General features: G+C 47.4%; 1 protein-coding gene across 6 annotated transcripts; it reads left to right on the forward strand.

Annotated features, from left to right (window-relative positions):
• The first annotated feature begins 1,884 nt into the window (after positions 1-1,884).
• On the forward strand, positions 1,885-114,929 carry Nck2 (NCK adaptor protein 2). Of its 6 annotated transcripts, none has more exons than XM_050160502.1 (6): positions 1,885-1,961; positions 66,745-66,949; positions 83,628-83,686; positions 84,291-84,532; positions 103,408-104,129; positions 114,433-114,929. In XM_050160502.1, exons 4-6 carry the CDS (start codon positions 84,307-84,309, stop codon positions 114,625-114,627), a joined length of 1,143 nt encoding a protein of 380 aa, XP_050016459.1. In that variant the 5' UTR covers positions 1,885-1,961; positions 66,745-66,949; positions 83,628-83,686; positions 84,291-84,306; the 3' UTR covers positions 114,628-114,929. The 6 variants fall into 6 exon arrangements, with proteins under 6 accessions (XP_050016459.1, XP_050016460.1, XP_050016461.1 ...); XM_050160503.1 differs by having other exon boundaries at positions 1,954-1,972; XM_050160504.1 differs by lacking the exon at positions 1,885-1,961 and adding an exon at positions 2,718-2,951 and having other exon boundaries at positions 84,294-84,532.
• The last annotated feature ends 23,831 nt before the right edge of the window (positions 114,930-138,760 follow it).

Consider the following 138,760-nt stretch of genomic DNA (forward strand, 5'->3'; position numbering starts at 1 on the left):
AGGTTAGCCTGGTCTACAGAGCTAGTTCCAGGACAGCTAGAGAAACCCTGCCTTGAAAAACAAACAAACAAACAAAAAAGAAAACAGATACTTATATTAAATTCACAACGGTAGCAACAATATAGTTATGATGTAGCAATGAAAATAATTCCAAAGTTGGGGGTCACCACAACGTGAAGAATTGTATTAAAGGGTCACAGCTTGAGGAAGGTTGAGAACTACTACGTTAGGCCATGGCAGAAGCTGTGGGATGAAGAGCTGGCCTGGGAAGGACACTAGGTGGCTGAGCAGAATGGACTAGCCCTGAGATAATGCAGATAAACTGGAATTCTTTCAGAGTATAGTTTAACTGGGACTGGGGTATACAAAAGATGACATTTCATATTTCAGGAGACGGCTCGGTGAAAAAGTCCTTGACATACAAACACTAGGAGCAGAACTTGAGTTCCCAGTATCCATGTAAATGCCAGGTAGGTATGCAGGAAGTGGAGACAGGGGATTCCCCCCTCTCAGTCTGATTAGCTGCAGTAGCTAAATCAGAGAGCTCTGGGTTCAAGCGGGAGCCATCAGGGAGAACACCAGACCAAAACCATTTGGTCTCCATAAACACTAGCACAGACAGGTGCTCATACGTACATGCACATCACACACATGCATGCAGAAAAGAAATCCGCCTCACAACAAAAAACAAAAACCCACATCCTCGTTGGGAATTCTGCTGTCGATGTTTGGAAAACGACTCCTCGCAGACAGAGACAGGTTGGCCGGAAAAGCAAGGAACGAGAACGAAACACCTTACAACGAGATGATGGACTTTAGACAACAGCAAAAATGCCACCTGTTTGAAGGAAAACTAGGTGGGCTAGGGTTGGGAAGGAGCTATTGAGTTTAGACACAAGATGCCATTATTGGGGACTGTTTTAGTTTGTATTCTATTGCTCTGAAGAGACACCATATACATGCATATACACATATATACTCACACACATATAAAACTCATGTATATATTATATACACACACATATATGCATTTCGCTGGGGTGTTTACTGTCTCAGAAGCTTAGTCCATTGTCATTATGCCAGGGAGCGTGGCAAGGAGCAGGCGGGCACAGTGCTGGGGAGTAGCTGAGAGCTCTATCCTGATCCACAGCAGGCAGGGAGACACACTGGGCCTGGCCTAGCTCTTGAAACCTCAAAGTCCACCCCCATTGACACATCTCCTCCAACAAGGACACATTGCCTAATCCAAGAGTTCAGCAACTAGGGACTCTGTATACAAACATATAAGTCTATGGGAGAGCCATTCTTATTCAAACTTCCCTAGGGACTTAACAAAGAATCAGTAAGCGAAACAGTCTGAGGCCACTACTCAAAGCAAAAGCTAAAAACCTGCGCCCACATCCTCCTACTTATTTAGAGTAAATGGATTTTAAATAGGGTTAAACTATTGACTGGCGTTCTGTTTTTCTTATTGTAAATCTAAGTATTAACAGGATGAGGTCAGCACGAAAGGACGAACGGAGATAGCATCTCAGACTGAGAGAGGATGTTGGATATGCTGTTTTTTTTTTTAACCTAACGCCCTCCTGTCAGGTTATGTGCCAAGTGCTTTACATACGAGGCAGGTAAACATCTCACGTGCTAAAGTTGAGAAAGGTTGTGAACCACCACCTGTGTAAGGTGACACAGTTCAGGAAGCCTGCAAATTGTGCTATGACTACGGTGCCAAGCGTCCTCAGGTATTACCCATGCCTGGGAACTTCCTTTGGGGAGGGAGGCAGCTGACTGGTCACTTAGGGAGAATTGTTTCTGCCTTAATAAGGAGGAGTCAAGGGCCAGGGTAGAATCTCATTAACATAAATGTGAGCTACCCAACCAGAAAACGGAATTCATTTGAATATTAGGGCTTCCTTTGGGGAACCAGGAGAGAAGGAGCTGGGAGAAGAAACATCTGGATTCCGGTGTGTAAGGCGTATGTGTTCCTTCCCCTTGCTCTAGGGTTCTAGCTTTCCAAGTTTGCTTACAGGTTTGCCACTACTCAAGGCTGAGTGAACGAGGGCGCCTTCTAAAGCCTTTCCAGCCCCCCCCCCCCACCCCCGTACTAAAGGAGGAATCCCGGGCTCCAAAGAGCTGGCCTGGGCTCCCGGGAGGCAGAGGAGGTCGGGTTTCTTCTCCTCCCCCTAGGAAGTGGTCCCGCCTGGGAGGATGGAGGAAAAAAGTGTCTGGTTGGGAAAGTAAATAGATGCAAGGCAAATAAATAAAGAAAATGCCCACAAGCAATTACTGGGAGGAAGTGACATTTTTATGTAAGTCACTTTTCTGACGGACACCAGGCCTGCTTGGCCGAGAGTGCCGTGGGAATGCTTCCGGGGAGGGGTGTGTGTGTGCGGCGGGGCGGGGTGGTCGCTGTAGGAATCTAACGCACAGCGGGGGTGCGGAGACCACCCGGTGGGACTCTGGGGCTGGAAGTCGCACAGCCTTCTCCTTCCTTCCCCCGCCGGCCTGCCCCTCCAACACTGATCGAGAGCGGGTTGCTGCTTGGAGCCCGCAGGCGGCGCTTTTCCCGGGCCGGGCCGGGCCTCCCAGGTGGGTCCCCCGCCCGGCGCGCGCCGAGCTGGGCCGGCCCCTGGGCGGCGTCACGGCAGCCGGGGAGGAGCGCGGGCGGGCGGGGAGCGCGCGGAGGCGGGCGCTGCGCGGGAGGGTCGCCGCCGCGGATCGCAGGCCGGGGCGCGCGGCCGAGCGGGCGGCGGCGGCGGCGGCGGGGAGGGCTCGGCGGCGGGCAGGCTCGGGGCTCCCGGGCCGGCGGGGTCCGCCGGGGCCGGCATCGTCCGCCCCGCGGCGGAAGGCGGGAGCGGCGTAGACAAAGAGCGGCATCTGGGCGGGCGCAGCGCGGCCGCCGCCCCGGGTCCCGCGCCGCTGCCCTCCGGCTTCGGCGTGCGGTGTGCAGCGAGGTAAGGCGACGAGCGGGGGCTGAAAACTTGGGCGGGTCGGCGGAGTTGGGAGAGAGGGAACGACGGGCAGGGACCGCCCGGGAAGGAGCAGGGAGCGCGTCCCCCTGCGCGCCCCGCTGGTGCCCTCGGCCCCGCCGCGGCCTGGGCGTCTCCGAGCACCCGCACCTCGGATCCACACCTTTCTGCGAGCCTTCTTTTTCCCTAGCCCCGGGCTGGCGTGGGGGTGGGGCGCCCTCCGCGGGCGGACAACGGTGACCGAGGACTGAGAACCCTCGGGAGCACAAGCAGCCCTGGCCTGCGGGCAGGCGTGGGACCGAGCCGTGGCCGAGTCGCCGGGCGCGCGTGCCTGGGAAGAATAGCCTGGGATCTCAGGGCGCCGGCGCTAGGAAGCGGGAGGCTGTGGTGGCCGGGGAGAACTTATTGTATTTAGAACTATTCGTGATCCGGCACAAAGCTTTCTGTCAAGTAAGAGGTCCGTGCCTCCGTGCAAGGCGCTTTTGTGCCTGGTTCCAGTCCCTGCGCCCTGCCCGGCATTTCCAAGGCTTAAACCTCCCGAGCCAAAGTTTCTCCCAGCTGCTCTGCCCCTTTCGGTTTATTCATGGCGATTTAAGTAAGTGGTTCTGCAAGAATTTGCTGTGTGACTTTTAATGCCCCGACGGCACCTCCCTTTTGAGCACTGTTAGCTTGGCATTGTGTGGAGGGGTTTGCTTTGCAAAACGCTGTAATTTATACACAATAAGGATTCTCCTAGTAGGTGTACGCGGGATGCTGGGTGGTGGTTAATGGATAGCAGACGTGACTTACAGTAATATTGAGACTTACAGTAATCTTGAGAACAGCTTGGGGATACACAGCTGGGTGCCAAGTGGAGTGGGCCCTGCTACCCTAGCCTGTTCAAGTCGGCAGTTTGCCCCTTATTTGACTTATTTTGTTAACAGGTTTAAGGCTAGTCCTGCCAAGTTTGAGTCTGCCTGGGATGAACCGGTCCCAGTTTGCCCCAGTTTGCACCGTAGGTGCACAGGCCTGTTCCTTGGTTGGGCCCAAATGAAACAGACAATTGGGGCCAGTGGGCATGGCTTGCTAGGTACCCTCCTCTGCTCCTCACCCACTGCAGGCTTTTCTGCAGGGGATTTTGAGGAGGAATGAAAATAATTTTGCTCGTGTTTTAAGGCTGGATTTTTTGGTATAGTTATCAACAGTGGTTTTCCAGTGTAAAGGTCTCTACTTCATCAAAACATCTAAACTGTGCTTCAGGGCACTCCCTCCATTTTCTTTCCAAGAGTTTATAGATAACAGAAACTTAGAAACAGACTTTCGTGAATTGCCCAGGTTACTAGAGCGAAAGCAGCCAGTGGCCACGAGGAAAAAGTGCATTTTAGACAGTTAAGGTTTCAGACCTTCGGGCTGTTCCTAAGTGACCACAAGGGACCATCCTACCTTAAACTTTCTTGCATCCTGGTCGGTTAGTGTAGTTTTGATTGAAGAAAGAAAAGGTCCCAGTGTCCCGAGACTGAAATTGAGAACTTGGTCCGGCAGTAACTTGGAGTTAACAGCTCACTACCTGCCTTGCTTTTGGCCCCTTAGCTGTGCAGTCTGGGGTGGAGAGTTGCTCTGCTTGCTAGCTAGCTGATCTAGCTAGCTGTGGAGAGACTGGCCCCGTAGAATGGGCAGAGCATATAAAAGGTGGTTTCCAGCTCCCTGTAGTCCGATTCCAGGCTTTCAGCTTTTCTTTCCCTACATGCTCCTTGCTTCGGTCTTCTTTCTTCTCCCTGTTCTGTTTAACCCTGTCATATTCCTGACCTCTGTCATGAACATTGAGGGACTGAACATTCCCAACAGACAGCGGCTTCCAGGTGTTGGGGAAATGGCGCTTTCGTCCTTGTTAAATCTCCCCTCGTGCGTTTTCCTTGCTGGAGCAGACTGGATGACCCCTTGAAAACACCCGGAGACTCGCTGATTATATAGCGACCCTGAGTTCTTTTATTTGATCTCTTGAATTAGCTTGATTTGCCCTGGCAACGCCGGGCCCGGTTGCTCTGTAAGGCATGGCGTGCTTCCCTAAAGGACGGGCTTGCTGTGTGCACTGGGGCTGACATGGCTTGTGGAGATGATCTTTCTGATGCTCAGAATGAGGCTTAATGACGGAAGAATCCCAGATTGCTTGCTGCAAGTGCAGAGCTGGCTAGGCAGCAGTGTTTGGGAAAACTAGTGAGATAACTTTTCGTACAAATGAACTGGGAACTCTTGACAGCTCCCCCCAGAGACTTAGGAAATTAGCTTTCCCATCCAGAGGGACTTCAAGGGTGGGGGGGGGGGGCTCCGGAATTGTTTCTCTCTCCTAAAGTGAGAGATGGAAACATTTCTCAGGGTGTCTTCAAAGCACAGAAGCAAACAAGGGTGCTGTTTGTGCTGCTAAATGCCCACATTAAGGCAGCGCAGAAGGCGGTCAGAGCACCGTTTTGAAACAGGCTATCAGAGGTATGCAGTCTTGGTGAGGATAGTTCATTTCTCGAGGTCTTCCTAGTAGCGCCACTTTTAAAATGACTTTATTTTTTTTCAGCAATTCACTACACAGGTATGGCAGAGAACCTGATGTTAAAGCCTTCTCAGGGAGTTACGGCCTCTGCGCCCCACTCCTATCCCACCCCCCACCCTGCCCCCTGGAGTACACTTCCATCCGAGGTTCTCGGTCCTCTAGGCCATGGCAGTGAAGAGCATTCTTTAGATTGAAATAGCAGTGCTATGTTAGGGTCGCAGGGGTATTCCCCATCTCTGACTTGTGCCTGTATGAGTAGCCCAAGAGGGATCTGGTCCCTTTCACAGCTTCCGTGAGTGTCTTAAGTTTCATTCTTTTTTGTTTTGTTTTGTTTCTGTTTTTGTTTTTCAAGACAGGGTTTCTTTGTAGCTTTGGGAGCCTGTTCTGGAACCAGCTATTGTAGACCAGGCTGGCCTCGAATTCACAGGGATCCGCCTGCCTCTGCCTCCCTAGTGCTGGGATCAAAGGCCTGTGCCACCACCACCTGACTTAAGTTTCATTCTTTTACTGGCCTTTTCTCTCCTGTATCTCACCATCTTGCATCTCAACTAAAAGGCAGTGAATGTGTCCTGGGACCTCCTGCAGAACTCTCTTGCTGGTTTCCTTTGGACGTTCGTGGCCTTCTCCCCAGTTGTCTGTGGTGTTTCCTAACCTGCTGCAGACTTGATGCACACTTCACGTGTGCAGCACACTTAGTAACACATCGTTGGTTTCTGGGCTGTGTTATTGAGGTTGGTAATGAAATCAGAATCCTTAGCCTATGCTCAGAACCCTACCACACCATACCTAGCCTGGTCCCTAGGTCTTCCAGACAGCGAGGGAATGTGATCTGGTGGCCTCATTTGGTAAATTCTCTGGTCAGGCGAGTCCCCGTAGTGAAACCTAAAGACAGAAACAAACCGTGGAATTCCTTTATAGCCCTTTACACATCCTGAAGGTAATCTTACGTAATCCTTTCTGTGTACCTGCCTTAGACTTCCTGGAGCCACCACCCCCCTCCCTGCCCCAGCCATGTGGTGGGCTGCCCAAATGGCTTTTGTAGTTTTGATTTATGGTCTCACTGTGTAGCCTATGCTCTCCTCAGACTGATTCTTCTGCTGCAGCCCCCATCATGCTGGGATTGCAGGTGTGCGCCGTCGTGCCTGGCTCCAGTGTTTGATTTTTCAATGGATAAGGCTGCCCATGTCAGCCTGTTGTCACTGCTCCGGCCAATGCACTGCTATTTTTGCTAGGAAGTAGATATTTGGTCAGTGCCCTTCTTTCTGCTGTCTGTACTCTAATGTTTTTAAGGAAAGAAGGTTCAGGTTGGCTGGGTGGTGGTGGTGCACACACCTTTAATCCCAGCACTCGGGAGGCAGAGGCAGGCAGATCTCTGAGTTCGAGGCCAGACTGGTCTACAAGAGCTAGTTCCAGGACAGGCTCCAAAGCCACAGAGAAACCCTGTCTCGAAAAAAACCAAAACAACAACAAAAAAGAAGGTTCAGGTTTACTCAGTTCAATTTCATGTTGAAGATCCATAATCTGAAATGCTGAGTGTGCGAATTTCAGGACTTCATTTTTCTTCACAGCTGAATAGTATTCCACGTTGTCACTAACTGTTCATCTGTTGAAGGACATTTAGGTTGTTTCTGTTTCCTAGCTATTCCAAATAGGGTAGCAATAAGCGTGGCTGAACAAGAGTCTGTGGAGTAGGATATGGAGAGTCCCCTGGGCATGTCCCAAGGAATGTACAGCTGTGTCACACGCTAGATTTATGTGTAGTGGTTTTTTTTTTTTGTTTTTGTTTTGTTTTGTTTTTGAGGATTCTCTACCGATTTTCAGAGGGGCTGCACCTCTTTGCATTTCCACCAATAGTGGGTGAGGGTTGCTCTTTCCCCATGGTCTCGCCAGCTTTTGTTGTCAGCTGTTTTGATGATCTTGGCCATTCTGATTAGGGTGAGATGAAGTCTCAAAGCGTTTTTTTTTTTTTTTTTGAGAAAGCACTACCAAGCTGAAGGCTTTTCGAGCCCTGACACGATGCCATAAATGGAGAATTCCACCCTTGACCTTGTGACAAATTGTCCAAATTCAGGTGGACTAGACATACTTCCTAAGATTAGGCTCAGTGCACATATAAAGTGGATATGAAACACATGAGTTTCTTGTTTTGACTTGGATGCTATTCCTCCAAGGTGTGACGTTTGCAGGTTGTAGATCGGAACAATAATAAATAACTAATTTATCAGCAGGATAAATAGAACTTAGCTCAGGATTTCTGGCTGGGGGTGTGGAATAGAATGCACATACTTCAGAGGCTTACACACTTCTGGCCCCGAACAGGTGGATGAGGGACGTTCAGCCTGTATTGAAATTTCTTCTTTTAAGATGGTTTGAGGAAATAGATGAATTGGCTAACCAGTTGTTCAGAAAACCTAACCTTCCACATAATGAGATCAGAATAAGATATTAATGTGGTTTAGAGTTTACAAAGTCATTGTTGCGTGCTTACTATTTAGTGTTATGCATGGAGTGGCATAGTTGGGTCTGACTCTCATCTGTTTGAAAAGATTGGGATCTAGGACAATGCCAGGCATTATAGATCTAGACTTAGGTGTTCTTACTCAGTGCCCTGTCACCGCTCAGTATGCAACAGATGAGGCCACAGTGTCACTGAGTCCTGGAGTATTGTCATAGCCCTTGGGTGTTGTCTTGGTTACAGTTTCTATTGCTGTGATGAAACACCATAACCAAGAACAAGTTAGGGAGGAAAGGACTTGTTTGTTTATTTACTTATTTATTTGGCTTACATTTCCACATCACAGTTCATCATTGAAGGAAATCAGGACAGGAACTGAAACAGGGCAGGAACCTCAAGGCAGGAGCTGATTGCTGCAGAGGCCATGGAAAGGGCGCTGCTTACTGGCTTGCTACCCATGGCTTGCTCAGCCTGCTTTCTTGTACTACCCAGAACCACCTTCGGTGAGCTGGGCCCTCCCACAAATCTATCCTGTGCTGAATTGCAGGTATGTAGAGACGTGGTTGGGGCAGTGCACATGCGGGCTCACTTGGAAGAAGAACCATTTGTGTGGCGGCAGACGTGAGATAATGGCAGTGACTTTGTGTCCTCGCTTCACTTTTAGGAGCCAGAGCTGCTTCGAAAGTCTCCCTATGTGTCCAGTGCATTCGTTCCTGCTTAGTGTGTGTTTGGTCTGCTTGATCTTTTGTAGTAGAAGGCTACACACTAGGTGGCTGAAGCAACAACGAATTTACTAAGCATTCTGGGAGCTGCAAGACCAAGTTATCATGCTTCCTGGTGCGGCATGCTTCTCTTGCTAGTATTCTTGTCTCTAACCCGCACACATTTATTTATTGATTTGTTGATGATTGATTGATTAGGTGTCTCTGCTGTGTCTTTGTTGTCTTAGGAAGGTAGCAATTCTATTAGATAACTCCTATTGCCAGTTATAACTGTAGTCTTCCCCAGTTGCAATGTTTCTTTTAATTATATGTTTGTGAGTGTGTGCTGTGGCTATGTATGTGAGTGCAGGGGCCTAAGGGGACTAGAAGAGTGTGTTGGATCCCCTGAAACTGGAGTGTTAGAGTCAGTTCTGAGCTGCCTGTCATGGGTGCTGGGACCCAAACTCGCCCTCTGCAAGAGCAGTCTGAGCTCTCAACCAGTAAGCATCGCTCCGTTCCCAATGTGATAATATTGCTGCTTTTGAAGATGGGATCTCACTGTGTATCTCTGGCTGGCCTGGACCTCGCTCTGCAGACCATGCTGGTCTCAAACTCACACAGAGACCCTCCTGCCTGTGCCTTACAGGTGCTGGGATTAAGGGCATACTCCACCACACCAGGTCATTCAATTATCTCCTTTTTTGTTGTGTTTTATTTGTTGAGGCAGGGTTTCTCTGTGTAATAGTCTGGCTGTCCTGGAACTCGCTTTGTAGACCAGGCTGACCTGGAACCCAGAGAGGGTCGCCTGCCTCTGCCTCTTGTGTGCTGGGATCAGAGGTGTTCTTCATCACTCCCAGTTTCAAAATATCTTCTTTAATGTTCTGTATCCAGATATGTTTGGCCTTCAACATCTGTGGATTTATTTATTTATTTATTTATTTATTGCTAACTCCAAAACTTTAGTCTGTACTAAATATACACACAGTATTTCTTAATACAGTTTCCTTACCATTGACGTTACTGGATGATCTAGAATGTTTCAGAATATGTGGGATGAAGTGCATAGGTGATGGTACAAAGATTGTGTGATGCTGTTAACAGAAGTGATAGAAGCATCTGAGGATTTGGGTACCCCGGGGGCTCTGGAACCAGTCTTCCGCGATACTGATGGAGGATTGTATCGTTATTTGGGGGGTTAGGGCTTCAGCATGTGAATCTGGGGCTACAGGTCCCATCTGTCACAGTGTAACACTGTGTTCTCAAATGGCTGATTTTAGGACAGGCGGTTGCTTTCAGCACCCAGACCTGGAATCTGTTTATCTTTGTCTGAGGACAACTGCCAGGGACTGTTTCAGAATAGCGAGGAGTAAAAAGAGACTGTCAGCTCATTGAGTCTAGCCCTCAAATCCCACGGCAGGCAGGGAGGAAGCCTTGGCACTGGCCTTTGAGGCTTTAAACAGAGCGATTAAAGACAGAAAGGCTTGACTCAGTCCATTATGGATGCTTGCCCTCACCGTGTGGTTTGGCTGTGGGCACTTGCTGTGTTTTGCTTGTGCGTGTGTCCCCCGCCCCCTACGAGGACTTTGATAAATCCCGTGGATGGTGGGTTTTTGTATGAGGAGGAAAGCGTCTGCTGACCCCTGAGAGTGAAGTGTGGGGCAGGGAATGCCACTTCAGTGGCAGTGCTGTGGGCATGTGAGCCGGTGAGTGCCCTCTCTGGGCTGTGCCTGGTGAGGCTCAGTGAGACATCCATACCTTCATCTGTGTCTTCACCGCCAAGGCCAGTCTGTTGTTCCCAGTGACCCCATTGGAGGGTGGGGCTTTCTAGCCATCCATATAGCTCTGTTAGCCCATGCTTCCTGTGTCGCCTCTTTTTGTGGTTGTTGTTCATTTGCTTGCCCGTCCATTTGTTCAGAGAATCAGCTATCTTTCCTAATTACTTTCTGAAACTTCCAGTGTCTCAGGCTGCACTATCTCCTGACCTGCCTTGCCCCGTGGTGCTATCCTCTTCATCTATATCGGCTCATTCATCTGTGAATCCCTCCTTGGCCCCCCAGTCTGGTTATCAGCCCTGTTGATTCTGCCACCCCCTCCCCCCGAAAGTTTGCCTTTCTGTGAAACTCTGCTCTATTCCTTTTCCTTTGACGTTGACATCAAAACAGATTCTAATCACTCCTGCCCATCTGTTTGCTCATTGTCCCCTAGCTAAGTCAGTTGTGGCCATCCTCTTTCATATGGTGACTCTCCGCCGCCCCAGGCTCCATGTGTGAAGATGTTGTAAGCCCCTGGTGTTACACACGCAGACGTGCCTCTGTTCTCCAAACCTCCCTCTCCCCTAAGCTACCGCTGGCTGTAACCACACCCGACAGTGGTGTGCTCAGTCTGGTAAGGAGCTGCTCCTAGACACCGCTGTCCACTGGGGCTGTTCAGGGCACACCCTCGACTGCCGCGCTCCTGGGTGACTGTGGCTCTGCCCACAATGCAGCTGGAGCCTGGCTCTTCTTTACGGCAAGAGAGATTGTCTGCAGAAAGCACCATGGGTATGTGCCTTTTAACGCAGAGTGTCGCCCTGTGAATTCCTCTTGAAGCCGTCAGTTGTCAGGAGCTGTGCTGTCCCATTGGAATGCCATGGGAGTGACCAGTGCCAGCCCCAGATGCGACTTTAAGTGTTCTCAGGGCCACATTAAAAATATAAAAGGAAACAAGTGTTTTTCTTTACCCATTATATCTGAAGTGTATTATGTGTAAAGTATGTATGTATCTAATAATATATGATCTTTATAAGACATGATGTATAATTAGATTTTCCTTGTTGTGAAGGCTTCAGAATTCAGCACACATGGTATAGTTACAGCATGGTATAGTTACACATGGTATAGTTACACCTTTTCCTTTTCCTTCTTGGTGCAGTTCAGCTGGCCCCATAGCTGCACGGTTGGGGAACTTGGGGGCACACTTTCCATGGTGTATGCTTTTTTTTCCAGGTGAAGATAGTTAAAACTGGTAGTTAGGACTGCAGAAACAGTTTAGGGTAATGATGGTGAGGCAATGATTCCACTTTTCTTTGGATGTACAGCAAATTAGTGTGAGGAATGTTTCTCTAAAACATTTTAGGGGACTAAAATCGTATTGGACTAAAAAGTACACACAGAGACACGCACACATATCATCCGTGTCCTATGTGTGTTTTACAAATCTTTTTAAAAAGCGTTTTTAATGCCGGAGATTAGAGATGTAAAATGCCAATGTAAAATAAGTTCTTACATATTTCTGATCAGTGCTAAGTACTTAATCTGTATATGGGTATAGAAGCTAAAATTATATTCTTGAGTGTTTTTTTTTAGTGCACGTGCAGACACACACATACACACACACACACACACACACACACACACACACACACACACACAAGCGCTGCACCAGACATTGTAATTGCTGTTGTTAAGAACATTATAGACAATAACTCATTGAACCTTCACCAGACCTGAGTCTGCCTTTTATTTTGGGAAGAAAAGCAAGGGCACTGGGTTGGCCGCCTGATGTCACAGCCACTCAGCTGGTAGTCTGGGACCACTGTTCTCACCACCTCACCCTCTAAGTTAGGCCACCATCCCTGCGTTAAGATGTGTCCAAGATGCATGAAACAGAACATAAACTTTTTGTTTTAATTTTTTCTTTCTTTCTTCCTTCCTTTCTTTCTTTCTTTCTTTCTTTCTTTCTTTCTTTCTTTTTTTCTTTCTTTCTTTCTTTCTTTCTTAAAGATTTCTGTCTCTTCCCCCCAGCCGCCTCCCATTTCCCTCCCCCTCCCCCAATTAAGTCCCCCTCCCCCAATTAAGTCCCCAGCCCAAAGAGCAATCAGGGTTCCCTGCCCTGTGGGAAGTCCGAGGACCACCCACCTCCATCCAGGTCTAGTAAGGTGAGCATCCAAACTGCCTAGGCTCCCACAAAACCAATAGGTACAGTAGAATCAAAAACCCATTGCCATTGCAGAACATAAACTTTCATGATAGAAAACTGCTGAAAGAAAAAATCATTGGTAGGGAGTGGAGCTTAGGTACAGATTTATTCTGGAAACTTCTTGGCTACATGTGAAGGAGGCTCTGGACTTTGGAAGGACTCGACGAATAAGTTCTCCGGTGGCCTTGAAGAGGTGACTGTGAAGGGTTACCCCGTTCTCCTGACTGTTCCTTGGTGCCTATCTGACACGAGTGAAGCTCTTGAAGATTTCCAGGTTGGCTTTGATATCTTTTCTAGTCAGAGAGGGCGGGGTTGCTGCTTAGGCTTAGTCCGCATTCTTGGAAGCAGCTGCTACCAAGTCCCCACGGAACTATGGCACTGGCTGCCATTCCAGGAGAGCGCCTGTACCAGACCTTCCCAAACTTGGCCGGTAGTGTTTGGCGTGCCCTTGGGGTTATCAGGAGGCTTTTCCAGGCGCAGATGAAAGTGCCTGGAAATAATACCATCTGTCCACGTCTCTATCGATCTTCCTTCAAGGATGTGCCTCAATTTAGTGGTGTATGAATTCCGGCTGAGCATTTCAGGATGTCTGTTACGTCAACAAATATTTTAATTATATCACTTATTTTAATTATATCACGTAGGAAGCCTGGCTGCAGAGGCATTTACTGCCTGTTTTCCCTTGCCTCCTTCCCTCAGCTGGGCCCATTTTATGGATAATCACTTTATAAGCTTGTATGAAGCCTGTATGTATGAGGAGGGCCAGTCAGAACTGGTAATAAAGTGTTCTTACATTACTGTCTGTGATAGGAGCCGGCTTGATGTTGACATAACGCACAAGTTATATTAGTGTTTTTAAGTTTAAAAGCATTTTATTTATCTGTGTGTCTGTCTATTTAAGGCAAGAAATAAAGGGTTCGGGGAGTTACATTAGAAATTTTTCAGAATCTTGGTATGGGTGAGCAGTGAATTTAAAGAAACAGACTCTGCAGAAGCTAGCAGGCTAGATAGTATAATGGGCCTTTTCCTTCTCGTGAATTCCCCTTCTGCGCTTTTGGGGTTTCCCTTAATTTCTTCATTCTTGTGTGCGCTTCAGCGCAGCCAATGGGCTTTTCTACGTGGTCTGTCCACCTGGGTTCACACACTCTCTTTATGTCCTTGTTCGTGGTCTCCCTAGGATGTAGCCTGCTTGACTTTAGAAGACAGACTCTTAGCCCCTCTGATCAGTCCTCTGCTTTGCCTGGGCGGAACTGAAGCGTGTTTGATGAACCACTTGTGGGTCAGGAGTCTCGGCGTTCTTTTCAGACTTGATCGTGCCGTGTCCGGCTACACACCGTCATCCAGAGAAAAGCCGAGTCTGTCTTTTGTAGAAGTGGATTCTCTTTTCATGAATGTGTCTAGTGGGGGCCAGAGTTCCATGCTTAAGGGAGAAAATAGGTGTTTGAACATGCTGCATGTTAGTTTATGCTCAGTTTTCTAGTCATTCTTGGATCTGGTTTGCTATTGGATTGGATTGGGAAATAGAGGCAATCTGCTTTTGCAAATCCAAAATTACTTTTCCCCCCAAGGTTAATATCTTGAAAAACTGATGGAGGTTTGAACATCCTCAACCCCTATCTTTCAAACACATTGGTAATGTCTGGAGACATTGTTGTTATGTTTTGGGGTGCTGCAGGTGGCTAGTAGGTGCAGACTGGGGTGTTGCCATCTTATAATACATAGGCCTGTCTCCACAGCCAAGAATTCATTGGCTCAGAATGTCCTTAGTTAATCAGTCTTGAGGTGAGCGAGTGCTGTTCTCTCTCCATTTAAGTTGGTGACAGTAGACGGCATGCACAGTTGCTTTTAGGAGACCGATTTCATTCTTTAATCAACACAGTGACGATAATGCATGTTTAGAACTTCCGAGCACTGTTTGTCCATCTGTGCTGTCAAGTGTGTAAAGGAGCCTCTTCTGTGCAGTTGGCTTGTTTTGTCTGGAGTAACGTTAAAGTTTGTCGGTTTGCTTATCTGTGTCCCCTCAGCACGTTTGTGCCGCACACCTAGGAAGGAACTGGTTGTTGCATCCTGACACCTGGCTGGGATGTGACTCGAGTCCATTGCTCTCAGAATGCCCACTGATGTGGGAGTGGTGGAGGGCCCTTTTATCACTTCCTTACACGAAGGCTAATCAAAGACATCTGCTTTCTTAGAAACTTGACACTGCTGATTACCCCGAGAGATGTGTTTATTACTGAAGTTCACGGACTGCAGGGCTCAGCCTCGGTTTTGAGCTGGGCGCATGCGTTCGTGTTTGAATGTTTGATGTCTGTACAGTCCTTACTCTCTTCAAAGGAGAGAACACAAATACCACAAATTAGACCTTAGGAAGGAAAAGGAAAGGGAAAATTCTAATTTGGCTGTTAGTTGCTGACTCCCAGCGTCTACAGAACTACCGATTAGCCAGCCTAGGATATGATGACTGTCTGAAGCCCTTTCCCTTTGTAAATAGGCTCTTTCTTGATCTAGCAGGGAGAAAAAAAAAAAAAAAAAAAGAATCCTTGAAATGTGGAGGAGGCCGGCCAGTTGGAGTTGCTTTATCCCGAGAGCTGTCTGTTTTGCACTGACTATTTCCTGTCCTTGTTCTCCTCCTCTTTTGACTTAATTTCTTATCATTCTTCCTGTTCTGCTGCTAGGATAAATACAGTAGCGAAAACCGATGCAATTTCGAAGTTCCGAGAGCCTTAAGAGCGTAGTCCATCTTTTCTTCAGTCCTGCCTCGGGTGGTTGACGATCCTCGGGAAACTTAATGGTAACTCTTGGGGAACACCAGGCACTTTGGAATTTACCCTGTGCCGATTAGTCTGTTTCACTTTTTGTTGCTTGTGGTCTGGTCAGTGTCCTTTCTTCTTCCAATGAGATTGGATGTTTTGTATGTAGATGAGGAAAGTACCCAAACTGGTCCGTGGGTTCCCAGCCGGGACTGGCTCTGTGGAGGGAGCTCTGCAGTGTGGCGATCTTGTGGCTGCTTCTGAAAGCTGCTGGCCCTGTCCTCCCTTGTGGCGTATCTCCTTCAGCCCTTAAGCATCTGCCTTAGGTGGGGATTTCTTGACTTTTCATTATACTTCGAGCTGGATTAAATCATATCCTTCAGAATTTGATTAATAGGCTTATCTAAATTTGAGAGTCTGAAGTCTTGATTCATAGAGCGGAGGGCCTCTACTGCTGATTGGGCTAGTTACAAAGTTCTTTCTACGTTCTCTTGATACCTGTCCTGTTTTGTGAAACAAGGGGTTGCCACAGTGTTCTTTGAGTCCACTGCCTTTGGGGCTTTTAAGAGTGGTGTAGTCTTTAGTTGCGAGAATGTGTCGTCAAGCAGCCTGGATAAATGATTTAAATAGATACCGAGACCTGCTACTTGTATCAGATCCTGGATGGTGGTTAGGACTGTAAGTGGGTAGGTGTGGAGGTGGCAGAGCTGTGTTGTTTTTCCTGACCTGGCCTGTGTGGTGGACTCCTGGTAGGGTTGTATTGTGAGTAAGTTCACTGAGTGAATGTTTATCGATACCCCTATGTGCCAGGGCTCTGGGAGCCAGAGACGTACTACCCTTGGGGAGCCTGGAAACTAGCCTGGAGATCTTCCAAGTTCAGCCATCTAATTCTTTTAACAAGTAATTAAAATCACCTTCCTCACGTTTTGTGTTGGAGGTGACACCACAGAAAGTCTCTCCCACCCTCTGCAGCCCCAGTAGAAATGTATTTTAAATATTTTGGAGGATGATAATGCTTTCCCAAGGTTCTTCGGAAATGGAGGCTAGGATAGTCGCTTGAGTGGAGTTGTTCGTGACCGCTGGTGGCTACCCCAGCACCCTCACTTTCTCCTGGCCCTCTTTCAGGGGCCCAGGTGAGAGTCAGGCCGTCTGTTTGCACACAGTGAACTCTTGTGTTTTCGTTCAGCTAACCCTGTTCTTTTCAGATAATATAAACTCAGCTTGTCTATTGTTTCTTTACTTTAAAAAAATCACTAAGACTACTTATTGCTGCTTTTAGCCTAAGCCAGCAGTCAGGTGGCACACAGGTAACTTATTTTATGTTTTAGTTGATAGTGGTGTAAATGCATTTCCTCCCATTTTATTTTTGTTTTTATTTATGGTTTTTAAGACAAGGGCTCACTATGCAGCCCTGCTGGTCTGGAACTCACTATGTAGACAAAGCTGGCTTCAGACTTGAAGATCGCCCCCCCCCCCCTTTGCCTCTTGAGTGCTGGAATTAAAGGCATGGATCACCAGAGCTGGCTCATGACCTCACTTTCTTGTTTAGAGCAGTGGATGTGGCTGATGAGCCCCGTGTGGCCATTGGAAAGGCCTGTTTTGTTTTCCCCCTAGGTCTGATTTGGAAATTCTTTCCTTTGGAACTTGAAACTGTTTCTTACTCTAGTATGAATGTTGCTTTTTGCCTGCCGGTTGCACCTAGGGCCTCCTAAAAACCTTCTTTTGTGTTTGTAAAGGCTCCTAGTGCCCAGATCACAAAGGTGTTCTGAAGGTGAGGCGTTACAGAACTCTTTTCCAGCAGTGGACAGAGGTCGCCTTTCATGTCTAAGCTCTGATTAGCATAGGAAAACAAACTAGTGTTGCCTGTCAGTGTACGTAGGACCATGATCACTGATGACTAGTTCATGCTGAAGCAACCCCATCTCCTTTGGCTTTGGTGACATGGATTATTGTCATTTGTGAAATGCCGTAATTATTAATGACAGACTGTAGTTGAGGCTTCGTGTTTCTTTTGGACTTAATTTGAGAGTAAGCCAAGTTTAGTTTGGAGATACGAGGTTTGTGATGGGATTAAAGGTAGAACAATGCTTGGGTTCCTGGTTTTGGACCTTGAGAAGGAGAGCATTTTTACTAAGTCCTTGTTCAGTTTCATCGAAGGGTATACGTTTGCTCATACAGTCTGTTTTATCGTTTGTGTATCCCACTACACATAGTATGTTCTGTTGGATTTCAGTCATGTAAAAACCTCATTCCATTGTATTAAACTAAGCAGTAATATCTGTCTTATCCTTTTATCTTTCTTTTCTTTGTTTTTAATTTGCAAAATTGGTATTAAATTCTGAACCTAGAGTCAAGAGCCTTGAGCCTGCTGGGCAAAGGCCCTCCCACGGAGCAGTATCTCCAAGCTTTTTATTTTCTTGAGTACCTTGATTCACTAGTTTTTTTTTTTTAAATCAAAGTACAGTTTGTTACTGTTCAAAGTCTACCATGGTTCTTTGTGCACATGCGTGTATTTTATAATTTACATGATGTCCACCACTCTCTAAGGATCCCCCTATATTGCACAAGCTAGCTGTAAATTTGCTTTGTAGCCCAGGCTTGAACTGGAGATCTTCCTGTTAGCGGGCCCTGTGGGCTGGAATTACAGGGGTGTACCACCGTACCCACCCACACCTATTAGGATATTTTCAGATAAGGGGAACATACCCAGCACGACTTCTCCTCACTTCATTTGAGTGGCATTCCTGTAGGGCCCGGGTCACATGGAACGATCAGAGTTGATAGGTGTCAACAAAAGCCTGTGCTGTGTTTAGGGTTTTATAATTAATACCTACTTTGCTTTTCTGTCTCGGGACCCCACATTCCCTTTGATCCTGTCATTCTAGTTTCTGTGGCCTGGCGTGGTTTCCAAAGCCTGGTTGGTTACCTGGGGTGGTTCCAAGGACATTGGGCAGGTGTTTTGAGCGTGATTTAGTTTCCTCGTGATAAGATTGGAGTTGTGGGTCGAGAGGTGAAGTTCCATGCTCTCCATATCAAGGGTCATGCCCTATTTCATTCTTGTTGCTATGCTAGAACGCTGACAAAAAGCAACTTGCAGCGGCAGGGCAAGGGATTGCATTTCATCTTACAATTCAAGATTATGATTCTTCATTTGGGGAGGGTCAAGGCAGGAACTTGCAGGAGCTAGTCGCATCCCCGGTTGAGAGCGGAGAATCAGTTCATGCTTACTGCTCAAGCTTGTTGCTTGTCACTGCCGTTCAGGGCCCAGCCAGGAAGCGGTGCTACCCACGTTCTGGCCCCCCTTCCCACTTCACTTAATTCTATTAGGAAAGATCTCCCACGGGTGTGCTCACAGACCAAGACTTTCTTCTTCCCCGGGCGGTTTTAGATCGTGTCAAAGTGACAGTTAAACCATCGTAGGTATATGCCGTCAGCATGGTTTGCAACTGTTAACCTCAGTCACCTGGTTGAGGTACAGGTTTCTCTAATGTTGATCTTTTTCCCTTCTTTCCATCCCTGGTCTTTGGGAAAAGTCATTTTTGGAGCCTGTTGTTGTGCTCTTCCACCTGGAATGGTTCTGTGCCCCGTAGCTGTTTGGAAGTCTTCACGGGAGATGCTGACCTGTGCAGCTTGCGGGAGATGATTTGAGTGACTGTAGAAGGCGTGACAGCGTGGCTCCTGGGCGCTGGTGGTAGAGGAGGTGGGAGAGCGGTGCTTTATCATAGTTCTAGAATGTGGTTCCCGCATGTGGAGAAGTGTGAATTCTCGGGGCCTGCTTTTGGACGTAACGACTCCTTCCTCTGAGACAGATTGATCTGGAATTGTGTTGAGCGAGTTCCCCAGGTGATTCCGATCTGCGTGGAAAGTTGTGCTGTGGATTAGCACTTTGCTCTTGTGCTCGCCCTGTGCTGCTGTGTATACTGAGTCCCGGGGCTCCACGCAGAAGCTTTTATCTTCCCTGCCTGTGCGGGCTAGTCTTACGTCAGCTTGACACACACAACTAGAGTTATCTGGAAGGAGGGAACCTCAATTGAGAAAAATGCCACTGTTAGATCCAACTGCACGGTATTTTCTTAATTAGTGATCGATGGGGAGGGCCCAGCTCAGCGTCGGCGGTTCCATCCCTGGGGTTGTGGTCTTGGGTTCTGTGAAAGCAGGTCAAGCACGCCATGGGGTGCAAGCCGGTAAAGCAGCACCCCTCCATGACCTCTGCATCCGCCCCTGCCTCCAGGTTCTTGTCCCAACTTCCTTTGATGATGAACAGCGATACAGAAGTGTAAGCCCAATAAGTAAATAAACCCTTTCCTCGCCAACTTGAGTTTCATCACAGCAAGAGAAACCCTAAGTAAGACGCTGCCCCTCCCACAGTTTCTGGCGCCTCGAACTGACTCCCCCCTTTATGAGCCTGTGGTCCCTTTCTTTCTAGATAGACAGCTTCACTTCTCGGTTTGGTGGTTTCAGATTTGCAGTAGAGGAAGACACTGAATGACAGCTCTGAGATCTACAGACCTCTGAGACAGTCTGGGCCAGGGAATGGAGGTCCTGAAATGCTAAGTCCGCCGGAAAGCAGTTTCATTTCAGGGGAGAAGGGACGCTCAGACCCCATGTGGATGGTGTTCAGGTCAGTCAGAAACTCCTACCCAGAGGGTGTGCTGTGAAATAGCTTTCTGACTCCGAGGCAGATCCTTGATTGAAGTAGGTGGACAGCGGCCTAAAGTGGCTCTGCAACCTTGGGGACCGGGTGGCCCTTGACTCAGGTGCTGCCTGTGGAGGCTCTGGGTAGGAATAGGGTTGGCACAGTGGTCCAGATCTGGTGCTGAGACCAAGTGCCTCCAGATAAAGAGCCTGCTTGCTATGTGTTGCCATGTGATGTGTCTGTTAAGTCTGCCCCGGGCCTGCTCTGGCTTCCTTTCCTACCCAGCCTGCAGAGCTAGGGCAATCCCCTGGTCCAGGGCTGTGGGAGGCTTTGAGTATGCTCTGGGCAGGAGTTAGCTCAGAAGGGGGAGCATCTTGAAGACAGCCTTTTTTTCTCCATTGGCTTACTGATCTGCAGTTCTAGAGCTGTCTGCTTTTGGGGGTGCCGGGAGAAGAGTGCTTGGCCCTTCTCTTGAGTGCATACAAGGTCATAGCCAAAGCCTGTAGCTTCTGTTCCCTTGATCCCCCAGCAGTGATGTTTGAGTGTGAGGTCAGGGAACAGGTGACTCCTCTGCATATCCAGAATGTCACAGGTTGCGGAGCCTCCCTACATTTATACGAATATTACGAATGGCTCTGTATTTGCATATTAAAATGACTCAGTACAAATTCAGGGATGTTTTTGAACTTGTTTATTTGACACACACACACACACACACACAGACTGACTGACTTTGTTTTTAAAAGGGGTCTCCCTGATTTACTGACAAAGATTCAAACTTTTCCTCTCATGAAAATTCCCAAGACTGAGATTGCAGAGCGTGTATCACTGTCTAGATTTCTGGTGTTATTTGTTTAGTTTTTATTTACTTATTATTTGAGACAAGGTCTTTCTATGCAGCCCAGACTACGTAGACCTGACTGGTTTTGAACTCATAGTAATCGGCCTGCCTCTGCCTCCTGAGTGATGGGACTATAGGTGTGGGCCATCACACCTGGCTCTGTTTGTCATTTTGTTTTGTTTGTTTTGTTTTTAAAAGAAAAATCAGCAGTAGTTAGCGATTATAACTGTGAATCTCAGTGGCTTTGTATGGAAGTCTCTTGACTTCTTGACATTTATGGGCTGGGGAACGTTCAGGGCTGGTTTGTGGAACTGCCTGCCTTGGGGCTTTCCTGTCACACGGGGCTGCTGGAAGCCCCAGATGGCCTGTGGGAGGGATCTGGGCCAGGGGCTTCTCTATTATCTCCTCGATTCAAACCAGGGGAGGCCTGGCCTGAGGATGCAGCTTCCTGTACACGTTGGGCAGGCTTGGGGGTAGGCGGGACAGGCCTGTGGTCAGAAGTCTCCTCACCTCAGCCTTCCCTTAGAGTCAGAACAGTTCGGAAACTCTTCTCTGAAAACCAGCTCCTCTGTGCTCCAGCCCTGAATTTGGGATCTAAAGGTTTGTTAAACCAGGTAGTGGGGACCAGAGGGTGAGGGAGGGCTGATGCAATACAGGGTTCAGGTTTAATTTCCAGAGAAGGGTCCTTAGCCCACCCATACCCCTCTGCTGATGACCTCAGAGGTGTTTCGTCTTGAGATGGAAAAAAGCAAAAACAAAACAGGCATTTTTATTTTGTTCAGCGTCTAGTTCATATATAGTATCTCCTTCAAGTGTGGCTCTAGTGGCAGAGTCTGCAGCTTTTGCACTTCCCAGGGACATGATGGCTGTATGCTGAAGACAGACCCTTTTCTGCCTTCCTTTGACCTCTTGTTAGGTCTGCCTGCCACTCTCTCCTGTTGTTCACTGTGTGCATAAAGAAGCCCGGTGGTGACTGTATCAAGTCTGGTTTTTGAATCCCAAGTTATTAACTGTTCTGATATTTAAAAATAGCCTAAAACCAAAACCATTTAAAACTGGGGGACTCTTGAGGAGGAGTCTTCAGCCTCGGTATTGTATCACTGGAAAAAAAAAATCAGCAGTCCTTAGAGATTGGTAGATGCACAGGGCACGGGAAGACCCGCCTGTCTAGAGCCAGCATCATCCTGTCCTGTCCTTCCATGATGATGATGCCCCTGCCACTGGCCAGAGGCGCTCTGCCTAGGCCCTACAGGAAAGCGGCTCAATTTTGTCACCTAACAGAACTCTTTCCAGCCTCGCGATGTTTTATCTACCCTCAGGTAGATAACCTAATATATTCTCCAGAGGAAAAATGTAAACATAATTTTATTTAAGTTATGAAAGGGGCTCCCTGATTGTTTTTATAATTGAAATTAATTATTTAAGTTGCCATAGTAGGAAAGTCTATATTGTTCCTTGGCTAAAAGCACTAATGTAAATGTGTTTTGGGATAAGGGGTCGTTTCATAGTATGGCAGTTGGGTTGGGGCTTTTTAAGGACTTAGGATGACTTCTAGGATCAGGAAATGTCAGTAATTTGAAAATTCTCCTGCATTAAGGCTTTTTGGCTCTCTGGGGTTTTGTGGCAGAGCAGCCCTTGGCTCTTTTTGACCCTATGTTTAGAGATACATGCAGTGAAATTCAGGGATAAGTATTGGCACACACATTGCTTGCACTTGGCTTCTCTGGGCGCAGCACTGTAAATACCAGAGGTGAGAAATTCCCTCCCGTGCTGGCCTGCGTAAGGGATCCTTCCCACAGTACCAGGGCTGCGGCAGGAGGAGCTGATATTTATTGAGTACTTAACGGGGTTGAGCATTTCATACCTGTTGTCTAATTCGATTCTCTCTATAGCCCTGCGAGGCTGCCCTTCGCCTTGTTTAAAGAGGAAGTGGCCGGCTTGAAGGAGCTAAGCAATTTATCCAAGTGCTGGACTTGGCAGCTTTGCTCTGGAGCCTTTTCCCGGGGGTGTGTCATCTTTGCACGCCTCTGCCGTCATGCTTGGCGTTGGCCACAGCCATGATTCGTAGGCGTGCTGCACCTGCATTTTCCAGGTTAATGGATGGTGTGTAGAGGGCATCCTTAATTATTTTAGCCTTGCAATTGGAGTGGACATGCTCCCTTCGCTGTGGCCACAAGGTCCATACGTTTATCTGTGGCTACCATCCCAGGACTGCTGCTTTCGGGGTTCAAGCACAAAACCCAGTGAAGCTGCCTCAGAATTTGATAGCCAATCCTGTCTGCCTGGGAAAGAAACCAGCTCTGGATGTCTAAAGAGAGGTTTGTAGCTTTGCCAGGCAAAACGCTGTTCTGTAGGTACTAATAGAACTCCAAGTACTTTACTGAGACCCAGATTCACCCCTTTTCCTCCCCTCCTTTCCTTCCTCCCTTATTTACATATAAACTTATTTATACATTGCTTTGGATGGAATCCAGGGCCCCAGATACATACTTTAGGCAAGTGCTCTACCACTGTGCCACACCCCTGGTTCGAGACCTTGGCTTCTGAGATACAGTTTTCTGGCACTTTTTACTTACTTGGTTCCTGTGAAATATTTCTTTGAATGATAAGGATAGCATAGCCTTTTCTTTATCATAGAATGCATCTCTCTCTCTCTCTCTCTCTTTTTTTTTTTTTTTTTTTTGTTTTTTCGAGACAGGGTTTCTCTGTGGCTTTGGAGCCTGTCCTGGAACTAGCTCTGTAGACCAGGCTGGTCTCGAACTCGCAGAGATCCGCCTGCCTCTGCCTCCCGAGTGCTGGGATTAAAGGCGTGCGCCACCACCGCCCGGCTATAGAATGCATCTCTTAATTCTGATTTTTTTTTTTTAAGTACACGCGCTGCCAAAATGCACACAACGTAGATGCCTCAGGACAGTTGTGAGAAAGAATCCCCCTCTTGTTGGCTTAATCTTCTGATCTGTGCATTTGTGGTCTTCATATTTGTGACCGCCGTGTCTCATTATGTCCTCTCCATCTCTACTACAAAGATACTACTAATCTTTGTAGTATTTGCTCCTCTTAGTGCAAGCTGCCTAATTGAGTCGCAAGCCCGTCCCTGTGCAAGCCGTCTATGGAGTTGGACATTGAACTTTCACTCCAGTAGACCTGATGTCTCTACATCTGTCTCTGCAGCAGAGCCCTTTCATCAGCATAATTCTTAAGACGAGGCTGCAGAGCTTCATAATACGGATATCTTTGTGGATATCTTGATTCATTTTGCTGAGATGTACCGTCAGAGTCACACCAGCTTCCGGTAGCACAGAAGTAAGTTCTACCCAGGCTCTGCTTCCTTGGAGGTCGGAGTGTGCATGGCTGCTGGAATGGCACTGGAGTTCATCTTCCCCAGAGGATCTTCTCTTAGAACGATGAATAACAGCACCCCTGTTGTTGTCAGTCAACTAGGATTTGTATCCTCTGTGACTCCATGTCTATTAGAATTGGTTTCCTCTTAAGCAGCCCTTGGATTTCAGGGGTAGGACTGGGGCTCGCTGACTTAGCCCTGCCTCTTGTCGGCCCCCCGTGGGCAGCCCTACTGTGTGTTTCCCGGGGAGCATGTGATCCCTTCTTTGAATAGACTCCCCGAGAGCTGATGAAACACTTAGTCTCGGCACGTCCTTTGCTCTTGGGAGTTAACCGTCACTCTTGTCAGTGGGCTGTTCTTTGGGCCGCAGAGTTAATGGCAGAGTTGGATTATCATGCGTTTAGTCAGCTTCCAAATGAAACAGAGGCCTTGCTGTTCCTTTGTTGAGTAATCTGTTCCCTGTGGACGCTCAGAATGGGTTGCAGGTGCAGCCGCGCATCACCTAATGTTGGGGGGCGGGTGTGTTTGAGAAGTCTGTCATGGGGTTTCATACCACAGACCTAAATGGTCCAGGAATACCAGACAGCAATATTACACTCGGATAAGTGTGGACTTCACTGTGTGTTGGTTTTTTTTTTTTTTTTTGTGTGTGTGTGTGTTCCATTGTTTGAATGGTCATGGTGACAGAGCAACACAAGATTAAAATGAGCACAAGAGAACACGAGGCAATCAGGAGACACAGTAAGGCCCAAGTATTTCAGACTGCTGCCAGTGCCAGGTAGCAGAGTAGTTTATAGTCAACTTTTTTCTTAAAGGAAAATATAAGTAGGAGTAGAGGCTGATGATAAAATGCGCAATACAGTAAATATATATAGATATATATATATATATATATATATATATATATATGCTGGGAGCAATCGTGTATCATCAAGTATAGTATCCCGCGTACAGTTGCATGTGTACTTACACGTGACTTGTGGCAGAGTAGGTGTGTCACATCAGCCTCACCACAAACGTGTTTTGCTATGCCAGGGTGGCTCTGATGTCACCAGGCTGCACGAGGTTTTCTGTTCCATTATCCCTTAAGAGACCACCGTTAGGGATGTGATCTGTCAGTGACTGAAATTCCATTGCGTGGCGCATGAGTATTTTCCGTCAGTCTGCCATGCCTGAAGCGGTCAAGTAGCCTACCACAGGTGCTGTTGGGATTCTGAAGTTTAGAAGGAGACCTGCTGTGACTGGGCATCCCTGTAGGCACGGACATTGGGCATGGCGTGCCCAGACTGCAGACTCCCAGAGATAAGTCATAGGCTGTGTGTTTTCAGCTGCTACCTGTGTGCTCTTCTGTGATGCTGCATCAGGTGACTAATAAGGCCCACAGGAGGCACCTGCTTTTATTACTTCTTGCTCAGCATTTGCTACCAAGCGTGGCTCCCCCAAATTACTATTCTAATTCTTCATGAGGTTTTTATGGTGTTTCCCCTGATTTTCCAAGAGTGCAGAAAAGTGACTGTGTGGGGTCCCTTATAAGAAGGCTTTTGAGGGAAGTGGGAGGAGATGGCAGAAGCAGGGGGTATGAGAAGTCACTGAGCTAGCAGTACCAGCTGCACAGAAGTCATGGAGCCCTTCCAGTTGAGGATGGTCCTGGAAATGCTGGGAGGTGTAGGAGAACGTGGTGACCTCTGTCTTTACCTGCCTTAGATGCCCTTCTCTCCCTGGACCACTTTCCCTTCCCGCAGAATCTACAGTGTGGCCTGTACTAGGGATCCCAGGGACGGGCTTCTGCAGGCCAGTGTGGTTCTAGTTGCACACCTTGCCTTTGCTCCCAGGACGTGCCTAGGTTTTGTTCCCTCCATTCTGTTTCCTTCTGTGGTGGGATCTGTTAGATTTGTTAATGGTTTTTAATGCCTTCAAATTAGTGTCCTGATGGACTGGCACCTTTGTTTTCTTGATGTGTAATGCTGATCAGACTTGGGAGTGGGGGGGGAGTATTGGTCTCAGAGAGAACCCTGATGCCTTTGAGTGTAACTCCTCCCATCTGGGTGTGTGGCCCCTGCATGGAGACTTAGGTAGGAAACTAAATTTTGTCTCTTGATTTGACTGATGTTAGTAGTTGTAGATGGAACCAAGGACTGGCTCTGCTGATGCTGAGCACCTTCCATCCGCAAACCTTGTTTCTGTTTTGAGGGCCCGCGGGGCTCTTTTCCCTCTGCATGCTTTCTCATGGCGGTGACTTCTGTGATGTTGCGCAGGTGAAGTCCACACTCAGAATGTTGGACAGTCGCGCTGACCTTCCCCTCTCCGTCTGTCCCATTGGCTCTGTCCTGGAAGGCCAGAGCGTTTGATTGTGGAGTCTTGTCTCTTCCTTTCACTCTGCATTCCTGCCATTTTATTGATGTCACGTTGTTGGGTCACCATAGGCAATAGGATGCAAGCGACATGGGTAAATCGGAGGTCTAACTTTGACGTTACTGGTAACCCCATTTCAAAAGTAAGAAGAAATGCGTGGATGTAATTTGTCATTCAGTTGCTGGCTCTAGAGTCTGGTGTTACCTCGAGAGTTCACTGCACACGCCTGCGTGGTCGCTTGTGATGGACAGCGAAAGTTTAGAAGCCTGACAGTGCCATTAACATGGCGGGGTTTTATACTTTCAGCCTTGTTTCCACAGTGGTTCCGCTGGTATTTTGCGGAAGGTATTTTTGTAGCCGTTCCAACTCACTGATAAGGCCACACTTATTTAGGAATGTCTCTCTCCTCATGTATAGAACAGGACTTGGCAAGGAGCCCATGGACTGACTCTGTCTCACCACCTCTGGTGGGATCAGTCTTATTAGAACACAGCCTGGCCAGGCGTGGTGGCACGCATCATCTTAACACTTGGAAGATGGAGGCAGGAGGATCAGGAGTTCAGGGCCATCTTGATGCTGGATGAATCCCTGTCTCAAGGAAACAAACACAAAAGACAAGAGAAGAACACAACCTGGATTGTTCAGTCGTGTGCTGTTTATGGCTGCCTTTGTGCCAGCATCGTCAAACTGAGTAACTGGGCTTGTGACCTACAGAGGCTGAAATACTGTGTTTATTAGGCCCTTTCTGGAAGAGGCCTGTTTACCCGGTATGCGGGGAAGTGCAGGACTGGAGTGGGATGTTGCTGTATTGGAGCCTTGCCTGTCTCTTTCTTGGCACCAGCCCTTTCCTTTTTTTCTGGGGCAGGAGGAGGAGGCAGCCTTCAGCGGAGGGTTCCTGAAACACTGTGTGGTTCCTGGCAGATAACAAGCCCTTCCTAAACGTCAGCAACACCCCCTGTCTCTCATCCCGTGCTTTAATCTGTAGACTTGCTTGTTTCTTCATGGGAGACTTTGAGAGACATTTCAGAGTATCACCCAGTTGAAGCAGAACGTAAGCTGCACGTGAGCATTTTCGGATGCGGCTTCAGTGACCCCCTGCCACCGCATTGAGAAAGGAAGCAGACAGGTTTAATAATGTGTGGTTCAGCCCAACAGAAGCCACGTCATGCCAACATATAGTCGGTGTAACAAATTACTACGTCCCAGCCTCTCCTGAAGACTCCAGAGTCTCCTTTATGCGTTTTACTCTGTAGCACGTCACAGCTGGGATAGCCACGTCCCGAGGAAGCCACCACAATCCTATAATAATCACTCCTGACACCGACCGTGCAGGACTGGTGCGTTCCTGACAGGCTGTGAGCACTCGGTTCCACAAGACGTCCCTCCCCCTCCACCCCCCCCCTTCAGATGCCAGCTGCGAAAGACCCTCCTGTGTTTCTGACTGATCTGTTATAAGTTCTCATGACTTTCCCTTCCTGTTCAGGAATGTCCCTGTGACAACTCCCCCAACTCAGGAAAGGCCCTCGGTCCACCTGCAGCGGCGGTCCACCTGCAGCGGCGTGGTTTGTGGATTTCAACGTTTATTAGGAAGCATGCAAGTTAGGAACGGCAGGGGACAAGGACACACAAGGTGGCTGGGGCTGAGAAGATCTGCAGAGTTTCCATGTCCTCCGCATTTCCTTTCAGAATATCACCCCAAGGGGCTCGCCGAACCTGGAAGTCCCCAATCCAGGGACTTTAAGAGTGAGGACCCTGTCACTGTCCATCCCTCCCTCCTCCCCTGACAAGCAGCAAATGTAAGGCTGACATCGCCCGCTCTTTCGCTGTCTCGGGACCCCCATACCACGTTCCTGCATAGGCACAAGCTCAGTTGTGGCCTGCTGGGGCTCATGATCCTCTGTCACTCAGGAAATTCCTGGGTTTTCTGGGAGCTCTATACGAGAAGCCAGGAAACAGCCCAGAGCTACTTTTTTATTGTTTCCATGACAAGGCCCACCCCTTCCCCATCCCATCCCCACCCCTTCCCCAGCTGGCCAAGCCTATTTAAGAACACTTTTCCCTGAGCAACTGAGCTGAGGCTTTCTTATTTTCCACTCTCCCTTGCCCTTGTCTGAGTAATCCCGAATCTCACACTGGGCTGGTAACTCCCCCACAGCTCGGCTCTCAGGAAGCAAATGCAGGAAAATATAGTAACATTACTCGGGGATCTTTAAATGTGGCATTGTGACTGCGCTTGCAGTAATTTGCGGAAGAATAACAGAGCCGTAGGAGATAAGTCTCCCTGTGGGTTTTCTGACAAACGGACCTTGTGGCTCAACTCTCCATCCTGCCTCACCGTCCTTTGGGTGGACCAGACCAACATGGGAGCGGCCCTGGGTCTGAGTGACAGCTTGGCCTTGCCCAACCTGGTTTGGCGGACGGGAAGTGTGCAGTGAGGTGCCACCGGGAAAATGAGTGCCACAGCGGGTTTTAAGTCCCCAGTGTGGTCTTTAGCCTCTCTTCCCGCCTTGCGTGATATTTCTGCATTCGTTTTCCCCTCCTGTTGGGGTTAGAAGCCTGGGGCCTTCGGTGTGCCCCGTGAGAAAGCTCAGTCACCTAGCTACCCTCACTTGTATTTTAACATTTATTGTTTTAGGCTTTCATCCGAAGCTGCCTTCGGGACCCTGGTCTTGCCTTCTGTAGTCAGCCTTCGTCAGGCCGATGGTTTCTCGATGTTTCAGTTGCTCTCCCTGGAAGATGTGTTCTGTAGATGAGGAGTTAGGATACAGACAAGGCTGAGGTGTGGTTCCGTGGCTGAGCATCTGTTTAACTCTTGTGAGGCCCTGGGATGCCTCCCGAGCGCCACAGAACAGATCCAGGCGAGACGAGCAGAACAGTGCCTTGTGCGTAGCTTCGCTTGGGCATTCTCACCGTCTCACGCAGGCCACAAGGGTGAGCAGAGACAGGAGGATTGCCGCCACAGAAGAGAGCGCTGCCCGAAGCCCCGCGGAACTCTGGAACATGGCTGCTGAAGGGATGTCTGAGGGTGGAAAGGCTTAAGCGTTTCTTATTCTGAGCACGGCTCTGCTCACATTCTCTAACGCTGAAGAGCCTGGTTGACGTGGCCGCCGAGCGTCTTCCGACCGACGGTGTAACACACTTGGGGGCTCGCTCTGATGCGGAGGACGGCATTTGCAATCTGGTGGTTTTTAAGTTACCTAGGGGGTAAGATGCACAGCAAGGTGAAGCAGTTTTTCTGTAATTACGAAGACATGAAACTCCCAGCGTGTATGTGCGTGCCTTTGTGTGAATGATGGTACTTAAGATAGTGTCTGTGGAGGGAGGAGCCTGTAGACTCGGCCGTGGTTAGTCGGTCTGCTCCAGGAAGGCCACGGATCTGTAAAACAACAATTCAGAATTCCAAGGCCCATGGTATCACAGCGGGTGATAACACCTGGGATATGGACAGCAAAAGTAAATTGTGTGTGTGTGTGTGTGTGTGTGTGTGTGTGGTGTTCCTTTGGGTGTGGTGCACACTCCCGTGCGTGCCCACTGGAGGCCAAAGTCAATGTCAGATGTCCTCCTAGTTTGCTCTCCACAGGGTCTCACTGATGGGTTAGACTGACTGACCATCCAGCCCCCAGGATCCTCCCATTCATGCCGGGCCTTCCTACACTGGGGTGACAGGCGTGCCCCATCATGCCCGGCCTTTTTAGAGGATGCTAAGTCAGCGCCTTACTTTTGCTCGGCAAGTGTTTTACCCACCAAACCATTTATTCCCCTGGCTCCGGGATTAGTGTTCATTATTTTAAACATGGAGATAGTGAGCAGGTTGAGAACAATACTGTTGAAAGCCTGTTTTTGGCCGTTTGAAACGCTTCCGCTACTGAAGGAAGTTGTTCTCGGCGACTGCTTGGGCTTTGTGTGCCATGCTGGTGTGTAACTTGCCTCTCGTCCCTGTGTTGTTAGTTTTGTTGCTGACACTGTGATTCTGTGGTTTCTTTTTCTGGTAGAGATGTGGGACCTAATTTGGACAGATGGTATGAGGATACTTTTCACCTTTTCTTACCACGCCCCTTAGATAGAAACCAGTATTTTGTTACGACTAAAAGAAAGTGTTTTGAAAGCTGGCATTTCCCATAAGGAGGCAGTTGAGACTTCCTCTGAATCCATAAACCTTTCTAGAAAAAGCATGGTGGTACCGGCAGCAATACCTAGCCTTTCTCTTCTGCCCAGAGTCTAAGTCCCGGTCTCAAAGCTGCCTTTCAGCTCTGACCCACCTGTCATTCAAATCTGTATTTTTCCCTACAGCTGTTCCCAGAAGCACCCTCGGGTTTCGACGTCCCCTGTCCTCCCCTGTCCGTGGGTACTCTCAGGGCTACCTGTTAGTTCCCCTTCCTTGCTTCTTTCAATTCAGGCTTGTGAAGTTTCTGGGAACTCCCTAGCCTCCCAGTTTTGGGCTGGTAGAGTCCCACTTTTCATTCATGCTGCTGGAGGCAGACGTGGCAGGGTTGAAGGCAGATTGGTGTTAAGGATGACAATGAGGTGGCTAGGGGAAACTGAGTGACTCATTCTGGAATCTTCCTCTAACCCCCAGTTTGAGAACCAGGGTCTTACTTTGTTGACTTTTACCTCCTCAAGACCGGGCCGCAAGGTGATCTTGCCTACTTGGTCCTGGACAGCCCGCCCAGCCCTTGTGTGAACAACAGGGAACCTTGTTGTCTGCCTGTGTTTAGAAAGTAGAAGGCCGAGGTAAAGGAAAGCATGCCCGGTTTTTCCCTGGGACCCAGTTCTGTTTTTCACTGTAGCCCTAAATAGACTTCATCTTTAGCTAGGCGACCGGGTCTCAGACCTTCTTCTCCAAGAGCGGTCTAATCTCTCCTGTCTGTGTTCCCTCTCACCCAGCACGGTGGGCAGTACTGGATCAGGCCTTGGGTGTCTCTCTCGGCTTAGCACACAGTCTTCAGTATAGAGGAAATGCGGAGGGCAGCAACACAAGGATTGCCTCGGCTCTTGAAGTCTTCCCTGCCCTGTCGCGCATCCCAGACTCCCACCTGGAGTTTTCCTGGCTGCCTGGGCTTTCCTCTCCATCAGCTTCCCTTCCGTCTCCTTTCTTTGCCAACAGATACATCCCCTGCCCTTAGCAGCTCGGCCTTCTGGAGAGCTTGCTAAGCAAGGAGTTTCTGTCTTCCTCCGGGCATTGCTTCACCCAGGAATGTTTCCTCCTCCTCCTCCTCACCTCTGTGTTACCCTGCGGTGTAAGGTAACCAGTTTCCCCAGAGCTGCTAAGGTGGTGTGGTGATTGACAGACAGCCTGGCTCACCTGAGAAGGGAGAGACTCAATGAGGAAATGTTCAGATTATGGTGACTCCTGGGCCTGCTGGGAGGGATTTCTTTAACTGAGTTAATTGAGGTCGGAAGAAGACCCACCCTGAATGTAGGCGGCCCCATTTCATGGGCTGGGTTTTGGATGAGGAGCAAACAGAACCGCGCTGTTGTGCACACATTGACTCACTCCTCTCTGCTTCTGGCTGTGGCTGTGGGCTGTCTAGCAGCGCTTCAGGTGCTGCACGGCCAGGAGGAATTCTGAGCCGCCTAAAACTCTTCATCCTTAAGTAGCTTTGCCTTTCATCGTAGCAGCAGGAAACAACTGACCCACCCCAAGCCTGCCCTATGTGCTGCTGCAAACAAGAAAGTCTTTCCTTCTCTCAGAGTAGTGTGTAGTACAGCCCGTGTCTCTGGAGTCTGGATTGGGCCAGCCTCAGATGGAAAATGGGCCTATACCGCGTGGGCTAGAGCTAACATGATTGCTTCCATGCGTGCTGAACACTTGAGGCATTTTTCTTGTCAGAATTCCTTGAAGAATATAGTCTCATATGCTATCTACATAGCATTACAACATGTTAGGTATTATCCATAAGGTGGGAAAGCATGCGTAAGTTCTTTATCAACACTGTGCTGTTTTATTATGAGTAGCTTTGGCATTCTGGGATTGTGGCCTGGTGGGGGAGGGAATCCTGACTCTACAGACCCTATGATGACACCAAGGAATATCTATGTATATCACCTCTTAAAGCCTCTTCAGGTTGTATGTATGATGAAAGAATTTTGTGTGGCCCAAGCAGTTTTACATGGAGCGCCGTTGAGAAAAATGCTTTCAAAAATCGTTACCGGGTGGACTGGTTTAGAAACTGTCACGAGTACCCTGTCATCTGTTATTAACTTGGCTTTGTAAAAAATGAGTGCAACGGATTTTGAGGGGTGGGCTTTACCTGTTTGTCCAGTCTTCATCCTGACAGGTGCGGCACCTGGCTGCTCCTTTGTTGCGAATTTGACTGTTTCTGTACGAGTTTTCATAGTTTTAAAAATAATTATAGGATTTCATAATTTTGAAAATGATTTTGAAATGATTTTTCCTAATTTTGGGAAATGTCAAGTTGTGACGTGTGCAGAATCACCTTTATCCCCACACCTTGCTCTGACTATGCATTCATTGTTAGGTTATTTAAGCAAATTCTTGACCAGTATGCTAGATAACGCTTTTGAGACCGTCTGTAGCCAGATGCCACTTTTTAAGATTTAATTGCAAATTGGTTTTGTTTGAACATAGTTGTTTTCCCCGCTGTTGTTTCCCCTGGTGCCATGTAGTACTTTTTTTTCCTTGTCTACTTTTGGGTTGTTTTATGGCTTACCTTAAACAGCTTCTGCTATCAACAAGAGAGCTGTTTCCTGCTGCCTTCTAAGTAAAGAGGAATCAGCTAATTAAACAGTTTGGAAATTAGTTCTCCCGCCCCTTCTCCTCTCACCCTCCCAGCTGCCATCATGGGAGCATCTCACCCCCAGGGTCCAGGCTGTCGCAGCTACATTGAGCCTTGTGTGTGTGTGTGTGTGTGTGTGTGTGTACACACAAATAATGCTTGTCTCCTTATGTATAAATGAGAGCATGAGACCTGTTGGTCTCAGAACCGGAGAAGGAACATTGGAAGACATAATGCTGGCTACAAATTGCACAGGGAGGTAATGGCTTCTACGTGTGTGTTTTTCTTTTGCCCTATTTGGATGCACTGTTGTGCTTAAGATGGCCTTGTGACAGGCCTGGGTTCTCCCCAGGTATCCCCAGGGTTCAGTTTCCTGTGTAAGATTCACATCAGCTCCTGCTATTTCCTATGCATCTTTCAGCGGTTAGGTGGGGACACCCCAACTTCTGTCCCGTTGTGACACATACATCTTTCTCCTTTGCCCCTCATTTCCACAAACATTAAGATCCCGTGAAATGACAGCAGCTTGTGGAAGGGTCAGGGTGTGGGCAGGCGTTGTCATGGAGACAGTGACAGTCCCGAGTGGCTGCCTTCCTTCCAAGGACTGATTCTGGTGTCCTGTCGCCTGCCCATGGAAGGCTGCTGTCATCTGACTGTCTTGTCCCCCCCCCCCCCCCCCCCCCCCCCCCCCCCCCCCCCCCCCCCCCCCCCCCCCCCCCCCCCCCCCCGTCTACCTGGGGACCTCTGGGACATTTTGACATGACCAGGAAAAGAAGCCTGTGACTCTTCTTCTCTGTTCAGCTAGTGGTAGTGAGCAGGCTACCCAGTGAGCCGCCTCCCTCTTCCATCTGTCCCGGCTGGTTTCAGCCCAGCTGCCGCAGCAAGGCGGACTTCTGCCCGGGCCACTTCATGCCACAGTAACTCTTTAAGGAATGGCCCAGCCCCCGGGTTTCTTTCTTGTTTTGACTAAATATGACTCATCACTTGTAGCTTCGATTTTTCAGGTGATCTCTGCTTCACTCCCGTGGCCTTCGTTGGTAAGTAGAAGCCTTGTAGGGATTCTGTGCAGGCAGAGTCTAGCACAGGGGACGGCGATGAGGCAGTGTGAAGGGCTGCAGGAAGCCAAGATCGGAAAATTAAGAAAGCTACCCGTGGCTGGAGAGGAGAGCAAGGACAGGGAAGTCCTGGAGCCTGCTCTCAGGCCCGGCTCACTGCTGCAGCCAGCCAGCAGGAGCCGTGAAACCGTGGCTCACTGCCGCTTCTAATCACCTCCACAGGAACCTGCTGTCCTTAGCCAGGAGTGGAGGTGGGAAAGGGAAGCAGGTCTTTGTCTTCCCTGTTGTCTTCAAGGGTCACTTCAGGGCCCTGGCAAAGCCCCTAGCCAGAATTCAGCTGACAAGGATCCATGAAATACAGCTTTCTGGCCCTCAGCCCCAGCCGTGTGGAGAAATGCCTGTGAGGTCCCGATATCAACCCACACTTGGTACCACATTCTCTTAAGTGTGGGTGGACTTAATGAGCCAATATTCGACACCTGGCCGGGGGTGGGTAGCTTGAAGTAGCTGCTGCCTAACCTTGTATGGGTCAGTGTAATCAGGCTATTGAACATGTGTTAATAATGCAAAGAGACAGACCTACCAAAACTGGAAAATACAAAACCAAAACTTAACATGACTCTTGGCAGGCCTCTCTGGCTCGCTGTCCTAGGGTTGAAGTGGTTTTGGGAACCTGGTGGAAACCATTGGCTCTTCATGGCACTTTTGGTGTCTTTTGTAGGCTGGCTGTCCCTCCCCCAGCGTATGTGGTGGCAGAATGGCCTCCACCCACAGCATAGAGGCACAAATAAATGTCCGGCCCAAATTTTCCTTATCTGGTTGATATTCTATCCCCTCAGGGAGGGGCATCTTTGCCCTAGTTCAATTAGTTGCTACTCCGAGTTAGTCAGCTGACTCCTTCCTGGAGGAGGAGGGTGGCACAGAAGAATACACCTGCTCTGATTATTGCCAGGGAGTCAAGGGAAGGGCTACGGCAGTGGCCAGGACCAAGACGCCAGGACCAAGACAGTAGTTTTGGGCAGAGTCCACTGGGATTTACCAACAAATCAAATGGTACCTCTGTCACAAGCGATAGAGGATACAGTGACTGTCAGCCCTGGTTACCATTGCTTGGTGTCTCTGTCTAGGCTGGGAAAGGACACCATCGTTACTTTGTTACTATTCTTGGTAAATATGTGCATCAGCTTGTGCTTTTGGGATAAGAAGACAAAAACGAAACTCAAGAGCTTTAAGAGTTTGCTCTGAGAGGAAATCCTCCTAAACTCAGAATTCCATTTGCCATCGAATATCAGCTTTGAGTAGTAAGACTAATCCATACTGAGAATTGATAATCGGCTGTGTCTATCAGAATCTCTCCTGGGGAGAAAAAGGGACCCATTTAAGGGTGCCTTGTTCTGTTTCCTATTGCCAATAATAGAGTAATAAAGAAAACTTCATCCTGGCTCAAGGTTCTGGAGGTCAAAGGGCCAGGGCTCCTTGCTGAAGAGTCCCAGGGTGGTCTTGTGTATGCATAATGAAGTACCCAAAGAGAGGGGAAGGGAAAGAGCGAGGGAGGGAGGCCAATGAGTCTTTGGTCTTTCTTAATGAGCCTAGAATGTAACCAGGATTCGGTCATAGGGGCTGCAGGCTGATGACCTGTTCTTACTGCTTCTCAGTCATCCTACCTCTAAACACTGTGGTCGAATTAAGGTGTGTCCCATCCAGGACTGGCTCCTCCTTCTCCCCTCCCGTGGATAACTCACAGTAGAGAGTTTCAGTTTGAACACAGGAGCCCTGGGGAGACATACCTATCCGTCTAGATCATAACCAAGGGCTGCCTTATGTTGATTGCCACGTAGCCACGTAGACTGTCAGGATATGGTAACTTTACCATTTCAGCAGACGGTGTAGTACTTTTTCCCAGGGCAGGCTGGGCCCCTGAAGAAGGGGTTTACCGTCTATGCTTCCGTGTTTGACCTTGTGCCAGGCACATGGAAAAGAGAAGTTGCTTGAGCATGGCCTGTGTGGGAAAGGGAACAGAATTATAACCGTTGCATTTATGATGTAGCCTTTGCCCTGGGCCAGTTGGTTTAAAATGCGTACTCATACGTGTGTGCGTGGTAATCCCTGGTAGAGATTAGGCTTTATGGGCTCCTCCATTCGGATGGTGCCATCCATGTCTTTGTAGAAAAGATGGAACTGACCTGAAAAAAACCCAGCATGAGGGTTCTGCAGGCAGGCTTTGTGAAGCATCGTGTGTCCCATCCCCTACCCACCTGCCGAATGGTGTTGGTACACATCCATCTACCCTACCATGAGCAGATGCATTAGGCCACGATGGCTCGCATGTCTTCGATTCTTGACTCCGTTTCTATCCCTTCTTCTCATTAGTTTAGTCTCTCCTTTGCCTTATAGATGGTGTTATTTTTAACTAACCATCTTTTGTATGAATTAGGAACAAAGCATACTTCAAGTTTCTGTTTGCAAGATAAATGTAGAATAGTAATTATTACAGATTATTTGAATAACCTTTAAAGTGAAATTTCAATATTTTCTTTTCTTTTTAGACTCTCCATTTACTTGGGTCCTAAGAGTTATAAATATTTAGGTATTTCCATATGCTCATTTCCTTATGGCTTTTGTACATGTTAATTGACCCAAAGGAAATATACCAGTCTTCCTCTTCCTTTCCCTTCCCCTCCCCTCCCCTCAGTACGTGTTAACTATCCAGAATGATGGGTTTTATTGTGACAGTTTTCTGCATACAATAATGCTTTAATTTGGAGTCTGGATTTTAGTTCTCATGTTCATCCTCATCCTTCATAGCCTCTCATGTTGAAGTGGGTGTTGAGTAACGTGATTTCCATAGTCTGGGCCTGGAAGCCGTTGACCATGGAGAAAAACAATTGCCAGGGAGTGTGCGGTCACTGTGTGGCCTGAGGGTTTCTTCCTCTTGAAGTCCTGGTGCTGGGAGTCTAGTTGCAAGGTGATGGTGTTAGAAGGGGAGCCTTTGGGGGTTCTTACATTTTCTGAGTGTGGAGCCCCAGTGAATGGATTCTCTCTCTCACCCCGTTGCCCATTGTGTTATACGACACAGAGAAGGTGCTGGTCTGTGCACTGGGATGTGGCCACCAGACATGGAGAAGCAACTGCTGTGGTTTGTCAGATGCCCCGTCTGACGGCAGGGTCGGTGGATGGAGAAGGCTGTGGTATGCCCCTGTTCATCAGTGGCAGCTGCGGAAGGTGCTGCCATAACTGGTTTGTCAGATGCCCTGTCTGACGGCAGGGTTGGTGGACGGAGAAGGCTGTGCATCGGTGGCTCCTGCGGAAGGTGCTGCCATCACTGGCAGGGTCGTAGTTTTGGGCAAGATGGTGGGAATTGCTTTGGTGGGGACTTGTAAGCAGTGTAGAGCATTCTGGGAATAACAGCTCTGAAGTGTGGTTTCCACATCCTCCCAAGGTCCCCCTTGCTCTCTGCCCGAGCTGTGCCAGAACCAGCTCCCCTGAGCTGGCAGGCTCAACTGGGGGATTTCTTTAACATGATAAGAGTTTGTGGAAATGGAGGGAAATGGTGGTAACGCTACTCTGAGTGCTGTGGTCATCCTTCTAGGCTGCGATGTCCTGTCTTACCGCCTCGGGAGCGTCTTACATAGTTGCTGGGGATCACTGGGCCTCCTTTCTCTCTTATGTGTGAAGGTCCAAGTTCAAATCCAGGGAGCTTGCTTGGCGGCGTCTCCCACAGAACTGAGCTCCAATGGGTTCCTGCTTCAAATAATGTGGTCAGAAAGGTTGATGACACCTTCAGGGGTTACCTGAAGTAGGGACTGTCTTAGTCTGTTCCCCATTATTACAATGAAATAATCCGAAGCTGGATACTTTATTAAGAGCAAAAGGCGTGTTAATCTTAACATCCCAGGAGGCCGAAAGTCTGAGATTGCTCGGGTAGCCGTTTGTGCAGCCTCTGGAGAAGACATGATGGGCAGTGATAACGTCGCATGTGACAGAGACAACAGTGAAAAGGGAAGCCAGGCTCGGGAGGGGCCAGGCTCACTTTGAAAACAGCTCCGTTTTACAGAACTGCTCTTGAATTTCATGAGCATAGTGCAGTTCCTTCTGAGGGCAGTACCCTTTAACCGCTTCGATCTCTCACAAAGACTGTGTTTTAGGCATCTGCCACCTCCCAGCATTGGTATGTAGACTTGGCATTTTTACATACTGACCCCCTGAATTTATTCATGCATATTGCAGCCAGATGATACCATGATACCAGGATTGAATGGCGGTTTAATGTTACCAGCTTCATGCTAGGTGTTTGCTCACTGACTGAGGACAAGGGTGTGTGTGTGTGTGTATACACACACACATACATATATGGTCAAATGAAGTATGGATCATCCTTCCCAGAGAGTGGGGTAGCCCTGGGTGGTTTGTGCTGGGCTGCTGTAAGTGGTTAAGAGTGAGGCTGTGTTGAACGTGCCTATTCCTAGCTATTTCTGAGTACTGTTTAGAACTTCTAAGCTGTTCTGTATGCTGTATTCTTGTGTGTCTGCTGTATCTACAAAATAACGCGGGTTACTAATTGTTACTGGTTCTGATGTTATTCTGACCTCATCCGTGTTGCCATTTGGGTTTTTTTTTTAATTGATTTTATTTGCGTGGTTGTGGATGGCATGCACATACCTGTGTGTGCTCAGTTGCCTCTTTTGCCCTTCGCCTTATTCCTTTGAGACAGGCTATCCTCCTGGACCTTGAGTTTAAAACGTTTTCAACTAGGCCGATAGATAGCCAGTTGGTCTTCGTGATTTTCTTGTCAGTGCCCCTGACAGCGTTGGGGTTTCAGGGGCACACGGACCCACGCCCAGCTCCTGACACAGGTGCTGGGCGCCTCACTTGGGTCCTCCTCACAGCTGTGCAGCAAGCGCTCTTGAACTACTGAGCTGTCTCTCAGCCTGATGTTGCCTTTAGATCGCCCTCATGGCTTGCTCTACACAGGACCGCCTGCCCAGGGGTGGTGCCTATTTCAGCAGCAGGCTTTAGTTTTAAAACCTTCTAGAAACCAGAATTGGGGCGGGTGCATGAGACTTAGAGGATGGTCCATTCTGGAATAAAATTCATCTGTCTGTCAACGAGATGAAGGAGCCTTCAGGGTTTGTGCCCACAGGTTTGTGCCTGCATCCTGTAGGCAGAGACCTTGTTTGACTCTCCCCTGGTGCTTTGCTGTCCGTCTGTGGCCTTGGCCTTTGGTAACCCAGCTCACGCGCTCTGGCTGTGAGGGAGTGCCATTTATCAAGTCGTCAGTCTGTGCCCACGATGGTCTTCTTGTGACTTCTCACGTGTTGGCAGCTGGTCTGTCTGTAGAGCGAATGGTGCATCTTCACTGTGGCAGGAAAACCCGAGGGAGAGCCTCACTGCGCCAAGCCGCTCTCGTGCTGTACGTGTGGCCGTTGTGAGGAAGGGCAGTCTGTTACAAGAAAAACAGGCAACTTCAGGTATCTGTTGCTGTGTCAGTATAGATAAATTCCCAACTGAAAACAAAACTGTCACGGCAGAATGGTTTGTCTTGTTTGCCCTATGTGGCACGGGAGTTGACCGACTCCTCCACTCATAGCCATGGCCATGGCGTCCTGAGGAAGGGGTTCCAGACACTTTTGCAGACCTGTTACTTAAATCCCCAACATTATAAGCTGTGTTTGGTCTTCAGCAGGCGATAGGAGTACATGAGCTTGCCCATGCCTGTAAAGAGCCGAAGATACGTTCCTTACTTAAGACTTTTGAAGAAGAGCAATTATGAGCCCGGTGCTTTGATAATTGATGGGTTGAAATGGGCTGAGGCGCTAAGGGAAAACACACCTTTTCTCAGACTTCTTGGGTGATGTCAGAATGTCCTGCCTAGGGCCTGGATCAAGTGTGCTTAAGGCATGTTTAAGAGCTAAAGGAAACCTTGGGGCTTGTCTAGTGGTTGTTTTTCTGTTTTTCAGTTAGTGAGGACTGTGTTATGTTTTAATTGCAAAAGTCACTAGGTCCAGGCCATTAGGCAGATTGTCTTGTGCCGGACTGCGTGATTAACGCGCAGGCTGTTTTCACACTGGTCCCAGCTTCTTGCGCTTGTGTCCTCGCTCCCTGAAGGCCTCTCTTGGTCTTTAGCTGACTTACAGGTAGCACTAGGTGGGCCGTGCACCCTCATTTTCTCAGTCTTTGTTTGACCCCATCTGCTATGCTGAGGCATGAAGAGAGACTCTTGCATATTTATCTATCCGCACAGGGTCCTCCTCACACAGTATCAGCTTCTCTGTGCACTTGCCCCCACTCCCCCAAGCCTTCAGTGTTCTTTGGCGGCCAGGTACACCCTGAGATCATCCACAGCTGAGCTTCAGCTCCTCTTCTTTGTCTTTTAGACGAGCAGCATTGTGGCTGTTCTTAATCCCTTGGTCACCACCCCCTTCCTCCCTGTCCTATTCCTCCCCCCCCCCCGCCCCCTTTACTGGGGATCGAACCTAGGACTCCGCATATGCTAGGCAAGCACTCTACTACTGAGCTACATCTCTGACCTCCTCTTTACTCTTTATGTCGAGGCAGGACCTCACTTGTCTGCCTTGCACCTGGGTCCCCATGCCTAGCTTCTTGAGTAGCTGGGCTTATGGGTGTACTTGCCTGTCAACCCCTCAGTTTCTTGAGGCTGAGCAGGTAAGGACACTGGGGTCGATCTGCTTCTCTGCAGAGGGCTCTAAGGCTGCAGTGTTAGTAATAAAGGTCGCAGTGGGATACTAACCTGAAAGATTCCACGGTTGCAGTAACAATTTTGGGAGCTGGCCAGTCACCCAGCGGTGACACACTGACCCTCAAGGCTTCAGAGCTACCCTCTTTCCATAGGCAAGAGGTGACATTTTTGAGGATTCTTATTAAGGGACAGTTTGGATAACTTGGCATCCCTTAGGGCTAGGTCACGGGCTGACCTGTATCAACTGTTGCTACTACTTACTTGCCTTATGGGTGTTGCTGGGCTTGAGGCTCTTGGGACTGGAGGGATTTTAAAGGCATCTGTGGGTGACGCTGTGTTCTGTGAGATGGAGGGAAGAAGTGGGACCCACTGAGGGTCATTGTGAGAAGTACCTTGAGGGCCTGTGTGGGCTCTCAGGTAAGGGAGGGAATGAGCCTGGCACCTCCTAGCTATAGGCAAGAAAACCTTGGGCCATAGTCTGTAGATGCGGAATATTTACACATTACAGCTCTCTTCAGCGTGGACAGCCTGTTTATTTTTGGTATCGTCTTCTATAGCACAGTCACTGTGGCATTTACATTGTGTTAAGTATAAGTCACTTCGAGATCATTAAAGTGTTTGTGTGTGGGAGGGCACGGGTAGGTTCTGTGTAAACACTGCTCGCTGTTTTAAATAAAGAAACACAGTCTGGATTTTGGAACCCTTGGAGTGGAAATGGGTTACTTGAATCTGATCACGGATAGGAAGGGCGAAAGTATTTACCTTTTATGGACTGGATGTGTCTTTCTGTTCAGAGTGTGTGGACACTGTTTGTCCTTCCTCAAAGTGTTTAGCTCAGGACACTCACTGGGCTGAGCTGTAAGGGATGTAGGACCTGTGAGGTTCTCAGGAGTGTAGACTGAGTCCGTCTGGGTAGCGTGGCTCTGACAGTGCCGCTTAAAGTTTTAGGGGACCAGGTGGATGTTGATCTTTATGGGCAATGAACTTGTGACCCAGATTGCCCTTTCTGGGAAATGCTCATCCTTGGAGCAAACTTCACACACTACCAAGCCCTTGTTAAGTTTCCTTGTTAAGAAAATGGATGAGCTGCTGAGAAGCCAAGGACAATGCCACTGGGTTTTGATCCTACTTCATGTTCTGGCTTTATGGGAGCCTAGCCAGTTTGGATGTCCACCTTCCTAGACCAGGATGGAGCGGGGAGGACTTTGGACTTTCCACAGGGCAGGGAACCCTGACTGCCCCTCAGTCTGGAGAGGGAGGGAGAAAGGAGTGGGGAGAGGGGAGAGGAGAGGGAGGAGGGGGGAAATGGGAGGCGGGGAGGAGGCGGAAAAATTTTTTTTCAATAAAAAATTATATTAAAAAAAAAGAAAATGGATGAGCAGCTTCGAGGACGAAACATGTTAAGTGCTGTGTGTGCCAAGGCCAGCTGCTCTCTCAGTTCTCGGAGCTTGGACTTAGCTGCTAGAGATTTTGTAAACGAAGTCGACACTTAAAACAGAGGGAATGGGGGTGAAGTAACCAAAGCTATTTCAGAAGGCGACTAAGATGCTATTGTCACGTGTTAGATTGGCGGACTTAGGGAGACGAGAAGCCAAGACCTGCAGAATAGGAGGCAGAGCTGGCGGAACTGCATGCCAGCTTGTCCCTGTGAGAGGTCACTGCTCCTGGCACTGTAGGTAGATGTGCTGTGCTGGTGAAAGGGGAAGGCAGAGCTAGCTGTGAAGTGACGCCCATGTTCACGAGCCGTTGGGCTCACAAAGAGCATCCTTGGTGTGTGTGTGGGCAGGGAGAACAAGGGGGCTAACAGGGATGGCTGTTCCTATTTTGATGTGGGTCTTGGGGATCGAACTCAAGTCTTCAAGCTTGTACAATGGTGGCTTTTATCCACTGAATCATCTTCCTAGCCCCTAGAGCAAGAATAACTGGAGCTGTACTTGGCTAAGTGATCCTTCTACCACAGGCATCCCCTCGTGGAGTAGACGGTACACCGTAGTCTATGCTGATGTGTAGTGGTTCCCACAGTTGGTGCAGTGGCCGGTAGGACAGCCATTACCAGTGAACAATGGTAACTTTGATTCAGCTTGTTCCTTTGAGGATTGTAAAATGTGCCGGCATGCGGAAGCTTAATAAATGCGCTGAGGAACAGCCCTGCGTACACGTGTTCAGATTACCCGCTGCTCCCTCCACCCCCACGAGAAGGCTACAAATTAAGGCCTCATTTTTTTTTTTTAAAGAGGCACACAGCGGGGTAGCCTGTTCCAGCTAAGCTCATCCGTGATGTCCTGTGACTAAGAGGGAATTCACCAGTGGAACCTTCCAGAATGTGGAGCTTTTTCTCCTTCCCGTGAATACTACAGAAATGTAGATAAATTGGAGGTTTGCAGGTCAACAGAGCTCCTTTGCCTGCAGCAGACTGAGAACAGTTGTGTGGGTCACTCTGTTACTGCCATCTGAGCCCTGTTATCTTGGGGACAGTCTGCGTCTATGACCTGTGTCGTGCTGCTGATGCTCCTAAACTCAGTGCATGGTGATTGACAGGGATGCAATGCTTGTTCAGTCACGAAAGCCTTGACTGCATTAGTTCTAATAGAAATTTGCCATTCCGGGTCCTGTGACAGGGTCCCAAGAGCAGAGTTTCAACCTGTTGAGTGGAGGTGCCAGGGTGAGCCGGGAGGCAGGAGCTACTCTGGAATTTTCTGCTGCATATCCACTCTCCCTCCTTTCTCTGGCCTTCATCTGCTACCAGACAGTGATGTGACAGTTGGGATGCCTGTTTCTGAGGCCAGCATCGCTTCCAGGATGCAAACATGATGACTTGGGCTTTGCAAGTTTTCAAAGTTTTGCTTGCTTACACTTGTTTGTCTGAATTGCTGGGAAGGGGATGACTCGGAGGTTGGGAGGAGGGAGGCCAATGCTGCATAATGTGTCTCTTTTAATCAGTTATGTAAATTGAAAGAAAAACTACAGAACCTAGACACTGTAGCGATCATTGATGTAAAAGGACTTCCCCTCCCACCCCCCCAGACTAACTTACCCATCAAACGCTCTTTGGTGGGATCAAACCATTGTACCCTAGCCATGGAAGGGGAGTGTTTTTGCTTCACCCTGCCAATCACAGTTGAAATGATGACTTTTCAGCCTTTTCTCCAGGTAGGCTTCTCCTTTCCTCTAGACTGTGTCCAGGCACTCTTTGATTTATGGTGTTGTATCCCAGTAAACCTATCCTAGGTTGAAATTAAAGAATAAATTGAAAATGCATTTAACACACCCACCCTACCAAATATCCTAGTCTGGATTACCTTAAATGCCCAGATAACTCTCACATCAGCACACAGATGGGCAGTTTGCACCTAACAGAGAGCTAGCTGTATTGTGTTGAACAGCTCGTGGAATTTATTAACTATCATGTCTGAAATAATGCTGGCAATAGCAATGTGCTAGGTCCGGGTCTTCCTCAAGATGGGCACTGTCTGTCCTCTCCAGAGATGGTCCTACTGCATGTTGCTAGAGAAATATCCAGACTTGAGGTGTGGTTTCTACTCATTGTTTTTCTTGTAAGAGTTGTTAGGTCCCACCCTGGACCCTGGCAGCTCTAAGGAGCTAGGGTCAGACACCATCCTCAGTAGGCCAATAGGACAGATAAGAAGCGGTGAAAAGCAGACAAAGAATTACTCGGTGGTCACATTAGGAGGAGGATCACATAAAAAGACACAGTGACCTCCAAGTCTATCTTCAGGGCCTGACAAAGGAGGCTTGGATAGGAATAGACACCAAAAGGCATGCAGCTGAGCAGTCTTAGCTGAGGTGTGATTCTGTCCGCCATTGCCAGGGCTCCTAGTTTGTCTTATAAAGTTGTCTGGCAAGTTGTCAGAACTGTAAAATCTCCTGGGACAGGAGCTCTCTCCTGTCTAGCTGGCACTATGCTTCAAACCCTTTCTTCTCCTACCACAGAACTCCTGGAGAAATTCCAATTCATTGGAATCTATTGTCTCGGTAGTTGACAGCCAAAAGAGATAGCCAAGTGTCTCTCTTCAGTGTGTCTTCCCTCCGGTCAGGGCTGCCACCCTTGCACCCCATCTTCAGGCCAAAAGTCATTAAGTTGAGCCCGTGTTGAATTGGAATTATCAGTGCTTGTAGTCATCACAGGGCAGATTTTCCCGAGTTTACTATTCTCTCTAACCCTTTTGACAAATAGTGTAAGCAGTAGAGATTCTTAATATCCCCATATGATGTTACAGCTCCTGGATGCTGCAGTCGGTCTGTAGAACCTCAACTGCTCTCTCCTGGGGTCTTTTATTTCATTATTTTTTTTTTTTCTAATGCTACTTATTCATGAAATGCATTCTTTCTGTAGTTTCATTCCTTCATTCTCAAAGTAACTTGGTCACCGCCCGCTGTAATTCAGTGCTCCATGCTCTAAATTGAAAGTCATCTGCATTAGTTCTGTTGTTCACGACAAGATTATCGTGTGCGGGAGAGTCAATCTTTTATTTTCTGGTTCGAGTGCTTGTATGTTTATTCCAGTTACAGTCATCGTTTTAGAATTCTAAGTGGGTACAGACCCTTCGTCATTTAGAATGTATTATGACTGAATCTGTTAATTCTGCACTTCTGCACCCCCCTCCCTCTCCCTTCCTCCCCTCCCCCCAGTGCACACAGATACTGAGCTCTGTCTGCTTGCCTGTCTCAGAGGAGCCAGGGCGCCAGCTCTGGCTCCCTTTCCCTCCAGGCAGCCAGGCCAGGTGTATGCAATAAGGAGTACCCATTCTTTGGATCTTAGATAAGGGAGCTCTTTTCAGTAGAGAGAGTGTTTCCTGAGTCTTAACGATACAAATGGTTCTCTATAAGGCTAGATTCAGTCCTAACGGGTTGTAAATGGTAGTGAGAATCAACTGGTGTGGCCTCTGTTACTGGTCCCTGTCAGGACTTACCTTGTAGTTAGGGATTCTCAAGGTTGGTTTGCCCTAGATCAGGCGTTTCTTTTTATATTTTTCTTCGTTTTAAAACATTTATTTGTTTATTTATTTTGTGTGTGTATGCCCTCGTGCCGTGGTGTGCCTGTGACAGCCAGAGACAACTTTCGTCTGTCAGTTCTCTCCGCACCCTGTGCAGGTTCCAGGGTTCTTCAGGTTGTCAGGCTGAGAGCCACTTCACCAGCCCAAACAGAAGGTCTTCTGAAGACACCAGCTGCTTATCACCCACTCCCAACTAGTTTCGGGAGTGGTTCCTAGTAATTTGCATTTCTGAATATGTCCCCAGGTGATGAAAGTCGCCTCCCCCCCCCCCCCCCCCAGCCCTGCAAAAAGTCAAAGCAAACTGAGAACCAAGCCTTCACCTTGGGGTAGGGAGATGGGAATGAGGAAGTAATTGTAATGGATTCTGATTCCCGTATTATTTGCTAGGGAGGGGAACCCACTTCCCATCTAACGTCTTGATTCTGATTGCCTTCCCGGTGTGTGTTTAGACAGGAAGGGCTAGAACCTGATGTATACACCCAGAATATAGTAAACCATTCTTCCTCAAAGCCCACTGTAGACCTGAGCGTGTGGGCGTGGTGACGGCATACCATACTGTTGTTGAGAGTGAGCTGTCTCGGAACATTCAGCCCTAAGTCCTAAATGTGGGGTGTCTCTGGAAGAAGGGGCAGAAGGCGTGTAAGAGCCAGAGGGGATGGAGGACACCAAGGCAGCAAGGCCCTCTAGTCAAGAGGACTGATGGATGTAGGCACTCACAGAGACTGGGCCTGCACAGGTCTGCACCAGGTGAGGTCTGAAGAGCTGAAAGTAGAAGTGGGAGCATGGCCGTCCCTAACCAGAAGCTGCCTCCAATCGATGACCACTTGCAAAAGGAAATTCCCTTTGCTCCAAGGGAGTCTCATGGGGGAAACAAAGGACTCCAGAGGATAAGACGCCTTTGGAGAGGGGGGCTCTTTTTCCTTAAGTTTGTTTGTTTGTTCTGTTCTATTCCTGTTTGTTACTTTTTGCTTTATCTTATTTTATTGTCTTATCTTTATTTTATTTATTGCACCTTTAGAGCGGAGGTTCTCAACCTTCCTGATACTGTGACCCTTTAATTCCTCATGTTGTGCTGACCCCCAACCATAAAATTGTTTTCTTTGCTACTTCATAACTGTAATTTTGCTATTGTTATAAATCGTAATGTTTTCTGAAATCTGTGTTTTCTGATGGTCTTGGGTGACCCTGTGAAAAGGTCAGGAGTCAAGACCCATAGGTTGAGAACCAGTGCCTTAGAAACTTGTTTTCTAATGAGAGACACCAGTGGGGTGGGTTGAGGGGAGGTGGGGGTATGGGGGGGCGGTATGTGGATCTGGGTGGGAGGGGAGGTAAGGAGGGAGTAGAGGAAGAGGAACGGTAATCAAGATATGTCATATGTGAGAAAAAAATTCTATTTTCAATAAAAGGAAAAGAAAAGGGATTTAGACCGTGAAACCGGGGGGGGGGGGGGGGGGGGGGGNGGGGGAGAGAGAGAGCATCCTTGTTAATTAGAGTTTGTTGAGGAGGGGGTGTAGAGAGAAACGTGCTTGTTATTAGAGTTAGTTGTTGGAGCATGCTGCACTGATGGACCTGCTCTGGACTTCCTGCGGTTTGTGTAATTTCTCTCCACCTATTTTTAGTCCATCTTGCATGACTGACTCAGAGCAGGGTCTGGTGAGTATCACATACTCGGCATCACAGGCTGGCAGGTGGTTAGGCCTTGGCACTGTGGAAGCAGAGTGCCTTTGAGGGTTAGCCTACTGCCCTCCGCCTACCTGAGAACAGCCACAACCGGAGTCTCCATTTCCCTGGTGCTCTGAGAAGTGTGGCTGCTCCCTGCCTGGCCCGAGCAGTCCATGGGGCACACAAATGCACCCTCTCGCTGCCCATCTTCATCTCAGGGTGAGCTGTCGGAACCTTGTGCTCTGGTCTCTGTTCTCAGCACACCCAGGGAGAATTAGGCAGAGGTGGGGGTCAAGGTTGCAGGGCTCTGCCTCCTACTTGAAGGCTGCCAGTCAGGTAAGGTGACTTTGTCTCCAGCAGGTGCCCAGGAAAAGTGCTTGGCTGGAGTGTTGATTTCTGAATTTTGTCAGAAGATGTGACTAGTCAGCTGCTGTCCCCCATGGCTGGCCCGTTGTGCCTGTGGCCAAAGGGCTTGATTAAAAAAACCCACCCCGATCAGCCTCCCCTTCCACCAGCCTTAGATAGAAACCTCTGGGGCCATGGTCTTGGCATTTGAGCTTTGTAGGAATTGGACAGTAACAGTTTGTGGTACTCGAGGGTTTTTCTAGCCACAGTTCAGGAAACTTGGGGATTCTGGAAATAGCACTGGATAACGTAAGTGTAAGAGCAGTTGGTGTACGGGGGATGGCATCCTGACTCTGGAACCTTCCTTTCTGCACCTTCATTCTCTCCTTAGTCCTTCCCTTCAGGATTCAAATTCTAGGAATTTCTGATGGAATTCACATCTCATCCGGAAACGAAGTCAGTTCCAGCCACACTGATGTGGCATGTTTTTTCCTCTTTCCCCGAAAGCTTGTCAGCTTCTGCTTCTTTTTACTTATATGGAGGAAGGATCGTCCAGTGAGAAGGAAGGTTCTGGTAGCTCTCGGCTGCTCTTTTGGGCAGGCAGGAGCATAGGGTAGATAGTGCTTCACGACAGTCCAGAGGCTCCCGGTGCAGCAAAGCTGCACAGCTGGTCTGGGTCTGTGGCTGTTCTTGCTTGCTGTCCTCAGACTCTTTCTGCATTTCCGTATTCCCTCACACAGCAGCTTGTATGTTCATTCAGCACTCTGAGGTGTTTCCTAAGACAGGGACTTTCTGGTTGACTTGACATAATACAGCTGCTGAGAGTGACCTGGTGTGTTAGGGGTTTAATTTTTCCATTCTATAATTCAGGCAAAACTGTGACACCGTTCTTCCTGCAGTCCCTGAAGTGTGGGTGTTTTTGGTCCCTGTAAAACATGACTGGATTGTAATTGTTAGTGTGCTCTGCTAGGACACGGAATGATTGCTTATCAACCGTGTCCATCCTCAGAATAAACCCTCACGTGTAGAGAACTCTGTCTATTCTTTTTTTCTTTTCTCCTGTCCTGGAACTAGCTCTGTACACCACGCTGGCCTCAAACTCACAGAGATCCGCCTGCCTCTGCCTCCCTAGTGCTGGGATTAAAGGCGCCTGCCACCACCGCCCGGCAAGAACTCTGTCTATTCTATCTTTAGTGGGAGGAGTTTAGACTACCGAGGCCTTGAAGTGCCTTAATGTCTTGTCCTAGTAAATTGACTCTAAGAGCCAGCTAAAGCACCAGTGTGCTGTGGCTCTGTACAGAGTCACCTGAGACATTTCCTGGTGTCTCCCCAGGCCCAGTCATGCTTTATGCCTGACAGCTGGGGGTGGTTGAGATTTTGGAAGCCCTAGCTTCCTATTTTAGCCTCACCATCAGCTGTGAGTCCGCTCTGGGTGGGGTTTTGTTCTTCAGGTGTAGAAAGTGGTTTGCAGCCCAGTGGTTTTTTAAAAGTCCCTTAGGCCATCACACTTTATAGTGCTCTGACTCATGGTTTCTTGATTATCAATATCATATCTAGTGTTAGGTTTTAAGGCCAATCACAGAGCAGATCTTCTAATATCAGCAATTACCAATTGTAGCCAGTCTTGTTTAGTTTTTTTCTTAAGCTTGTTTCTTATATTAAGTCCACATGTAATTTTAAAAGGGAATTCAGATGTCAAATTATGACACATGTAAATATTATGATATTTCAGTAATGATTTCTTAAAACCATCAGATACGCAGTGTTCAGATCTTCTCAACTGTCTTCTAAGATGTTTAGGTACATGTAGTTCAAACCAAGATGCAAAAGAGTCCATCAGTTTCGGCTGGGCAACCCACTGAGTTTTCAGACCTTATTCTTTCTTGCATTGCCAATTGATTTATTTTGAGAAACTTATTCTTCGGCTTTCCCATAGGCTAGCATTTGCTGACGGGGTCGTCCTAGAAACAGCTGGCGAGATATAGAGCCTATCTGATTTGTTTTCTCTCAAGACTGTTTCTTCCATTGTGTGAGAAGGGGTGTGTGTGTGTGTGCACGCGCGCGTGCGTGTGTATGTACACAAGCGCATATGCGTGCCAGGAAGTGGCCCCTGTGGATAGCCTGGGTGATGACCCCCATTCATAACTCAGGGCAGTTGCATCGGTGGGCCATCTATCTATTCCTTTCACACCTGCTACCCAGGTTTGGAAGACACTGTGTCCAGAGAGGTACTGTGCTCGGGCCTAGGCTTCCCCGCGTTGTCTGACACCTGAAACACATCTGCTTTTCAGAGAACAGTCTCCAGGATTAGGGTTGTTTGACTCACTCTTTTGACTTGAGGGTAGTACAAAAGTGATCCACCGCCAGGAGAAACTGTACTTTGAATATTGAATGCGCATCCTCCTGGGACTGCTTGTGGTGACTGCAGCTTGCAGTCTGCGGAGGCGTGCTGGGCAGGATGTGCTGTGGTGGGCGTGGTCATCGCATTTTAACTCAAAGTACATTTATTTTACAGTGGCCTCATTTGCAGTATTATAAACTCATGGTTTTCAAGGGGAGGGAATTGGGAGGCGGCGGTGGGGAAGAGACAGAAATCTTTAATAAATAAATAAATTTAAAAAAAGAAAAAAAATAAACTCATGGTTTGAGATGGTTCTGAAGTGGATGCTCTGACTGCTGCTGCGAGTGTCAGCTTTGGCCGTGAGAGCTGCAAGTGTTGGGGCTGTTGCTTTTCAAATCTCTAAAGTTACTGCCTTAGTGGCAGGAGGTTGTAGCCTGGGGCCTGCAGATACAGCCCCCCTGCGGCAGGCAGAGGCTGCAGCCCTGTGCAGAGCAATGATATTGTGGATTTATAAAATAGAATTTGGGAACTGCATTGGGAGTTGAGGATGCCTGTTGCCCCTGCTTGGCCATTGTGTCTAGGCCTTTTCAGCAGCCGAAAGATTTTTCTTTTTAAATGGTTCCTTGTTTCGAAACGTATTATACATTTACTTGACATTTTAAATTCAGAATGAGAATGATAAAGTCTTGGTTTTACATTTGTGTGTGCTTTCTCCTGAAAACAATAACTCGATATGTTTATGTGATTACTTTCTGGCTTGATTATTTTATTTATACATAATACATATAAATGTTTCAAGTGGCTGTCCATGTTATTGCTAACGAGTGCGTACCAAAAGCAGCTGAAAACACTTTGTCTTTGGGGTTTATCCCACCAGCAGTCATAGGCAGATTATTGTATTCCGGGCTGTTGAGGATGATCCCACTGTGTTTATGCCGCCAGCTCCACATATAATTTAGGCATTTCTTTCTGTTTTCAGACACTCAGAAGCTAATACCCAGAAGTAAATTTTGTTAACTGTGTGGTTCTGATGCCAAACAAGGTGTGTTCAGAAACGTCTCGTGGCCTGTCAGGTGCCTGCTGACATGTGTGCTGCTGGGCACACATGTAGTGACTGACCTGTAACCAGTCCAGATTTTCTCGTCGTTCCCTAGGCTTTGTGGGTAACGACTCTTCTCACGGCCCTTATTGTGTTTCTATTAGCTCCCGTCTAGAGAGAAGTAGGTTGTGTCTAAGGAAGGTGTGCACAGGCTACAACCATAAGTTTTTATAAAGGCGTTGAACAGCCCCGGCCCCTCTCCCATTATCGATGCCATGGTGTGGTGGGGGCGAGTTTGCTGAAACTGTTGGATCTGCATGGACATACCTTCTCAAACCAGGGCTCATAGTCTACTATGAGGCTCGTTTTTGGTGTGGTACATATCATGGATTTGAGCAAATAGATGGTATTTTGTTTTCTAGTGTAAGCAAATGTACATACGCATATAAAGTACAGTTAACAGTTTTAATACTTCCTATTTAAAAAACAAGCTATGATACTGGTACTCTGTATCCTTTGCCCAAGTTAGAGTCTCAAGACTGACTCCTAACTCTGGCATATTATAATTGAGTTAATCCTGACATTGAGCCACTGAATGTGCTATTTATTCAGTTATTTTAGAAGGGATAATTACAGCAACATCTGTCTAAATGCTTTAATCATATGCCAAGATAGTTAGAAAATACATGAATATCCCTGTCTGTTTATTGCTTTTTCTGTAATTTACATGTCTGCTTCAGTGGTTCTCACCGGCATGATTTTAACACCCAAGGGATATTTGACAGCGTTTGGGGACATTTTTGGCTGTTCCAACTCCAAAGAGAGTGGAGGTTTCTGTTAAGTATCCCGTGATGCTTGGGACTGTCCCTCACAAAGCACTGTCTATTCCCAAATGACAGTGTGCCGATGCTGAGAAAGCCTGTCAGATTCACCCAGACATTTGAAGGCCTGTGTTCCTCTAGACGCACCCCTAAACCCCACTCACTTCCTGTCTTCCTTCCTTTTCCACTTTGCTGCTTTTCAGCAAAGCCCGACATTTACAGCTAGGACTTTAGGAAGACACTGGCCATCAAAAATATGAAAAGCCATGAGAATATCAGTGCTGTGTTCTTTACCCAGCTTTGTAGAGAGAGAACAATTAGCACATGTTCTGTGTTGCTGCTTTCTTCTGGGATAAGTCTTGTATGCAGCCAAGTGGTTTGGGAAAGCTACTTTTAGTTGTCACAGGGCTCAGGGAAGCAGGCTCAGTTAAGTGCACTGGAGACCAGCTGAGGTCCACTATCTGGTCTGTGGCTTCAGGGCTGATTTTGAGATACTCTTCCCTGGAAGGTGGGTCATTCAAGGTCGCACGTAAGTGCCCCTGATGGGGTGGGGTGGGGTGGGGTGGGGGTTGTGAGTACCGGAGAGCTCACGGAGATCACCTGCCTCTGCCTCAGGGAGTGCTGAGATTAAAGGTGCAGGCCACCACCTCCCCGGCAGGACCTACTTTTTTTCATCTCTCTGTCGGGTTTTTGATGGACTCCTTAAATAGGACAATATTTGGGGATGTTGCCTGATGCATTTCTAGGTAGGAAATAAGCAACATGTACTTTTCCTAGTGCTGTGTGGAAGTTCTGGTCAAAGATGCTCCCACCAGCCCTGTAGAACCATTGGGATGCAGGGACAAAAATGGCTTTCAGGTGTGGGGGTTGGTGTGGCCAGGTAGCAGGCTACCAGTGTAAGGCATTCTTCAGTGCTCTTTGGATTCGGTGTGGGAAGCCAGGAAGTGCATTTCTTTGTTTGGGCGTCTGGTATGGGGAGAAGAGAGCAGCGTCCGTGCTGGAAAGCTAGACGCCATTTGTTAGACTCTGCAAGAAAGTGTCATTATGATTCCCAGCAGCTAAGCAAGCAAATGCCCCATCTTTCCTGGCCACCAGACCACATGGCAGCCTCTTGTCTGCTCTTGCTTTCCCACAGAGATACCACGCTCTGAAGAAGAAAACTGACTCATGAATCTTCTACCCAGAAACTCGGTGATTCCGTGTGAACTTCGTTTATTAATTCTGGACTAACTCAGGGTTTCACAAGTTTCCTAAGCTGGAGCATGTGGGGGTGTTAGCAGCTTGGCCATCTGAGGAGGGTGACAAGGAGGGTGGCTGTTTTAATGTGATTCAGTTCATTTTGTAGAGCACAATTATTAAGACATTTATTTCTGGCCTCTGCTTCAGAGCCAGTATTTGTCATTGGGCGTCCAGGAGACTCTTTGAACACCGCTGTCCTTGGGATTTCAATGGAGGTCGGATTGACTTGGGGAAGGGTTTATTCTCTTCCATCTACTGTGGATATTTTTTGCTGAAAAACATTTTATATGAAAGAATAGCATGTTAATATAAACTACACTTGAACTTGTATTCCCAGTACCCAGAGGCCGAGTTTATGTTTTCTTATGTGCAGTTCTTCTGTTTCTTTTTTAAAGACATTTGTTCCGCAAAGGATAGTTGATGAATAAATAAAACCACTAAATTGTACACTTTTAAAAAAAGATTTATTATGTGCACAGTGTTCTTCCTGCATATCTGCAGGCCAGAAGAGGGTACCAGATCTCATTATAGATGGTTGTGAGCTACCATGTGGGTGCTGAGAGTTGAACTCAGGACCTCTGGAAGAGCAGCCAATGCTCTTAACCTCTGAGCCATCTCTCCAGCCCCACTTTTTACTTTTTTTTTTTAAAAGACAGGGTCGCACTATGTAGTTGTAGTTGTCCTGAATTTAATATGTAGGTCCAGGCTGGTCTTGAACTCAGAGATAGGTAGATCTGCCAGCCTCTGCCTCTGCTTCCCAAGTACTGAGGTTAAAGGCACCACCGTGCCCAACTCCTTTGCCAAATGACATATTTTTATGCTCTGTGAATTATATTTCAAATTGATCAAAATACAGCTTCAAAATGTGGAGACCAGTTTAGGAGCTGAAACACAACCAGGAGATGTACGCATTCTCTATTTAAACTCGAAACGTTTTTGCGGGTTGCCTGGATGGGAAGCCTGGAGTGAGCCCATTGAGGTTACAGTAATTAACTGTGTGTGGATTAATGAGTCTGGACGATGAGAAGAAGGTGGGAACACACGGTGATGTGGCTTAAGCAAGCAGCGAGGCACTGGTTCTGCTTTCCTGGGTAGATGTGTCAGAGGAAAACTGTAGTTTTTATTTGTTTGTTTTTTTTTTTCCCATGGGCTCTTTGGGGGGCCCGCCATCCAGCTCCCAAATAAGTACACATGTAGGCTTATTCTTTCTCACGAGTACCCGACCTTAGCTTGGTTTATTTCTATCCAGCTTTTCTTAAATTATCCTGTTTATCCTTTGCCTCTGGGCTTTCTTACCTTTCTCTGTTTCTCTACATCGTTGCTTCTTACCCCGTGACTTGCTGTGTAGCGGGGTGGCTGAGCCCTGGAGTTTCCCTCTCCTCTCCTTTCACTCCTTGATCCGTCCTCTTGACAGATTTCTCCTCTTATTTATCCTCACTGCCTGCCGGCCCGCTTATCCTCTCTCCTGCCTAGCTATTGACCATTCAGCTCTTTGTTAGACCAATCAGGTGTTTTAGACAGGCAAAGTAACGCAGCTTCACAGAGTTAAACAAAAAGGAACATAAAAGAAGGCAGCACATCTTAGCATCATTAAACAGATGCTCCACAGCATGAACAGATGTACCACATCTTAAAATAATATCCCACGACAGAAAACAGTAGCCGTTAACCCGCCTCTGGCAGTCTCCCGTTAAGAAGCCAGGAAACAATTGTGGTGAATAGTGAGAAGTGTGTCCCAGCACGCCAGTGCTCTGTCGCCCGCTAACAGACACCCAGATCTCACCCTACCACTGACCCTGGTCGGACTGCTCTGCCAACAAATGAGACCTTTCTCTATCCTGGACACCAGAACATCGTCGAACTGTTTTTTCATTTTGTTTTCTTTTACCTTTTTTATCTTGAAATAAGTTTAGATATACAAAACATTGCTGAGATTCTTGAGAGAATTCCTACCTCCTCCTTTCCTGCTTTGTCAGAATACCAGCATTCCCCCTAAACACGGTCAGCTGGAGGCAGCTCAGGTATTGGTCTTCAGACCATCTGCCAGTTTGGCAGCTCAGAGTTGATGTCTCTACTCAGTAGTTTATTCTTTGAGAGTTTGTGCATGCACATAACACATTTTGGTCCCGCTTACCATCCCAGCCTTGGTTTTTGTGTGCTACTCACTGAAGCCTTAGTAACAATGCTCCCCCTCCCCCAAAGCCATCCGATCATTCTCCTTTGGGAGTGGTTGGTGGCCCATGAGCCCCACCCTTATCTGTGGTTGAATGTTGGTAGTAGGTCTAATATTGTTCTGGCCTGTAGGGAACCTTATGAATACAGCAGCCCGCCATTCCCAGAAGATCTTAAGGCCCTCCTTCCCGTAGTCTGACTCTTAAATTTGGTTAAATTCGGTTTCCTCCTCTTTCCATGTTATTCCCCAAACCTTGGAAGGGAGTGATATTGGTGTTCTGTTGATGGGAGTTGTTGTCTTGGTGTTCTTGAGTTTACATCTCTCTTGAGACCAGTCTCTTCCACAGTGGACAACCAGGATTTTTCTGTTTTCCTCTGCCTTTGTTTTCTTTTTTCTTTTTTTTTCTTTCTTTCTTTATTTATTAAATATTTCTGTCTCTTCCCCACCTCTGCCTCCCCTTTTCCCTCCCCCTCCCCCAATCCATTCCCCCTCCCTCGTCAGCCCAAAGAGCAATCAGGGCTCTCCGTCCCGTGGGAAGTCCAAGGCAAACCCTCCTCCGTCCAGGTCTCCTAAGGTGAGCATCCAAACATCCTAGGCTCCCACAAAGCCACTACATGCAGTAGGATCAAAAACCCATTGCCATTGTTCTTGATGTCTCAGTAGTCCTCATTGTCCGCTATGTTCAGTGAGACCGGTTTTAACCCAGGCTTTTTCAGACCCAGGTCAGCTGGCCTTGGTGAGTTCCCGATAGAGCATCTCCATTGTCTCAGTGTGTGGGTGCACCCCTCGCAGTCCTGAGTTCCTTGCTCATGTTCGCTCTCCTTCTGCTCCTGATTTGGACCTTGAGATTTCAGTCCGGTGCTCCAATGTGGGTCTCTGTCTCTGTCTCCTTTCATCGCCTGATGAAGGTTAATATTCAGGAGGATGCCTATATGATGTTTTTCTTTGGGTTCTCCTTCTTATTTAGCTTCTCTAAGAACCCGAATTATAGGCTCAATGTCCTTTATTTATGGCTAGAAACCAAATATGAGTGAGTACATCCCATGTTCCTCTTTTTGGGTCTGGCTTACCTCACTCAGGATAGTGTTTTCTATTTCCATCCATTTGCCTGCAAACTTCAAGAAGTCCTTGTTTTTTACTGCTGAGTAGTACTCTAATATGTATATATTCCATACTTTCTTCATCCATTCTTCAATTGAGGGGCATCTAGGTTGTTTCCAGGTTCTGGCTATTACAAACAATGCTGCTATGAACATAGTAGAGCATATATTTTTGTTGCATGATAATGCCTTTGTTTTCTTGACCTTGACCTTATTACCAATTTGCAGGACCCCTGACAGAATCAGGAAGTTTGTCTCTTGGGTCACAAACGCTACACTTTTTCCCCCTGGCTTCTAATTTGTCTTTTGAATCTACCTCTGGTGTATTGACATGCGAGAAAAGGTTTTGTATTTAATTGTATTCTATTCTATTGAATGCTGTTGAATTTCTCTTCTTTTGCCATTTTGGGGTTTAGTTGTAACTTTCTTTAAGGGTAAAGAATGTTTTCTGTGTTTTCTCTGTGCCTCTTGATTTTTTCAGTAAATTCTCTGTGCCTCTTGATTTTTTCAGTAAATTATAGGTGCTTTGAGTTCCTCTTTTGGAGTCTTCACCTTCACCTCCAGTGTACACATTGTTGCCATTTTTTGAGAAGCTACTTTTCCCTCAGTGACTGTCTGGTCTTGTTTTTGTATTACTATTCCAAATGTTTCCTTAGCTTCTACCTAACCTCCCATGCCATACCAAAGTAGACTTGATGAACTCTTTGAAAACTTTGTAAAGCAAATACAGAGACAGAATACTAATCTATTAAAGCCGGGAGTTAATAACTTTCATCAGCCTTCTGTATCCTCAGACACAGCCAACTTGGATTCAACCCACCCCAGATTGAAAATATTTGGATCCAAAAATTGAGTCTACTGAACATATGCCTACTTTTTTCCATAAACAGTATTACTACTTATATAGTATTTACCATAAAATAAATAATTTAGGTATATGTATGGAGAACGTGCATATGTTACATGTAAATATGACACAATATTTTTGTAAGAGCTATTTTACAAAACTTCAGCATCTGGTTTTGACAGTCAGGAGGTTTTGGAACAGCCTCCTATGAACACAAAGGACCAGCTGTACCAGCTGTACCATGATGACCTATAAGAAAGACAATAGCAGCTTGAAGGCCACTTAGTTAAGCATGGGAAAGAGGGCAGGTGGTTCCCCTCAGCCCAGGTCTAAGTGGGCCACATGTATTCACAGGTCTCTGTCTGGACTTGTCTTTGCCCACTTCTATTATACTCTAGGTTGTAAGGAGCAAGTTAAGGATGTCTGGGAGAAATTTGACTGAAAATTTTAATGACGTGTGTGTGTGTGTGTGTGTGTGTGTGTGTGTGTGTGTGTATTTAGAGAGGCTAAAGCCAAGTCAAACACATTGTGGAAAGACTGTAAGAATCCCTGTCATTCCCATGCGGAGTTTGGCAGTGGGTACAGGAGAGTCTCATTTGGGAACACTGTTGGCGAGATGTCATTAGATGTGTCTGCACCAGTGAACATATGGATGGAGCTAGTTAGGTCTGTCCTCCTCCGACACACCCTGTGGCTGGAGGAGACAGTGTGGTGGTCCTCTGTGTGATATGTCATCCTTGGTCTCTAGGTCAACAAGGGGCAGTGACCACAGTTAAAGGTTACAGACTCTGAAGGTGGCAGGCACCGGGTTCTGACTGTGCCACCTGTTTCTGTCCGTCGCATGCACACGATCTCAGTTCTGTGCTGGGTATGAGGGTAACGAGCTGTCACGCAGCTGTTCGGACTGAGTGTAGTAATGCGTGTCCATGGCACGCAGGGTATGTCCAGTAAGTGGTTGTCAGCATCAAGGTCTGTTTCTCCTCTTTAGCTTGTGAGCCTCGAGGCACGCAGTTCCAGGATTTCATTTGAGTGCCAAAGGGCAAGGAAAACAGCTGTATACCCTTTCTTGTCTTCAGGGGACCACATCTGAAATTGGCTAGTACCAAAGGCGGCGTATGACAGATTGTGTTTTCCTGTCTGTATGCACACTTATGATAAGACTTAATTACAAATTACACCAGTAAGACATTAATAGCAGTAGAACCTTGTACCCTTGTTCTATAATAATATTGGCATGAACATGTTCTCTCTTGAGTCAAGACAATAATATTCTCATGCTGTGGTTAATTGGGAGTGACTGCAACCATCAGAAATGAATCCTTGGATAATGTGTGCTAGTGCTAGTTTAGAATTATGTACAAGAGGCCCTGACTTCAGACTCCAGTACCACAAGTTAGGACATGTATGTGTGTGATTAGCAGGTAGAAGTTGAAACCCAGCTCAGGTCTGAGAGAAAGTTCTGTCTGACTTTGGTCTGTGTTTCTTGAGGTGGTAGAATGTTTAGGTTGGCATCTAAAGGAAGCAAGTTAGATCACTTGGGGGCATACCCTTCACGAGGACACGGGGACCCAGACCTCAGGCTCTTCATTTTAATTTTTTGCTTTCTGGCGCTGTGAGGTGAGCAGCTTCGCTTCATCCCTGCTCTCACTGTGATGTTCTGTGCTGACTAGTCTCATGTCTGCGTGCCACAAGCTAGAGTCATGTGAAAGGGGGGAACCCCAGTTGAGAAAATGCCCCAATAAAAATGCTGCTGTAGAGCATTTTCTTAATTCATGGGCGATGAGGGAGGGTCCTGTCCATTGTGGGTGATGCCTCCCCTGGACTGGTGGTCCTGGGTTCTATTAGAAAGCATACTGAGCAAGCCATGGGAAACAAGCCAGTAAGCAGCATCCCTCCACAGCCTCTACATCCATCCGTTCCTGCCCCCAGGATCCTGTCCTGTTTGAGTTCCTTCAGTGATAGACGATGATGTGGAAGTGTAAACCCATAAACCTTTCCCTCCCCAACTTGCTTTTGGTAAGCATTTCATCATAGCAATAGAAACCCTAACTAGGACATGCTATCCCATGCAAAAGCAACTGACCAAGGCCCACGCTCTGAAGCTGAACCAGAATAAACCTCTGCTTCTCAGCAGTTGATTTTTCTCCGATGTTTTATCACAGTCACGGAAAGCCAGCTTACAGCATCTGCTGCTGCAGGAGTGTGGTTGACCGTCTGGATTTTTGTTGTCTGTAGGTGGAGGTGATCTTCAAGGCAGAGCGGGCATCACAGAGGAGGGGTGGAAATTCAAGGGCTGGGGGTGCTGTCAGTAGGAGAGCCCTTGCGCTTTGACTGGGGAGCGAGTAGGTTCCCACGTTCTGTGTTCTTCCTGGTACAGGGTGGAATCTCTGGGGGTGTTCTCTGGGGGACCTTGGAGAAGAGTGCCAGGAAAGTAGAGCTTAGTAAATGGTCCCCCATATCAGGAAGGAGACAAGTGGGCATCTTCTAAAAAAGAGTTGAAACTGGTGAATTACTGGCCCTCTGTGTTTCCTCTCAGGGGCATAGTGGCTTGATCTCGGGTGGAATGTGAAGAAGATTGTTCTGCGCTGGCTAGTGTTTTGTCAACTTGACACAAGCTAGGGTCATTTGGGGAAGAAAGAATCTTAATTGAGAAAATGCCGCTGTAGGATTAGCCTGTAATTAAGTCTATAGGGCATTTTCTTGATTGGTGATTGATGTGGGAGGGCCCAGCCTCTTGTGGGTGGTGCCACGTCTGGACAGGTAATCCTGGGTGTTACAAAAAAGCAGGTTGAGCAAAACATGGGGAGCAAGCCAGTAAGCAGCACCTCTTCATGGCCTCTGCATCAGCTCCTGGCTCCAGGTTCCTGCCCTGACTTCCCTCAGAGATGGTGTCTGACCTGAGAGTGATCAGCTGAAACACACCCTTTCCTCCCCAAGTTTCTTTTGGTCCTGGGGTTTTCTTGCAGCAATAGAACCCCTGTGGGCATGGCACTTACGGGTTCTTTAATCTATGTCTACACATCTGCATGACAGTCTTTTCTCTTAATTTTCCACATCTCCTGAGAAAGATGTGCTGTGTAACCCTGTAAACTCAGCAATATGATGGAGCACCCACTCCAAAGCTAGTGTGTGTTCCCTGCATCAGGGAGCAGTCTCATCTGCCTGCAAATGTCCCTGCTGAAGAGGTTGGCAGTATCAAGCTCAGGGCTGGCGTCTGTTCCGTAGTGCTTGCTGAATGAGTTAACTTAAGTGTATCTGGAAGAGTAGCATTGGGATGATGATATGATGCTTGGGGAACCTTGTTTCCACTTGTCAAGTTAGGAGAGTTCTCTGAAAAGTGACTCTAGGAAATTTCACAGTTCTTTTTTGGCTTTTGAGGTCAGTCTCTGCGAAGGAAGATTAGATACACTTTCTTAGGTTTTATCTAAAACAATTATGTTAATATTGGGATTGTCTCCATAGAGTGTTTATTGTAAGGCTGATACTTTGTGTAGTACCGAGCTGTTTTAGAACCAACCTAAAAGTTTTAGGTTTTTTGTTTGTTTGTTTTTCTTAATAGATTTTCTTGCAGCAGATAATGGAGAAGCCAGGTAGGATTTGCTTAGGATGAAGATGGGCTGTGAGCGTTTCTGCTCCTTGAGCGCCTACGCTCAGCACCCCTGTTCCTACAGGTGTAACCTGCAGGCATTCTGGTGTGCCAGTTGTCAGTCTGATGGCAAAGTGAAGGGCTGATTTAATCCATTACTGGAGCCCTTCCTAAACCTCTGCCTCAGAGTTTTCTGGTTTTAGTTTTGTTTTGGCTTTGCTTGCACGTTTTCTCATGAGACAGATTACATGCATAAAAGCAGGGGCGAAATTTGGGATTTACTAATTTCAAAAATAGACTTTTATAAGGCCGATGAATAAAATGACGAATTCAGAGAAAGTTCAAAATCAGCCCTTGACACTGTGTCCCTCCAGTATATTACATTGCCGCGTGGAATAGATGGTTTTAAAGTGTATAAATGGAGTATCTGAGACCTGGCTGAACAAGGGTGGGGCTTGGCTTGGTGCCAGGTGGGTTTTGGCATGCCTGTTGGTTCTTTGTGATGGCCAAAAGGCCTTCTGTGTCCATCTCTGTGTTCTGGTCTGATTTCAGTTTCAGAAGTGCTGACACAGCTAATCTGAGCATTTATAGCTATTTCCTCTTGAGCTCAGTGGGTGGCTCTTTGGGGATATTCACACAGAAATGGCTTAATTGGATCTCAGCCCAGACACAGTATCTGAATGGTTCTTTATGAATTGCATTAATAGGGCTGCTGCCATAGGATGTCAGTTTCTCTCTCTCTCTCTCTCTCTCTCTCTCTCTCTCTCTCTCTCTCTCTCTCTCTCTCACACACACACACACACACACACACACACCCTACACCCCACATCCCTGTCCCATCCTCCCCATCCGTTCCATCCGTGTGTCATCTCCCCCTTTCCCTGACTCCCCCCAAAAACGACCTGGAAGTTGGTAACGTGTGAGGTTTTGTCTGGAGCCACGCAGACAGCGGCCCAGGGGAAGCTGCATTTTCTTTGTGGTGGCTCTTCCTCCACGGACACTTGAGTACATGTTAGACTGTGCTCTGTGATTTCCATGGAACTGGAAGGCGATCTTCCAGAAGAGCCTCCTTGCAGTCGTGCCTCAGCAGCGAGGGTCTGGGTGGACAGGGATGTTGGGAGCTGAGACAAAGATGTTTCCAGGAGAGAGAAGACACTGCAGACGCAGGCTCGTGGTTGCCAGGGGTCTGGCATGCAGAAAGAATGTGGGCGCCTCTGCTCTGGCAGTCTTCAGAATACATTAAGACAGCACAGTGTATTACATTTCAATTCAGCTACAATAATTAGAAACCTCCATGTTTAAGTTTTATAACCACCAGCTTTTTAAAAACATCACTTTTTTTTAAAAAAATTAAAATGTATTTTAAATAGAGCTACAGAACTTATTCATGTCTTTGCTGCCATTTCTCACCTGGTGGCACAAATCCCATCTAGACTCCCTGACTGCCAGCTTCCTGCTGTTCTGTGCACTGAGACCACCACACTGTTTTTCTTTCTCCGCCTGGGCTTCTTCACTGAGCACAGCGTCCTCCAGCTTACCCATGTTGTAGCATGTGCTGAGTAGTGTTCTTCAGCGTGCACGTATCTTGTATTTTCTTATCCATTTATCTGTCAGTGGACACTTTATCTTTCATTAGCCTTAGAGTTCTCAAACGCTCTTCTACTACTTCTTAGTAGTGCAGGCTTGAAAGCAAGCCTTTGACACATAGGCCTGATCAGACAGACCGTAGCAGCTTACACTATGACGTAAGGGAGAGTCCCCAGCCGTACTTCCTGTCCTGACGTAGCCCTCGTACCTGGAATACAGTGCTGTGATCCTGAGTCTGGAATGAGAACCTGGATCCTGACCAGCACAGAGCTCTGGCTCTTTCCTTTCTGGGCTGCACAGATGTGTGGCTGGCAGGCTCCACAGGCTCAGCATTTGCTTGGTTAAATTAATACATGCTCGAAAATAGCACTCAGGTGCTCTCCTTGAATAGCAGGGGTAAGGTTTGGGAGGTTTCTGATTTGATTGACTGTACGGTATAGGGAAGCTTGGGTTTATAGGAGACAATAAAATAGTCTTTGTGTGGGGAAAAAAATAATCTTTGGCTTTGCCAGGAAAACCACAGAGAATGCCAGGCATAGTGGTGCACCTACGTCCTTGAACTAGGGAGGCAGAAGCAGGGTCCTGAGTTTGAGGTCAGTCTCGATTGCAGAGTAAACGCAGGACCAATGTGAGCTCTGTGGGGAGGCCGTTTTTTACGAAGGAAAGGAAACAGTGTTGCTGCGTAGAGATAATACCAGCATATAATTTGGTATAAATGGTGCTGTATTTCTCAGTAGGGTTATTCGGGGACATAAAATGCCACTTTGCCAGGGTGGTATGGGTTTCCTGGGGACATCCCGGGTTGATGGAATCACTTGCTACAGTTTACCAGCCCCTGCAGAGAGAGGCTCACTGGCTCCTTGAGATGGTTAAATACCAAAAGCTTGACCTCGTCCATGCTTCAGGCGATTTTGTAATTTTTAACCGTAGATCTCACGTGCCCTTTCACAGCCAGAAAAATATAGTATATGCTTACTTCTTCCTAGAAGGAACCCTAAGCCAAGAGGAAAGCACAGAGCCTTGGCCCCCAGGAAGTCGTAGGTAAGGATAGAGGCAGGGGCTAGGGCAGGGCTAGGAAGGGGTGAACTTGCTAAAGCACCAAATAAATGGGGGTTCCCCATGTCTAGCACTCAGCCAGGCCGGGATCCCTTTCATCAAGATAATCTCTCCCATCTAAGGGGGTCTCTAGGCCTAAACTGCTAATTTCCTAGAAATGTCAGGGGTATGTAAAACACCGGTGATCCTGGATCCATGTGATGCCAAATGTTATATCCTTGTAGAACGGGCACCTTAGCATCATAGCACATATCATTCCAATGAAATACAGTGCCTTAAAAAACAGAGTAGAGATTGTAGCTTATGGGCAAGACCCTCATTCAGATAAATTAGCTATAAGAAGACTTGCGCACAGTGCGTGTTTCTGTGCGTACTTGGTGCGCGGATGGTTTGACAGCCCATTGCTTGTCTCGTGAAAAATGCTGTAAACATTTCTCACATTTGACTAAGGATGGGCCTCTGGCACCTTAGGATGGCTTCTCGGTAGTTTAATCGCCATCCTGGCTACTCCACCATCTCAAGTCATGCCCTGAGCCCTTTTGCTTTTCCTTGCCTGGGGTACTGACAGGCGCTGTGTTTGGACCTGTCCAAACATTAGACACCAAGGGTTTCCAGTTCATAGCTTTGCTTGAGGCCAGTCGTTACGGTGCACCCGGGTCTCTGCTCCTATTAGAGGCATTTCTTTTCCACTCACCTTCAGAAGGAGCAAGGTGTGCAAAGACCAGGTGAACTTCTGTCTGAAAAGCCAATTAAGGATGACCCTCAGTGTCCCTGCTATGATTTGGATCTTAAATGTTCTCCAAAGACCGTGAGTTAAAGGTCTCCTCTACGGCCTATGGTTTCTTTAGGGACTGGGGGAACCCTTAGGAGGCAGGGTCTAGAAAACTGGTTCTCAGCCTGTAGTCGTGACTCCTGGGGGGAGGGGGGGTATCGAATGACCCTTTCACAGAGGTCATTTAAGACCATCAGAAAACACAGGTATTTATGTTATGTTTCATAATAGTAGCAGAATTACAGTTATGAAGTAGCAACAAAAAAATAATTTTATGGCAGGGGGTCACCACAACATGAGAACTGTATTATAGGGTCACAGCATTAGGAGGGCTAACATCCATTGGTCTGTAAGGGAGGTAGGTCCCCTTTCCTGAGTCCTGAAAGGGACATTGGGACCCAGGCCACCTCCTCTCTCTGTCACTTTCTATCCCATGTGAGGTTAGCAGTGTTGCTCTACCTTGTACCCTTCCATCGTGTTCTGCCTTGCCACCAGCCCCGAAACAGCCTGCCACTGACTAAATCCTCTAAAACCCCGAGCCATAATAAACCTTTCCTCCATCAAAGTCAGTTATCCTGGGTATTTTGTTACAGAAATGGAAAGCTGACCTACGTCTCCCCCAAGGGAGTTAACACCCTGTAAAACTGAGGCATCCATGGGTGTCCCAGAAGGTTGTTAGATCCAACTGCGGCACAAATTGTCTTTAGAAAGCCTGGCTTCAGGCAAGCACCTCTTCTCAGTTAAAATTTTAAAAATCCATTCTTCTAGAATAGCTCCTGGAACCTAGAAATACAGAGATGGTTGGCAGGGTCACCGGTCAGTCACATAGTAAGGTCGGTGGTGTCAGCGGTAGGTTAAGGACTCACATCCAGACGGAGAGAAAGGCACCTAGGATTTTCATTGTATTTGCTTATGGTTTTTCCTTATGGTGAATCGCACTGTTAAAACCATCCAGTTCTTGAGCTAGAACTAGAGAATGCAAAGAGAGGGATTCATTTTTAAATCAAAATTTATGAACTCGCCTTGTAACGCTTTATGATGGTTCTGCTTGAATTATCACTTCCTATTCGAGTAAAATAGAATTCAATTTTTCTGTGGTTTTTCTTTTCTTTTTTCAACATTTTTGGGGCTTTATCATCCTAGGGGTGAATTAATAGATCTCCTCCAAGCAAACTGTCAAGACAGGTCCCCTCTGGGTGGGAAGTGTGATTAAAGATGCCAGTGAATTTGCATGGGAATCTGCAGAGCATGCCAGAGTCCCCTTGAAAATGCTAGAGGAAACTAGAAGTGCTTACCCAAGTGTGTGCGCAGTGAATGCTCGGCCAGCTTGAAAGACAGGAGGGCGTGTGGCTGCCTCTAGGGGCCGCTTGCCTTTTAACTACCCCGTACCTTTGAGGTGCTGGCCACAGGTTCCCGGTATGGACAGGGATGCTTTTAGCCTTTGGACTGGGATTCAGTTGGTGACACCTCAGTAAATGGCAATGTAAGAGACTGTCAGTTTCGGACAGAGCCCTGTGTGGTCCCCCGCCCTCTGCATCTGAAAGCCTTCCTTCTGTTTGGGGCAGCATTCTTATAAGAGGTCAGAGTAGAGAAGAGGGCCTAAGATGCCTGGGAGTCTCTCCCCATTGCCATTTCTTCACCAGCTGCTCCGGTGGTCCTGGGTGTGAGCTGGGCCCCTGCAGAGGAGCTTGTGGAGGAGGGAAGGTGACAAAGGAGTCTTCATGTTTGGTGGATATTTCTCAATGTGGAGGAGTTTTCCCCCTGAGCAATCAATTACCAGGTGTTTGGGGATTTTTTTTTTAAATGAGTTTTAGTTTTAATTGTGTGTGTGTGTGTGTGTGTGTGTGTGTGTGTGTGTGTGTTTCTGCATGTGAGAGGAGGTGTCTAAGAAGGCCAGAATAGGGTATTGGGTCCTCTGGAAGCTGCAGTTATAAGCAGCTGTGAGCCTCCAGCATGGGTGCTGGGGACCAAGCTGGTCCTCTTCCAGAGCATAAACACTCTGAGCTGCTGGGCTGTCTCCCCAGCCCTGTCCTGTTTCACCAGTGTCCTCCCCACCTCAACCTTTCTGTTAGTTGAGCTCAAAGAAGCAAGCGCACCTAAAATGTGCTTTTTGGTTCTATAATTTCTAATATAGCCTTTCTCTTTCTCTACAGAGCCCATAGGTCCCTCTCCTACGAGTACCACGCGGGCTTATACTTCTCTGCTGAGGTCCCAGCTGACTCCAGAGCTTAGAGGATCACTGCAGCTTTGTAACCTTCAAGGTGTCCTCAGCAGGAAAACAAAACAAAACAAAACAAAACTCATCTTTTTGAAGAGTGCTACGTTTTGTCAGTCACCTCTTGCAATTGTGTGCCAAAGGTAAGCCTGCAGATTTCTGCATAAACGAGGCAAAAGAAGTTGGCTGTTTTTTTTTTTTTTTTTTTTTTTTTTGCCTTGAATGCTTAATTTGCATAGCAGTTATTTGGCTTTAAATTTTTAAAGGTTTTCTACTTGATGCTTACGAGTGTTTTTGTATGTCTGTGCATACTATGTGTATGCCCTAGGTCCTGTGAAGCTTAAAAGTCGGGGTTAGATCCCCTGAAACTCAGTGTGGGTGTTGGGAACTGAATCCAGGTCCTCTGCAGGAGTAGCAAGTGTTCTTAACCGGTGAGGCATCTCTCCAGCCCCCTGCATCGTAGTTATTAAACTAGTACTACAGCAGTAGGTGATGGCCCTGATTTGTTTAAATGCATTAAATTTAAGCTCTGACGGGACATAGTTCAAAAACTAGGTTGTCACTGTTCTGACTTAGAGCAGGTAGTTTCGAGTGTTTAAGTAGAAGTGTGCAGACCAGTTCACATATTCCCTCCCATGCAATGATGTTCTGGAATGTTCTCTGAATTGAGGTTGCCTGGAAGCGTACAACAGGGAGGAGAGTGGTCTTCAGCCTTGTCAAGTTCAAGTCCAGCCTGGTGCTGAGAGGGTATGTTCACATCAGAAGAGATGCAGATAAACAATAGATTCCTAGGATGGCTTCACGAGTATGTGTGAGCGGTGCGCTCCAGCTGTATCAGAAGGAAGTGCTGGCAGGAATTGGCCCTGTGCCGCCAGGACCACGGAGTCCCCACAGTGATATCGGTGGACAACATGAGGCTGTGTGACAAATATATGAGGGGAAGGGAGGGAGGAAGGGAAAGGATGGAGGGCAGTCCATCTGTGTGTGAGTGTGCTGGGATTGATATATTCTAGACAACCATTCTATACATGACCTGTACCCCCAAACCACAAAAAATATCTTGGCCATGAGTAGCCATTTGAGGCCTTTGTAGTTCATCTGGTGTTCCCTCTGGCTGACAGAAACACCTCGTGAGAAAGGTGTATTGTCGTCTGTAGAGGGTTGCCTCAGAATTGCAGGGCTCGCGCCCACCCATCATCCTTCTCTTCCCATGCAAATCTCTTACTGTTTCTGCTATTTAGATGGTCTAGAGATAGATGGTCTCAAACCTAGGATTTGGTCTGTGGAGTTTGGCATAACGATTTCTGTAAATGTACCTTTATCTGAGTTGGATTTCTCTCTCATTTGGTCTGAGACGACCACTGAAAGACCTTGTGAACATGCTGTTTCTCCTTGATGCTTTTTTAAAACATTTGCCTGGAAATGTGTCGATGGCCTAGCTATGCCTGTTACGGTGTGTGGCATTTAGAATGCCGTAATGTTGATAATGCTGTATTTCGTGAGAGTGCCCTTAATGAAGTGCCCAGTGCTTGTCTACCTTGACGTCTTTATGGTTTCCTGCGGAGGAAGTGGCTCACTGTCCCAGATGTGTTGGCTGTCTGAGGTGGCTTCAGAATTAGGTGCTGGCCTGGAATCCAGAGACAGTGACACTCGGGCCTTGGAACCCCATTCCCAGCCCTCCCCATGGCTGTTAGCACATCACTGCCCACGGAGGGCGCTGTTGAGCTTTGGTTCCCCTCCTGCCTTCACAGGGCCCTCCACTTCCCCTTGACTAGCCCATGGGGGTAGGCAGCATCCTGATCAGAGCAGGTTTGCCCACAAACGAAACTTCTCAAACTCCAGTGGCTCACGGTCTTAAGTAATGGTCACTGAGATAGAGCCTTATTGGATTCAAGTCGTTTGTAAATGTGGTGAGCTGTCAATCCGTTCGTTCGATTTCATGGACATGTAAGTTAGAAATTAGAGCTTTTCAGATCTGGTCACCAGAATGCATGGATGGTTCATCAGGAGCAGACTGGCACTGCCTATGAGGGAGCTTTTAATGATCCTTCGGTGACAGTGACAGACTCAGAGTTTGTACTGAGCGGGGAGAGGACTGTACGGACTCCTGGTTCTGAACCAGCCTGCACACTCGGCCGGTGCAGTATGCTGGCCAGCCAGTGATTTCAAGGGCTATGTTTATTTCATAAGGGATGAGATCTATACAGAAAGCATTTAATTTGGGGGTTTCGAGGTGGAGCGCGTATTAAACGCTGTGAGCATTGGCCACAGTCTAAGCCATTTAGCTATTATTGTTTTTACACTGCCTTTCAGCAGCTGCAAGACCAGATAAAATTCAGTTCCAGACACCTTCCGTGTGTCCTGGCTGGCTAGGGCGAGAGCTTAGGCAGGACCAGCTAGACTACATGGGCCGTATTGCTGTGGGACGATGGTCTGTACCCTATCAACTGCATCTTAATAAAATACAGTTTTATTAAAATTATCTAATAAAATGCTGATTGGCCAGTAGCCGGGCAGGAAGTAGAGGCAGGATGACACGAACAGCAGAATTCTGGGAAGAGGAAAACTCATTCTGCAGTCATGACCCAGCTGCAGAGATAGCAAGATGTGACTGCCTCGCCGCAAAAGGTACCAAGCCACGAGGCTAACACAGACAAGAATTATGGGCTAATATATGTTATGAGTTAATAAGAAGCCTGAGCTAATAGACCAATTAGTTTATAGCTAATGTAGACCTCTGTGTGATTCTTTGGGTCTTAACAGCTTCAGGACCAGGCAGGACAGAAAACCTTGGTCAACACTACCCTGTGTCTATAACCTGTCCGTCAGGAGCAGAGAAGCACTGTCCTCTGGGAAGGCCCAGGGATGTTGCACTGGATCCATTTTGATGGACTGAAAGGACAAGTGGGTAGAGACTAATTGTCTTGCTTGGCACGGGCCAGGCTTGGTGATCTGAGTGGGTATGAGTCCTAGAGACACTGGTGTGTGGGTCCAGAGATACACTTTCTGAAGTGCCAATAGGAAGGAAGCACAATGATTGGAGAGCATCCTCAGTGTGCCAGACTACAGTGCCGTCTAGGAAGAATGGTGACTGGAATATTACTTCTTGGATGCGTTTCCTAGTTACTGGGTACCCGATATGTATACCAGATTACTAGGCCTAAACTGGGCCTGGGCTTAGGGAGCAGTCTGGGGAGAATGGGGTCTTTGATCATTTCCAGGGCTGTGCTTTCCTGCCCCATGGTCTTATCTGGCCTGCCTGCTCTGGAGATGGGGACCATGGAAATGGGATGCTCACGCCCCATTTTCGCACTCAGCTCGTTTTATTCACAGACAATCACTCAGCATTTCACTTGAGAACTGAAATTCCCTGCTGTGGGAGGTGGCTGTCCCTTAGTGGGGTGGATGCCGCGAGACCTTTGTGTGCTATCCTGAGAGGAGAAATACCTTCCACTGGATTTTCCCGACTTGTCAGTGGCGGCTAGGAATATCTTGGGATGTAGATACCAGCCATGCTTCTGTGTCGTCTCATTCCATCCTGCACAGATTCTACAATGCAGGAGAAAATAACACACCGAGCCTGTCGGTGGTCACCCTTGCATTCCTAAGACTACTATCCAGTGATAGGCCATTAAGGAAGGAAAGTTTCACGACTTACATTCACATTATAGTTGATTTATAGAAAGGCAAATTTTTCTAAGGCTGACCATCTGTTTTGTATTACTGCAACAGAATTCTCAAGGCTGGGGGGGGCATATCTATGAAGGAAAGAAGCTTGTTTAGCTCACAGTTGTGGTGCTTCAACTGTGAGGGCCTTCTTGCGGGCAGAGTCTCCAGGCTGTGCATGACGTCACATGCACATGCAAGAGACGGTTTGTCCTTTCTCTCTCCGTTCTCATTAAAGGCCACCAACACTCATTCGTGCATGGATCTGCATCCTGATGCTTCTGTCTAATTCCAGTCATTCCTCTAAGTGTCCTGGGTTAAGTTGCAGTCTCTCTAGTACCTCCTTCTTATATCTCATGGGGCTTTCAGCACACGAACCCTGGAGGAGCCTCAGCCACATCCAAATCATAACAATGTACATAAGAATGTCTTGGATGGGTCTGTTCCTTATTTTTAGCATGGCCCTGCATTTGTTGTTTTGGCGGTTGATACAGTGACTTACTTAGAAAGGCTCTCTTTGTTGATGCTGAAGCTGCCTGATACGTGCTTAGGACTTTAAGACTCCAGCTGCTGCCGCAGGTGCACAGCTGGAAGTGTCTGTGTGGCTGGACGTGACTTGTTGAGTTTCTGCAGAAGCAGAGGAGCCTGTGATAGTCCAGGCCACCGTCTCTGCAGCTTGGACCAGTTTCTTCCTGTCCAAGGTAGTTTGCAGGGCCCAAAGAGGACCATAGCCTTTGATCCTACAGGTTTTATAGGGGGCAGGTCTGTAATAATTGATTAAATAATTGCTCAGCAGGCATTTACAGCTGCGTGCAAAAGAAAAGCCCTACAGCATTGCCTCCTCCATGCCTACCTTAATGGAATGCTTGCAGAACCCTGGTAGGGTTGGCAAGAGGGTTGCCCTTTCTGCTGCGTCTCTGGCCTCTACTGCAGATAGATCTCCTCACGTGCTAGGTGAATAGGTAAGGTGAGCCTGTAAACCAAGGCCTGCTTCCACCTTCTTCCTCTCTTCACAGTTCTGTTAACATTCCTGACAGCCCTGGAGGCGACAGCCTAGTACTTGCTGACCTTGAACCTGGACTTTTGGCTTGTGTGGGTTTCTCAGGAGGTTGGGTGTGTCCTTCCCTGCACCAAAGCCTTTCATTTTTACATCAGCTTCCTTTGATTTGATTTTTTTTTTTTATTCCTGCCCCCATAGGAAAATCTCCAGCTAGTAAATAGGATTTGAAGAATCCTTTTCAGAAACAGGTGAAGGAAAAGAAGGGACAGTGAGAAGGAGTTGGGGGAGAGGCAGGGATCCCAGTGGCAGTTTTGGAACTGGGCCAAGGTAATTTTGCAGGCTGCTTAACCCACAGGCTTTGGTGCTTGGGGTCCTTTAGCCCACTGATTCCGACTTAGTCACACCTGCCGTGACAGGAATTATCCACAGAGACGACAGTGCCTGGTCTTCAGTAGCCACATCCTGTGTGCTAGCATGCCTCTGGTCCCTTCTGCAGGCCAGAGCTTTTCGTGTTGCTTTTTAACCTTTCTGTGTGTATCAGTAGAATGATCATTTTCTCGTGGTTGGAGTAATGATAAGACAAGCTTCCCCAGCCGTCTGTCTTCACTGATGCCCCGAACCAGAGAAACAAAAGTTTGAAAATTCAATCTGTCTATATCCACCTTTCTTTTTTCCTGACAGATTGATAGAAGTTGAGTAACTAATATTCTGGTTTTTGTTCTAAATGAAAATATTCCCCTCTTATCCAAGGCTTCATTTTCTGCAGTTTGTTATCTTTGTCTGCCATTCCCAGAAAAATAAAATTAAGTAGAAAACTACAGAAATCATCCATTCAGTTCTCAAGTTTATGCTCTCTGAGTGGTGCAATGAGTTTTTGCTGGGCTCCAATCAGGATAGAATCATCCTTTTGTCCAGTGTGTCCACGCAGTATACCCTCCCTCAGTAGCCATTTCTGCATGAGACTAACCGTGCATTAACAGGCTTGTGTACAGGACTGGGAACTAGCCATCCACACTTTCAGGCACGTAGAGGACTGTAGGGACGCAGCAGCCTCTCCGCTGCAAATGGTAGTGTTGCTGCTGGTGAGATTCTGAACTCAGGAAGAGCAGACAGATTTGTGGAAAACAAAAGGTCATGTGTGTCAGGGCAGAAGTAAACATTCTCCTGTTGTGTGTGTCAGGGTGGAAGTAAACACACTGCTGTTGTGTGTGTCAGGGCAGAAGTAAACACACTGTTGTGTGTGTCAGGGAGGAAGTAAACATGCTCCTGTTGTGTGTGTAGGGGCGGAAGTAGACACACTCCTGTTGTATGTGTCGGGGTGGGTGATACAGGCTTTTAGCAATGGTTCCTTGACTAGGTAACTAAAAACTGAATTGCTTTGCCAGTGTGAGGAGAGCAGATGGGATCCCCCCACATGCCCTCACCCCAAGAGTACACTCTAGGAGTGAGAGGCACCTGGTGGTCCTTGTAGCCTTGGCAGTGTGGGGTTCCTAAGTACATGCACCTGCCCGTGCCTCTGGTGGATCTCTCTACAGGAGACCAGGGAGCCTGAGTTTTTAGCTTCTTCCTGTCAGGATTAATTTTCCTTTTGATTCTTTTATTATTTTTTTTTCTAAACCACTGCAAATGTTTGTGGGCTCTGAGATTTAAAATGGCTATGAGAACATGAATAAATCAGACTACTGGAGATCGCAATTTAAGGGGAATGACTTTGTGTGCTGTGTGGATAGTTGAGCCAAATATGAAAAGATCTTTTGGATAGAAACAAAGGGGGAGACCCTAGTATTTGCTTTGGTGGAAGGTGGCCGTATCCTCTGCCAGGTCTGTGACCCCGGAGGCCAGCTTTAGCTCCCGAGGTAGTGACATGTCCCCTCCAGGACTTTTGATCACACCTAACGTAACACCATCCTTTGGTAAGCCTTGAGTGTGATTTCCACTGTAGGAAGTAAAGGCGGTTCTCTGAAAGGCTGTGGCCGTGTGCGGACACAGGTCTCTGTAACCTTGTCTGACTGAAGTCCTGTGCAGGCAGCAGGATGCACAAGCCACAGTCAGGAGGAACCTTCGACCTCTGTGGACCTCAAGCCAGAGGGGATTTAGCAGTTTGCATTCCTCCTAAGAATCTAGGCAGTTTGACTCTTCCATGGACACGGGTGGAGGGAGTCTGCAGACTCGGCATTCCGTTTTTCTAATAGCTTGTCTCTTCCACCCTTCGGTCCAGGTTCTGTTTGTAGTCACTCTCTCTGTGGTTGGTGTGTAAGCAGCAGAAGTTACCTTTACCCCACTGATCACACAGAGGAACACTTAAGTCCACATGTGCTGACTTTTCATGTGCAGTCACCCCACCTCACCCCCAGCAGAGGGGACATGTTCTAAGACCTCTAAGGACACCTGGATAGAACTGAACCTCAAAATCCAGATCCCACCCTGTGAAAACAAGGTTTTTCATAAATACCAGTTGGGACCCTTTTGTAGGCCACCACGGAACACTGGAGATGAGAAATGATGCTAACCTTTCTGGGGTCTGGTTGAGATCACTGGAGGCGGATATTGGAAGGATATGGCCTGTTCTCTGCTGCCTGGCCATGTGATTAGGAGTCTCTCCCCTATTCCATATTCTGGCTGTTTTGAAACCACCTTGCACAGGCCCGTCGTGGTCAAGCAAGCAAACCACAGACAAGTGTGGCCAGGTACGAGGGAGGGGTCTGGATGGAACAGTTCTCTGTCTTGATGGCTACAGGAACCCACACACAGTGAGCTGACAAAACTGCTTACATGGGGCCGCCATTATTGTCCTTAGCTAGGTAACATGTAAGTTTTGGAAGAAATGGGTGCTGGGTACAAGTAATTCTGCACAGTCCTGGGGATCTGTACTTACTCCAGAATGGAAGTTTAAGTGGTTGTTTTTAAAAGTTGGGGCTGAGGAGGGGAAGGCCATCTTTTCCCCCTTGTTTCAGGAGCCTGTAGGTTGGAGTCTAAGAATTTCCAGTTTACGTTTCTGTGAATGAGTGGCTCACAGAAAGGTGGAAACAGAACAGGGGTGGGGATGGAACTCATACCATGACTGCAGCAGCACTCTTGTCCCTGCCTTGAGCCCTCGCTGTGCTCGCGGTTATAATCTACAATAATTAATGTTGCTCAAGTAAATTAAATGGAGGCCATGTGTACTGACTACAAGAATACTACAATTCAAGCTCCAATCAGCACCCACATGCGCATGTGCACACATACACACACACACACACACACTCACACACACACGAAATGAATGCAGTGTTTACTATGTTTTGACTGCTAAGTCTAACAAACAAGGCTATAAACAATGGCTTTGCAAGCAAGGGTTTGTAAATTACGTCAGTTACTGCAAATGAGGTACCCAGATCTACCACTATGGGTCAGGAGACACAGGCTGTGGTCTCATCTGTTCTTTTATTGGCTGTCGCATCTTGAGCAGCTCACTGGCTCATACACCTCCAGTCTCCATGTCTGTTGAGTAGCAGGCCTGACACCCCCAGAGGGGCTGCCTGGAGATGAACTCGCCGCACTGTGAGCACCTAGTGAGCTTGACCTAGAATATGTTCTCTGGAGAGCAGCAATAACTCGCTGCTCTTCTTGGCTGCACCTTTGGGAAAGTCACGGCCAGTGAAATGTCATTTTGATAGAAACCTAGCTGAGCGTGACTTCGTATACTCCGTCTCTCTGTGGCTTGGATTTTTCCAAACATGAGTATTATTTAACCAGATGACTAAATGAACTGGTGACTTACCTAGAGACCCTGGCCCTTACCAAGAGTCAAGTGGTCCTGAAGTTCAGAGTGGATGCTCACGCCCATCTGACTGGTGTCCAAGAAGCTTCAGGGAATGCTGACTGACAGAGGAACACTCCCTCTGTTACATGACTACCATACACTAGTAGACCTGTTACATTGCTGCTAACTGAATGCTCAACTTCGCTTGGGTTTTTAACAGACATCGTGTTCCCTCCAGGAGTTCGTCCTGCACACCTTGCTGGACCCGTTAGGTACCTCTTGGGTGTTGTGCCTCATACCTGTTTTAATGATCCCTGTGATTGTAAGAGGTTCAGGATTGTATAGAAGGCCCTTTTGCTGCATCATGCCATGTTTTTCTTTCTTATGGTTGTATGGATCCAGATGAGCTCCGTACACAGTCAGGATGCCTCGCTGTTGGCATTGACCTTGGGCACCTGTCATGTTTCGCCTCTGTCATGATGCCTTTCTGCTTGATATGCTGCTCTGTGGGGGCGGGGCTAGATGCGCAGGACGCTCCCAACATCTAGGTGGGGATCCACCTCAGTTATTCCCCATCCATCGGCCCATAAGATTTCCCCCATCTATTTGTTTACTAGTTGTTTGTGTCCTTGCTTTTAAAAATTGATTCCAGCCTCTATATACACAAGGCCAAACCACGTTGCCTATTTTGCTTGTGTTAGTGCATTCTAAAAGGGTGCCTTAAATTCTCTAGTCCTTAGACTTTCACCACTTCTGTATTCTGAGTCACCTGTGCGCCTGCAGGAAGATGATGGCTTCATTTGTTTACACTGCTGTAGGATACTGAGCTGTATGACGCCACTGCCCATCTGTCTCTTTGGCTGCTGATTGGGCTGGTCCTTGTCTTTCAGCATCCTCATTATTGTGGCTGTGAGCATCATTGTACACATCCCTAGGCCCTCAACACACTGAAGGTGTCTTTTCAGACTGTCGGTGGGCATGCGACCTTGTATGCTCGGTAGGAACATCGTGACTCGCTTTCTAGCAAACCCCACTTATTCCTCAGCAAAGCCTGTGGACTCAGTTTGACACCGCCCCCCCCCCAGCCTTCTCTGGTTTCCCCAGCTAGTGTTAAAGTGGGCTCTAGCTGTGGTTGCAGGCAATGAATGAGTTTGAATGCTGTTTTATGTACGTTCGCCATCTGTGCTGTCTGTCTGCAGTGACTTTGTTTTGCCTGCTTTTTCTCTTGGTCTTTTCCTCTGCGTTGTGGGGCTTTTCATTATTCTCGACGCCAGCCATTTGTCGTTATAGACATTGCTTCCTAGCGGCCATTTGTAAACAAGCATACTCCATCTTTTGATCTCTAAATCCAGAATTCCTACGTGCAAATAACCCATGGCCCCACCAGGTGTGTTCAGCTTGTGGCCTGCTGACGGCTTTGCCCTAGGAGTCCTGTGGGCGTAGCCCAACATTGAGAGGCCTGACAGATGGCTCAGCAGTCAAGGTTTGCAGCTCCCACGTGACTTACAGCTACCTACACATAAATACATTTATAAACAATATTAAATTTTTATTGAGAATCTTTGCAGTTTTTTTTTTAACTTGATTGGACCATTCCAGAATGTGAGCTTCTTGAATGACAGCATTGTATTGTGCTGTCAGAAGGTTGGATGCTCATGCTAGACCCTCTGCTGAGTTGGAATAATCTCTAGTCTTTACCTGATCTGACAGTAGATAACCACTCTGTGGAAGGCAGTGCTTTTTGTGTGTGCTGATAGGTCTCTGACTACTTTTCCTGTTGTTTCATTGTTCCACAGCTCTTCTGTAAACCATAGAATTGGTAAGCATCAATGCAAATGCTATAGGATTTTTGTACCAGAAAGACACTGAGTTTCATTCAGGCTTTGCCTTGGGCATAACATGTGCTTTATTAATCTTTAACCTTTTTTTTTTTTTTCCTAAATCTATACCATGACAATCGCTTGCTGGAGAACCTGGGGAGTGGCCTGTGAGTTGTAGGAGGGATAGAAATGGGGTTAGGGATCTCTGTAAGGCCTGGAGAGTTGAAGCAGAGCTGCAGGGCTTTGCCTTGGAGGAATTGAAAAGTGATTAGCTTCGAGGCACAGTTTCAAGGCCAGCCTGCGTGCTGGGGTTTGTTGTGTGGCTGGGAAGAGAAAGGAGTAGGGGATGGGAGTATGGGCGTCTCAGATCTTTGGTCTGACACCAGGTGAGTGGTTACATGACATTTCATTTACCAAGATGGCAGTCCCTGGACAAACAACTCTGGAGTTTTTGTTGCTTGTTGCATTGGTTTTTCTTTTGTTTGAGTGAGAGAATCAGAATGGAAGGTCATTTTACAGAGCTCCTGACTGACACTTCTCAAAGCAGGGATGTCTGGTTATTGTCACGGTCAGGAGGCACCTAAGCAGCTGAGAAGCCTAATCTAGGGTCCTTGATAGGATGGGAAGACAGAAATAGGACACTGGGGAGAAACTATCAGTATAAAATGTTCGTTTTTATTGAGATAATTATGTCTTCGTAATCCTTTTAAGGATGCAGTGAGGAGATTCATAAACGGATTTTGGGGGTGCCTCACACCTAGTAGGATGGCTGCTGTTGGAAATAAATGCTGGCAATGAGGAGATATTGAACCTTTGTGTCTCATGGCGGGAGAGCCTGTCGCTCTGGAAGCAGAGAGATGGGAATGGAAGCCCCATCACTAGTGGGAAGCTCTCACGGCCTTCTGAAGGATGGAGGACAGTGGAGACACTTGGGTGTGTCTCTGGGGAGAAGCTGGGTGTTCACCTGTCCTAGGTGCTACGTGCCTCTGGCTGCTATTTTAGCTCCCTGTTTTAGCAGTAATAGCTTGGTTATAGTTCTTTGTGAAGTGTGTCGTGGCAGATACTCTGGGTAACTGGAAATCCCTTAGACATAGGCTTGTCATTGGTATTAGCCACAGTGGGAACACGGGGAGAAGGGAGCCGAAGGAGTCCCAAGACTTGTTGGTACCCACTGAACAAGCCCGAGAACCTGAGTTCGGAACCTAGCACCCATGCAGATGCTGGCTTTGGTGATGCACATGTGGTCTCCCTGGAGACTTAAACAGACGCCAGGAGCTCACTAACCAGTCATTGAGCTCCTGGTCCAGTGAGAGATTGCATTTCACACAATTAGCTGGAGAGTAATTGAGAAAAACAACCCGCGTTGACTCCTTGCCCCCACAGACCATACGTGGGAGAGTTAACTACACATACATGAGTGTACATACACATCCATGCATGAGCCACACACAGGAAGCTGAGAAGGAAAAAGAAAAGAAGTGGCAGTCAGGACTCATCAATCACCTTCCCTCAAGAGTCACCTGCTCTGATGGCTTTCAGACCAGGCTGGCTCACAAACCCTGCTGGAGAGAAGTGTCTTAGAAGGGGTCACGCTGGTGACTGTGAAGGAAAAACTATGAAAGCAGGGACCTCATAGGCCATCATCCAACAAAGCCAGAAAACAAACCACAGAAAGAGCCTCTCCACGATATCCCACAGAGGCAAGCTGGCTTCTTCCGCCCCGTACCATCCAGCTTGAGCCCACCCATCAGGAGACTTTGCCTCTCTCTAATAAAATATTAAAAACACAAATCCTGTCCCGAGTCATCCCCAGGAGATCAGGGCCTAGTGTTTCCTCCTAAGTAATTCTGCCTACTCATTTATCAAAAGAAAATTGAATTCGGCTCTTGCTTATGAGCATCCATCTTCCCCCTGGGATTTATTCTTTAGAGTGACAGCAAGATTCGACTTCCAAGTCTCACTAGCAGGCAGTGAGAATAGTACAGAGGGGACCCTCTGGTGGACTTGAACCCAAGGTCCTCTGCTCTCTGACTTGTGGACTTGGGTGAGTTACTGAACACACACACTTGGCATCACTTCTGAATGCATATGTAGATAACATCTATTTCAAAGGGTCCTCGTGAACATTTGCTGCCCTCATCTGTGTGAAGCACCGTGCCTGGGGTCTCAGTTGACTGTCACGCTGCAAGCCTTGACCATGCAAGTGGTGCCAGGTACTCACGCCCCTGCGGCTGTACGTGGAAATGTCTGTTGTGAATGTTCTCTTTTATGTGTAGTGTACTTTCCTGTTCTAGGGAGGTGGTAAGACCTTGACTATTGTCACGGCCTAATTAGCTTAGTAAGAGCTGGAACAGCCACTAGGTCCCATATTGTGTTGGAGGTAGGACTGGAGTGTATTAGCTGTAATTAGTGACCCTGCCGCAGAAAGCCACCAACTGGCCTTTCTGTTCCCCGACAGGAGACCACAGGCCCTGCCAAGTGCTGTCAGATGAGTTGGCATTTGGCAAGTCCATCTACACACAACTTTGGGAGGTTAATCAAGAGTTTTAGTTGCTTCTAAGACCCATTCATGAGTCAGTCACTTTAATGCAAATGGGCTCTTTTCACAGACAGTGCACCGAGGACCAGGAACACTGCAGTAAATGGGGGAGAACAAAAGAAGCTCCCCTTTCCAAAGCAAAGACTCCCCACTGAGGTTGGCTTCCTGTTGCTGTGGGAGCGCATGACCACACTGCAAATGCCCCAAAACAGCACCTCCTCAGAATCCCAATGCAAGCCTCATTGGGTGAAACCAGGATGTCATCAAGGGCTGCACTCCTGGAGGCTCTAGAACCGTCTTTTCTAGTGTCTGGGGACTGCTTCATCTCTTGGCTGCAGCATGGCGTCTTTAAATCTCTCTCTGACTTTCCTGCTCAGAGTAGCGAGGATGGTTGTGGCTATCTAGACCATCTCCCCGTCTCAGAGGGAGTAGAGTTAGTGACCTTGCTTCCTGTTGGCCATGCAGTTCAACAGATCCAGAGTTGCATGTGTTAGGATGCTTACCTTGTCTTCCAAAGCCTGCATTGAGTGAGTTTTCAGGAGCTGACCAGGTGCAGTCCTCTGCCACCCCAGGCATGAGAGATTACACAAAATAAAGAGTTCCAGGGGCCCTCAGTGAAGTTGTTATATGATTTGAATAATTCAGACTATGTTGAACATTGGCATTGGGATGACATCTGTCTCCATTTGGCCTTACCTCCCCATCGTACCCCCTCTCTCAGTCATTTACTTGCGCACAGGCACTCATATTAGGGTGTGTCTATATGTACATGCACACAAATGCGTTTCCCCAAAGTTTCAAGTCATATCCTGCCAATAAAGTGTTAGACTTGTTTTGCCCTCCTGCCCATCTATGTGGATGTTTTGGTTTTTGTTTGTGAAATCCTTATGTCTTCAATTTCACGTTTAGATTGGCAGTTATATTAATCTTATTAAGATCTTTATTAATCATTAAAACAAACTAAGTCAATGTTATTTTTCTTTTTTTAAATAATGTTTTTTTTACTTTGAGATTTTCATATAACATGTTTGGATTGTAGTCACACATACTCCAGTCATCCTGTCCATCCTCCTATCCCTTTTCACCCAAGTTTAAGGTTTCCTCCTCCTCTTTCTCCTCTTTCTTCTTTTCCTCCTTCTTCCTTCTTTCCCTCCTCCCCTTTACCCATGGAGTCCAGTTTGTGTTGTCCAACAGATTTGGGAGCTATAATCCTAGATGGAAATACTGGCTCTGTAGCCACACAAACCACTCCATCTCTGATGCTCACTCCCCTAAAAGATGCTGCCCAGAATGGTGTCTGTTCTGTGGGTTCAATGATGGATGTACTTCCCACGGCAGGGCTTCTCAAACTCTTCCATTTACAGCCCCATGCCACTGGAGAGCAAGCTTGCATGCACATGGCCTTCTTTGTTTTTCACAGGAAGCATGAAACCTCTACTTCATATGTAGTTCTACAGGACCAGGATCATCTTCAACATTTTTCCAAGTTGATTGATAGTTTTATTGTATAATCATCAATGCTGAGACCACTGCTCCACATACCTTGTCCAAAACAGCAGAAGTGTGTCATAGGCCAAGTCTGAAATGGCTGGAAAGTTTATTGCGATTACCAAGCCTGAGTTTATTGCCAGTGTTTCATGACGCTCAAGCTAGTGACTCCGCATTTTCAGAACTAAGCATTCTAACATGATACAGCCCTACGCCCCAAAGTATACTAATTTGGAACTTTCATGCAGAGAGGGCTGACAGCAGGAAGGTTCCCCCTCCCAATAATTAAACCATTCTGTTTCCCTAAAAAGATTCTGTACAGACAGGACGACTATCTCAGTTCGGTGGAGCTGAGGCGTCTGGGCACCCTTGCCTGCGTTTATGTGGCACGTTCCATGCGTTCCATGCTGCAGGGAGTTTGCGTGGACCACCTCAGGCTAGTCCCTGCTGGATTCTCAATTACTTTTTGGTTGCACATTCAGAAACCTTTTATTGTTGCCAAATGTGTCATGAAGGGGTTCCTCAGCTCTCCTAGGTTCCCAACTGATGGCTTAAAGAACCTGAGTCCTAGGTGGAACACTGACTTTCTTGTGTCCATGCTCAGAGATTTGACCCAAGGAGTCTCCCTGGGACATTTCTGCCTCAGTTTTCTGTGTCTTGCTTCCTTTTAAAAGCCTGTGAAAATCACTTGAGAGTTATGCAAGGGTGAGGTGGAGGTGCAGGTGGAGAAGGGGAGGGTGGGTGTCTTGGTACCTGGCCCTTTCCTGGAGGCTCAGATACAGTTGCCAGAAGAAGGGCTCAGGAAGCAACCACCTCCCACAAGGGAGAAAAGATTTATTTGGCTTCCTCTTCAGAGGAGCATGGTCTATCATGACAGGGAAGCTAAGGCAGCAGCTTGGTTTGTGGCCTGACCGGGAAGGAGGGAGGACAGTGCTGGGGCCTGGCTGCCTTTCTCCTCCTTCTCATTGTGATCAGTCCAGGAGCCCATGGATCGTGGGCACCCGAATTCAAGGTAGATCCTCCCTCAACTAAGCCTCTTTGGAAAAACAGGAATATCCCCCAACACCTCCCTGTGCTTCATTAACGCCCTGAAGGATTGTTAGTCCAGTCAGGTTGACAGTTTAACCACCACAAGTTTATCCCTTATCAACTTGACACCCAAACAACACTTAAACTGTAACATTTTACTCCCCCCCCCCCCCCAGCTCCAGCTCCCTAGGTTTGTGGCCATATGCCTTCATTCCAGCTTTGAAGTCTTCATGGTCTTAGTTCAATGCCGTTCAAAGACCCAAAGTTTCTTCTAAGACTTGAGACAACTCTTAGGCATGAACTTCTATAAGATAAAAGAACAAGTTAAAATTTTTCAATATCTGATATTACAGAGCAGGGCATAAGAATTGGGTGGGACATAGCAAAGAGAGATGCCACCAAAAAAGGCTGAAACCCAGCCAGCCAAACACCAAGTCTTGCACCTCCACGTCTAGCATATGGGACTCTTGGTGGCAACCGAGCCCCTGGGCCTCCCAGCTCTGCTGCCTGCAGCATATGTGGCTTTTCTCTTGGTTAGCTGCGCTGGGTGCCTGCTGCATTCCTGACCCAGTGCGGCATGTTTCCAGCCTCTCCTGTGCTGTGACTTAGCAGGAAGCTGTGTTTTTATAAGTCTTCATGCTCTCGGCATGCACGAGAATGCATGTGGCCAGCTCCTCCCCTTGGTACCATGAATGCAGAAGGCCATTCGGTAGAGAGCTTTGGTTGGCTGGGTATCAACTGAGTTAAATGGTGATCTGTTTTAAATAGTTTGGGAAATTATGTAAGTTAGCAGCAAACCTGGTGTGGGCATCCCCTCTGAGCCTCATCTCTGTTCCTGCTATTGCCCTTGTCTTGGACCTTAAAAAAAAAGACGTCTACCCTGATGATTTTCATAGGTCTTACCTGACAGAGGAAATCAGATGTGTGAGCCACAAGACAAGAACTAGAGGTCCTCTCCTTGTAGGTCTCCAGCTCTGAGAAGAACTTTGTGTGCATTGCTTGCTCCTGCTCCCCCCAGCATCCACTAGTCCTGCGTTGCCATAGATTTATTTTTTTTTCCTTTCCCAGAGTGTCCTATCGTGGAATTGCTATTCAGGAACTAGTTAGGGGACATCGAGGCAGCCAGTTCAGGGGGTACTGTAGACATCACCTGCAGCACACCTGATCAGGTATGGGGTGGAGGATCTTGCTAGCACTGGGTGCTGCGAAGACAAAGGCCATGGAGAACAGGGTTGCCAGGGTCTTCAATAAAGTTTGCTCCAAGGAGCCCCTTGTGGGAACCCACATGCCCAGCCTGCCTGGCCTCCCTCCTGCTCTCCTCACTCTGGGAGGCACCTGCACTTCCCCTCGCTCTGTCCCAGCACTTAAATATTTCATAGGCAGGTAGACGGCTTATCTGGTCACCTCCTGTAGGATGTCTGTGTTGCTGCCCAGTTTGGGCAGTTGTGAACAACATGGCCTAAACATCTAAGTTCAGCTTCATGTGGATAACCGGTCTTCAAGAATAATTTCTTTTTTTTTTTTTTTTTTACAGAAAAGTCGTAGAGTGATTTGTGCGGAGCATTCTCGTATACCCCTCTGCTGAATTCTCCGGTGCGTTATAACATATTACATTGAGTTGTCAGAACTAATTAACACGGGCACATTGCTGGTGCCCAGGCTTTGTTTACGTTCCAGCAGTGTTTCCGCCAATTTTCTTTCTCTGTTTTACCACCCGTCTCAGTCTCAGGATGCCACGGCGCGTTAGTAGTACAGTAATTTGAATTTGAGTTTATAGGAGTAGTTTGGGTGTGTTATATTTGCTAAATGTCTTCAAACTCCTCAGCATATGCTGAGAGCTTGAGTGTAAACCTATCAGCTAGAAGGGGCTGGTGTCGTTTAGGCAAATGAGCACTTTAATTATAAGATTGTTATTTTGAGCGTGTTTTTTTTTTTTTTTTTTGAAGTTTGCATCTGGCTTCGGTGAAATGTGCAGCTCATGTAGTGCAGGGAGAGGGGCTGCAGGCTTTGGTGACGAGATGTTTCTCGGCAGCCCTAGAGCTTGCTGGAAGGTCATTTCAGGGACGAGTGTTTTGGGGGCCTGGAGGAGACGGGTGGCAGGGCCCATGCAGGAGCTGTCATTGCCTGATTTTTCTGCTCCGCCAGAGGACGAGGTGTGCGGGTAGATAATGAGCATCTTTAAATGTTTTGCTGGCAGAAGGACTCCATGAAAGATGACAGAAGAAGTCATTGTCATAGCCAAGTGGGACTACACGGCCCAGCAGGACCAGGAGCTCGACATCCGGAAGAACGAGAGATTGTGGCTGCTGGACGACTCCAAGACGTGGTGGCGGGTGAGGAACGCAGCCAACAGGACAGGCTACGTGCCGTCCAACTACGTGGAGCGCAAGAACAGCCTGAAGAAGGGCTCCCTGGTAAAGAATCTCAAGGACACGCTAGGTGAGTATCCACACCCCACCTGGAATAGCTAGGCCGGGGACAGCATTGCTGCTTCAGCGTGTGTGTGTGTGTGTGTGTGTGTGTGTGTGTGTGTGTGTGTGTGTCAGAGAGAGAGAGAGAGATGTGATGTATACAGTATTTGTTATGTTGTGTATAGTATGTGTATATGTGATGTACTGTGTAGAGGTGTGATGTGGTATGTTATGTGTGTGTGCGTGTATGTGTTTTGTGTATGATGCAGTGTGTGAGTGTGATATAGTATGTCAACATGCTGTGTGTAGTGTGTATGTATATGTAGTGTGCTGTGTAGGGGTATAATGTGGTATATTATATGTAATATTATATGTAAATGTGTTTTGGGGCAGGTGTTAATTGCTAACTACCTCCTACTTGGGTTTTGTACAGGGGTCAAGTTAAAGACTCTGTTTATCATTTTCGGCATACTTGATAGAGTCTGGAATCTCAGGCCAATCAACACTTGTGTGTGCTGTGGACCCCTACACAGTGGCCTCCTTACATTCAATCTCTAGAAGACCCCAACTTAGACTCACAACAAGTTTCATAGCTTTGCCCGTCAGCACACTAACCCTTTTCTCTTACACTCTCATGCATTTGTCTTTGTACATACTGAAGGAAAAGGCCAGTACTTTTTGGTTTGTTTTTGTTTTTTTTTGTTCCTGTCTTTGGTGATGGGATATTTTATACCAGTTTCAGGCAGTGAGTTGATGTGTAGTTGGGGTGATGAGCAATCAGAAGCCTCTCAGATGGACACTTTCACAAGCCCTGTTCAGTTATGACATTCTCTGGGTCTTCCCGTTCATTACTCTTCTCCTCTGGTATACTAGGTCATTTCCTAGCACTGTAGCAAACTCCTTGATGGTAGGTTGCTTTATAAAGAATAAGGCTTAACTTGGCTTACGTGAGGTCGAGTGGCTATATGTGTATTGCCTTCTTGGCAGAGTTTCAGTGTGGTATAGGTATCCTGTGCAAGAGACTGGGGGACATAGAGAACTGTAGTATCTGTGTCTTCTGACATTGTTCCCTTTGTATTCTACCGGTATTCATTTTTACACCTTCTGTGTAGTCTCCCTTGCCACCCGAAGGCCCCACCTCTAAGTAGTGTAATAGGAACCAGTTTCTTCCTTCTTACTACTCTCAGTGGGGATTAAATTCATAAAAGGGACCCAGGTAAGGAGATACATTCAAGCCATATCAGTCCATAGCCACGGGTCCGACAGGAGATCGCTACCACAGTGGTGACCAGCCGTACCTGAGTGTGCACACAGTGCCCACTAACTGTGCTTACTGCTTCCTATTACCCTGGAATATAATCAGGGAGGCTCGTGGAAGGACAGCCGAGCTGCGCTGACAGTTGACAGTTGTTGTCTCCTCAGGTAAGTATAGAGTTGTTTGTAGCCAACAGTGCCAGCCTGTCACTTCAGGTTTGCTGAGGACGTGAGCCAGTACCATCCCTTAGGCTAAGCGTATGTAGACTTTCCTTTGTGTTACTAGAAGAGGATTAGCTTCATTGGAGCGGGCGGGGGTGAGGGAGACATGGGAAAACTGAGAAGGGCATCACACCCGATGCGTTTCGGGGTACCCATCTTCCTCCTTGTACAGTCCGTAAAGGTCTGTGCTGACTGTTCAGGGGGTGAAGCCTTCAGTCATTTGGGAGGTATTTTGTGCTGCGCATGGACCTTTTCTCAGGATGTCTGTGGCCAGCGTAGATTCCAAGACTGCTGGAAAAAATTCCATTTGTTATTAGCATTCTAGGTCTTTTTCCACCGAATTCCCTCCCCTGTGTATTCTTTTTCTTTGCTTGAGAAATGTTACTTAAGTATGGTAAAGAAAACGGCGCTGGTGAGTGGGTCAGTGCTTTAGTGATGTTCTGAGAGTTTTTGACCGGACTTTCCAGCCATTCCCGACACACCCTCTCTAATAATATTAGGCATTGTTGACATATTTTGCCTTAAAAAAAATTCAGAATCCTGTAAGCCACAAAACGGACATAACTTTGAATTGGAAAAAGTAAGCCCCCTGAGGTCATGGAGAGCCCCTTAAATGGCTGCCTGTTGACTTTCTTGGGAGGAAAGACCAGGCCTCAGGTTGAGGATCTAGGCCTCATCTTTGCCCAGTGTGTTCAGATCTCCCCACGCATGATCAGTTCATCTCCTCCCACAATCCCGAGTCACAGAGCGAAGCAGCGCATCCCACCCTGGTGCTGGGCCTGTTCCCCTGTCCCCGACAGATTGCCACCCAACCCCTAAGCTGGAGTGCTTAGACTGCTCCAGAAGGCCAATTCCATTTTTGGAGAACACAGATTGTTAGAAAGTGCTTCCTTAAATAGATTCAAATTTTTACATTTCTCAAACTTCCTCCCCTTGGCTCTCACTCTGCCCTCCAGGGTTTTGCCAAGCAGAGCAAATCTCTCCAGTGAGTGACGGTTCTGCTGTGAGCTTCCGACTCCGTTTCAGCACATAGGTCTTTGGAAACATTTGCATCAAGCGTGAAAGATTGCAAAAATACAGATAAAACTATGCTTCTAGATTTATTTATTTATTAATAGGAATCAACTTTCATAGCCTTTGGGACTCAGGGAGAAGTGGCCCGTTTTATATGTGCATGTACACACAAAATGAGGGCACGTGTGCCACAACATGTATGTGTGTGTTGGGCGGGTGGGGGCATGGGGTCAGAAGACAACCCACAGCAGTCTGTTCCTTGTTTCTACCATGTAAATCCCAAGGATCCAAGGATTGAACTCATCTGCCATCTTCAGATTTGATGGCAGGCACCCTTAACCACTGAGCTACCTCTCTGGCTTGTCTCCCGTTGTTAATATTTGGTTCCTGCTGTTGTTTGTGTGGTTTGACATATGTCATCATCGCCTTTGCTATCAGACAAAGAGGGACCTTGTTATCTGAACAGAAGCTTCCTTTTGAAGCAGTCCCAGAAGAAGGGGAGGCACCTCCACTCCCGGTCTCCTTGTGCAATAGCTTCCTTCTCCACAGGCCGACTTCCACAGTGAGTAGGCCAGACAGAGGTGAAGGTGCCTTCTGTAGCCCCTCCTGTCTCCCAGGTGTCTCTTGTAATGCAGACCTTGGAGACTGAGTGTTCGCGGCTTCCTGTTTAGTTATGGACTGTCTTGTGCAGAACAGAAAGTGTGTCTGCTGTGTGAAGGTAGCAGCAGACTATTGCCTTAGACTGCATCCCTTAACTTCCTGTGCTCCATACTGTCATCCATATCGGATTTATGCTTGTTGAAGGAGTCCACCGGGTCTGAGGTCCATGGTAGGACTTCATGCTTGATGCCTTCTTTGGTGTGAATTGTGTAAGGGTCCCCCAGAGCCACTGGGCTTTGAACTGGAGCATCTCTCCTTTAGGGAAGGAGACAGTGGCTCTGCGTGGCTGTCTGTGTGCCTGGGAGACTTACATACCTTTTCTCACGCACAGTGTTTTCTTAGAACCGCTTGAAGGTAACAGTATAGTTGACAAAAAGCGTCTTGTTATAAGTATTAACGTTCTTTTCTTTCATTGGTTTGTGATTGAGCGAAACAATCTGATCTTGGATTTTCTTTCACGAGGGCAAAGCATTTAGCTACTGGATTTTCTTCCGTGTTGAGCTCCTGATCACGAACCCTCGAGAAGACGTTCCCATGCAGAACAAGAGGTGATGGGTTGTCAAGTGTGTTTCTTCAGGCAGTGTCTAGGCGCAGCTCTGAGCTCAGCAGTGAGCCAACCCAGGCTACTTCTGACCCTGACATTGCAATTTGACCTGCATGAGTATGTAGGCTAAATATTGTAAAGCCCTATGCTTAGCCTTTTGGGATGGAGATACTGTTCCCTGGGAGATAATTTTTAAAGATTTCTGTGCACGAGCCTCAAGAACACTTTTTGTTACCATTCTTATTCTAGCCACAACCCACCACAGTCCCGAAGGTGTTGAACTTTGCCTGGGTGATTATGAATAGCTAAAGAATTGAGCAGAAGTGTTTGTAGCCTCTGTAGGGATAGGAAGAAGATGGGGGTGAAGAAAGGTGGAGGTCAAGAGACAGACATAACCTACTCTGGACCCAAACAGGACACCTGAGGGGATGGAAGGATAGACTGGCAAGAAAGACAGGCAAGATTGACCCCTGTCCCAATGCTGGTGCGTTGGGGTGGGGTGATGCCTGGATGCTTTTCTCACCTAGGGTGTTTTCTCTGCTTTCACCAAGTTCCTGCCTGGGAGCCTTCAGGTCCTAGGATTCCTTCGCTACACTGCCAGGGGATCCAGCCTGATACTGGAGCCCTCTGGCAGACAAAGACAAGAGCTGTGTGCGTAGACAAGTGTTTCACAGTGAATTGTTAGGGAATGTTAAAGCTATGATACCTCTGTTAGGGAGAGAACTTGTACGACACTCACCAGTGACTTAAACACCTCTCTCAGATTTGATTTTAAAGTTTGAATGAACTTGGAAGTGAGTTTCTCCTTCATGTAAAAATTAAACACAGTAGTTTAACAGTTGACATTATTATAAGTAACCCCCACCAAGGCAGAGAGGACTTGCCTTGTGGGCTGGTCTGGCCTTGATCTCACTGGGTAATCCAATTGACCTTGAGTTCTCTGTAGCTTTCCTCAGCCTTCTAAGTGCTGGGATTACAGTGTGAGCCAGGACGGGTGGCTTCTCACATGTTTAATGTGAGGACCACATGCAGTCTTCCAGGATACCATATACAGACTTCATGTATTTACAGAAAGGTAAACTAGTGGACCTGATTCTGATGCCTCTGTCTGATGGGGTGAAATGGTCCCCTGTAAAAATTGTCAGATCACGGGGTCAAGCGATTTCTCCCATTGGTGCCATCATATTTTGCTTCTTTTAAATCATACCTGTTTCCCAAAAAGGATACTTACAATTCCCTTAGTCACCGTTCTGAGTTTTGTCTTCCATCAGTCAGTGAACTGGGAGTAAGTAGTAGTGGGCAGGAGCCCGCTGTCATAGAGGCCACTGGGTGCCTACAGCAGTTGCCTGAAAAATGAGCATGAAGCAGCCTGCAAGTCACCAAGTACTTTGTCCTTGCCAAAACAGCCTACCCTTCGTGTATTGTCCCTATCAACAGTAAGGGGCCAAATTCTGTCTAGAAAGGACCTGGAGGCTTCCAACAGGAGGACCAGTGGGCTTGCTAATATGCTTTTATGACTTATATAGAAAGATATAGGTTGTTAAATTAAGCAAGATGTATATAGCCGGTTGGGATGTGAACATGTAAAAAACATCTGTTGTTACACTGAAGCTGGCGATACCACCTCTGGCGTGAGAATTTCCCTGTGGCCTTCCTAAGAACACCAGATAGGACATCCAGAGTACACGTCTGCTCTGACTGACGTGCTTGTCTACATAGAGTTGACCGTCTGCATTGAGTGGTCAGTCTCCCTGTGCAGTAGATTGGAAACTATCTCCAAGTTAGCATTCTGGAATGTAGGAGAACAGTTTAAAAACAACACTTTGCTTGTTTTAGACATGAAAAACTAGGTCCTGATTAACACAGCTTGAGTGCGGTTCCAGGTTAGATGATGATGATGTTAATGAATGGATGTAAATTTCCCAGGTTTAGTGGGTGTCTGTGTGTGTCATACTGGGGTGGTCTCAGCAGCTTAGTCTCTAACGGCTCCCAGAAACAGGGTTTCTGTTGCTCTGCTGTGCATTAAAAGCAAACAGGCACACTGAAGAGAGTTCTTTAGAGACCACCCTGTGTCCAGAAGCATCTCATGGTCAAGGGGATGCTAGGACATGAGCCCCAGCTCTGTAGGAGCGACTTCAGTTAGGAATTAGCCTTTCAGAGATCATGAGTATGCACTGTGATCGAGCGTGAGGCAGGGGAAAACCACAGGTGCCCATACATTCTGCTGATTCCTCATCAGAATGATGCCCTTGCCTGCTTTGCAACTTCCTGTGGTCGATCTATTTTCTGCATATCTCTGGGATGAGAGTGAGGAATGCCTGCTGCTTGTGGCAACCACCCAGATTGTTTTTGAGCCACCATTCAGGTCTCGTTTATGCAACTATTTCTAAGAAAGTCTCATGGCAGACCTCCTGGTATTCTGGCTCCTCCATTCTTTCCACCCCCTTTTCTGTGGCGTTCCCTGAGCTCTGCTGTCAGTTGGGGCGGGGAACCATACAGTGCATTGCATTGGTTTTTGCATTGTGTCTGTGTGTCATTTTTTGTAATGGTCTCCGGTACAGAAGAGCCTGCCTTATGTCTATATGTGTATAGATATATACACACAAACAATGAATATGGACTCAGAAAATTGTATTTATGTATTTGCCCATTTATATGTAATATATATGTAACAATAAAAAAAAAGGAGGCCATCAATTTGAAATGGTGAGGGCATGGGAAGGGTTGAGAATGGAAAGGGAAAGAAACAAGTGATGTGATTATATTTTAATTAAAAATGTAAAAAAAATTATAACCCATGAAATGACTGTATTTCTTTTTTTTTTTTTTTTTTAAACAGGGTTTCTCTGTGGTTTTGGAGCCTGACTGTATTTCATAAAACTATCAAATAGTTGTCTCTAGTCTTTAAGATGGACATACCTTTAAGAAAATTGGAAACTGTGAAAATAACTTAGAAGGAAGCACATTTCCCTGGGGTGTCTTGGCTCTGAGAGAATCGGTTAGCATTTGTATCTAATCTCTTGATGCTTGTAGGCACTACAGTTAGGCTGTTTTGATGACTTGTGACTGTTCTCAATGGAGTCAGTGCAAAGTGTATGGACTCTTTCTGCAGGGAGCCTGACACTGGCCAGGAATGGCAGATTTCTGACGGTCCCTGTGCTTCTGGTTTGGGGGAATGCTTAGCGTTTGTGTACTCTTCTTATCCGTTGTAGAAGCCGTGGGCTTCTCTGCACTGACTGTTCTTCAGGAATGAGAACGCTGCTGCTAGCCACCCTGTCCTGGAACATGCTTCCTCGCCAAGGCACTCTGCGCAGCGGCTTCATTAGAGAACAGGACAAAGGCCAGCACGCCCCCGGAAAATTTGTATTATAACGTTTAGAAAGGCAGGCTCTCAGTTCCGGCTCAGAGGTCCAGCTTCTCCCGAGGTCTGTTTTGTCATGACTTCACCCTCTCCGCGGTGTAATATCCGCCGTTGTGCAAGCATGAATTAAACATAATGCATTGTAATTTAGAATCCATTACAACTCCGTCTCACCAGATTGTTCCCAATCGAAACAGGCTGTCACATGCATTATTGCAGGAACCCTATGGAAACTTAGTGCTGTGCTGCCAGACATTCAGAATAAATTCAGATTTGTTTTCGTATGTCATAAGCTTCCAAGTATTTAGAACCAAAAATGTAAAACAACTTACAACGGATTAGTGGGAGGATGATTAGAAAATAGAGACAGATTGTTTTGAAGGGGGAAAAAAATTACTAATAGGACAAAAGCTAGGAGAGACCTTGAGGTGTGGGAGGAGCGTCTACCTCAGGAAACTTGGTGTAGCACAGTGGGGCGCATGAGACCCGTGCTGCTCTGCCCAGGGCGCTGTTGTAGCCCCTGTGTCTTCGTGGAGGTCAGAGAGTCAGGTTCAGCACTGGGAGGCTTCACATTAAAGATTCTACCAACTCCGAGCGGATTGGAAATAATCAGGGATGCTGTGTGTCTATGAGCGTAGGTACAGCTCTCTGTTCTTGTCATTATCCCATAGGCTACAGTACACCATACATAACGCTTACATTGTATCGGGTGGTACTTGGCAAACAGTACACGCGAGGATGTGTGTGGGTTCGATTCTATGCAAATAGTCTGTCGTGTTATTTAAGGGATGTGCGGACACATGAGTTTTGGTGGCCATGGCGGGTCATGGGACACTGCCCTGGGGACCCTGAGGACTGTCTGTGTTTCAGGATAATTGACATAGTGGCTGTTTTTACCGTCTCACCATGTGGCAGCTTGCTAAAGAACTCCTTCCCCCTCTGAGCTAAAGAGTTAACTCGAGCCGTGGAACAGAGCGGCGTGGACTGGGAATGAGTAAGACCACCTCACCGCGTTTCAGACCACGTTTCCCCATATGGCCCGCGTTTGTTGTTCGCTCCCCTCCATATGTGTGAAATGTTCCTCGTCTCTACTGCGTGTCTCCATCCACAGCTGAGGCGCCTTGGGGCATCACTGACTGGCACCGCGTAGCTGTACTGACTGCCGAGTCCCCCATACTCACCTGAGCTCCTTCTGGTACCCACTTTCCTCTGGCCCTGGCCTTGTGCTCGCTCTTGGTAGTATGGAGAGGGTAGGTGGGCATCCAAAGGCTCCTGCTTCGTGCACAGAGAGCCAGGGACTACTTAACAGGCTCAGCCAGCTGGTACTGGGTCAGTCAAGGTCACATGTGTGACCTTTTTTTACCTTGAGAGCCGTGGTTCTCATCCTGTGACTCGTGACCCCTTTGGGGGTCAAAAGACCCTTTCATAGGGGTACCACATTAGATATTTTGATTACAATTCACTCCTGTGGCAAAGTTAACAATTATGAAGTAGCAACAAAAATAATTTTATGGTCAGGGTTCACCACAACATGAGGAACAGTGTTAAAGGGTTGAGAACCACTGGCCTAGAGGTTTTTCCCTCCAGGCTGTTATTGCTCCTCCGCTCTGTTCCTGGATTTACAGGTTCTGCAAAAACGTGCTTAGGTTGTCGTTGGTTTACCCAGCTGTGGAAAGCACTTTGCAGGACAGTTCTTAAATATATTTGAAGCTGCACCACCTGTGTTTCTTCAGGAAAGCACGGCATGGGTGGTGGCTTTCCGTGGGAAATGTGCTTGATTTTTGTCTTTTTTGTTTCCTTAGGAAGCACAGCTGTTGAGTGGCTGACTTACAAAATTTACTAGCGGGTATTTGTAAGTAGAGTTGTAACGTGTTGTTATTGTCGTGCTACTAATTGAAGTTGACCAGATCCGTGCTGTTTACCCTGGTGTGCTGTGTTAAAGTGTAGCGTTGACAAAAGTTAGCTATGTGGTCCTCAAGAGGACCCCTGGATCCTCTGTGGCTTTTTATATGTTATTTATTCCTGTGTAGATAGTTTATGGGCTCTGTGCTGATTTCTAGGAGGTTCTTCTAGATCACTATGCCACAGTTTGCTATGAAAGTCAGACAACTGAGGCTTCGCCAAAGCCAGGAGCGAAGTCCCTTATGTCCCAGCTGGGCACTGCTGATTGTGGGCCATCAGTAGCTGAGGACTTAGAGGTAGGGGCACAGGCCTTTGGAGGACTGGGCGTTGATCACCTCTGTCTACCCCGAACAGCAAGGAATCTGTCCAGATACCTGTGCCTTGGAAGCAGTGCCCTTTCTCCTCCTGACACTAGGACCTTCTCTCGGATTATTCCGGGTCTCTCTGGTATATCATCTACTTCTGCCCCCCCCCAAGGGCAGGAGGGAGGTGGCACCTGCCCCTGGGGAATGCTATAGGAGATGAATCCATGCAGCTCAGTTGAGAAAGCCTTGCCTCTACCTTTCTCCAATTGATCCTCCTCCGACTCTAACTCTGGCATTAATCAAGATTCTTGTTTACAGCAAGCCCCTAGGCAACTGCCACTTGGGTCCTTGCTGTGTGCCAGTCACTTAAATCCAGAGCTTTCCCAGCTACTTCACCTACCTGGCACTGCCCCCCCCCCCCAATCCATCTCTGTGACAGATGATGACAGAGACGACAGAAGAGGTGCTGTAGTGGTCCCCAGATCTGGGCTGCACGGGAGCTATCCCAAACGTGACTCAGACAATCCTGCAGAAGTTTGCCCGTGTCTGCCCCATTACCGTTTACACATTTTAATTTACAATGTTCAGTTCTTGTAGTTCCAGTACAATCTTAAAAGCTAGGTGTGTGCTCTAATTTTGCTGGTGGTTTGATACTTCCAGTCCTGCTGAAGAATGTCACTTGTAATCTAGGCCTCATCTCACCCTTTTGCATATGCAAATGATTCATACTCCTGGATTGGGTGTATGTGTTGAGAGGTGCTGAATATTTATTTTCATGAAAAATTGTAATGAGAAATAAAGGTATTTTCATTTGGCATCTGTGTTACCGTTTGACTTTTGCATTTGTCTTAAAAAAAAAAGAAATCATTTTTCCCAACCTTGAATGTTTAGTCCCATTATTTACCTATCCACTAACAAAGGAGTAGTTTTCAGTTGTGCCAGGAGTTCGCAGTTCAGAGCCCTGTGCACAAGGAACCATGTGCTTGTGGGGGAGCTGATGGTCCCAATGCCTCTTTCCCGCAGAGGGACTGCCAGGGCAGAGGGAGGATACAGGGTGACGGCACTCACCCAGCTCACAGATCTCCCCATTTCCTTCCATCCTTAGCATTAACCCTGAACTTGGGAGTTTTATATAATAACATTCAGAAGAGCTCTTTATCATAAGGTGCACACTCCTAGAAAGAAATGAATGTTAGTTGCAGAGTCAAGAGAGAAGAAAGAGAGGGAGGGTCAGGAATTGGTGCAACCCCTTGTTGGCCATACCTTCTACCTTCACAGGCCCACAATTAGAGTTTGAGCTTTCTCAAAGGGCAGGGAGAAGAAATTGCTCTAGGAGAAGACGGTGCCGCTGAAGGAGATTGACCTGCCGAGGCTCCAAGCAGTCACCAGTGTTGGTTAGGAATGGCTTACCCAGTGTTTGAAATGGGAGTGGTGTGAGAGAGGAAAGCCGAGTTCATTAATCGAGTGTATGTTTTTTGTTATTTGCTTGGTTTTAATGGGTAAGTGGCCCTAAGAAGCGGCAGGGAAGAAGTACATACAAGATGGCTTACTCACAGGGCTCCATTGGTGCGTTTTAATGCTCTTGACAGATCTAGGAGTTCGGCAGATCTTTGGGGTAAGCTCCCCTCTTGTGGAGGAAAGCCCACATTGTACTTATTCCTTGGACACTGTTGTTGCACATGGATGTGCCCAGGACATCTTTCCACAGGTATGCTGTTTTTGACCCACAGAGGGACTTTGGGGTCAACTCAACCTGTGGAAAAGGCATTGCCGTTTTCAAAGCTGGAGTTCACGTGGAGGAGCAAAAGTTCCAGGATAAGTGTCCTGCCCGCTCTCAGACTCCTTGGGTTCAAACGCTCTGGCTGTCAGAGAGTGCACACTCTCCCCTCTGTAGAGCATAAAGACCCCACATGATCCCAGTGACAGCGGCTGAGGTCTTGGGGTGAGGTGGGACGGAGTGTTTGTGATCCATAAAGGAGGGGGGGAAACATAGGTATGTTGTTTTTAGTGCCTTGCCTTTGTAGTGGTTTAGAATTCAGAACTCCTATGTTCCTAGTGATGGTTCCCTAGTGCCAGATAAAGAGGATTTTCCCCTAGCAAGATACCGAGGTGGGAATGTCCAGATGACAAGCCCTTTGCTTTGCCATGGTGGTTCTGACAACCTCTGGGGAGAGCTCTGCTTCTCCATTGCCCACTCCCATTCTCTGTAGTTTCTGAGGGGCCTCTGGAGCCTCCAGCACTTGCTTTTCCCAAGTCCACCCCCTGACCTATGTCCCCTGCTCCTGCTCTCTGTGCTGACTCCAAATAGCCTGTAGTTCCTGCCATGGGTACTCCTGGCCTTATCTAGGTTGGCTCCTCTGCTTCCTGTAGGCTCAGAAGCCACAGGCTCACAGGGACATTCCATTGGAGTCCTTTTTATTATACTTGTCACCATGGTGACATTTAGTATTAAGAAGTTTTCATAATATTTAGTTGACTTTACTAATAGGTCCTAACTCTAATGGAGGAAATGCCCACACATTAGTAGCCTCTGGTCATAATTTAGTATAAACAACATTTTTTTCATAAGCTGGAGTTTTGGTTAGATTCATTTTAGGTCACAGATCTAACTGGTGGCAAAGTTGTTGGCGTCTGTACTTACAGTCTACAGGAATGACTCTTCTGCACTGGTCTGTGATGGCCAAGGGGTCAGAAGGACATTCTTCCTGCTTTGCTTCAGGCTGAGCAGTGAACAGTGCCTGAGCCAGACATCTTTCTTGATAAGACAGAGAAGAAAGGGGCATAGGCAAAGGTGCCGTTGATAGAAATTTACCCCGCAGTCATGCCTGGCCCTAGTTCAGTACGGGGGGGGGGGGGGGGGGGGGGGGGGGGGGGGGGGGGGCGGGAGGTTGAGGGGTGGTTGGGGACAGCTGGAGTCTGGTAGAATGTCTCTGAAATCTTCTGCAGCCTAAGGACCACCTGTTGTGCATTAGCTCATGCAGTGATGTGAAGCTGGTGGAAGATGTGACCCTGCGCCCACGTTGCTTATCACACTCCCTTAAGCCCTCTGGCGGAGCAGTGAGTAGAATCATGCTCTTCTTCACGATACGACACTGTGCCAACCTTTGCTGGTTATGCTATGGCCGAGGTGTTCTGGTTTCAAAAAAAAAACCAACTCACTGGCCTTTCAGATCCCACTTCTGCTGCCCTGTAAAAACCTGCACATTGTTACTGGCATAGCCAAGTGTCCATAGGACCAAAGGAACCGGCCACATTTGTGACCAAGGCCATTTTTTATTTAAACTTGACTTTGTCTAAAACTGGTTTGTACTCAAGAGCCTGTCCTGTTTCCTGAACCACAAGTGATGTTTCTTTGATACTAACTTCTACGCCACCATTGGCCATAGTGAAATGCATCTGGGCTGCTCTCCACCAAGTCAGGTAGCTTGCAGAGGGCAGGCTGCTTGGTGACGCCCCCCTGGCTGCCTGTACTCTCTGTCATAAATTGCTCAGGAGAACTCTGGCAGTGAAACCTAAGACACTCTAGGCTCAGAAAACAACGTGCACCATCCCAGTGGTTTATGGAGGCCATGAGCATGGTGTGCAGCCGTGGGCTTGCTGCCTTCTGTCTCTCCCACACCAAACTCAGGTGGCCCCAAACCATAAGAGCTGTTTTCTTGCTTGTCTACAGACAGCAGTTTCACATGTAGGCATCAGTGGTTGGGCACATTCAAGAAGGTGGAGGTGGGAAGTGTAAATCGGGGAAGTCTGTTTTATTTTCTCAGTCGATGAGACAAAGTCGGCTGAAACCTAGCTTTTGAAAAAAAAAAATATACTAAAGTCAGCTTATATCGTGAGAATGTAGGTTGGATCCGGGGCACTAGGTTCTTGCTGTGGGGCCTCTGTCTCTTTGGATCTTATCTTGTTCACCTCTACCCTCATTAACGCCAAATGCTGCTGGCATCTCTTGTCTATGGCTTTCCCTCACTCTCCCCGGAAAGCTTGTGGAAACAGCACATGTTCCCCCCAACCCCGACCCAGCAGTTCAGGTAGAATAAGCCAGGTGGAAGAGCCTTGCATATGGGAGGGGTTTGGAAGTGCTGACCAGGTTCAAACTAGAGTCACTGTATGGTCTTGCATGGTCAGCCTGTTCAAATGTCCTCACTTTAGTGTGCTAGGGTTTCTATTGCTATGACAAAAACACCATGACCAAAAGAAACGTGGGGAGGAAAGGGTTTATTCACCCTACCCCTTAAAAGCCCATCCCTGAAGAAACACTGAAGCAGAGAGGCCATAGAGGAACCCTGCTTGCTTCCCAGGAGTGGCGTCATCCCCTGTGAGCTGGGCCCACCCATAATGTTCATCAAGAAGATGCCCCACTGACTTGTCCACAGGCCTAGCCACTGGGGGCATTTTTTTTTTCAACTGAGGTTCTGTCTTCTCAAATGACCCTTGTGTTGAGTTGGCAAAAAAAACACTAGCCAGCATAGCAAATTTGAGGATTGTCTTTTCACTTATTCTGGTGGTTTTGTTGTGGTTGTTAAATTATTTTAAAATTTATCCTGAAATAACCGAGTTGGTCTCCGCAGCGTTACCGCAAAACTCGATGCAAACCAAGCCAGTGGGCAGCAATGTGGAAGTGCTCCCAAGCCAAGGGTCACATGCTGTCTTCACATGAAAACTTGCCGCGGTCACTTTGTGCCTTCCTTCCTCAAACCTTGTCCGATCTCATGGCCTCTGATAAGAAAGGCCTTTCTTAATTTTTTAGCTGGCTTTAATAGGCCCTAACTCTAATGGAGGGAGTCCCCACACATTAATCCCCTTTAATCACAACAGTTTAAATAGTATTCTAAGTGTAAGGAATATTTTTGGTTCCGTATCACTTAGGTTACCGATATGATTAGTGGCAAAATTAAGTGATTTGCCCCCAGAGTTCCCAGAATCCAAGCACACACCATCTGAACGAGTTAGCTTGAATATATTTCAGAACTATCAAATTTGTTTGACATCTTCTCCCAAGTCTGCAGGGCTCCAGCTGGAAACTGACAGCCAGAGCCTGTCTCAGAGGTGTTTGTTATCACAGCCCTTCATCTTGATGGGGGGGAGCGCATAAAGGATTTTGACTTTAAAATGAATAACATTAATAATGTATGACACGTTCAAACTTTTATTAGAACTCGGTCTTTAGTGTATATAATCTTATTCGAGAAAGTTAATATGTGCCTGTTATTATCAAAAAATATGTAACTCGGGGCCTTAAAGCTAACACCTAGGGCCAAAAAAAAATTGTCACGAAAGTAGAAAGTATTAAAGTGTCGTCCCCCTTTAAATCCAGCTCGGCTGTTAGCCATTTAAAATGGAGCTATCTGCTCGCAGACCAGAAATACAATTCCACAGCGCACATTTTATCGTGTACAGGTGACAGACACTATGGCACAATCTGTAGCTGGTCTCTTTTTTAGGTCTCTAGAGAAGTGGCTTCTTTGGGAGCTTGGTCACCTCCTATAGCAGGCAAACCTTACTCACCTTGGGCAGCTCTGTGCCAGGGAAGGCTGCTGCCTGGCCTGGGACAACCCAGCTGGTCCAGTCACCCCTTCTGAGGGTCTGAAACCCACGTCAACTGCTGAGCATATGGTTGATGGCCTTTCTGCCTAGGGCCCTGTGGAGAGAAACGGCATCATCGCTGCTCAGAGGTGCTGTAGGGAGAAATGTCAGGGACATGGGCACTTGCTTCTCCGTTTCCTTGGCAGTAGGCAGCATTACTCAAGGCTTACTGCCCACGGCAGGAGCTGAAAAACATTGGCCAGGCTGCTGAGGCCCAAGCGTCTGTGTTCTGCCTCAGCTGGAGCGTTGAAACCTCACTCCATCCTCTCCCTCCTCTTGGGAGGTTTATAAGACCTTTGAGAGGACTCAAAAATGGCTGCCCAGTGTCCTTTTTTAAAAGGCCTTAGGGAAACCTGTTTTCTCCTTCCCACCAGGTAAGGACGTAGCCAGGAGGCCCCACTCTTACTGCTGTGAAACAGGACCCGCCCGGTCTGTGGGCTCTGTGATTTTAGATTCCCAGCTTCCAGAACTTCAGGAGATGAATTGTTACAGCCCGTGGTACTATGTAGTATCAGGTTATTGCACAGGTGGACCTCTAAGGTTTCTTAATTGTAAATGCCGCAGCTTTGTTTTCCTGCTGGAGGCAGTAAGCACAGGGCCCTGGAAATGGTTTGTAAGTAAGTGTTCTGCTCTCAGCCCAATACCGTTTTCTCTGAGCACAGATCTTCAGTGTAGATGTTAAAATCTCACTCCTAAGACCTAGAAAACAGCGTCTTGCAAGTGTTTTGTTTGGGGAATTTTCGCTGGGATTTTTCTCTTCCTCCTTTGTTCTATTTCCTTCCCTTGCCAGGGTGTTCCAGTTCATGCATTATTGAACAGGCTGTCAGGAAAGCCATTGCTTTGCACAAACGTGATACTTCACCTGACCCAATACATAGCTTGCTAGCAGTTGGAGGGTTTCTAATGGGCTCATTCTAGAGAGTCTCATCCATATGACGCATGCAAAGCAAGCTGCGGCAGCACGCCCAGCTGCAGAGCTCACAGCCTCGGGTCAGTTCTCAGAGGGACGGTTTTAGGAGTAACGTGAGAATTGGAAATGGGTTGTTGAACTCTCAAGCAGGGTTTGGTACAGATGCGTGACGTACACTGTGCTGTCAGTATAAAGTGGCAGGTACTAGGCGTATTTGTTCTGGGTGAGATGTATTGAGAACATCAGGAGGGACCCCCACTGTTGGTGCTTGCATAGGGAGTTGGCTGTTGGGATCCCAGGGAGAAGGATTCTTGGGGACAGCACTAGAAACATCCCTACATGTGGTATAGATGGGGTGAGAAGACATTCTGCCATGTTTTTGTGGGTTTGCTGTTTCAAGCCAGTAAATATGACTTGGGTCCTTGAGAAATGGGCTTGCCTCTCTCAATTGAGAAAATGTGTCAGATTCTAGGAGAAAGGACATAATAGTGTGTTAAAATAGTGAACACATGAGAGTTGAAGTTGTGTTTCAACTAAAAGCAATCAGTGGTGGGAGTTTCATGAGAGAAGTGAGGAGGCAGGAAAGGCACGCTGGAAAGTTTACACACAGAGCCAAGGGCGTGGGGCAGCTAGCCTCTTCTTCACGTGCCTTGTCCCAGCTTCCGGGCAGTCAAGGCTGGAGGAGTGGGCTGGGAGTTATTACACAGGCTAGCCTGACCCTGAGGTTACAGTTTCTATCGTGATCCTCGCACAGGCGGTGCCACCTGACCTTGTTGTGGGTGCCCAGCTCCCTGCTACTCCCAACCCTAGGAGAGGGTGAAACAGAATATTTTGTCCCAGCATTCAGGGTTTCTGGTACCTTCTGTTTTAGGTGACACCAGCTCTACCATTGGGCAGGTCCAGAGCAAGGAGAATAGTGGGGGAGAGTGGGTAGATGGGCCCCCTTCTCAGCACCCCACGTGACTTTACCACGCATGCTCTACCCACTCAGCATCTCCCCAGCCTGTCTGCGCTTGCTGCTCTGCCCATATTCCTCGCCCATGCTACTTCTCCTATCTTAAAATCTCGGGGCTCTGCCTACTTGTAACTGGAAACTTAAGAACTGTTTTCACCATCTTCTGCCATAAAAGGAACCATTGACCTCCAGTTTCAGGCCAGTAGACGGAAATAAGTTCCTCTGACGGAGCTGGGCATCTGGCTTATTATGAATTAAATATGTTTTGATTGGGTGCACTGATCTATACCACTTCACTGTCTGGGAATGGCCATCCAGTTCCCCTATCTCTCCCAATCTTGTTTTCCCCACTCGCTTGGGGAGAATTGTGAGCGTTGGGATAATATCCATGGCCGGGATATTGACCAAACCCTCCACCAATACACACACAGTTTGTACAGCTACCTCTTGGATTGCTCTGTCCCGGCAGCTGCCATGAGAGTTCCTGGTGTCAGAGGCCCAACTCCCAGTAGGCTTGCACACCCCTGGCCTTCTGGCGTCACTGGGATTGTGGCCAAGAGTCTTTGAAGAGGACTTGGGACCTCTTGTGACAAAGTGCTGTTCTGATCAAAGACATCCAAAACCCTTGCTCAGTTAAGAATACCTCGATTCTGGAATACTTGTGTGTTCCATGTGCATTGTCTGAACTTAGATGCCCTTGTCGGACTAAATATGTTGAGATTCTGACCGCCACCACCCCCAGGACCTCAAAACTGGGATTATGTGGAGATGGGGCCTTTAAATAGCAATTAACACAAGCATGTTAAGAATAGGTAGGCCTTAACTCAGTTTGTCTTATATGTGAAGAATGACACACACAGGGAAAACCAGGTGAGGATTGAACTGAACCTGGGATTGAAGACCAAGATGACTCTTAAGTAGAATGGAAATCTAGATTTAGACCTAAATCTTCTGACTTGCTCTTACATCCCCACGTATATGTATCCGATGCTGTGGTCCAGAACGAAGCAGCAGAGCAGTTGCCATAGCCTTAACTGCGTTGTGTATTCACTCAGAGCAGTTTGCATCGCCTCAGATGCTCCTGGCTCTGAACTGGGGCCAGTGGCCCCACTGAATGACATAGGATTTGTCATTCAATCCTATGCATTTGGACCCGCACCCTGGGCAAAGCCGCCCTGAAGACTAGCCTGCTTAGTCTGCAGGTTAAAGACGAGAGAACTCAACTACCCCTGGAGGTCACTCGGTGTCACTGGGGAGAAGGGGAGTCCGCAAGGGACTTCACAGAATGCTGCTAGCGGAGCTGGTGGGAGAGGATTCCCTGAAAAACCTAGGCGTCTCGCCCCGTGCAGTGCCATCCCCTGCTCTTAGCCAGTGTTCTTTCCTCCCCTAGAATTGTCTGGAGTTCTACGTTTTAACTGGGTCAGAAGCGTGCTTAGGTCAGGACTTCTCAAAAATCACCCTCCTACGTATGGAAAGAAGTGTGTTTCACATTACAGGGCAGTGCTTTGCTCACATGTGGCTGACAGAGGTATGCACAGGCAAACCACGGTACTCGCTGAAGATTTTCCGATCCCCTTAAACCCACTCCATCCGCTGGCTTTCTGCGGCCCATTTCGTTGATCCGAGGATCCACTTGCAGGTTTCCTCTCACAGTCGTCAGAGGCCTGCCTTGGACTTAGCTGGGACCGATAATCAGTCCCGAGTTTTGTGAGCAGAGATGAGTTACAAGTGGAGACAGAAGGTGGAAGGGCCAGCCTGCAGGCAGGGCATAGGAGGGCAGCTCATTCAGGGGAGCAACAAGGAACAAACTGTTCAGGAGGGAGGTGCGTGGATGCAGGACAGGGTACCAGCCCATCGATCTTTACATTCATTTAGTCCAACTCCTTACCCTGTATAAAATTGCAGGCACCTTCAATGCTGAGCCCCAGGGGTTCTCTAAAGCTGGCCATCCTTCCAGAAGGATTTTTCTCTGTCCTTGCTGTCTTTGTGTCATAGACCCACTGGCATTAGTTAATGGGTATCAGCTTTTCGTCACTCCTCTCTGTACCACACAGCTGTACCATTTCCCCCCAACTGGTCACTGCCATTTGTAACCAGTCTTTGTGTTCTCCTGGTAAAAAACACTTCCACGCCATCGTGGGTAATACAACAATGCGCCCAGTACCAACTGAGCCCTCTGCCCTGTTTTCACAGGCCTCGGAAAGACACGCAGGAAGCCAAGCGCTAGAGATGCATCGCCAACGCCGAGCACTGATGCGGAGTACCCAGCCAATGGCAGCGGCGCCGACCGCATCTACGACCTCAATATCCCTGCCTTTGTCAAGTTTGCCTACGTAGCTGAACGAGAGGATGAGCTGTCCCTGGTGAAGGGCTCCCGTGTCACAGTTATGGAGAAATGCAGCGATGGCTGGTGGCGCGGCAGCTTCAATGGGCAAATCGGCTGGTTCCCCTCCAACTACGTGCTGGAGGAGGCAGATGAGGCGGCAGCCGAGGCCCCCAGCTTCCTGAGCCTTCGTCGGGGCGCCGCGATGAGCAACGGGCAAGGCGCACGGGTGCTGCATGTGGTGCAGACGCTGTACCCCTTCAGCTCGGTCACTGAGGAGGAGCTTAGCTTCGAGAAGGGGGAGACCATGGAGGTGATTGAGAAGCCCGAGAACGACCCTGAGTGGTGGAAATGCAAAAATGCCCGGGGCCAGGTGGGCCTGGTCCCCAAGAACTACGTGGTGGTCCTCAGTGACGGGCCTGCCCTGCACCCCACGCACACCCCGCAGATCAGCTACACCGGGCCCTCAGCCAGCGGACGATTCGCTGGGCGTGAGTGGTACTATGGCAACGTGACGCGGCACCAGGCCGAGTGCGTGCTCAATGAGCGGGGCGTCGAGGGCGACTTTCTCATTAGGGACAGCGAGTCCTCGGTAAGTGCCCGACTGCCCCTCTGCTGGGGCCGCACTGCCAGGAGAAAGCTAAGTGTCCAGTTCCCTCACCTGCGAGCAGGTTCAGGGACTCACTTCAGCCCTGGTCTGAGGATGCTCAATGGTCTCGCGGTTTTCCTTACAGTTCATTTGCCTGATTCAACATTGTTAAATATCTTACCAATCTTATTTACAGGTTAGACTTAGTCCTGGACATAGGAAAAAACCTCATTTTTATGCCGGGTGGCGCACGCCTTTAAAACCCTGTCTTGAAAAAACAAAAAACAAAAAAACTCATTTTTAGGGTTCTGATCTACCATGGCTTCAGGTAGCTGCTAGAGTTCTTGGAACCTCCCTCAAAAAGGACCACCTATGTGGTGTGCCATTCTCTTGTCATCTTCACTGACTATACTTGAAATAGCAAAATGGTATTTGAAGGCACATACGAATCTAGATAGATATTGTGTTGGCACAGGGTCCGCTGCTCCCATCTTAACTCAATCTGGGAGAGCTAGGCTGAGATCCTTGCTACCGTTCTTTTTCCTGGATGTGGGGAGATGTGGGAGGGTGCCTTTCAGCTCCCATGGGTGATTTTGGCCCTGTAGTAAGGCTCCCCCTTTCACAGTTTAAAGATGCAGGTTTCCTTTTCCTTCCTGGTCCCTCCCGGTGTAGGAGACCCCTGTGATGACTCTCCTGGTGCCATCTACATCTGAGCAATCAGCGGGTTCTCGGGTAGCAGGTGCCGGGCTTCTGACGCAGCCTTTTGTTGCTACTTTGTTATTCTTTGTAAACCACATAATCCCAAGGTGGTCTTGGCTGCACGCAGGGCCGCTGCAGAGCTCGTCCCTGCAAAGCTCTTAAAGTACTTACAAACAGGATTGAACAGGAACCTGGAGTGCTGAGGGAGATGAGTTAATGGGGAATCAGGCCACCTGTCTGGCACAGCCAGTCCTCCCCCAACAGGTGGCTGGTTGTTGGGGTTGTGGCTCGTCGGGACTTTCTGAAAGAAGCAGACAGTTTGACCACAGGCAGCCTTTTCGTGTGTGCCTCCTGGGAATAACCCATTTTGTAGATACCTTCCTAGTGACTCTTCTAAAAACCTACAAGCAAGAGTTTAGTCCTGTGTATTCAAGTGTTAACTGGTTCTCCGAGGCTTTGGTTTCGTGTTTTAAGTGCACCCTCTAAGAGCGGGATGCGTGTGTTCCGCTCTGCTAGCCCAGTGAGCAGTGTGCCCTTGTGCCCCGCAGGATTGATCTGAGAGATGCGGTCACAGCCCCTCGTGGAGAGGGGCCGCTGGAGTGTGTTCTCCGTAGCAGAAGGGGCATCAGACTTGCAGAAACCGAATCCCTTTATGTGTCAGCGGCCTTTCAGGGCTGGCCTTAGCCTCAGATGTTCTCAGGCAGTAGTCCGAATGCTGACTGCGTCTGAAATCCGAATCCTGAGATGTTCTGATCAAGCCCCAGGGTTCGTTGTTGCTGGCAGGACTTCACATGGCTTTGTCCTCACGCCTTGGAAGCTCCGTGCATGGCTGCCTTTAGATCACATTCTGGGCCTGTGAGGATTGAGGACAGCGAGATCTCTCCCACTGCAGAGCAGGAACGGCTCTGAAAATCCAATTAGTGTGCAGAATGCCCGGTCTAAGTGCTCGAGAGCCAGGCGCTTGTATTTGAAGTGGCTTCTTGGGAGAGAAGGGGCAAGAACCACATACTGGCATCATTTATTGACAGATGAACATGTCCCCTAGGGTTTCTAGTCTAAGTAGACCTGTTAATTTTCCGTGTCCGCATCAGCAGCCTGCTTCCTACTGATGGAGGCATTTATTATTTACAATTTTTTTTAACTCCCTTTTATGGACGTCCTTTGTCTTGCCTAACTTAAGAAGCTGAGGTCAGACAGGCTTTTGTTGGCAGCGGTGTGTGAGGGCAAGCAAGGCCTTTTTGGAACTTGTATCATCTCCAGAGACCCTGATTGGCCTGCAGCCTGCAACTGTGCGTGGCCTCTTTCCCGAAGATCTCGGGGCTGTCAAACTGTGGGTCCATGCCAAGAACCTGTTACACGGGGCTCCGAGTTATGTTGTGTTTATCCGTGGGTGAAAAAAAAATGGGCCACGTTCAGATGTACTGTCTTGTCTGTTTGCAGCTCCGTTTGGTGTCGGTGAAAGGCCCGTGCTAATAGACTCCCTTGTCTTTTTGTACCTTCTGCTTCTCCCATGTTCTGTCTCATTTTTTTTTTTTCCTGTTCTCTTGGGATTTTTCAGGTCAGAGCCTGTTCTCACAGTCAAGCCCAGGTCACACAGAACATTAATTTGCCATCTAATTGCATGTCACGGGGCTGGGGGGGGGGGGTGGAGTTGACTCTACCACCAGACTAAGGCAGATGCATTTGGGCCTGGAGTCTCCATTATGGAAGTGATTCTGGGAAGCCTGACTCCTGAGCAGGAACAGTAGCTCTGGGGAACCCGTCTTACTGACAGGGGTCAGTTAAAATCTGTCTTAGGTGATTGCAAGGTAAGCAAGGCCCTGGATGGTGTTCTGTACTGATAAATGCCTACTGTTTTTCTCCTTTGACGGATTAAAATCTGCCCACTTTTGAGGACAGTTGGTGTATTGCAAGTAAAATGAACGCTGCTTTATCTTTGCCTCCAGGATAGAAGAAGTGGGCTAGACTTGAGGAACGAACAACCAAGCAGGCCTGTTTGACTGTCCCGTCCCCAGCTGCGGCACCATCATCCCTTCTCTTCTGACCTCTTTTCCTCCCTTGTTCCTTTTTTTTTTTTTTTTTTTTAAATCTGTGATGATCAGTTCTTCTTGAAAGCTAAGGGGGTATTGTTATTTGTCACCCTCTACTTGTGAACTAATCGGTGGATGCAGAAAATCTCCAGAAGCCCTGGCCGCCCTCTATGGGCATCAAATCCTTACATGGATTCTATGGGGATGCTTACAAGGGTTTACTCATTTGATTTCTGGCAAACAGTACAAGCTGTCAATGTTTTTTTTTTGTTTTTGTTTTTTTTTTTTTTGGTTTGCTAGACCTGTAGTGCTGGATCCATGTTGACCTTTCTGAGTGGAATATAGAGCTAAAGGCATGGAGAACATAGAGAAGACTTGGCAGTCCCCGTATGTCTGTGAGTGGAGTCTTCTGAGCCAATAGTTGGTCTGGACTGGGGTGGTAAAGCATCTTTTGCTCTTCCTCGTCGTCTCGCAAGTGGCCTCCTCGTTGCCCCAGCAATGGTTTTAGTTTCTTTGTGTCGCGTACTCTCACCTCCATCCGTTCCTCCACCTTGGCTTTGCCTGCGGAGACCTCGGCACAAATGTGGAGAACTGAAACACCACCCCTTCCCCTGCAGCTAAACATGCCCGCCTTCCTGGCGAAGAAACACCTTTCCGTTCTCATTCTGGCTAGCTTTACTTCTGAAAAGTCTTGGCTGGCTTGCAGGCTTGATCCAGGCGCATCTTCCATCCCCCCCCCCCCCCCCCCCCCCCCCCCCCCNCCCCCCCCCCCCCCCCCCTTGCATTCTCCTTTCAGTGAGGCTTAGCACAGGGATGTCAGGGACACCTAACTGTGTCTGCCTGGCTTGGCACTGGATCCTAAGAATGTTAGACCTCTCGGGGTGAATTGATTATGTACAGTTCAGAAGATTCTGCTCTGAGCCCAGAACAGGCTGTAGGGCTGCCCAGTTCAGCCTGTATTTTGTTCTCGTGTGGGGTTACGACCGACTGCTGACTGACTTGGGTCACGCTCGTGGCCTCTGAAGTACCATTGTTGCTACTGCTACAGGGTCCAGATGCTGGCTCTTCGAGTCTGGCAGCGTGGTGAGGGGAGAAGAGGTCGCCGCTGTCAGCTAACACAGCTTTTCAGGATAAGAAAGGATGCCAGATCGGCAGTTCAGCCTTAAGGGTGTTCAGAAATGTTCTCATTAAAATCCCTTACATCAGGAGCTCCTTTTCATATAAAGATATATGTAGAGTTCATGCAAAATCGGTAGTACATAGTAAAAATGGTTGTCACCCAAAATATAGAAAAGTGAACTGGAAAAGGAAACTTAAAATCCCAGGTCCAAATACACCTTTATCATTGAGTCTCTGAAATGCCCATGTGGCGAGAACTGTGCTAATGGGGAACGCCTGGCGTTGCCTTTTTGTTGCTCAGAAGACACCGAGTGTGTGTGTGTGTGTGTGTGTGTGTGTGTGTGTGTGTGTGTGTGTGTCTGCCTTGGAGACGGAGACCTTCCTCTTTGCACCACGGAGGAGTTGTAAGAGTTTAGCTTGCCTCCGGGCAGTCCCACGAGCATACCGCATGAAGCAGTCTGGAGAGGAAATGGTAGAAACAGTGCGGCTTGGGCCATGTTTGTCTTTAACAGCACACATGCAGGGCCGTGCAGTGCAGACTGGGGGCGAGCGGGTCTGCGGGCCAGCAGGTCCATGCTCGTCTCTCTGCCAAGCTTTCTGCTGTGAAGAATGGGATACAGATACAGAAGGTCCCGCGTCACGGGGGAGACCCACACCAGTGTCCTCTCGAGAGTTCTTTGACGTTCCGTGGGAATTGTTAATATTAAGTTATAAAATAACTTCTTTGTAAGGAACTGGCAGATAAAACGGTCACACAGCTCGGTAAGACAACCACTGAACACTTGGCCCAGGCCTCTCTACCATCTAGAGCCATCCTGAAGCCGTGGAGCCTCACTCCTGTTTTACACTTTCACTGTCCGTTTACCTTTTTGCAGACTTAGCATCCACAACGAAGGAAGGGCCGCAGCAGAGTTGAAACTAGAAACAATTAGCTTCAGAACCTCTTTCACGACTTGTCCCTTGGCCTGTATTCCACCACAGTGTGTTACAGATGTCACCTGCTGCGGAGAGGCACCGTGGCCCCAGCAACTACAGTGTCCCTGGGATTTTTGAGAAGTGGACAAAGATGTGGTTCATAGAATGAGCTAGAAGTCCAGAGATTCCTGATCATCTCTTAGTGCTCGCCTGGTCCCTAAGAAAAACTGAAATGGTCACCAGGTGGCTCAGGTGGCCTAAGGCAAAAGCTCTGTTTGACCACAGGAGGACTGTGCTTCCTCCCCACGATGTCCCCTGTTTTTCCTGGCCACCCCTGGTGGCTTCTGTGGTAGGAAGGGAACAGCCTCCCCACCCATGGTGGTGCTTCCGTTTCCTGGAGTCCCATCAGAGTTTCACAGATCTTGTGCAGATCATCACTTCATCTTTACTTTTTGTGGTAAAACGTCTTCAGGACAGTTTGTAGGTGTACCGTTCAGGCGGCAGTACTTTTCACATCAATCTTCGGCGCTTCATTGCTGTCCCACAGTGAAACTCTGTTCCCTTTGAATGCTTACTCTCTGGCTGCCCTCTTCCCTGGGGTTCCCTTCCCACTCTCTCTGATTTTTTTTTATACTTAGGGGCCTCTTATAAATGGAATTATATAGTGGTTGTCTGCCTGTACCTGGTTTATTTCACTTTCATCGGTGTTATTGTAGCAATGCTTTAGAAATTGTCCTTCTCTAATACTGAATAATATTACATATCCACTCACCTGGTGATGAGTTTTTGAAGTGTTTCCAGTTTGCTTATTTTTTACTAACGCTGCTGTGATTGTGGGTATATAAATATTTCTTCTTTGATTTCTCTTGCATATAGCCTTTGGTAGGTTGGCTGAATCAAATGGTAAACCTATTAATTTTCTTGAAGACCTACGTATGTTTTCTACAGTGATTGCACTATTTTCCATCTCTACCAACAGTGCACTGGAACTCAGATTCTCCATCTTTGGCAACATTTATTGCTTTAAAAACAAACAAACAAAAAACAGTCTAATGAATATAGGGTGGTTTTGACCTTTAGCCTTTGCTTTACTTGTATGTGTGTAGCGTGTCTACCTATTCCGGTGGATGCATATTACCTGTTAATGGTGGATGTCTTTCTCAAGTACTTTGACCCACTCTGTTGAAGCAGTCTCTCACTGAACCTGGAGCTCAGCTGTTCAGCTCCATCTCCCAAGCTCTAGGGCTCCATGTGCTTTTTATCCCCCTTGGGGGTTCTGGGGATCCAAACTTGGGTGCTCATGCTTGTACAGCCGGCACCTATCCACAGCCGCAAAGCCACCTCCCTGGCTTCGCTTTGGCACGCATCGCTCAGGGTGGCTTTTGCCATTTTTGTTAACGTTTCTCTTTTGAGTCCTTCACTTGGGAGATGTTTCTCAAGTCCCTGCCACTTAACTAAGCCTGGAAGTCACGACAGGAGTGGCGGGGTAAGAAGGTGGCATTTTCAGTGACATGGAGTCTGTCGCACACACTTTTTAAAGTTCTAAGTGTGTGGTGAGCAGAATCCACTGCAGGGGCTCCAGCAGGTGAGAATGCCCTGGTAGAATTCCTCAGAGCGCCATGGTAGCGCGTCTCAGACAAGCAGCATCTCTTGTCAGCCACAACACTTGCTGGAAATGCAGAGTACCAGGCCCCTCCCCCAGTGCTTCCCATGCTCGGACTGGAGAAGCCCTGCCTCGTCTGATGTAGGCTTGTGTGAAGCCGCTTGAACAGTGTTTGTTTTCTGGTAAAATAATAACTTACTGTCATTTAAACCGGGGATAGTGGCTCACTACTGTGTTGAGGCAGGAAGATCACCAAGAGTGTCAGGCCAGCCTGGGCTACATGGTAGGTTCCAGATCAGCCTGAGCTACAGAGCGAAGCCTACCTCAAACAAAGAAAATGTGTCCTTTAGTCGGAGACCGTGTAGAAAGATAAAGGAGGACAATATTCTTAAAGTCTGTACAGGGACTACTGTACTGGGGAAATCTACTGGGGGTGAGCAGGATCAACCTGCGTCCATCCTGTTTGAGGATGACCCTGAAAGTTCTGGTGGTTCCTAGGTTTTAGGCAGGTAGGACATGCAAGCTGTTCTCTACTTGAGGATTGGTTTTCCTTCCTAAAATAAGGGTCTGTCACGCAAATGAAACTCGTGCTCGGTGTTGCCTGTGGAGTAAACAGAGGCTTGGGGATTGGAGAAGATAGTCCATGCCGCTGTCATTGGTAAAAAACACCTGTCAGTTTTGACCTAAAAATGGGCTACATCAGGGAACCAGAGAACATGGAGAACAGTGAGGATGTTAACCAGTAGAGCCCATTTTACCTCTCATACATTAGCTCTTTGTCTGGGGATCAAGGAACCTCTTCTTTAGAGAAAATATGTTTACCCTACTGACATAGAAAGAAAAAAAAGTATCCATTTCCCAGATAAAAAGAGCTGGGGATGGAGGGTTTGATAAGAAGCCAGTAGGCTGCCCTTTCTTGGGGATGGAGGGAATATCAACATATGTACAGCCCAAAGATGGCAGAGCAGCAGGGTGGTCACCTGGGGACTTTATGAAGGGAGGTTCTCAGGTCTGTGACAGAAGCAGAAACTCCCCCAGGGCAGAACCAAGCCATTAAAAACAAACAAACAAACAAAAAAAAAAAAAACAAAAAGGATGAAGAAAATCCAAAATCTGAAATGAAATACGTCTGCTCTTCAGTGTTTTGACAGGCAGTGGGAACCTGTAACACGAAGGGATGTCTCTTGGTGTAGCTCATTTTCAGATCGCCTGAGGAATGTCTCCTCGATTTGGATTAAGAACACTCCAGACTCCCCGGTACTCCTGCTTAGCATGAGTTGATTGTGTGTCCTTGACTTCACGGTGTCCGCTCAAGAAGCCCAGGAAATTAAAAACCCGCCTTCCCTGCTGCAACATTTTACTGCTGTACCGTAACAAACCCACACACATCATAGTGTCAAATTAAGGATCTCAGATTAAAAGCAAAATTTCCTGTTTGGAAAGTCCTATTAATTAGCGAACACCAGGCATATCATATGCCGATTCCAGTCATCCCCAGTTACCACCCCTGAAAACAAGGCTCCTTTGGCGTGGTTGACTCAAGAATCATCCACATCGCATGGTCTGGCTCCTGGCAAGCTGGTTCAGGGAAGGCACCCCCATCTTAGCTCAGATGGATTACTTGCAGAATATTAATAGTGAGGAGCCTGGAACTAAAATGTAACCCACCCACCCCCTAAAGACCACCTGGAGCTGTTGGGAGAAGGTTGAACAGCTCCTAACTTGTATGTGTTCTTGTACGGAACTGCCTGGTGACCTTAGTGCCCATGCCAGAGGTTGTGAGCAGGCAGTGTGTGCCAGTTGGACAGTACCTGTTGTTCACTTTCCAGGTGGGCCCCAGAGAATTCCGAGGCTAGCTTGTGTTCATCTGTAGATGTCTTGGTTATCAGGTCAGTGGTTGGGATATCACTGGTTATATTCAATCACCCCTGTTAAATACAGACATCGGAAGGCACTAACCGTGGGGCTGGCAATTTGAATATCCCAGAAGGAAACAAACGGCAGCTTGCAGCATTCTTGGGGGTCTGTGGTAGATGGTGTTGATTGGGCCGGTTGGCACGCTTCGAACTAGTATACGTCTGTAACTATCTTGGTTCTCAGGTCCACGGTTGGGCTTTCATATCATTCCCTTCAACAGCTATTTGATGCTGGCATGAGAAGGCAGCAGCGGTGATCCTGGCAGTTAGGATATCCCAAGGGAAAGCAGACTGTAACTTTCAGCATTACTGAGGTTTCCCAGAGCATAAAAGGGTTAATGTGTTGTTCGTCGGGTTTGTTGGCATGCTCACCTGTGACATCGGAGTTCCATGATCCTTTGAAGAAAGTGTCAGGTTCTGTGTCTTGCCCACCCTGGGGCTCATGCATGGCCCTGCTAGTAAAAACCTGAGGCCCATTTCTTGCTGGGCCTCCTCCCAGCCATCCAGTCCTGGGTATAGCATGGGGATAGATAGAGCATAAATTCACACTGCTGTCCTTTGTCATTCCTTTCTTCAAGCAGCAGTGGCTGGTGGGGGAGCCAGCTGCCCTCTGTGTTTGAGCTGCCCTAGGCTCCTATCCTAGAATGGCCAAGGGCAAGGATGGTCTCCTCATCTGCAGTACTTGGCCACCCCATCAAATAAGTCATTGGGCTTCATGAACTTCGAGTAGAGGACCTGCTGGAAAAGAGGGCTAGCTACTGGCTCCTGCGTAGTAGTAGCAAGTCCTCAGGAATGGGGAAAAGCAGGAGCAGGCTCCGAAGGTCTTGTCATGGGTGTGGACTGACTGCTTCAGGGTGAGTCCTGAGGGGCAGAGCCTGGCCCTGCCCAGGCAGGCAGGATTTCGAGGGATGTTGGAGCTTTTGAGAACATCTTTTAGGCAGTAGCTAACCAGGGGACAGAGGACAGTCCAACGATATCATAAGTGGAAGTGAACGGGGTGCAGCGGTGTGAGTCTCTTACTTCCTCCTGAGCCATACTGCCCCGTTAGTGCAGAAGGACAGGTCCTCCTTTTTCCACCATAGGTCCCGTGCACATCGTCAGCAAGCCCTTCCCGCCCGTAACTCAGCTTCAGCTTTTCTATTTATAGTGGTCTTTCCTGGCTCCATTACAAGTGTGCGAACTCACTCACACGTGCACATGTATATTTACACACTTCACATTCCTGTTCACTTACAACTTCCACAAGTACACGTTCTCCTTCACGTTGTGTCTCCTAGCTCATGAGCTTGTGAGGACACTTTTTTTTTTTTAAGTAGAAGTAGCACAGTCGCAGTCATGGACCGAGCTCCCTACTCACCTCCTTAGCGGGTATCGGATAAAGTCATACGATCATTAGTAAACATTGAATCGGTCGATACCTCTATGCGGTATCCTTCCGATTGGCTTTCAATACATGGATGCGATGGCCGGTTTTCCTAAAAACACTAGTATATCCCAAAATATACTCAAGTCAGTAAGGAACTGAACTCATCACAGAATTTAGACTTTTCTCACTGAGATCTGTGCTTGAACCACCATGAAGCCATCTCTGGGACACAGCAAACTGTTTCAAGCACATCCATCGCTTTGACGGTATCTGTTGTTTAAGGGGCTTAGATTCTAATAGAAATCCAAAAGGAGCGCTTCTAGTTTCCCTGCCTGCCTGAGAGCCATTGTGAATAATTCCCAGTTTGTCAGAAATAATTTGGGGAAATGGAAATCTCCGGTTCTTCCGCCCCAAGGTTAACCCAGTTGTCATTCTCTCTATAATGAGTTCCTACTTGTCAGAGGCCCAGAGTGCATTTTTTATCCCTGAATCCGCGGGAAGCAGAATTTCATTAGTGTTTGAATACGAACTGGAAAGCCCTGGGCTGCCGGTCAGTCTGAGGACCGTGCTGTTCCGGGCGAACACAGTGCTTGTTCAGGCAGACCCTGTTCTCTGCGGTGCCTACGCTGCTGGTAACTCCCTTTTTCTTCCTCCCCAGCCCAGTGACTTCTCTGTGTCTCTCAAAGCGTCAGGGAGGAACAAGCACTTCAAGGTGCAGCTGGTGGACAGCGTCTACTGCATTGGGCAGCGGCGGTTCCATAGCATGGACGAGCTTGTGGAGCACTACAAGAAGGCCCCCATCTTCACCAGCGAACACGGCGAGAAACTCTACCTCGTCCGGGCCCTGCAGTGAAGGCAGCCATCGGCTTCTCTGTGCCCTGCCCACTGTGGCCCTCGCTGCCACCTCTGCCTCCCAGAGCCCAGCGCTGCCAGCCACCTCCACCCGTGCGGCCTGGGTCACCTCCACTCTGTAGCCCCGTCGGTTGACCATAGCTACCCAGGTCCTCAGAGCCGTGCCCATGGCCACCACCTTCGGGCCATCTTCAGGTGGTTGAGGGTCAAAGGGAGCAAAGCTGCTCACTTTTTTCCTTTATACTTGGAAGCAGTCTGTTTAAATCCTTCTCACACACACACACACACACACACACACACACACACACAATAAAAGACTGGGGTCTATTTGGAGGGCAGAAAGTCTGTATGTAGTGAACATGTGACCTTAGTACACACACTCTGAGAGCTGTGTCCACGGGTGCTTGGTGCCTCCCATCAGCCATGCTGGTCCAGGGCCTGCGTATATATATATTATTATTATTATTTTTTTTGGCTCCAGGCTCTGCAGGAGTCCAAGAATGTGCAGATAGCAATACTGGAAACCCTGGGGAGGTGATGGTAAGGGAACTGCCCAGTGCCTTTGAGGCTGTGCTTGCAATAAAAGAGGGTTTTTTTGTTGTTTTTTGTTTTGTTTTGTTGGGTTTTTTTGGTCTGCAAAAGAGGCAACAGCAGAAAGAAAGAAACTCGGGTAATGTACCCCCAGGTGTGCCATCCACATAGGGCTTTTTCCTTCTTGCCCTTCAGCTTGTTTGAATTTCACAACTATGTATTTAATTCTCAAAGTAATATGTAACTGTAGCCGTTTGTTGACACTAATAACATGATTAAGGAAAACAGCTGATCTCTCGGGAAGGGGAGCTACCAATACTTTATACATACACACTATATATATATAATATATGTATATTATATATATATTATTTGCTTTACAGGGAAATTTTTCAGGGTTTACAAAAGAGTATGTGATTGGTAGTAACAGAATGTTTATGAAGAAATTGCATTTTCATTTTTTCTTTACATTTGAACTTCTTTATAGTTTGACTATAGCGTCTTGAGATGGCACATTCCTACGATTGAAGAAGGGGTCTTGAGATCCCCTAAACTTGCATACCCAGTTTTTTTGACTATTGTAATAAAAAAAAAAGTATCATGACAAAGCTGTGTGTTTGTGTTTTGGAAGACCTGACTCTCTGGGGAAGGGACAGCTATAGGACTCCCAGGAAACCCATCGCAGAAGGGAGATGGCTTGTGGGAACCGTGCCTGCTGCCCAGGCATGAGGACCTGAGTTCAGAGCCTCCATACCCCCCAGAAAGTCAAGTGTGGGTCACATGTATTTAAGCCTAGCACTAAAGCCAGCCTCAGAGCTCGCTGCTTATGCATTCTAAACAGTCCATGCGCACTGGGATCAGTGAGAAGCCCTGTCTCAGAAGATAAAAGTAGATAGTGGATGGCCCTGATGGTGACCTCTGGCCTTCAAGTGCACGTGGCGTGGACATATGCACATATTCACACATGTCACAAACACAGAAATGAGAGCGCTCTCATAGGAGCTTAGCACATCGATTGCTTGTATGTCCTGTTTTCCTATCTTTTTTTAGTAGTGGTGGTAGTGTGTATGAGGCAGGGGTGTTTGCATGTGGAAGTGGGTGGAGTTGCTTTGCTCCTTCCCCCTTTCTATGGGATCTGAGGGTCAGTTCCCAGATCCCATAGTTTAAATAGGTTCACAAGGCACACAACTGCTCTCTGAATGAGCAAGAACACTGATGCAGCCCTATGAGCCCCAGCCTTTCTATTGTGTGTTATAGTCACTTGAAGCCTTGTGGCGGGCGACTGAGGTTGGCTCGCCTAGGCTTGCACAGCAAGCACGTTTGCCATGCGAGCCATCTCCCCAGCCCCTGCAGCCCACACTGTTGTGTTGAAATGCTAAGTCTTAAGTGGCAGAATTCCAGAACCTAACCCAGCAAGCTGGAAGTTCACTTTTTGGAAATCGGTTTAGACGTATGAAGTTGTCAGAGCTTTTAAAGGCACAGTCCCCTGGCTGTCTCTGGAAACCTTGCTGTCTCCATCAGTGTTTACTGTTCAGTTAGCTGCTTTGCCAAATGCAGGAGTGTGTCCTCTATGCCGGCCTGGTATCATCCACTAACTGGTCACAATCCTGTGAGGCGACCCCACTGACGTGCCCCTTTTAAAGGTGAAGACAGATTTTAAATCGGTTCACAAGGCACACAACTGCTCTCTGAATGAGCAAGAACACTGATGCAGCCCTATGAGCCCCAGCCTTTCTATTGTGTGTTATAGTCACTTGAAGCCTTGTGGCGGGCGACTGAGGTTGGCTCCCTGGTCACAGTGAACAGCCCTTGGTTCAGATGAGTGCCACGGGTCATTACCCTCTGTTCTCACTGGTGCAGATGGCAGACGCTGCCGCGGACCGTCATGCCTCAGCTGCTGGGTGTGCCACTTAGGCCTTCTGCCAGCATGACTCTGGCGGGTGGCTGCGCAGCAGTTCAGGGAAAAGCATGCCAGCCGTTGAAGAAGCACAAGATGAACTGGGGTTTCTCAAGGCCTGTTGTCGCTGAAGACAGCTGTCTTTGGTCTTGGCCATGCATTTCCTCGTGAGAGTCACCTGGGTGGCTAAGGTCGGGTTCACCAGGGTAGCCCGGGTTTCACATGCAGTGCAGTTGCCGTGTGTCACGGGATCTAGTGATCATCTTTCATTAGTGGCTTTCCTGTGAAGACCTCACGGAAGAGCTCTTCAGTGGGCTCCTCACCTGGTGGCACCTGGTGGAGCCCGTGTACCCTAGGACCTTTGGCTTGTCAAGAGTCGGAAGAAGGCTTACTCCAGCACACTCCAGGAGCCCCTCCTTTAAAGGTCCATACCATGAGGCCCCCACAGGACCGTAGGTAACAACCATCTCACCAGACCTTGACAAACTACGTCCTGAGACATTTTCCTCGGGGCATTTCAGTTTTCTCCTGGTGGGGGTGGGGAAGAACAGTCTCCACCTGAAGATGGAGCAGAAGTTCAGTAGTGGAACCTGTGGCTAAAAATGGAGACTCCATTCCCAGATGGTATTCTCTCTGAAGATCCTGGCATTGCCCCTTTTTGGGGGGTGAGGGAGGAGGTTCGAGACAGGGTTTCTCCAGCTTTGGAGCCTATCCTGGAACTAATTCTTATAGACCAGGCTGGCCTTGAATTCAAGTGCTGGGATTAAATGTGTGCACCACCGGCGCCCAGTGGCATTGCCCTTTTAAGAGGAGTTCCTTTGACTGCTAGGCTTCAGTTTGTTTCACTCAGGCACTCTAATTCTAATGCAGGAAATGTCTATGAGTTTTCGTTGGGGCTGGTGCTGAGGTTGCACTCAGGGTCTTGGACATGCCAAGCATACAGTACCAGTGAGCTAAACCCCCCCCCACACACACACACTTTTTTAGCTTTGGGGCGGTCATTTCAAAGGTCTCGTATACAGGTGCAATGCACGCTTGACTACAGAGCTTCACATGGCTCTGGAGTCTTTTGGTTTTGTTTTCGAGATTTGGTCTTGCTATGTACCCCAGACTGGCCTTGTGATCCTCCTGCCTCAGCCTCTGAGTAACTCCACTCCCAACTTTTCATCTGCGCTTTTGACAGGCTCCTAGGAGATGCCATTGTTAAGTGAGTCAGCCCTACATATGGGTTCTGTTGTAGCCTGCTTGAAAGTTTGAAGAGATCGCCTATCCATGCACACATGTGAATTATTCTAGGCAATCACGCTCCAGCACATCCTTCAAGCCATAACAGCTCCCAGACAGGAGCTTAGCCGGAACTTTGACATGTCATAGTTTTCTATCAACTGGACGGAAAGGGGAGCCTCAACCGAGAATATGCCTCCTCCAGGTTGGCCCATGAAGCGTTTTCTTGATAGGGGAGGATTTCACTCACTGTGCCCGTGCCACCTATGGGTTGGTGATCCTGAGGGCTGTAAGACTAAGCAGACCAGTAAACAGAGTTCCTCCGTAGCCTCTGCTTCAGATCCTGAAGGTGCTACAACTACAAGATGAAATACGCCTTTCCTCCCTGGTTGGATGACCTCTTCTCCCCGAGGTAGACATTAGATGATCAAAATTTGCACCCCAAAGCAGGAACCAGAGCACCAGGTCTTGTCCTTGGTCTTGTCCTTGCTCTTGGATGAGGAGATGGGACCCTCTAAGCTTAGATAATGGCCTGAGGAAGGCCCCAGTCTGAAGAGCCAGTGGACTGACATAAAGCACATGTCCTCTGGTGATAAAGGAATTGCTCAGAATCCACCAAGACCTAAGACCAAATTCTACCCTTACCCATGGCGTAACTTCCGGCAAGTTTCAAAGACTGTCTCCGTGGCTCTGCCTGCCTCATGGCAGCGATTTTAAAAACAGCCTTATGTATTTTGATAAGACTAACTTCTTTGCATGCTTTCTATAATATGTTCAGGGCTTAAAACTGTTGTTCAGCTTATTAAATGGGTTCAATATAAAAGAAAAAAATATGTTACCTAATTGAAATTGTAATGGGTGGCCTGAGATTTTAATAATCTCACTTCAGCTCTCCCATCTAGTCACACACAGGTACCAACAGGATTTATTTCTACAAGTGCTTTTGTGCTCCCATAAAGAAGCTGATGAGTCATAATGAGGTCATGACTCTGAAGGAATGAGACCAGCTATCTGACCGAATTCTCAGTGTCCACATGCCGGCCATCTCTATCACTCTAATCCCTGTTGCAGTGTTTGGTCGGGGTGTTGCAGTCAATGCTTGGACGTTTACTGTTGGGGCTTGTCACTGCACGTGACCCACCTGTACACCCTGTGCCTGAAGTGATCCAGTGCCACAAGATCTTCAGACTCGCTTCTCATCCTCAACCCCAGACGGAGATGGCTGTGCTGGTTACAAAGTTACCTAGAAACCATATGAAGAAACGAGAGATGATTTTACATCACACTTTTTGAATATCAGATATTCTATGATGACTGCAAATTATCCAAGTGAAAAGCACACAGAAACACTGGTTTCATGTGTTCATAAGTGACCTGGAACCAGATAGATTGAATAAATACAGATGCTCTTGTACTGTCTGGGGGGGCATCCTCAGAAGATGTCTGAGTAGACCGTTTTCCAGGTGCAATTAGAAAAGGACCTTACCTTTAGTCAGAATTGTCACCCAAACACTAGTTAACATAATTGCCAGTTTGAAACTGGGATAGCATCTATTAATAGCAGACTGCATGTTGAGGGCATTGAACTCAACCCAGATCCTGGAGAAGACCGAGATGGTCCTGCTCAACCCAGAGCAGCTCCCTTGCTCTGCTCCCCCCCCCCCCATTAGTGCTTATAACCTCTACAGGTTTGGTCGTTATTTACCACAGTGATTCTTATTTTGCTCTCTGTCAACACGTACAGATGGAATGAAATTCCACAAAGACTGGGCTGGTTTGTTGTTTACTGATGGAACCTAAACAGGAAATGTTCCATGTGATTCGTATTTGTTATTAACAGTTAATGAATTGATACGAGAGAAAAGAACTGTACTTAAAAGAGTCTTCATGTCGGAAAAAGTCGTTGTGTTACCCCTGAAAAGGAATGTCAGCATGGTGTAAGCACCAGAGGGCTTTTGGTTTGCTTTTTACAAATTCTAGATAATGGCTCTGTACTGGTTACTTTTCTCATTGTTGTGACAAAATACACCTGACAAAAATAGCTTACCAGGGCCGCAAAGGTGGTCCGATGGGGGAAGTGCTTCCCGTGCAGACATGAGGGCCCGAGTTCAGCTCCAGCACCCATGGAAAAAGCTACCTGCCTGTAACAGTGCTGGGGGAAGTGGATGCAGAGCCAGGTGGGACCTGACTCCTCGCTGGCCAGGCAGTCTAGTCCCGTGATGGGTTCCGGGGCTTAGGAGAGACCCTGTCTCGGAAGGTAAGGCAGAGAACAATAGAGGTGGGCATTTAGTAGCAACCTCTGGCCTCCATATGCACATGCATGGATGTACGCTTGTACATGCGCACACACTCACACATGAGGACAGAAGAATTCACTTTGACTCCTAGTTTGAGAGCTTGCTGTCCACCATGGTGGGGAAGTCATGGTGGCGAGAACCTGGAGGTACTGATCGCATTCTCCCCATAGTCAGGAATCAGCTCCATGCTGGTGCCTGCTCACTTCCTTTTTTGGTTTAGTCTAGGAACCCAGTTCAGGAGATGGTGCCACCACATTCAGGTTGGGTCTTCCTCATCAGCTAAGTTGCTCTAGAAACATCCTCAAAGACACACTGAAAAGAGAGTCTTGTGGTAATTCTAAATCCAATCCAGTAGACATTCTAGGCTAAATATTATAACTTGTCAACCCGATAGCAAGAAGCGTCTTTTTAAATCACAACATCCCATCCCAAACCCCTAAAACTCCAATTTCATTTCGTGATGCCGAATACATGTATTCCCTCTCTAGACATGTCTATAGTCTTTAACAGTCCCAACCTGTTCAAGGGTTAAAAAAAAAAAAGTTCTGCTTGAGGTAGTCCCTTAACTGTGAGTCCCTAGAAATCAAAACCCAAATTACATGCTTCTAATAGTAAATTGCCCAGAATAAGCGTCCTCGTTCCAAAATGGGAGAATAGCGAGGAATGAGAAACAAGACCAAAACTCAGCAGGGAAAGCTCCAAACCCTACTGTTCCATATTGCATGCATCTACAGTGTGTGACGGAATTGTCTGGGCTCTAGCAGCTTTGGGCAGCCTTTACCCCTCTGACTCATCCCTGTGACATGTGACCTCTCTCTTGGGCCATCTCTGCTCTATACCTTTAACTTTGCACTGTGGACATCCATGGGTCCAGCATCTCCAACCTCCTGGGAATTTCAAGGCAACTTAGATATCACCTTTCTAGCTTCACACAGTGGCTTTTCGGGGTCTCCTTAAGAAGACTCCAAGGCTGCCATGCATCCCCTGGATTCCACAGCTTCCTAGCTGCAAGCCCCAGTGAACTCCTTCCTCGTGTATGTTGAAAAACTAAGAGCAAGTAAATGACTCTGCCAAATTCTGCCACTCAAGATGCAGTCTGGCCCCCTCTGTCACAGCCACAGTCGCCTCTGCATCTTGGTGCTTCTCCTGGGAAAACACTTGGAGGGCAGCTCCTCTCCTCCAGAAGGAACCCTTTCTCTGCAGTCTGGGAAAACACTTGGGGGGGGGGGGCAGCTCTCCTCCAGGAGAGAACCCTCCAGCCTTCAAATGAATTTGCAGTTTTGGATGTTGGAGCCTTGATGGGTCCAGAGACTTAGCCTCAGAGACTTTTCCTACACAGTACCGAGTAGTGCTGAGCTCCTTCACAGTCACAGCTGCCTCTGTTTGTGCACACTCCTTGGCAGAGTTAAGCTCACTCACGCCCCTCCCCTCAACAAGCTTCACATTTTCTCCTTCTGCTCCCCTTTATTCCCACATGTCTGGATTGAGCATTGAGGAGTGGCCGTGGCACAGCTGTGCTGCCGCGACATTCCTTCCGCTAAACTAATCAATCCACCGCTTCAGGTTTTCGCCTCCCTCATACTCTCAGGGCACACAAAGCCAGAGTTTATTTTATTTTGGCAGACTACAACACAAATGACCTCTAGCCTGGTTCCCAAGTGAGTCTCTGTTTCCCTCATGAACCTTGCCTCTACTGTCTTTTTCTCTTAGCATCCTAGTCTTCCAAACCCCCACCAGAATGGCCCATTAAATTCTGCTTCTTCAACTTCGAGGGCTTTGCTGATTCACTGTTCCAAACTCTTCAACATTTCTCCCATGTCCATTTTCAAAGACCTAAGAATCACCTGGTCGGGTTTCACTACAGTGTCTCTATAGTACCACACAAAAAGTGGGGCACATACAAGACACAGACAATGTGGCTTTTTTTTAAAAAAAAAATCTTGAAATTATTTATATTACAGATAAAAACATTTTCAAATACAATGAAATTGTAGCAAAGACTTTAGAAATGTATCCTTGATTATGTGATACTGGTAACATTTCAGATTCAACTTTCCATTTTTTTTCTGCTTTACTGAAAACTCCAATAGTAAGTGTTACTCAAATTTACTTTCAATTAGTGGGGTGAAGCTGGAAACATTAGTTATTCTTGTTAGCATCCCCATGTAAAGCCCTCAAGTTGGATCATAAAGCTTGTATGTGTGTCTTAACACAGCAGGGATTCAAAACCTTCCACTTTCTGTCTCAGAGTGTCTGAAGACCTGAGGTCATATCTTGCAAGATGATACCCTTGGAGAGAGATTGTTTTAATACCTCAGACAAAAGACTTGGCTCTGCTCTTCTTAGCCCTCCACCTCTGCCTGGGCATTGTTTGAAAGTTCTCAGAAAGAAGCTTGGGGGTCACAATATTCTACAGAGTAGTGTGCCTATAGTGCATCCATCGAGTAATAACTGATCAGAAATGTCTATTCCCCCAAGGCAGTCTGACGATTGGCCCTAGAAGTCCGCTGGCTATGCTAACCCACTCCTAATTTTTTTTTAATACAATCTCAGGTAGGTCTCTACATGTGGCACCAACAGACAGAAAAGTGAATGCCTTCAAGGGCTCCCTTGACTTACTTAAACCATTACACCCAAAGTAGACCTTTCAAATCACTCTTAGATTTCCGGCTCTGGAGTTTTTGCCTGAACACCCACTGAAAATTTCCAGCAACTTCCTACCTATTTGAAACATTTTCTTTTCAGCTTCCAAATCAGTCCCGGCAAAGCATAGGCTCCATTTCTACTTCCTCAGCATTGTCCTCCCTCGGCCACAGCCACACGGACCACGACCCTAGGGATTCCTTCCTGGGAGCAGACTTGCACAAAGGCTGCTCTCATAGTTGGTTCTCTCTGTCCCTAGAAATCCCCTGGCTGAGTCCCTTGGCTGGAACCTAAGCCGCAGCTAAAGAGAAGGACACAAAGGGGCTACTGTGTGAGCTCTAAGTCAGTAGGAGGCAGTGGGGCCCAAGGCTGACTCCCCATGGGCATCTGCCTGCTCTTCTTGGAGGCTGAGTGGGCAGATCTTCCTGAGCACCATGGGTGGAGCGTCCTCATTGCTGATGGGCAGGAATAGGGGGTAGGGTGAGGGGGTGGGTGTTACTCCACTGCCCTGCCTCCTAACACTAAATCGAGGCTTCTACCTCTGCCTGCTGGCCCAGCTTGTATTTCTAGCTGCCTTGCTGTCTTCCTACCTATGCAAAGGTCCTAAGGTCAAGCCCTAGACACCGTAGCCTAACCCACAGCAGTTCTTGGGCCGGTGTGATAAAAAATTTGACTGGTCCATGCCCTATGGGGAATTTTAATTTGGAAATATTAGAGATATTGCCTACTGGCCATTTCTAATAATTAGTGTATCAGGAAAAAGTCCCTCTCCTCCCCTTATAATGTTTCATGATGCCAATTTTTAGCCAGATTATGGCCCGTTGTCTGGGAAGTAGTTAGGGGGCAAGGCCAATGGAGCCAGGCTAAGGTCAAGAGTGAGGATCACAGAATCTACCCGAGTTTACTTTCTATTGCTGTGATAAAACAAAGACCCAAAACAATTTGGAGTGGAGAGGCTTTATTTCAGCTTAGAACCCCATCATCTAGGAAAGTTAGGGCAGGAGCAGAAGGCAGGAGCCTGGAGGCAGGGAGTGAAGCAGAGACCGTGGAGGGGTGCTGCCCACTGACTTGCTCCCCCTGGCTTTCTCAGCCTGCTTTCTTACAGAACCCAGAACCACCTGTCCAGGGATGGTCATCCTGGAAGATGAGGCAGGGTGAGTATATTCTTGAGCCCGGGAAGTTTAGGAGCGAGCCATAGGGTAGTGCCGTTTCCTGAGACCTGAACTGATCCACACTGTTATCACAGGTCATTGTAGACACTGGGCCACTTGAAAATGTGGCACATCCAAATGGAGACATGCCTAAGTGTAAAATACACACCAACTACAGAAAGAATTAAAACTATTTCGTAAGATTTCCTATTGGTTACATGTTGAAAACATAATAAATTTGATACGTTTCACTTAATAAAATATTAGTAAATTCATTTTAATCTTTTCTATTTCACGTTCAAACGTGTTTCTAGCTAGACATTTTTTAAATGGCATGATTTAATCGCGTTGCAATTCTGTGTGACAGTGTTGCCCTGGGCCATTTGCTTGCCTGAGTACTCCAGTTCCACCAACTTGGTCCCCACGTTCTACACAAATATTACACTCACAATACAATGGGGTCAAACAGTAAAATGCTATCAGACTGGAGAAGTAAGAGAATCAGAAGTGAGCTCTTGGGAACTAAGAAGAAGCTGACCTTACTCATAGACTTCGTAGATGTTGAAAAAAAATCTTCCAGAATGGAGAGAAGAGGAAAAGACATGATTGGATAGACAAGAACTCAAAAGCAAATTACCAAGAATTCTCATATTCTAGAAAGGGGGAGAAAAAGGTGAGGAAAAAACTGTCTCAACTCCTGGCCTGTCCAGGCTTGAAAGTTGGATCTTGTCTCCCATCATGGGGATTCGATAGCTAATGCCTAAAATGGCAAAACGGAGGAAGCTCTGTGTCAGATATTGGCCTTGAAATACTGAGAGTGGGAACTATCCGGAGAGGCACTGCAGAATCTCGGGAGAAGTAGCGCAGTCGAACCACAATGCAAACATCTAATCCTATCCGTATCACAGGATAGGCAACAGAATTAAGGTATAGCCTGAAAAGACAGACTTAGAAAATCCTCTAAAACTGTCTTGATGGGACTTGAGATGAGAGTAACCCCTAAAGCACAGAACAGCAGAAAGTATGGGGGTGGAAACAAAGGCAGAGGTAGCCCCATTGAAAACAAGGATTACTGTAATGAGTCTCTCTCTGTCCCTCCAGCAGGATCCCAAATAGTGACCCAGAGAGACTTATTAATTATGAAAGCTCAGCCTTAGCTTAGGCTTGTCTCTAACTGGCTCTTCTAACTTAAAGTAACCCATTTCTAATAGTCTATGTGCTGCCACGTGACTCGTGGCTTTTACTTCTCCTGCTGCATGTCCTACTTCCTCTGCATCTGGCTGGTGACTCCCCCTTTCTTCTTCCCAGAGTTCTCTCTGTCCTTAAGTCCCACTTTTGTGTGTGTGTGTGTGTGTGTGTATGTTTGTTTGTTTAGGGACTAGTTCCAGGGCTTTGCAAATTCCCGTCAAGAATTCAAACACTGAACTAAATCTCTAAAGCTAGGAATAGAAATCGATGCCATTTCTTTCAGGAACAAATGGATAATATCTTTTAAATGATTTAATATTTTTTATTTTATTAATATTTTGCCTGCTTCTAAGTCTGTGCACCATGTGTGTGCCTGGTGTCCATGGAGGTCAGAGGAGGGCACTGTAACTGAAGTTATAGACAGTTGTGAACTGCTATGTGGGAACTGGAAATCAAATCCAAGTCCTTTGGAAGAGCAAGCAGCCAGTGCTTTTAACCACTTTGTCATTGCTCCGGCCCCAATTGGACAGACAATATCATAATCAAGTTGAGTATAACTTTTTGAATGACAAAAATATTCTACTGCTAAACACATCAGAAAATTGTATGTATATATAATATATATGGATGATAGATAGATGTACATAAGTGTATTTCCACAATAATATCTGTCCTCTGTATCCCCAGATTTCCATTATAGATTGAAAAGTATTTGGGAAAGGATCCTGTCTGTACTGAACATGTACAGACCTTTTTACTTATTCCCTAGGAAAAAAATATAGCAACTATTTAAAAACATTTACATTGCATTGTGGGTTTAAAGTGACCAAGAGAAGTTTTAAAGTATATGATTGATAATATAAATGCATTATATGCAAATACTGTGCCATTTTAAATAAGGAACTTAGAGACCTATGAATTTTAGTAACTATATAGAGTTACTGGATCGTCTCTCTCATGGATGCTGAGGGTTGACTATGTCCATAATCCCACAATGTATTATCTTCCATGTACACTGATGGACTCTTCTGGTCTATTCTGGTATATATACATATAGCATGTATATGTGAATAAAGCGACACAGAGACTATAAAATACAAGTGTGTTCATAGTGATACTGCTTAGAATAGATTACAAAAGTTAAAAACAACCTAATGTTCACCAACAACACAGTAGTTAGGTAAACTGTGTTGTGATCAGCAATAATTATGAGTGATATGGTTGTGAGAGTGTGCACAGATTTGTCATTGAGTGAATATTCGCAGAAACATCCTAGGTAGTGCATGATTGCTCATGCGTACAAAACCATGCAGAACAGGCCTGTATATGCTAAAGTTATGTATGTGCAAACAATGTCTAACCAAGTGCTAGGGTTACAGGTGCATACAGCCAAGAATGGAGGTCTGAACTCAGGTCCACACATGCACAACGAGCCCTTTGGTGACTAAGTCATCTCTCCACTCTGGGATTAACATGTTTATAAGGCAAATGCCCACAAAAATACCACCCAAGTCATGAAAAAGACTGCAGACCCATGACCAGCTGTGCCCTATGGACCACTTACAGTCACGGGAGGCTGAGGATAGCTACGTGCAGCTGGAGACAAAGTCATGCACTTGCTTAACAACATTAAGTAAGATTATTCTGTGTCCCTTGCTCTGTTGTCTTTTGGTAACTTTATTGCACAGTTTCAGAGCGTGAATTTGCTTTGTTTTTGTTCTTCAAGGTTTTGTGTAGCCCTGGCTGTCCTGGAACTCACGCCATAGACCAGGCTGGCCTCGAACTCACAGAGATCCACCTGCCTCTGCCTCCAGAGTGCTGAGATTAAAGGTGTTGAGGGTGTGCACCACTGCTGCTACAGCTGCTGCTGCTGCTGTCACTACTGCCCAGAACACAAACTTTTTAAATGACAACGACATGTTGCAAAGTCAAAAGTTTGGAAACACCTGAGAGCTTGAACCCATTATCCGTAAATCTCTTCTTGTTTGAAACAGTTCTTCCCTGCAGAGAGGACTGTTATTCTGACCTAGAAACAACTTGTTCGTAACTCCATCCACTGTTTCAATTCCTGTGGAAGCATCCTCCAGCAACATAGTTTGGTTTAGCTTGCATTAAAATTCTGCTTAGGTGAAGTCACCCTGTACTAGTTCGTACTCAGCTTCCCCTCTCCTTATTCTATTAATACAAATAAAAAGCAACGTTTGTGCCTCTACTTCACCCATTTTTGTTACCAAGTATAATAACTCTATTGTGTTAACAGATTTATTCCCTCTCGGCATGTCTTTTCTGGCTACCAGAAGTGAAACGTGTTATCCAAATTTTAATGAGCTGCCCACCCCCAAGGAATTGCCTGATTTAAAATGAAAAAAAGAAAAAAAAATTACTAAAAAAAAAAAAGAACAAAATGGGAATGCTTACTTCAAGTTTTAGTTCAGACACAGAGTAACACTGTCAGTGACCCTACATTCACTCCCACACTCTGTAGACCAGTGACTGGCTACTTTAACAGACACCAGAACGCATAGCATAGATTATTCAAGATGCTGGTCTCCACCCTGGAGTAAAATCTCCACTTTTAGTGGAAGCTGAATTTAGAGGGCTGGCTGCTAGGCACAGCCCTTGGCAGAAGTAGACAAACGTCCTGAATTTGAAGTATCAAATAACCAATAACCGAATGCTAATTTTTGAATCAGAAAATCCCTTTGAAGACGCATGACCTGGAAGCTTGCTGGGATTGAGAATGTTCTTCTTCTCTGTGTAAAATGCAATTGTAGCCGAGCTAAGCCGGATTTTACTGAGACAATGAGCTGGCCTATTGCACTCCGTCTCTAAAGCTGTGACTGTGTCATCTCAAAGGGTCATGCATGCCGAAAATGAGCTCATTTACCCTGGAGCTATCAGTCACACTCTCTGAGTATCTGGAAGACAGATGAGAAAGGCAGTCCAGTGGAGGAAGCCATCAGTGCGGTCAAACACTCTTGGGAGTGACCCGCAAGCAAGAGGGTGGACAGGAGAAAGGGTAAATGAATGAGAACACCCATTGGATTGTGTGTATGTGTGCTTCCTACATATGTATCTGTACACCACATGTGTACCTGCTACCCATAAAGACCAGAGGGCATTGGGTACCCTGGAGCTATAGTTTGCATGGTTGTGAGCTGTCATGTGGGTCCTCTGGAAGAGCAGCCAGTGCTCCTAACCTCTGAGCCATCTCTCCAGCACCCTTATTGGATGCTTTGTAAGAGACAATGAAGGTCAAAACTGAGGATGAAAGTGCGTATGGGTCTACTAAGCTGTAGCAGCAAAGGGAAGCACAACAGTAAAGCCAGACAAGCGTCTTTCTCTCTGTGTGTCTCTGTCTCCCCCAACTCTGTGTTAGAATAGACCTTGAACAAACTCCCATGTCCCCTTCCCCTTTCACAGATACCCCTTTCCCTCTGTGTCTGCCCCTCAGTGTTTGAAATCAACAGACTCATCTGCTGAGGTTAGGCTGGCCACTTTTTTGCCTTCTGTCTTGTTAAATTGCCTCAGAAATCTAACTGTGTAAGTTAGGAACAAGCATGGCTCTCCAAACGGACAATGGTCTAGAAAAGAGAATGAACATAGAGACACACTCAGTACATTCAGCAAACACTGTTTTGAGCTCCCTGCTTCAAAGGGCAGAGGATAACGCAAGCAGAAATGGATGAGATATTACAAGGGCACTGAAATATGGGACCCAAAGACAGGTGCACCGCTGGGCTAGAGGAGGGACAGATGGCATTAAATCGCTCTTGCTGTGGTATGAAATTGTTCTTGCTGTTTTATGGCAATCCCTTCTGTTGCTTTTTTAACCTCATTCTTTACTCCCACCATCACGGTCTCTGCACATCAGAGCTGCTGGTTTCTGAGTGTCTCTAAGGTGCTTTCGACAACTTCAGGCACCAAGAGAGCCGCACTCAGTCATGTTAACACCCTACCCACAGGCTGCAGAGGAGATTGGATGACTCAGAACACCATTTTGACGGTAAGGTGTAATTTCCCTTTATAAGTAGTGTAGAGGGGTGCTGGGGCGGGGGGGGGACACTTCACAAAATTTGAGAATGGTGCAGAGAAACATGTTTAATAAAAAGAGTTGTTGAACTAGAACTATCTAACATAACACCTGGTCTCTAGACAAGAAGTAGATACCCAGTATCCCATAGGGTTAAGCTTACCATACAGATAGCTTTCAAAATATGAATATAAGTAGTTATAGGCTTTGGAGAAACTGACATTGTGCACAGAGGCCACTCAAGTTCTACCAATACATGCCTGGAATCTTCTACAGAGGTATGTAGGTGAGGCGTTTATTTCAAGTCTCCTGAAACTAGAGTTCTTGACCTCACCAAAGATGTACCTCCTGATGCATGCGGGGGCATTTCATGTGGAACCAACCAGTCAAGTGATCAGAAAGGCACACCCTGCAATATCTGCTCCCAAGATAAGAACAGAGGGGGTGGATCTGAGACAGAGAGAACAGGATGTTGGCAGGATTCTTAGCTAGCATCCTTGCTGGAAACAGGTTCTGCTAGGTGTGATACAATATGTTCTTTCAGCCTTACTGAAGACTTCATATGACATTTAGCAAGCTATGATAAATCTTTTCAACTTAAACCAGCTCAAGTGGATTCCTTTCTATGCAACTGAACCCCCAAGGGAAAGCAACATGAAGGCTGCATGTCAGAAAACTCAGGTATGAGCCTTGCCATCCAGCTGTAGCAGAGCCAGTTGGGCCTAAACACCAGAGTAATGGAACAGCAACAGCCCATGTGTTCCTAACTAAGCCCAGGCTCACTCTGGACCCCTGGAAAGGCCTGATTTACTTTACTTATTGTAGACAGATGTTTCTGTCCTGCAGTCGTTCCATCCCAAAGAAACACACAGAGACTTATATTAATTATAAATTATTTAGCCTATTAGCTCAGACTTATTATTAACTAGCTCTTACAGCTTAAATTAACCCATAATTTCTGTTTGTTTAGCCACGTGGCTTGGTACCTTTCCTCAGTAAGGCATTCTCATCTTTCTTTCCCTTTGTCTGGCTGATGACTGACTCTCTGCCTTTCCTCTTCCCAGAATTCTCCTGGTCTGGTTGCCCTGCTTATATTTCCTGCCTGGCTACTGGCCAATTAGCATTTTATTAAACCAATATGAGTGGCACATCTTTACAGTGTACAAGAGCATTCTCCCACAACTTAAGGCAGTCCAGTGGCCTCAACAATTGAGCAATGGGGAAATGGCAGCTTGAAAGCTACCCAGGCCCTCCAATGAGCTGTAGACTCTATGTTATGAGGACTAGCAGAAACCCAACCACCTTATCTTTTTTTTTTTTTGGTTTTCGAGACAGGATTTCTCTGTAGCTTTTGGTGCCGGTCCCGGAACTAGCTCTTGTAGACCAGGCTGGCCTCGAACTCATAGAGATCCGCCTGCCTCTGCCTCCCGAGTGCTGGGATTAAAGGCGTGCGCCACCACCGCCTGGCTTCAACCACCTTATCTTTCAGGAGAGGGAAAGTGGATGATATAAGAATTGCAGGAGGACCCACATCTTCATCAGGGCACTAGCTCCTAGAACACACCCGACACTTCATAAATTATGGTCAGGATGGTAAAGACGTGTTCCGTTCCTGGACTTGAACGTATCTTATCATATTTTATCAGTAAATTGAGATTGCCCACCTCCCCTTCCCCTTCAAGCATATGTGCACCCGCCTGTCCAGTGAGAATGCAGGAAGGCAACACAGGAATATCAGTTGCTTTATTACAGCCAGGGGGAGAGCAGCAGCCAAGAACCCTCAGAAAATACTTACAGCCACTTTCCCACGAGCCAAACAAATGTAAAGGCAATCTCCTAAGGACCAAATTTATCACTGATCGATGAAGTGTTTGCAGCATTAGGTGGGAGGGGGTGGTTAATTAGCACAGAGCAGCAGTGCAGATTACATCAAACATTTGTTTTACATTTGAAAACTCTGGAAATGAAAATTAATGGATTCATGCAGGAGCAACCCTGTCTGTAGGGGACCAAGGGCTCTGAATAGCCTAGCAATTATTCATTTTCCTTTGAGTTCTTTTCTGTGATGGGAAAAAAGAAAGTGTTTTCAAGAAGGAAACTGCTGTGTGGAAGTCTGGCAGGTTTTCCCCGGAGCTGAATTATTCTTTTGTTTCCTGACTTGTGATATGAGACTGTCAACTGAAACCAGGTGTCTGCAGGCCTTTTTGCCAGGCTGGCCCTGTTCAAACTTGCAGATGCCAGCTCCTGACACGGCTCTGCTCTGGGACTGGACACAGAGGGCGTGCCACGGCGGCTGGAAGAAGGCGAGTATGCTGGTCCTCTGCAGCGCAAGGGCACTATGATCTTCCCATTTCAAAGGGAGGGTCTGGTCATCTGAAGCTATGGGCAGAGGTCTTCTCCAGACAGGTCAGTAGTTAATTTAGTTGTCATGACAATGATGAAGAGGGCAAAAGAACTCAACCAAATGAACTCCGAGCTGGCCTTGAAAACTCAGATCCACTGATTTCCTCCCCACACTTTTTTTTTTTTTACAGTTCCTTAATCCTTTTTTTTTTTTTTTTTTTTTTTTGGTTTTTCGAGACAGGGTTTCTCTGTAGCTTCGGAACCTGTCCTGGAACTCCCTTTGTAGACCAGACTGGCCTCAAACTCACAGAGATCCGCCTGCCTCTGCCTCCCGAGTGCTGGGATTAAAGGCGTGCACCACCACCGCCCGGCTCATCCTAGGGAATACTTTGTATATTCTCAGTGACTGCCTGAAACCACGGTAGTTCAATATACCCACACTGTCTCTCACTTTTGACAGGTAGAGGTGATTTTCTCCATATGTACATACAATACAGTGTGGCTACGCCGGATAATAGGATGACTCGTGGCCCAGAAGGGACACAGTACGGTAGGTTGAGATTTTATTACACTATTCAGAATAATGTGCAATCAAAGCTTATGACTCTTATTCCTGGAACTTTGCATTTCCAGGTTTTTGCTGACCAAAGGTAACTGAAACCTCAGGTAAGGAGGGCATTCTATATTCAGAGCCATAGAGGCACACCTTGCAGCTCAAAGGCAGCCCTACGCCTGACACAGTGAGACCATAGTGTTTAATAAATGATCGCACATTCATTACAAAACCAGAGGGACCAAAGAAGCAAGAGGAAGAAGATGCCTGGATGGCAACCAACCTCATGCAGGTGACATTTGATGTTATTCTTTTTTCATTTTAAAGGGTGTGTCAGATATGGGATGTTGAAGCTAGAAGCTGTCGTAGAATGGTCAGCTGAGCTGCTCTCTGAACTAAGGAGGCATCTCCGAGTTGTAAGAGGTTGAGGGTGGAGGGACGGCGGGCAACTGGGCAGGCTAGCAGCCCTGCTGGCGAGATGGATAGAGACAAATGAACATCTTGGCTCCCTTCCAGCCATGCTCAGTCCTCATTGGCTGGCGGCTTTGTGTAACGAGGATGAAGATGGGCTTTCTTACACCACCACATCCTGGGATGACTGGAGCCTCTCTATGAAATAATTCCAATGGTTATTGAGTAAGGTTCTCAATGTAACAACTTGACCATCTTAAAACCATCTGGTAGAAATTGGCTACATAGTTTCCTTTAGAGTTAAGTGAATTAGGTATTGCTATGAGGTTCTTTCCATTACCCCCAGCACTTAAATTGTAAAAATTCAACAACATACACACAGACATATATACATACATATATATGTACACACATGCACTTATATGTATTATTTCCCGAACTCCTATGATCATACAAGTCAGAGGGCAATTACATTTTTCTGTGATTCAGAGAGAAAGAATGTCAAAACCGGGTCAAGAACAATGGTCTCACTCCATCAACTATTACCAAATTCCTGTCATTGTTATGCCCAGTGTCATCGGCCAAGTGCTGGTGAGCACAAAGCCAGGAAGTAGAAACAACTGCTGTTGCCCAGAGGGTCCAGCTCTGATGCTCCTTAGACCTTTGAGCGGTTCTTTCAGAGTGGGAGAAGCCTGGCTGTAGGCTGGAAGAGGCCCTTGTTGTAAAGGCAGAAATCAGAGCCCACATAACCTCCCTCAATGGATCTTCAGGGGAAAGTGAAGAGCAGAGGGATCTGTCCTCAAGATTTGAAATGTCAGGGGTGGAAAGATGGCTCAGAGGTTAAAGAGCACTGACTGCTCTTCCAGAGGTCCCGAGTTCAATACCCAGCAACCACATGGTGGCTCACAGCCATCTATAATGAGATCTGGTGCCCTCTTCTGCCATGTAAGCATACATGGAAGGAATGTTGTACACATAATAAATAAATAAATCTTTAAAAAAAAAGATTTGAAATGTCACTGGATCAGTCACTTGCGATTGTGACAAAATGCTTGGCTAACACCTACTTCAGGTTTATTTTTGCTTTCGGTTCAAGGGGATACGGCTTACCGCGACAGGGAAAGTATGGCAGTATGAGCCGGTGGGTCATATTGTGCCCACAGCCGGGAAGCAAAGAATGTTGAATGCTGGTTCTCAGCTCATGTTCTGCTCTTCACCCTGACTGGCTCCCTTGCCTACGAAACAGTGCCATTCATATTTAAATGGGTGTCCCACCTCAAAGAACATAATCTAGAAAATTCCTTCCAGTTGCCACCAGATTTCCGCAGTGATTCTAAATACTATCAAGATGGCGGTCCATGTCAGCCATCATGGTCACATACAATGGTTTGCTCTCGGGGATTCATGGCGTCTGCTGGCAATGAAAGGCTCTGAGAATTCCTGCAGTGAGGAAGTGTGCTTTGGACCAATTCTGTGTGCTCTGTGTTTGCTAATACCACTAACCTCTTAGACTCTGCCCCAAAGACAACCCAGAAACACCCACAAGAAAGGCAAGATGTGCTTTAGGGGTCTCTAGAGACCCTGCAGGGGGCTCTTTAGACCCTGTTATCTCTGAAAGCCACTCTGAGAGGCTTGCCTCTCACGCAGAAGCATCCGCTTCGCTTCTATGGGATCTGGGGGTCCAGAACAGAACATGCTAGAAACATCAAGGGGCTTTTCCTAAGGGCTCAGATTGAGATGAATTTTGACAAAGGATCTTAATTTGGTGTAACTCTAAATGATTTTTTTTTTTGTAGAGTTAAATGGGCCCAAAGAACTACAATAGTCTGGAGCAAAGTTCATCTGGGTTCTGAGTCAGTTCTGACATTTCCTGAAAGTTAATTCTCCAAAGGCTCTGGGCTTGAGGAAGATAGAGGAATTCAGAGGCAGAGGAATTCGGAGAAAGCCCCTCCTTTCCCTGAGTCTCAAGGGAAAGAGAAAAGTGGGAGAGGGGGGGCTTGTCTCTGAGACCGCTTGTTTCAGATCAAATAACAGGTCAAAATGCCATATTTGGGGGGGTCATTTTCTGAGCCCCAACACAGGTTTGTCATGCTAGATGAGTATGCTTGGGTTACTGTCCTGCCCCACCCTGCCACTGAATAGAAGGTCAGAGTGAAAATTCTTACCATGAAACCCTGCGAGCTTTTCATACTATGCTCAGATTCTTACTTCTGAAAAACTACTTCATGACCCCTGTCTTCTCAGAGCCCCCAAACCTTCCTGTCTTTTCCTAGCCTGACAAGACTTTACATCTGGAGCGCCTTCCAAAGGCCCTGGGTGAGAGCTTGGTCCCAGTCCACGGTGGTATTTGGGCTAGGTGGGGACTAGCAGGTGTGCTATAATCCTAGCACGGGGGACTAAAGCGGGAGGACTTGTAAGAGTTCCAGCCCGTCTTAGCAGTGTAACCACGCTGGGTCTCCAGACACAGAGGGAAAAGGTGGAGGAAACTAGGTTATCAGAAGTACGCCCCATTCAGGACCACGCCCCCTTCCTCCTTTTCTTTACTTTCTGGCTACCATTAGGTGAGGAGACTCTCTTATTGTCTAGAGGGTCTTAGGGATTCTTTTCCATTCCAATTAAAGGATGAAAAGGCAGGAGAAATCTCCGGTACAGCAGGCAGCAACAGATAATAAACTTCACAAGCAACAAAGCTCAGGGAGAGAAATAGTCCCTGTAGGTCAGTCCCTTGGAGAGACGGGGGTGGGGGGGGGGGGGGGGGTGTGTGTGTGTGTGGGGGGGTGTTAAGTGGTTCTGGTGGCCTGGGATGGGTTCCCTCCCCTTTTTCAAATGGGTCCGTTTAGACAAGGAAAGCGGAGCTGATTAGCACACAGCTGTAGGTGAACGCACTCAGAAGTAGGGAGGGGCGGCTGTCGAAGAAAAGGTCTGCCAGGCCTCTGACTTGTCCGGAGGGTGAGGAAAAGGTGTAACTCTGCTAGCTCTACCATTCAGAACTGGCTCCCTTTCCCGTCTGCCTGCCTGTTGGGGATCGAGCTAGCTTCTTCCCTCTGCCATTCCTTCCTATTGTGATGTCTGGACTCAGCAATGACACCCACCAACTATGTACTGACCCCCGAAACTTCGGGCAAAATCAATCTTCTGCCTTTTAACTTGTCTATCTACAGAGAGAGCATTAGACACAGTTTCTCTTAGAGTTGGAGCAGAAGTGTGTCTGTCTGTCCTTGTTGCTCTACCAATGCCCTTTGACTCATTCACATTAGAGGACAAACAATAGGGTATGGGGAGTAGCCTGAAAGTATTACACTTTTTTCACCCCCAAACAGAAGGAATTTAATTCCTTCCCATGGGGTAGAGGCATGTTCTGACATGCCTTAAAACTGGACCAGCTCAGGCTTAGACCTGAGTCTAAGTTTGAGTGCAGTGAACTCCCCTTTCCACGCCTCACTTGTTTATTTGAAGGCTGCCATGCCCCACGTCCAAGCTCATGAAGCCCGGCCCCGGCGAGGACAATGCATCATTCCCGTGGCCCACCCTGCTCTGGAAGCTTCTCTAACTCGTACGTCACTGCAATCCATACAGGTGGGAGTTGGTGGAGGTAGGGTTGTTTTGTGGCTCAGCTCATGAAGTTCGGGAGTGGGCTTGCTGGGGTTCTGGGTGTTGGTCTTTGTGTTTTTCTATCTCACCTCCTGCCGAGAAGCACTGTCTACAGAAGGCTACACACATCTGGTTCTACAGGCTGGGTGTCTTGACATTGCCTTCAGGGGATGATACTCATCCAGTCACTAAGAATGTCCTGCCCACAGCTTCCCGCGATGTTTTTCTTAACGCACACAGCTGCAAACCCACCCCCACCTCTTCTAACCTGAAATCCTAATGTTATAATTTAAAAATGGAGGGAGAGAGACACCCATGCAACAGAACTCATGTGGAGGGTTTATTGGGGTAGGGGCATGAAAAGGGAGGAGATTGAGACTAGCCTCTGGAGGGGAGGAAGAGAAGAAGAGAGACGGAAGGCGGGCAGGACCCGCCTTTTATGAGGGTACTTAGCGCATGTGTACAGGGACTACGTAGCGACGTAGTAGACAACGTTGTGAGGACCCTGAGCAGACCAGAGTACTGCCTGAGAACTGGCAAGGGCATGCACTCAGGGATGAAGCGCCCTGCCAGGTCCCCAAGGGACAGGCCAGCATAAGGCTTGACTGTTACCATTCCTTCTTCCTTCTGTTTATTATAAAAAGGTGAGGCGCTAAAGAGGGGATAGCAGGCGGGACAGGAATGAGGGTGCCAGGTTCTTGAAACTGCTTCCTATTGACCTGGGGTCATAACATTTTGGGGGGCCTGAGAAAGCTGTGGTGTTTGACCAAGTCCTGAGATAACTGGCTGTTTCACTTTGCTGTTCAGGTTCTATGGGTTGGTCTGGTGCCACGTGGACCTGGCAAGATGTTAGCAGAGCAGAAGATAAAGTTCAGGTGGAAAGTTGTTTTCTTAGGTCCTGATAATTGAGGGAGGGGGAGTCCCAAGACCCGGGAAGAGGCGGGAAATTTGGGCAGTTGATTGCCAGTGCACCTGACCTGTTCCAGGTGGATCCAAGTCTACTCCCCTGAGCTCACAAGAGGGTTTTTTTTTTTTTTTTTTCCCGAGACAGGGTTTCTCTGTGGCTTTGGAGCCTGTCCTGGAACTAGCTCTGTAGACCAGGCTGGTCTCGAACTCACAGAGATCCACCTACCTCTGCCTCCCGAGTGCTGGGATTAAAGGCGAGCGCCACCATCGCCCAGCTTTCACAAGAGGTTTTTGAGTTCACAAAAAAGATAAGTTTTCAACACATTAACATTCCCATGGTTTATACTCTGTACTGAAATTCACATGATTAAAAAAAGCATCATACTCCTGCCTTTGAATCATTGGGAACCCAGAAATGATTCCGGTTGAAAGCATCAACATTCTTCTTCTTCTTTTTTTTTCTGTCTGGAGAGCTGTGACAGATGTTTTTAGCACAGCGAAAAGTACCTTTTAAGTCTATAGTTAGAGAACAACCAAAGGGAATTTCAAATCCTGATCTTGTGGCTATGATCATATAGTGATAGTATGGTGTTTAGTACTCTGCCAGAGCTAGATTAATAGCTTATCAGAATTCCAGCAACTACTATTAAGAGTCTTTGGAGTCTCACTATAACAGTAGCATAGTGAGGAAAAGAAAGCTGAAACATTTTATTCTTTTATACATCTCAGATCACTTGCTCCTTCTCACCGCTTAAACTTTCCTAGCTTCACATAAACAAACCTTCTGTCTAGTTCCCCAGGGATCCAGGGGGCTGACCACTGAGAGCTGTCAGTGCAAAGGAAGTTCCTTTAAACAAAGGAACGGGAAGGACCTCCGCTGAAATCTGTTTTGTGAGTTCATCTTTTCCTGAGTCTGGCAGCAAGGTGACCTACATCTAGACTTAATATTAGCTCTAGGAAAATGAGGCCTGGGACATGAATTTTACAGAGAACCAAGAAGGCAGCTGGAGCCCTGGTTCCTGCTGTTAAACTGACAAAGCTACTAGCCTAGTCATCAAAAATGTTCATAAAGACATGGGTATTCTGTAAGTGGTTACCAAGTAGTGGGCCCCCGGCTGCTCTGCCTGTGCTTTAGCAGGCTGTCAAAAACTGCTGTCAAAGACTGGCACAAGTCTGCAAACTGAGACAGGAAGATCAAACTCGGGACCGAGAGTGTGAGGGTTGCTTCAGCCCCTGCAAGGGTTTCTCTAATGACTTAGGGAAGTGGAGGCAGCTTACAGGATACAGCTGTTCCCCCGCAACCTCATTTGAAAGAACAAACATTGCGCTCTCTCTCTCTCTCTCTCTCTCTCTCTCTCTCTCTCTC

This window comes from Alexandromys fortis, unplaced genomic scaffold, assembly GCF_014885135.2.
Source record: "Alexandromys fortis isolate MF-2015 unplaced genomic scaffold, M_Fortis_MF-2015_v1.1 scaffold_116, whole genome shotgun sequence".
Lineage (NCBI taxonomy): Eukaryota > Metazoa > Chordata > Mammalia > Rodentia > Cricetidae > Alexandromys > Alexandromys fortis.

What these genes read in the sequence shown, in the direction of transcription:
- Nck2 (XM_050160502.1), top strand. Translation starts at nt 84,307, where the DNA reads ATGACAGAAGAAGTCATTGTCATAGCCAAGTGGGACTACACGGCCCAG. An exon ending in GAATCTCAAGGACACGCTAG is followed by an intron (nt 84,533 to 103,407) that starts GTGAGTATCCAC and finishes CTGTTTTCACAG; the next exon opens with GCCTCGGAAAGACACGCAGG. An exon ending in TTAGGGACAGCGAGTCCTCG is followed by an intron (nt 104,130 to 114,432) that starts GTAAGTGCCCGA and finishes CTTCCTCCCCAG; the next exon opens with CCCAGTGACTTCTCTGTGTC.